The following is a 144,179-nucleotide window of genomic DNA, read 5'->3' on the forward strand; positions in this document are numbered from 1 at the left end:
TTCAATGGGCACCAATAGTTGAGGACAGACTACCTAGGTGGATGACAGGCAACGTTTGGTGAGACCCAGAGGCTCTGATCAAAGTACATCATGGACACCTCCTGGAGGCACTGGGAGCCGGACACTGGGGCCTGTCGTATGCACAGATACCCTTGCCCAGCGCATCCAGAGACAGGGACCTGAGGTTTCTGGGTCTATATGAGGATCCACGAGGAAGGACAGCGTTGAATGTCTGGGTGGCACTGAGGTCCCATGAGAAGAGGTTTTCTTGCCTTGGCTCATGTTCAGTGCCTACATAGAATCTTCCAGGCCACCAGTGTGCACCCGCATGTGTTAAGCCACAGAGTAGCCACACATCATGACCAGATTTCAGTTTGGTCCCTTGACTTCCTGGGGCTGAACCTCATTGTTCACCAAGTACCCAGGGCCGTCTTTCTCCATCAGCACCTGGAGAATCCCAAGGTTTCATCAGAAAGCCAGGTAAATCCATCACAGAGGATGTCAGAAGACTAACCTTGAAATTCCCTTCATTTCTGACTATTTATGGACCAGCCATGAAACACAATAGCTTCTTCCTGTGCCCATCAAGCCTGAATCCCATTCTAGAAATCCAGGTCCCTATGTATGTCTCTATGAAGACACATGTCCTGAAGGTCCTATCCTCGGGGGTCTTCCCTCCAATGGAGCCCCCTGCTGCACTTTCCTTTCCCATCCACACTTCAGGCAGTGTTTGAAATGGTGGGCTCTGAGTTCCCTCTACGGTGACCTTACATCCTGGTTATAGCTCCAATTGCATAGAAGTACGCTTTTAAAACACATGCAACTAGGCAGCTGTTGGACAGGAACAGTGAAGGAGGCCCTGGTTGTAGAGGAACATGCTGCCACATTGAGGACATGGGACAGTACAGAACACAAGGACCTTTGGCTGCCTAAAGTCCCTCACTATTGCTGTGAGCTCGGCACAGAGTTGGGAACATCTCCCAGGGTGGATGGCACCCTGGGCATCATAGCTCTCCAGAGGGGCAGGGTATAGCTCTCTGCTCAACTGGCTCAGCCTGGCAGTGTGAAGCAGCAGGTCCCTTAAGGCTGACATGGAGATGCGGTTCCCATGGTAGTTCAAAACCCTGAGCTGGGTGCAGCGGCTCAGGACAGGCAGCAGGGCCTGGATCTGGGAGTCAGTGATCCTGCAAGCTTCCAAGACCAGGCTCTTCAGGGTGGCTGCAACAGTCTCCAGCAGAATTTTGAGGGGCTCTGGACTGAAATTGGTCAGTTTGATGCCCCTCAGTTCCAGGTGTCTGAGCTTTCTGGTGTTTGGAAATCGGGAAAGATAATTCCAGTCAGAATCTGACAGCCGGCAGTTGGTTATTGAGAGAGTCTTCAGGGGGGTCTTCAGGTGCCTAAGGAGAAACCAGGCAGTTAGTTCTGAGGAGCAATGTCAAGGTGGGAGAAGATAAATTGACCTGAACCCAGAGTCACCCTGGTCATCTGACAATGGTCCACACTTAGGATGCTGCCTCTTGCAGAATCTTGTCATTCACATCACCCCCATGTCAGGGCGAGTTTCACCATCACTCCTGTGACCAGATGGGTGCACATCTCTATGGCTCCCCTCCTCACTGCCAAGCAGAAGGGCACAGCTCTGTCCACAGGAGATCAGGGGGAGTCATCTACAAAGGATAAACCCAGGCAAGATGAAGGAAACCCACAGGGGTTGTCCACCTGCAAGGCACACACCCTGTACCCTCCATCCCTGCTCCTCACCCTCAACCCCAGAATCACCATCTGAGGCTCAGAGCAGCCTTCCCCAGGGGGGCATTAGAAGCAGCTCCTCTGCTCCCCACTGGAGAACACAGAGCTTCCCTGTTGCAAGGTGCAGTTGTGGGGGCTTCCCTCCTCCAGCGCCCTCTCCTCTACACCATCTCCCACCACCTTCGCTGGATAGGCCTCCCAGAAAAGGATCCTCACCCACCCTCACTAGCTCCTGTTCTCCCCAGCTGGCTTCCAAGCAGAGTTATGCTTCCCAGACCATGGGCCCTGGTTTAGCCCTTTGCTCTAACACAGGTTAGGAGATCGAGCTTCAGGATACAAAAGGAACAGATGAGGGGTTATTTACCTTCCAGTGTCTTGTTCACCATGAGAGTGTCAGTGGCTGACACACAGTAGGTGCCCTTTCATATTTACTGATACTTGTCTGCAGAGGATGCTCACCCCCCTTACTCACCCCAGCACCTGCTCCAGGTGGCCCTTGAGGAGGAGGACAGCATCCACACAGAACTTCTGCAGGCAGTCCAACCTGAGGAACTGCGAGGTGAGCTGGGCGAGCAGCCGCTCCTGCTCCTCTGGGGAGGTGTGGGCAGGCATGCAGACCTGGGAGACAAGCAGCTTCCTCAGGTTCCTCATCTGGCCCAAGAAAGGAGCACAAGCAGCCAAGGTGGAGGGCAGCCAGGTGCAGTGCACTTCCACCTTCTGGACAGAGTCCAGCTGCAGCAGTCTCAGGAACTTCCTGGTGTGGTGGGTGGGTTTCCCAAAGATCTTCAGCCTCTTGCAACACAGGTGTACCATGTCCCTTCTCTGTGTGACCCACAGGAACAAGTGGGCCTGGAGTTCGTCCAGGGGCCTTTCTGTGAGGCACAAGTCTATGACTACCTTCAAAGGTGGCTTAGCTGCCATTGCTGGACCATGTTTCAATTTTCGATTCTTCTTCATGGCCTCTGATGAGCCGGCATTGACCGTGGCTCCAGACCATGTCCTCCAGAAGTTGTGGTGAACATTCCGCAAATCCAGCACCTGCAGTTTCCACCTCCTGCGGGGATGACAGCAGAGTCTCAGCCCTGAAGCCCCTTCCTTCACCTCTCAGCTGCTGCTCCCTGCTCCACCTCTTCCTTCTGTCTCACTTTTCTCCACCCACTTCCCTCCAATCGTGCCTGGCCCCCACCTGTACCAGCTGAGTTAGAAGCAGGTGCAGCCTCCTTCATGGGTCACCACAGCTGCCACAAGCACCTCCACATCCAGAAGCCCCTCCCAGATGAGGCTCAGCATGGCCAAGTCCTCTCCACCCCTCCTTGCTGGCAGAGTAGGAAGCCCTTGGTCCACCCTTCAACACCCACTCTCCCTGGATCCATCAGTCACTTCCTTGGACCCCCAGGGTGTTCCCTTCCAGGCCACCTGGGTCCCCCCTCACCTCGGGCGATCCTCCTGGGCAAGCAGCATGTCCAGCCCATCCAGTGCTTCTCGGATCATCTCAAGCTGTGGCTTCCTCATCAGGGCCCCCAGGGGCAGGCAGGTGAAGGGCCAGGCCTGCACCATTTTCTTTAGGACCTCAGTGTGTCCCCTGCTGAAGGCCTCCACAAAGAGTGGTGGGAAGAGCTCTATGGGCATGTCTTCCAGATCCTGGATGGCCCTGGACTTGTCGCTCAGCAGGCTGCGCCCTGCCAGCTCCAGCAGCGTGGGTGGGGACTGGATGCTCATCCGGGGAGTCTGAAAGAAGAAGGATCCTGGAAAATGGTCCAGGGAAAAGGCCACTATCTGATCCATTGCCAGCCACTGGGAAGGGTGTATAGGGAGTCTAAAAGCTCACATCACCCTCATGGGGGAAAGCCTTTGATTATTATTTTGTCCTAATGCATAGGGAGTTGGAGTGTCATGTAACCTAATGCAGTGGTAGGCTCCTCAGTTTCAGCAACTGCTATGGCTGGGAAAGGACATGTCCTCACATGGATGACATTAGTATTTTTTTTTTCCATAGATGGACACAACACAATGCCTTTTTTATTTTTATGTGGTGCTGAGAATTGAACCCAGGTCCTGCATGTGCTAGGCAAGCACTGTACCGCTGAGCCACAATCCCAGCCCGGGTGACATTAGTTTTAATTTTAAAATCATTAAATGAGCAAGTATAATAGCACGTGTTCATATTATAAAATATTTGGAAATTACAACAGAGTCTCATGGATATCTGTTACCTATGAGAGATCCTGCCACCTTAGCAGGGAGTTGAAGAGAACAAATAGATCAGAACAGAGTCTGTGAAGTGTTGCATGAAATAGTTTTAAGCTTTTGTGTAATTTGTTTAAACAATAAAATTACAAAACCACGTAGGCCATAAGGTATAATTTTGGGGACTGGGACTGGGTATTGAACTCAAAGCACTCAACCACTGAGCCACAACTCCAGCCATATTTTGTATTTTAGTTAGATACAGGGCCTCACTGAGTTGCTTAGGGCCTCACTGTTGCTGAGGCTGGCTTTGAACACCAATCCTCCTGCCTCCTCAGCCTCCTGAGCAGATTGGATTACAGGCACATGCCATCTCGCCTGGCAATAAAGTTTCATTTTAAGGGCACACAAAGTAAATATCTTAAATGTCAAATAACAGAATTCCAATCAATTAGAATGATATAGAATTCCAATCATTCTCTTTGGTTAAATAATATTAAAGCAGCTTTGGCTGGAACTCAGTAGTAAAGCCATCGCCTAGCATGTGTGAGGCCCTGGATTTGATTCTCAGCAGCACATAAAAATAAATAAATAATGCACTGGGGATATAACTCAGTGTGTAGAGTGCTTGCCTCACATGCAAAAGGCCCTGGCTTTATTCCCCAGCACCACCAAATACATAGATTCATAAATGTGTTGTGTCCCTCTCAACTAAAAACAAAAACAAAACAGAAGAAGATGTGGGCCTTTTGCAAATGCCTGTGATTCTAGCAGCTGGGAAAGCTGAGATAGGAGGGTCACAGTGGGTTCAAGGCCAGCCTCAGAAGAGTAGGTGCTAAGCAACTCAGTGTGACCCTGTCTCTAAATGAAATAAAAAATAGGCCTGGCAATTTGGCTGAGTGGTTGAGTACCCTGAGTTCAATCTCTGGAACAAAAGGAGAGAAAGAAAGAAAATTCAAAGCAACATAAACTAAAGTGGAAATCCTAATGTTCAGCATAAAGTTAAAATCACACTGAGAGGAAAAATCTAAGTCTTAAATTTGTGCATAAGTAAAAATCAAATACAAAATTGTTCCTGCCTTCTCACAGATGAGGCGGGAATGGGGTAGTGCTCAAAGCGGTGATTGACTTACAGGATCTGGGCAGATGGGACAGGCTGGAATCCTCAGCTTGCCAGGGTTAGACTCCAGGGCTCCAGGACTCTTGTGTTTCTCCTCTGGCTCTGAAGAAGCTTTTATTGACCTCCCTGACCACACCCACAACTCCACCTTTTGACTAGCATGCACTCAGATAGCAGTATCTGATCACATTCCCAATCTCCACCCATGTAACCCTGATTGGATTTTCTTTCTCCAGATTAACTGATTGAGTCGGATTTTCATGCATGAGCACAGAATAAGGGAGAGTAAGGGTCAGGGATGCCTCCGTCCATGCCATGGACTGAATTTTGCCCATATGTGACCCTCCTGTTCCTGCCTGTGAGTCAGAAAAGCCCTTAATCCATAAACTAAGAAAAACTAAAACTCCAAAATATATTGTAAGGGAAACCTTAGCCCTATCAAAATTATTTTAAAAATAATTTTAAAAAATTCCAGAGAGAAAACAGGTTTTTGAAGACAGTAGCATCACCAGCGAAGAAAACAGAATGGCCACCAGATATCCAACTGCCAACAGTCACGTAGGTATCCAGTTACTGTACAGCATATCTAGGCCCACTCAGAGAGGAGGCATGGACAAGGAGTCAGTCTTCAAGGTTTAGGAAAAGACTTCTTCAGTTTGTCTCTTTGCACTGGGGATTAAACCCATTGGTGCTCTTCCACTGAGTCACATCCCTAGCCTTTTCTATTTTTTTTTTTTTTTTTAATTTAAAGACAGGTCCTCAGTGAATTGCTTAGTTCCTCACTAAGTTGCTGAGGCTGGCCTCAAACTTGCCATCCTCCTGCCTCAGTCTCCTTTTAATTTTTTTAAAACAATGTAGGTACTGACTTTATTTTTATTTTTCTTTGGCACTAGGGATGGGACCTGGGGGAGCTGTACCACTGGGCTACATTCCCAACCCTTTTCATTTCATTTTAATTAATTAAATTATTCATTTATGTAGTTTTGGTACTGAGGATTGAACCCACAGGCACTGTACCACTGAGATACACTGCCAGCCTATTTAATTTAATTTTATTTTTTTAATTTTGAGACAGGTTCTTGCTAAATTGCTGAGACTGGCCTCGGATTTGAGGTCTTCTGGCCTTAGCCTCCTAAGTAGATGGGATAACAAGTGTACACCATCAAACCCCATTTCAAATTAAAAGTTTTAAAAGGTACAGCAATTGCCTAGCATGTACAAGGCCCTCGGTTTGATCCATAGCACCAAAAATAAATAAATAACCTATAAATCCAAAACCTGTGTTCAAGTATAATTGTTAGAGGTTGTTTGTTTGTTTGTTTTTTCCATGAATCTGATTGTAGTTACTTTTAGGAAAAAATCCAAATGGTAACTTACATGATAAACACTTAGAAGAGCCATGGTTAAAAATCTGTTGGTAATATGCTATAATCAGCTATTAACAAGGTGATTTGGTTGTTTTAATATAGTGTCCAGAATTATTTCTGACAACATGTTAGTTTTTTTAATGAATTTAGTGCAATATTGAAGTAAATATTAATAGACAGCCAAATAAATATAACTTGAAAAAATTATGTCTTATTTGAGAGGGTTTCCCATCATATCAAATTAGGCTAGTTGGGTTAATATCTCTCTTCTAGAAATCCCTTGAGAATTTCTGGAGCCCTCCATAATATCTCAATGTTAGCTCAAGGTCAAGTGACAATGTAGAATTTGATCCTAGAGAAGTTAGTGAACAATCTCAAAAGGTTTAAAGCACTTAGTGAAAGTAGGGTCTTAGATCATTATAAAAGATAAGTCATTTAGCCAGAGTGATGAAAGATTTTGAAAGCTAATACAGAAAGTTATGTCATAGGAAATAGCACTTCAACTTTTATCCAAGATGACTAAGCTTTCCTTTTTTTCAAGTAATCAGAGACCTTGTTAAAACTAACGTAAAACTCCAGAGGCTGAAGGTTCAAAGCCAGCCTCAGCAAAAGCAAGGCACTAAGCAACTCAGTGAGACCTTGTCTCTAAAGAAAATACAAAATAGGACTGGGGATAGGGCTCAGTGGTTGAGTATGCCCCTGAGTTTAATCCCCAGTTTGTGCCCCATCCCCCCCCAATAAAACCTAATCTGAAGCATAAAATGTTACCTCCCCCCAGTACTGAGCATTGAACCAGGGGCACACTACCACTAAGCCATGTGCCGAGTCATTTTGGTTTTATTTTGAAACAGGCTTGACAAATTGCCAAGTCTCATCTGAATCTTGTCATCCTCCTGCCTCAGCCTCCTGGGAAGCTGGAATTACAGGCATGGCCCACTTCACCTGTCTTGAAATGCACTTCTTAGAGTGCAGCTCTTTGACATTTGTTCATCTGGAACATTCACATGAAAGCCATCACAATTTTTTAATTATCTTTAGTATCATTTGCCCACCAATTTCAAAATGTGCTTGAGAATGAACCATAATAGTCTCAGCTGGAGTGCAGAAGAAAGTCTCTTCTGGAGTTCTTTGGAATTTGTGGGTCCCATTCTGTGTTTTATTAATCTCTTGAGAACCAAAGATATAATCTTATGATCTTGTTTGGAAAGTCAGGGGTTTGGAAGCATTTCTTTTGTATAAGGTGGTGGTTTGGGCAGAGTCCCCCTGAAAGTTCCTTTGATCAAACTCTCAAGCTTAAGGACCTTCTCCTGCATGGTCCCCTGGCCTCCACTTTTGTCAGGTTTTGGTACAAATGAATTCATTTTGATTTGCAGACTTTCATGGTAGCAGCATCAGCAGGGACACTGTGGTCATGGAATATTCTAAGCCATGGTTAGTGTTGGCTTCCTTGAGTTGTGTAAATTTGATGGCAATCATTGGCATGCACATGGATGCTGGACTCTATGTGTGTGTGTGTGTGTGTGTGTGTGTGTGTGTGTTGGTACTGGGGATTGAACCTGAGGCATTTTACTTCTGAGCTGCATCCTGAACAATTTTTCTTTTTTAATGAGAGAGGATCTCAGTATGTTACCCAGGGTGTCTTGGAAATTTTGATCCTCCTGCCTCAGCCTCCCAAGTTTCTGGGATTATAGGTGTGCATCTTGGTATCTGGCCATAGAGCATTTAAAACCCTTGAGAGACTACATTGCACCAGGGGGCAAGGACCATACCTATGGTAGCCTTGGCCTGTGAAATCCCTCTGGATGAAGCTTCCAGGGACCCCAGATTTATCCAGCTGAATATGTCAGTAATGTAGGGTGTGCTCTTTGATAAAAAGGCTCTAAATTCTTCTTTAAAAACATTTAGATTTTTATCAGAAATGTCACTTTTTACTAGTTAGGGCACAAGTGACTTCCTGATGAACAGCAGATCAAAGAGATCACTTCTCTGGAGTCCTCCTGAGGCCCAATCCCTCTCAGATTGCACTGCTAGTAGACAATTCGAAGTGTACAAACTTTTTATAACAGTTGCTAAAATATTAATAAGTGATTTTCTTTCCAATTTAGACATTCCTATATGAGGTAAAATTTTACTTACAAAAGAATGAAATCCTGAGCCTTTTCTGGTCATAGGTGCATTGATCCATTTTCTGTTACTGTTATAAAATACCTGAGACAGGCTCAGTTTATTTTTTTAAACATATTTATTTATCCCACAGTTCTGAAAGAGCAAGGCCAAAATCAGGCAGCCCTGTTGGTTTGGCCTGTGGGAGGAAGCCAGAGCACAACCCGGGGCTCAGGCTCAGGCTTAGGCTTAGGGTTCTAAACAGCTCTCAGGAGGACTGTCGCAGCATCCCAGGAGAGCCATTCCTTTCTAAGAACACACACCCAACGACCTCCCAGGAGATTCTTCCTCCTAAAATCACCACAATGAGGTTTATCTTTCTAATACATGAAGCTTTCTAATACATGAAACTGCTCCAAACCATAGGATAGGGATACAGCTTGATGTGACCAGAGCCATCTCAGTCATAACCACCATTTTACCCACCAGTTGATCCTGACACACATCCCAAGTACTGGAGGCAACAAAGTTGTTAACAATCACAGAAACATGTTGTCCCAGTCTCTGATACCCAGACCTTTACTTTTCTTTTGCCATTTCTTTTGTACTGAGGATGTAATCCAAGGATGTTTTACCTACATTTAGTTTTTATTTTTCATTTTAAGACAGGAGCTTGCTAAGTTGCTGAGGATCTTTCTGAGTTCCCAGGCTGGCCTTGAACTTGCCATCCTCCTGCCTCAGCTTCCTCAGATGCTGGGATTACAGGCATGCCCCCACCAGGCCTGGCCTGACCTGTTTCTTAATATCCACTGATGTGTCAGACACATTATTGCTTTTGAGAATATCCAGGTATCATTCCAGTGGAAGTCCAGCATCTTGCTGTTGCCTGAGACATGCTTCTGTCCTTTAGTCTCCAATAAACAGCACTGGATGCAATCCTGGGTCTATCTGTCCCTAGTATTGGTCTCATGGACCCACCTTCCTTGGGAAGGTTACATAAGTTGCTTTGAGACAATTATCAAGGGCCACAAGCATCCTGGAGTGTAGTACAGGGCCACATTTCTCTGAAGCACAAAGTAGTTGGCCTTGGGAACACATGACAGACTAATCAGAGGTCAATTATGTAGGACCTTCACTTAGGGATGTCACCAGCTTTTTAAGAGGCATCTCTGGCCTTTTCAGGTAGGAGACAGGATGAGCTACCGGGCTCGACCCAGTTAGGTGGAAAATTTTATTTTAATTTTTTTTTGTTGTTGTTGTCACACAAGGATAATCATCTACCATTCAGGAGAGAAAGGGTCAAAGTAAATCCCATTATCCAACCCTTGGTGGTGGTATGATATCACAGTCCTTTACCACATCTGCCTGTGCACATTGACAGGAGGAATGTGTAGTTTAAGTTAGATACAAAAAAAAAAAAAAAAATTCTATGAATTTGATAAAGTAAACCCCATAGATCATCTCCAATTAAGCATAATTGAGTTCCTCTAAAAATATACCCTAAGCATCTATTTTGAACCCTGATGCAAAGAAAAGACCACCAACTCCAATTTTAAATTAAATTAAATTAAAGCAAGCTTGTGTTTGTGTACATGATGAGACTGATCAGCGGCTGTCTCTCCCTACACAGGCTAAAGACCAGCCCCCCAGCACTCCAGGAACAAGGTTTTCTAGCTCAAAAAGTTGCAAAGGGGATGTCTTGAGAACTTACAGCTAACAGTATTTTGACAAGTATAATACAAAGGCGGATATTAGGTTAATGATCTACAGGGCATGATATTTCAAAGTAGGGAGTAAATTTAAATCCCAATATTAGAATTTATGAGGTGCCACTGAGGTTTCAGAGATGGTTGTTATCTGGTCAGGGAAGGCCAGGCATGGGTGGGTTCAATGCACAGGCAGGAATTGCAAACAAGTTTAGAAATTACAATAATTTATAGTAAAACAGAAATGAACTTTTCATGGCTTTGTGACGAGATGGTTGTCAATCTTAAGATGGAATCAGGCTGGGTTCATCACTATCTATCCCATACAGAAAAGTATAATTTATCTTATAGAGAGAAATTCTATTTGCCTCTAGAATTTCCTTTGAACCAATGTCTAGTTGTTAGTTTTCTTATGTGTGGTTGACATTATCATGGTTCTGTCCTGATTTTATTTGTATTGTTAAATATGAGAGAGAAATGCTAATTATCAGAATATACTTGGAAAATACTTGAGTGTGCTTGGAAAATGACTAATTAATCCGTTGGATGGTTTAATCCACTGATTAGATTACAGCTCTCATGATTTGATCATTTCTCCTCTTGTATTCATACAGCAGCTGTTTTTTTAAGTTTTAAAAAACTTTTATTACAGTGTATTTTTACATACTTATATACTGTAATAAATTGTTCTACTTTTGGTTATTGTTGTTTTCTTGTGGTGACTAATGTATGAATCACACTTCCTCATGGGTATGTGTGTGCAGGAAAGAACTCGGGGTTGCTACTATCTGTGGTTTCAAGCATCCACTGGGGTCTTAAAGTGTCCCCTGAGGATACAGGAGAGGGGCTGCTTTACTGGGATATGCCACCTTGGAAATTGTTGACAATAGGAAACCAAAGACTTCAACCCTTTAATTCTCAAGTTTCTATCCATTTACTTAAAGAATCACGTGGATGTGCCAATATTGTACCAGAGACATTGTGCAGGAAGACGGTCGAGGAAGGCCAGGTTTGGCTCCATACAAACAAGCAGGAAGGAAGAGAATTCCACGGTGGGGGTGGGGGAAGCCTAAATTATTTGAAGCATTTTCTTTCGGCTGGAGGCTACTTAACAGCGGCTGGTGTGCTGGGCTACTGTGCGCACATATTCTATCACTGATCCGCATCAACAGCCCTGTGCAGCATTGACCCATCAACCATGAAGAAACAGACTAGGAGAAGGCCCCCAGCCTTTCCACCATTTCCTACATGGTTACTCCCAACCTCCTGGAGGCAAGGGGAGGGCAACCAGGACTTCTGACTCCAAAACATTTGCTTTTTGCTAATGGCCCCTAAAATTGTAAGTAAATTTTATGTAAATTTTTTCTAATGGAGCACAGTGAGCAAGGACTTGAGGGGAACACCCAAAGCACAGTGGGAGCAGATGCCAGTCCTTGCAGGTAGCTTTCCTCCCAGGGGTGCTCTCTGTGGTGTGCCCTTGGGTTCCCCACCAGCTCTTCCTGCAGACCTGGGCATTCTGAAGTCAGAGGTGGCTTTCTGGGGCAGCTGAGGGAGTCTGTGCCTCCTGCAAGGACATACAGCTTCCCCATCTGGACAGAAGGGCACTTCCTGGCTTTCCACCCGGTTTGCTCCGAACCCTCCCCCACCATGCCAGCTTCTGCAGCTATTTCCATGCTGTCCTAGTCCGAGGGATCCATGGCCCTTCTAAGGTCTTGTTCCAGAAATCACAACGCACAAAAAGAGCTTGTGATGAGGCGGCTCCTGCGTTGCGTTTTGCTAATGGCCCCTAACCTGGAAGGAAGTGGGGCCCCAGGAGCAGACAGGGCAGTGCCATCCAGGGAGCGATCAATGCTGACATTCCCAACGCCTAGGAGCTGCTTGAGACGCGAATTCTTGGTCTCCTGCCCGGAGCCTGTGAGAGTGGGACCCAGGAATCTTTGTTGAACAATTTCCTTGGTGGATTTTCAGGCATGCTAAAGTTTAGGGGACCAAGGCATCTTGCCAAGGGGCTGGGCCATAGAAAGCACCTAAAAGCTACTAAATCCTCTGCCCAGGCAGGTAGAGGCTGTGACTCTTCCCCTACTAAACACTGAAGTTGCGGGGGGGGGGGGGGGGGGGGGTGGGGGGTGGGGGGGTGGGGGGGGGTGGCGCGCGTTGGTGACTTAATGGGGCCTCTGGGCTTTCTCGGTGATCTGGGCTTTCTCAGTGACTCCGTCCTTCCCACGTAAAGGGTGAGTAACCCTTCTTAATACAACAGCTTTCAAAGGACACCTCCCTCATATCCACACCATGATTGGGACACATGCCTTTGACCCATGTACACTTCTCCCCAACTTCTCAAAGAGCTTATAGCTTCCACCCTCAGTGGATTATAGAGACTGGATTCTTGCCTGCTAAGGTCCTCTGACAAGACTGGTTTTAGCTGGAGTAATGGCAACTCATCACCTTGAACTAGGGAGAGCAGGGAGGTGGGCCTGGAGAGATGCCCCCAGGGCAAAGCTTGCCAAGAGGAAGTTGGCATGCTTGCATAATGTTGCAACATGGCCTGAGGTCATTTTCATTTCCAGAAGGCTGTTGAGAGGACCAACAGAATGAATTAACAAGAAATAGGGACACTATCAGAGGACTCAGTAGCACCAGGTGGGAAAGACTGGCTTGCACTTGAGTGACCTTGGGAAGCTTGGCACCCTGGGCAACTTGACTGGAGGCTGATGATTTGCACTACACAGAGGAGTAAAGCTTATCTTGGGTCAGGGATATTTCTGTAGTGACAAAGGTAGCAAGACTGGCCATGCAGGCAGATGGGGAGTTGAGGCCCTTGGTTCTCAGAGAGGACATGAGGCCAGGCTCTGCCTGCAGCAGGAGTCAGGGGATCTCTAGTCCAGGAAAAGCAAAACCCAGCAGGAAAGCTAGATTCACCAGCAACTAGGATCCAGTTTCCAGTTTCATCTACCCAGCGAGCTCCAAGATGCCCCATATCTCAGGGGCAAAAACCAAGGCCTTGGGGCCAGCACCTTCATATCTACCTGACAGAGACCTCAAGTGAGCCCTAAAAGACTCGAAGGCCAACATCAGATTGCATTCAAGTTCAAGCTCTCCAAGCATCAGGACACTACCTAGGTGCAACAACAGTGCTTCTTCCCCCGCCACTGTGTCTAATAACAAAAATAAACAAACAGAAAATCACTTTCTGGGGTGGGGGAGATCTAGTTTTGAATTAATTTTCAAGTCTGCTCTCCAGAGTGAGCACCAAACACAGAAAAATGAAATCTGAAGCCAGAGCCACCTGTATATGAGCCACTAGGGGGCAGGCATGTTCCAGTGTGTCCCATCTCCCACAAGAAATTTTCCACTGCTGGGTTCTAGAGCCAGATTTCATTGTGCCCAGTAGAGGGAATGGTCAGCTCATGGGTGGACTCTGCTTCAGGTCTAGGTTGTCCACTTGCCCTTAGCTGGTTTATTTTTCTTTCCCTTCTTCTCTTCCTCCTCCTCCTTATTGTCTTTTTGCCACCCTTTCTCCTCCCCCTTCTTCATCTCCTTCTTTCTTCATACTGGGCATTGAACTCAGGGATGCTTAAGCACTGAGCCACATCCCCAGCTCTTTTTATTTTTTATTGAGGCAGGTTCTCACTAAGCTGTTTATGGCCATGGTAAGTTGCTGAGTCTGGCTTTGAACTCACTATCCTTCTGCCACAGCCTCTCAAGCCACTGGGATTACAGACACTTGCCACCACATTTGGCTCCCAGCCATATTTTATTTTGAGACAGGATCTCACTAAGTTTTCCAGACTAGCCTCAAACTCATGATCCTCCTGCTCAGCCTCTTGAATAGCTGGATTATAGACAGGTACCACCATGCTCAGTTTAAATGTAAGCAATGCTAAAAGCCACATATAGTATTTGAGAGCATTTGGAAATAAGAGATGGAAAATCTAATTCTGAGATGAGGCTCGATTGTCATGTGTATCTTGTACACATGACAGTGTGCCACTGTGGAGTGAAATCCAGGGAAAGAAATAGATCAGAAGAGTCCAGCCTATTAAAAATATTGTGTAGTACCAGGTTTGGTGACCTGCCCCTGTAATCCCAGCTACTAGGGTAGTTCAAGATGCCCTCTTCCTAGCACCTCCCTCAGCCCTGTTTTGTCAGAGTTTGACATGGAGTGGTATCATTTTGATGGAAAACTTTCACCATTAGCTCCACCTGTAAGTGCACAGGAGTTCACAGCTGATAGACATCCTCAGCAAGGACACAACCAGAGTTGGTTTCCTTGAGTTGTCTGAAACTGATGGCAACAGTTTGGAGTGCTTGTGGTTGTAGGAAAGTGTTTAAAACCCTTTAAAGCCAGGAAGGCAAGCATGGGGACTATAAAAGAATAATCACCAATGACGGAGAGATAAGAGATAGGTATGCTCATCCTGCTTGTTGCCTGATTATTCATTTACTTTTAGTATTGAAGATTGAACCCAGGGGCACTATACAAGGGTTAGTAAAAGGTGGGTCTCCCCAGTGTCAATCCAATAACAGGGCACAGTTTTCAGAAAAAGGAAAAAGAATGCTTATTACTTTGCTAGCAAAGGGGGAACACAGGGGACTCCTATCCCAAAGGCTGTGATTCTGCCCAGCAGCAGGAACAGGTTGTTTTCAAAGAGGTGTTTCAGAGAAAATGAGATTAGGGAGGAGAAACCTGGAAGGAGAAGATCAGGGAAAGGAAGTTCAGGAAGGAGAAGGTTAGGGAGAAGGTTGGGTAAAATATGTAAATTTCAAAGCCACAGGGGATATAGTGAGAAACTGATGTGACTCCATTTTTGAGAAACCAGCCTCTACCTCATAGAAAAGCCTGTCCAAGGAAGGGGGCATGACCCTTGTCCTTGGAAAAACCCACAGAGCACTCCTAGGCACATACCCACCCTGCTGAGTTGTTTATCTACAAATAACAGGAGAGATCTGAGGCACCAGGTGTCCCTGACTCAGTTAGGCTAGGTGAGGACCCATAGCAACCCCCTAGCAACTACCAATCAGCCTGAGACAGGGAAAATACCTGGGATGCCAGATGACCCTCCCAGTAGTTTATGGTGGTTGATAACGTGTTGGGAAACCACGTAGTTCAGCAGTATTCCCCTCGTGGCTTAAAGCAATCAGTTCAAAGGAATCCCCTTCTTGTAGTAACCAATCACCCCTACCCAACTTGTTCCCACCAGTGAATGTGCTAATCATGTTTTAGAGTTGTTTTATGATTTTCCCGCGGTGTGTGATGATTTGCTAAGAGATACTAGGATGTATGTGAAGTCCCTGCCTTCCCCAAAGAGTGTATAAAACTACTCAAACCCTGGGCTCAGGGCCTCTCAGTGTTACCAATTGCTGTGTGCACAGAGGACCCAGCTAGCTCGCAATAAATGCCTCTTTGCTGCTTACATCGATCTTAGTCTCTGGTGTTCTTTGGGGTGTCCAGAACTGAAGCATAACAATAGTAAAAGAGCATCCAGCAATCCCCTGTTACACATTCATAACCCCCTCTTTTTTGGAGGAAGTGGGGATTGAATGCAGGGTTGTTTGATCACTGAGCATATCCCCAGTCCTTTATGTTTTTTGTTATGAGACAAAGTCTCACTAACTTGTCCAAGCTGTCCTTAAATTGCAATCCTCCTGCCTCAACTCCTAAGTTGGCGGAATTACAGGTGTGTGCCACTGTGTCCACTACAATCACTTTTTCTTTTAAACACCCACCCCCAAATTTTATTCAGAAAAAGAAGATAACACGTCACTTTTTTTAAAGAGAGAGAGAGAGAGAGAGAGAGAGAGAATATTTAATATTTATTTTTTAGTTTTTTGTAACCATAACATATTTATTTTATTTTTATGTGGTGCTGAGGATCCAACCCAGCACCCCGCGCATGCCAGGTGAGCGTGCTACCGCTTAAGCCATATCCCCAGCCACAAGTCACTTTTTTCTTTCTTTTTTTTCTTTTGTACCAGGGGTGAACCCAGGGACAATTAACCACTGAACATATTTCTAGTCTTTTTTAATTCAGGAAATACAACCTAATGGAAGAGATTGAAGTGTAAGAAGTGAAACACGGAGACCAGGCAGAGATACATAAGGGAGTTTACTTTTCAGACTTGACAAGGAAAGCACATCTCTCTATGGAGAGAGGGCAAAACAGCCTTGAGTTCTGGGTCCTTTATGGGGGAAGCTCAGGAAATCAGAGCTGAGCGGGTCCCAATGCTGGTGGTTAAGGATCGGGTTGGTATGAGGGGGTGGTGAACCTTTCTCAGAAACACCCTTGGGTGGGAAAGTTTTTTCCTGAAATGGCACCTGGCAGTTAAGATGGCCATGGAGGTGCTAAACAAGGACCTTTTATTCCCTCTTTTTCGTTTTTTGTTGGGCTCCATAGGGAACAGGGATGTAGGTCAATCTTCTCAAACTGCTTCCTGCTGGGAAGGGGCAATGTTTCAATCATTGGGACAATGATGGAGGTTGAGTGGCGGTGGAATGCTATCCCAGGTGTCCCAGTTTTGGTGAGGGATTGGCATTCCTTCAGCAGAGGAGAGCTGTGTTTTCCTATGTTCAAGGTCTTGTTGGAGATGTTTTATCTTGTCCTTTACTTACCAGATTGATTGCCATGTTAGTAGCATTTCTCCTGTAGGTTCAGACAAATCCACCTTTCTTGGCCATAAAAAGGTCAAGGCCCCTTGAATTCTGCAGAGCCACAGCAGCTAAAGACTCAAGCTGGCATTGTATGGCTAGTATGGTTTGAGCAAGTTGCTGTAAGTCTCCTGAACACTGGAATGGTAATCCCTGGTGGCAGCACCACAGGGAGGTGAGTGCAGAGAGAGGGAGGAGGGCAAAAATAAAAAAGGGGGGCTGGGGATGTGGCTCAAGTGGTAGTGTGCTCACCTGGCACGTGCGGGACGCTGGTTTCCATTCTCAGCACCACATAAAAATAAAATAAAGACGTTGTGTCCACCGAAAACTAAAATAAATAAGTAAATAAATAAATAAATATTAAAAAATTCTTTCTCTGTCTATTTAAAAAATATTAAAAGATTCTCTCTCTCTCTCTCTCTCTCTCTCTCTCTCTCTCTCTCTCTGTCTCTCTCTCTCTCTCTCTTAAAAAACATGAAAAAGTGAAGGTTGGCACTCATGGTTCTACAGTGTCCTCGTGGTCCTCAGAGACCAAAGGAAGAATGGGGTTTCAACCTTGGAGAGACGCAGCTTGAGAGGGCCTGTGGGTCTCACTGTATAAGGGGGCAGAGAGGACTGTTTTAAATGGGGGTTAGGAACTCGATATGGGATGCCCTCAAGGTGGGCCACCAAACAGGTGGTAAGAATGACCTGATAGGGACCAGTCCATTTTGCAGAGAATTGAGAAGAGGAGGCAGGATGTTGGGGTGGTAAAAGTACCAGGTCACCAAAAGATAGAGTGGGAGAAAGAGAAGAGAAGAGGCATAATAGGCTTTGCCAGAACAACATCCCTGGGTTGCCAAAGAAGGATCCTAGTGTATGCAAGAAGGGGCCATAAAAGATGAGGAGCAAGGGGTAGTGGAGAATCAGAGGGTGGTGAGCTGAGCAGGGAGGTGGGCTGTCCATATAGAAGCTCAAAGGGGAGATGTTGAGTGGCTTCTTTGGGAGGGCCTGTGACAGAGGAAGAGCCAAGGAAGGAGTTTAGTTCAGTCTAAATGTAATTCAAGGGACAGTAGACATTGAGGGAAGCTCCCTTTGCCAAAGTGAAGGCTCTGATGAGGACAACAAGTTCAGCCTGCTGATATTGGGAGTGGAGGCTCTTACACAACTGAGGCTAGAGAGACTATTGCCTACCCTGCCCGTGAATTCCCTCCTGAAGGAAGAAGGAGCCATCTGTGAATCAAGACTCAGAGTGAACTTGCGAAGGAGAAGGGATGATAAGGTCACAAATCTTGTTGCTGGGCCAAGATCTAAGTTAAATTTTGTGTCTCAAGAGGAGACTTGTCACTGCCATCTCTAGGGGGTAGACTTATAAGGAGGAGGGGAGGAGAAGGGTAGAGTCACTTCCCCATGGGAGCTGGTTTGTGGATAAAGAAGAAGAGCCCTAGGTGAATGGAAGAAGGTGTGTGGTCATTGTCCTGGGCCCTCAGACCAGGGTCCAAACCAGCTCAAATCCTCAGAGTGGAGAGAAAATCTGTTAGCATCAAGTCTGCTCTGCAAAGAGAGGGACAGCATCAGCAAGGAGGGAGAACAAGTGTTGTGATTGGGCAGAAATGGAGGAGGTTTTGATAGATATGAATGGGCTCGTGGTGTGAGGTGATAGAAAGACTGGAAACATCCACTTCAGAAGCAGGTCATGGGAAGGTACTGGGCAACAGAATAGTCCTAAGGTCCTAAGGTAAGGGTGAGGATCAGGGGAGCAGCAGGTGCGTCAGAATGAAAGCATCTATGAGGGGAGAAGCAGAGCATAGTCCCCAACTTTGTGACGATGTCCCTTCCCATAAAGGGAACAGGACACTGTGGAATGACCAAAAAGGAATGAGTAAAAATTAGAGAGCCAGAAGCACAAACAAGGCTAGGTGTCTGTAAGGGTTGGTAGTCGGCCCCCAGAACACCTTGAGGACTGAATATGTAGCCCTGGTGTCTAGGAGAAAGGAGACGGGCCTACCTGACATACACAGTGTTACCTTGAGTTTCCATGGAGTGATGGTAGTGGTTGGGTGATGGCGACCTGGATATTTTCAGTCCTCTGCAGCCAGTCCTAAGAGTTGGAAAGGGGAACCCAAAGGGCCAGGTGGCTGGGGGGCTCCCATGTGCTCAGGGAATGTGAACATCCCAGTGTCCCTCTTGATGACATTTAGGACAAAAATCCAGAAAGTATGAGGCTTGGGGCATGTACGAGCCCAGTGACCCATCTGACCACATTTAAAAACAGGGTCTGACACTTCTCAGAGGAGGACATACAGTCAATCAACAAGTACATGAAAAAATGCTCAACATCTCTAGCTGTCAGAAAAATGCAAATCAAAACCTCCCTAAGATACCATCTCACTCCAGTAAGATTGGCAGCCATTAAGAAGTCAAACAACAACAAGTGCTGGCGAGGATGTGGGGAAAAGGGTACACTTGTACATTGCTGGTGGGACTGCAGATTGGTGCAGCCAATTTAGAAAGCAGTATGGAGATTTCTTGGAAAGCTGGGAATGGAGCCACCATTTGACCCAGCAATTCCCCTTCTTGGTCTATTCCCTAAAGACCTAAAAAGAACATGCTACAGGGACATTGGTACATCGATGTTCATAGCAGCACAGTTCACAATAGCAAGACTGTGGAACCAACCTAGATGCCCTTCAATAGACGAATGGATAAAAAAAAATGTGGCATTTATACCCAATGGAGTATTACTCTGCATTAAAAAATGACAAAATCATAGAATTTACAGGGAAATGGATGGCTTTAGAGCAGATTATGCTAAGTGAAGCTAGCCAATCCCTAAAAAACAAATGCCAAATGTCTTCTTTAATATAAGGAGAGTAACTAAGAACAGAGTAGTGACGAAGAGCAGGAGAAGAAGATTAACATTTAACAGGGATGAGAGGTGGGAGGGAAAGGGAGAGAGAAGAGAAATTGCATGGTAATGGAAGGAGACCCTCAGGGTTATACAGTGGAGGAGGTAGAGAGAGAGGAGGGGAGGGGAGGGGAGAGGTGGGGAGGGGGGAGGGTGGAGGATGGGAAAGGCAGCGGAGCACAACAGACACTAGTATGGCAATTTGTAAATCAATGGATGTGTAACTGATGTGATTCTGCAATCTGTGTATGGGGTGAAGGTGGGAGTTCATAACCCACTTGAATCAAAGTGTGGAATATGATATGTCAAGAAATTTGTAATGTTTTGAACAACCCACAATAAAAAATTAAAAAAAAAAAAAAAAAAAAAAAAAAAAAAAAAAAAACAGGGTCTGAGTGGTCCTGAGGGACCATCCCATGGGCCAGTGACACCAGGGACAAATGGTTTGAGCGAGCATCTGCTATCTCTGCTTTCAGACCTTCTCACCTCTCATTATACACCTTAAAGGTCACTTCCAGAACCTCAGCTTTGGGATTTAGAAGCCCCCTCTCAAAGCATCTGTCACAAGGAGACAAAATTGCAATATATGCAGGCCAGGGGAGAAATAAAGCATGTCCACGTGCTTCTGCCCCTTTAGGTGCTTTATTCACTCAAATTACTCAATACAATTTCACACTTTAGGTTCTTTTATTTAACATTTATTTTTTAGGTGTAGATGGACAAAACACCATGCCTTTATTTTTATGTGGTGCTGAGGATCTAACCCATGTCCTGCCCATGCTGGGTGAGCACTATACCGCTGAGCCACAATCCCAGCCCTCTATATGTTCTTAAGCAAGAAAATGGCAGTCCTTAATGCTAGGCACTGCAATAGACATAATAAATTCACAGCAAACAATTCTAGATTAATTTTAAGCATTGCAAACGCACTTAATCATGACAGGCTAATGACAGACATTCCCTCTGCATGCTAATTCTTCTCAAGCCTCCTTGCTGAGCCAATCCCCCTCCCAAACACCCTTTATCTTGTAGGGGAACAAAAGAGTGCTTCTCACTCCCTGTTCTCACTGGTAGGTTTTAGGAGTCTCTGCTGTGTCTCTAACAATTAACTTCCATCTGTCTCTTTTCTTTTTAGTACTTATAAGGTTCTTGGTTAGCACCTGGATGGCCATCTTAAATGACAGCTGCCATTTTAAGGAAAACATTTCACTTTCCTGACCAAGGGTGTTTCTGAGAAAGGCTCACCACCATTCAAATTAAAGAATGCATTTCATTGTGTTCATATGGGCTCTGGTTCTCCTCACAGTTAGATAATTTTCTTCAAATTAAAACTTCCCCCTGGAGTCACAACAATATTGGATTTACTTATTCATTTATTTGTTCACATACATCTGTGGTTCTGGGGATGGAACCCAGGCCCTTCCACATGCTAGGCAAGTGCTTTACCATTGAGCTATGTCCCAAGGACCTCAGTTAATTTTTATGAAGTTCACTCATTTCTGTAGGAAAACATGGGTTCTGGGTCCCTAGATTGTACAGGTGAAATTGGCCAGTGTTCCAGTAGGGGATCTAGACTCTTTTGATGCAGATGCACAAAGGAATGTGCACCTTTCAGTAGCACTCCAGAGAGTGGAACCCAGTCCCCTTCTGACCCGGCCACCCTTACACACGGTCCTGTTTGTCATGACATCCTACAGTTGTGGGCTGTCTCACAGCACAAATGTACCTAGAGTCAAAAGAAGAGTAATTCAAAGAGCAATCTGGGTACTTTATCCCTAGGGCTGTGTGGGGACACATGCAACTCTCAGTCCTTATACAATTCAAGGAGTCTGGACACACCAGAATAACTTCAAAAATAACTTTTTGGTCATGAAAACCCTTAAAACAACCAGTGATGACACATCTCATATTGCAGATCTTCCTTGCCTTTATTTGATCCTAGAACCCAGCAGCAGAGCAGAATGAATGCTGTTCAGAACTCCCCACCTCACCTGCCACACACGCAAGTTAGGTGTAGAGCCAGAAGAAAGGAAGTGTCATAAAGAGGTGTGAGGCACACAGATCACTGTGTGGCGGACAGATGGGCTGGCTGTGTAGGACCTGGACTCGGCTACCTGTTCCAAGAGTGAGCTGCAGTCTGCTTACACATGGAACTGGGTTCTAGTTCACTGTGTATGGAGAAGCCTTCAAGCCCAAATTAGATCATGTACACAGGCAGCTTTAGGATAACTTAAAAAAAGTTTGGGTGGACCTCCTTCTCCACCTTGGATGGGAAGCTAAGTCTAAGGTCACAGCATAATCCCACCAAACTTAGTCCTCAGCAGGAGTTGTCATTTAGGGGATCTTGGCTAAGGACCAGGCAGCACAGGTAGGGCCACCCATTTGCCCACAGCCACCTCATCCTTACTCATCCTCTGATCATCTGCTGAATGAAAACCTTGTGTCCCGGGTAGGGAGAAATGGGAAGTGTTAGGGGAAGATCTGTCAGTTATGAGCAGCCTTCTCCCCCACCAGAAGGTGGTAATTAATTCAGTTATTTTAGACACATTCAGAAATGTTATCTACCTATATAATTCTACTATTTTGATGAAAGCTAATTTGGATGGTTTCATTGGCCAAGACTACATTATTTCAGGAAAGACTTGGTAGCAGGATGACAGGCAAGATTTTGTGAGGCCCAGAGACCCTATTTTATTCTCATTGCATCCAAAGACCAAGATGCCAAGTTTCTAGGTCTATGTGGAGACCCACAAGGATGGGTGTACCTTGAGTGTCTGGGTGGCACTGAGGTCACCTAAGAAGGGCTTTTTGAAATTTTACTGTCCACTTAGGATGCTCCAGGGCTCCTGTGTTCCCCTACATGGATTATGCCACAGTGAAGCCACAGACAATGACCTGATTTCAGTTTGATGCTCTGAGTTTCTGGGAATGAACCTCATTGATCACCAAGTACTTGGTGGTATTTCTCCATCAGCCCCTGGAGAATTCCAGTGTCAAAATCAGAAAACTGGGTAAAACCATCATGGAAGATGTCAGAGGACTAATCTTGAGATTCCATTCATTTCATACTATTTATTTATGGAATATCCATGAAACAAAATAGTTTCTTCATATGTGCATGAAGCCTAAATCCCATTCTAAAAATCCAGGCCCCTTGTTATGACTCTATACAGACACATATGGCTCTAAACAGAAGGTCCAATCTTCAGGTGCTTCCTACCAATGTAGCCCCAGCATCTGACTCCTTTCCCCATCCACACTTCAGACAGTATCTGAAATGCTGGGCTCTGAGTTTCCTTCATGATCCCTCTACATCCTGGTTATACATCCAATTGCGAAAAGGGCATATTTTTATACACACCCAACTAGGCAGCTGTTGGACAGAAACAGTGAATGAGGCCCTGGTTGTAGATGAACATGTGGCCACATTGAGGACAGGGCACAGTATCGAAAATAAGGACCTTTGGCTGCCTAAGGTCCTTCAATAGTGCTGTGAGCTCAGCACAGAGTTGGGAACATCTCTCTCGGTGGATGGCACCCTGGGCATCATAGCTCTCCAGAGGGGCAGGGTATAGCTCTATGCTCAACTGGCTCAGCCCGGCAGTGTGACAGAGCAGGTCCCTGAGGACCGACATAGAGATGCGATTCCGGAAAAAGCACAAGGTCCTGAGCTGAGAGCAATGGCTCAGGGCAGGCAGGATGGCTTGGAGCTGGGAGTCCGCAATCTCACAGGCTTCCAAGTCCAACCTGTTCAGGGTGGAGGCAACAGTCTCCAGCAGAATTTTGAGTGGCTTTGGACTGAAATTGGTCAATTTGATGTATCTCAGATCCAGGTGCCTTAGCTGGCTGGTGTTTGGGCATCGGGAGAGATAATTCCAGTCAGAATCTGTGAGCAGGCAGTTGGTTATTGAGAGGGTCTCCAGGGGGGTCTTCAGGTTCCTAAGGAGAAACAAGGCAGTCAGTTCTGAGGGAGAAAATGAATTGGCCTAAACCCAATGTCTCCATGGCCATCTGAATATGGTTGACATTTTGTAGAATCTGCTCATTCAGGTCACTGGATTTCAACCTGAAACTTTCACCACTACTTGTGTGACCAGGTGGGTCCTCCATCTCTATGAATATCACCCTCAACGACAAGCAGAAAGCCACATATCTAGCCACAGGAAGTCAGGAAGAGTCATGCACCAAAGACAAATCCAGGAAAGATGTGTCAAAACACACTGGGGTTAACTCCTGCAGGGCTCATTCCCTGTCCCCTCAGCAAGCGCTTACTTCCTGCTCTTCATTCACAGCCCCTGAGTCATCACCTGGAACTCCAGCTGCCTTCCCAGGAGGAAATTAGAAGTGAGCTCCTCTGCTCCCAGAAGGAGGAAAACAGAGATTCCTTGTTGAACAGGTACAGGTGTGGGGGCTTTCCTCCTTCAAAGTCCTCACCTCTACCCTGCTTTGTACACTTGTCGCTGGAAAGGCCTCCCAGAAAAGGAACCTCACCCACCCTCACTAGCTCCTGTAGGCATCAGCTGGCTTCCCAGCATGATGTCACTTCACAGACCAAGAGACTTGGTTTAACCCTTTGCTCTAACACAGATTAGGAGATCCAGCTTCAGGATACAACAGGAACAGATGATGGGGTATTTACCTTCCAGTGCCTTGTTCACCATGAGAATGTCAGTGGCTGGCGCACAGTAGGTGCCCTTTCATATTCACTGATAGTGGTCTGCAGAGGAAGCTCATCCCCCTTACTCACCTCAGCACCTGTTCCAGGTGGCCCTCAAGGAGGAGGACAGCATCCACACAGAACTTCCGCAGGCAGTCCATCCTGAGGAACTGCGAGGTGAGCTGGGAGAGCAGCCACTCCTGCTTCTCTGGGGAGGTGTGGGCAGGCATGCGGACCTGGGAGACAAGCAGCTTCCTCAGGTTCCTCATCTGGCCCAAGAAAAGAGCACAAGAACCCAAGGTGGAGGGCGCCCAGGTGCAGTGCACTTCCACCTTCTGGACAGAGTCCAGCTGCAACAGTCTCAGGACCTTCCTGGTGTGGCTGGTGGGTTTTGCAAGGATCTTCAGCCTATTGCAACACAGGTGCAGCCTGTCCCTTCTCTGTGTGACCCATAGGAACAAGAGAGTCAGGAATTCATCCAGGGTCCCTTCTGTGAGGCACAAGTCTATGAAAATCTTCAAGGGCAGCTTAGCTGCCATTACTGGACCAAGTTTCAATGTTCGATTTTTCTTAATGTCCTCTGGTGAACAGGCATCGACCATATCTCCAGACCACGTCCTCCAGAAGTTCCTTGGAACCATCCGCAAATCCAGCACCTGCAGTTTCTACCTCCTGTGGGGACCATAGCAGAGTCTCAGCCCTGAGGCCCTTGCCTTCCCCTCTCAGCTTCTGCTCCCTGCTCCACTTCTTCCTTCTGTCACGCTTTTCTCCAATCTAGACTGGTGCACCCACTTGTACAGACTGAGGCATTGCAGGTACAGCCTCATTCAGGGGTCAGCACTGCTGCCTCAAGCACCTCCACATCTGGAAGCCTTTCCCAGATGGGGCTCAGCAGGGCCAAGGCCTCTTCACCCCTCCTTGCTGGCCGCACAGGAAGCCTGTGGAGCACATTTCAGCAACCACTCTCCCTGCCTATACCCATCCCTTCCCTGGCTCTGAGGGTGCTCCCTTCCAGGCCACCTGGGTCTCCCTCACCTAGGGCGATCCTGCAGGGCAAGCAGCATGTCCAGCCCATCCAGTACCACTCGGAGCATATCCAGCTGTGGCTTCCTCATCAGGGCCCCCAGGGGCAGGCATGTGAAGGGCCAGGCCTGCACCATTTTCTTCAAGACCTCTGTGTGTCCCCTGCTGAAGGCCTCCACAAAGAATGGTGGGAAGAGCTCTATGGGCAGGTCCTCCAGATCCAGGATGGACCTGGACTTGTCGCTCAGTAGGATGCACCCTGCCAGCTCCAGCAGCATGGGTGGGGAGTGGTTGCTCATCTTAGCGAGTCTGTAAGAATAAGGATCCTGGAAAATGGTCCAGAGAAAAGGCCACTATCCCATCCATTGCCAGCCACTGGGAAGGGGGTACTAGGGAGTCCAAAAACTCACCCCAACCTTAATGGGGGAAAGCCTTTGATTACTATTTTGTCCTTATAAAATGGGAATTCGAGTGTCATGTGACTTGATGCAGTAGGCTCCTCAGTTTCAAAAACTACAGTGGCTCAGAAAGGAGTTGCCCTCACATGGGTGATGTTATTTTTAATTTCAAAAAATTAAATGGGCATATATAAAGCATGTGCCCATATTATAAAACACTTGGAAATTACAACAGAGTCTCATGGATATCTGTTACTCATGTGAGATTCTGCCACCTTAGGGGGGGAGTTCAAGAGAACAAACAGATCAGAAGAACAGGGTCTTTGAACTGTTGTATGAGATTGTTTGAAGCTTTTTGTTTATGTGTTTAAACAAATTATAAAATTACAAAGCTACATAAGCCTTAAAGTATAATTTGGAGGATGAGGCGATATTGGTGATTAAATTCAGGACACTCAACCAGTAAGTCACTGCCCCCAGCCATATTTTGTATTTTAGTTGGAAACAGGATATTACTGAATTGTTCAGCGCCTGGTGCTGCTGTGGCTAGCTTTGAACTCTAGTTCTCTGGCCTCCTCAAACTCTAGAGGTGTAGGGATTAGAGGTGTGTGCCACCATGCCCAGCAAAACAGTATGAATTTAAGGGCACACAAAATAAATATTTTTATTATCAGAAAATAGAATTCCAATCAATTAGAATGAAATAGGATTGCAATCCACTTCTTGGTTAAGTAATTTTAAATTGGCTTTGCCTGGAGCTCAATGGAAGAGCACTTTCCTAGGACATGTGAGGCACTGGGCTTGATCCTCAGCAGCAGGTAAAAATTATTAAATGTTGGGTTGGGGACATACCTCTGTTGTAGAGTGCTTGCCTCACTTGCACAAGGCCCTGGTTCAATCACCATACCCCCAAATAAATAAATGGATAAATAAATTATATTGTCCATATAAACTTTAGAAAACAACAATTTAGAAAAAGAAAATGTGCGGGGCATGCGTGCACAAGCCTGTAATCCAAGGGTCTCCAGAGACTGAGACAGGGGGATCATGCGATCAAAGTTAGCCTCAGCAAGAGCAGGCGCTAAGAAACTAAGTGAGACCCTGTCTCTTAATACAGCACAAAACATGGCTGGGGATGTGGCTCAGTGTTTGAGTGCCCCTGGGTTCAATAGCCCATACCAAAGAAAGAAAGAAAGAAAATTGAAAGTGACATAAACCAAAGTGGAAATCCTAGTGTTCAGGATCAAGGTAAAAATACACTGAGAGGCAAAATAGATGTTCTAAATTGGTTCATGAGAAAAGACAGGAAAAAAAAATTGTTTCTGAATCCGCACAGGTGAGGCCGGACAGGGTGGTGCTCAGGGCAGTGAGGGACTTACTGGATCTGTCCAGGTGTGCAGGGTTCTTGGAGCCTCAGCAGGCCAGGCTGGTTCTCCTTGGGCTCCAGGACTCTTGTGTTTCTCTTCTGGCTCCACAGGAGCTTTTATGGACCTCTCTGACCACGCCCCCACTTCCATCTGATTGGCTGGCATACAATCAGAAAGCAGTATCTGATCAGGTTTTCCATCTTCACCCACTTAATCCTGATTGGATTTTCTTCCTCCAGATTGATTGATTGATTCCAATGGTCATGGGGCTGACTGGTTTGCGCACAATCCAGGAGAGTGTGACAGTCAGGGATGCGTCCTTCCATACACTCCACTCCATGGACTCAGTTTTGTCCATATGTGACCCTCCTGTTCCTCCCGTGAGACAGAAAAGCACCGAATCCCTAAGAAAAAAACAACACCTGAAAATATCTTTCAAAGGCGTCTTTGGCCATATCCAAATTATTTGAATTTTTTTCTCGAAAATTCCATAGTAAAAACAGCTTTTTGAAGACAGTAGTGTCATCCACGAAGACCACAGAATGGAAACCATGTTGACAACAGTCACACAACTGTCGAGTTACCTTGCAGCAAATCTGGGCACACTCAGAGAGGAAGAGCAGACAAGGAGGGTGGAATCAGTCTTCTAGACTTAGGGCAATACTTCTCCTGTTTGTCTGTCTGTACTGGGGATTGAACCCATTGGTTCTCAACCACTGAACCACATCTCCTGCCCTTTTTATTTTTTGCTTTTATTTGGAGATAGTGTCTCACTAAATTGCTTAGGTCCTCATTAAGTTGCTGAGGCTGGCCTCAAATTTGCCTTCCTCCTGCCTCAGTCTCCTGGGTTGCTGTGATTATAGGCATGGGCCAACATGCCCCATCAGAATTGGAAAAGTCTGAAATCCACCAAGGGTGGAAACTGTGGGCAACTTGGGAATGGGAGAGAAAGACACAGGGTTGGACAGCAGGTGTTTCTGACATCAGGGAGGCCACCAACTGGAGACTCTTCCTGCAGAATCAGGGACCCGAGGGCACATCTCTCAGACAGCCATTGCTCCAGGCAGTTTCCAGGGCTCTTTAGGCTGTGAGAATTTCATAGGCAAAGGAAAATTTGAAGAGCCTGAGTAAAAAGTAATTCAGGAATTGAGGAAGGAAAGAGAGGGAGTGCTTGGATGATGAGCCATGTGAGGGGAGGACTTACAGGAAGATGTAGAAGGAATGGTTTGAATAGCGTCATTTACAGAATTGCATTTCTGCTTTGTTGTTCTGTTTTTGTGTTAGTCATCTTTTACATGCTCTCACTACAACACCCAACCCCAACAACTACAGAGGAGAAAAAGTTTATTTGGGGACTCATGGTTTCAGAGGTCTCAATGCACACACAACAGATTCCATTTCTTGGGCCCTCATCTTCAAGATGAGGCTGACCATTATGGTGGGAGATTGTGACAGAGGGAAGGTGCTCACATTATTAGAGAACAGAGAGGGAGAAAGATGGCCCCTTGCCAGATACAATATATACACACCGTATTCACACGCCCATGGATTAGCTTCCTCCAGCCACACCTCAGGTGCCCCCTATTATCACTCAGTTAATCCCATTAGTAATTAACTTACTTACAAGGTTAAGGCTATAAACCAATCATGTCTCCTCCAAAACCATTCTCTCACAGGTGAGCTATTGGGAGACACAGCATCTAAACCATGATAATCTTTTGGGTATCTGTTGGAAAATATCCCTTTTCATATCAGTTTAATATTTACAGTTGGTTGAGATGATCTTTGGTATCTGTTTCACATAATGACTTACCACAACTGACCCACATTTAATCTCCTATGTGTGCAGTGATGTAGGGTTAAGGCTATTTCAGAGACCTCATTGCTTTTTAGGCTCCACAACAATGGATATCTTGTCTCTCAATTGAATTCTAAATCTCTCTGCCATTTGTCTGTGCGTAGCCTGCTGGAAAGGGTGACCTCATGCCACAGCCCTGCTGCTCTTACCACCCTTGACTTGGTGCAGGAGGCAGGTAGATGTTTCTGTCAACCTAAGTCACAACAGACAGTGGCTCTCCAAAGAACAGGTGTAGTCAGACATAATAGGGCAGGAATGCAGGACACCTAAAGAAAGATGAGTCAGAGCCCCATCCAGGAGGCAAAGAGAGACAGTGTTTTAAAGGCAGCTTTGAATCAATTATCACTGACTCCACAGATTCAGTACCATGGGTGGCCTCAGTTCAAGGACAACAGGTGGCTACTGACCAGGTGTCCTCCTAGAGTTTGGGGGGTGCAGGTTGGGGTGGATTTTATGCACAGCTGAGGTTGGGGCTGACTGGTTTGTGATAGTTCCTGCCATCAGGCAGGGCTGCCCAGGGACCCTCCCTTCACATCACCCTGCTTCCCCTTCATCAGGATTTGACACAGTTCCTGCCTGTTGATTTGAGCACCATTATGTTTCCCCCTTGGGATGAAGGTTTTTTCTCTGGATGCATCACATAATGCTTAGGGTTTGATTCTCTCTCGGTGCCAGGATGGACTTTTCCTGGTTGGTCCAGTCTCCCATTGGAGGGAATTAATAGATGACTAGGAATCATTGTTGAAACTCATTGAGCCACATTTGAACAAGGTGGGTTTGGAGAAAGTGGCTCTCAGTGTTCTTCCACCAGAAAGTCACTGTTAAATTCAATTTTGCCTTTTCATTAGGCCTTGGGTACCTCATCTCCAAGCTTTAGTCTTTATTATTCTATGATGAGTTAGACTTTTACAGAAATTTTATGAGTAAAGGTGTTCATTTTTAAAAAAATATTTAGGCCCTGAATTTATTTATTTTTATTTTTTTTATTTTTTTGGCATTGGGGATTGAACCAAAGAGAGCTTTACCACTGAGCGACATTCTCAGCTTTTTTCATTTTTTCATTAATTACTTAGTTAATTAAATTATTCATTTATTCAGTTTGGGTACAAGGTTTGAAACCAGGGGAACTATACCAGTGAGCTACATTCCCAGCCCATTTTTTAAAACAAATTTTTGTTTTGAGACAGGTTCTCACTAAATTACTGAGACAGGCCTTGGATTTGAGATCCTTCTGCCTTAGCCTGCTAAGTAGATGGTGTTATGGCAAGTCCCTCCAGAAAGCACTCTAAGTCTGAATTTCAAATCAAAATAGAGCTTTACTTACCTGACTAGGGACTGTCACCCACCAAAGAGCCTCAAGCTCTGTGAGAGGGCCTCAGCTTCCTGGTCCATCCAAAAACTATATAAGCACAAAATCCACATTTCAGTGACTTGCTTATCGTCATGTAATCTAGCCAATCATAGAAATTAAAACATTAATAAGTGGGGCCTCTGGGCTCTAGGCGGGACCAGAATTTTCCAGTCAGCAAGCCAGCACATTAGCTTTGCAGTTTAGTTGAGCATGGTCCTGGGTTCAAGCAGGTGCTAGACAGTCACATCCTGAATTTGGGTGGGGGTGAGTGGGGTGAGAATGTACTTCAAAGTCATGTAGACCCACAATAGCATTCAAACCCAGGATGTAGCTCTCCATGACCACCACTGCATCCTGAGTAGGGTACAATTTGTGGGGTACAAAGTACAGAATGGCAAGTATTTTAAAGTAAGAAAACAGGTTTCATTTCAGTTTCTCAGAAACAGCTCTTGTAACAGTTTTTCATAGGAGGCAGCAAAATGAAGTCTCAGGTGCTGCCTATGACAGTTCTTGCTTTATAATTGTCTTATCTCACTCTTCAAAATTTTATACCCATCATCTATATTTTTTTTACTAATCCATAACCCATAACTGACACACTTATTGATTGTATTTATCAGTTCACAGGACAGTAGATGGGATTACAAGTGTTCACCACCACACTCTGTTTTGAATTACAATTTTGAAAAGGTAGAGCATTTGCCTAGCATGCATGAGGCCCTGGGTTTGATCCCTAGCAACAATAAATAAAGAAATGAATACATAAATACATAGATAGATAGATGAGAGACCTGTGTTCAAGTAAACTTGTTAGAGGTTTTTTTCTTCTTAATCAAATAATCTGATTTTAGTTATGTTCAGGGAAAAAAATCCAAATGATAGCTCTTGATGATAAAAATTTAGATTCTTTAACATGGTTAAAAATCTGTTGGGAATTTACTATAAACAGGTATTAACAAGGTGATTTGATTGGCATACAGAATTATGTCTGAAAACATATGAGATTTTTTTGAATTTTTGCCATTTTAAAGCAAATATTAATAAAATATCGAAATAAATACAACTTGAAAAAGTTATGTCATATTTGACAGGATTTCTCATCATATCAAATTAGGATAATTGACTTAATGTCTCTCTTCTAGAAATCCCTTGAACAACTATGGAATTCTCTAGAACATCCCAATGTTAGCTCAAGGTCAAGTGACAATGTAGACTTTGATCATAGAGAAGTTAGTAAATAATCTCAAAAGATTTAAAGCACTTCATGAAACTCGGGGTCCTAGATCATTATAAAAGATAAGTCATTTAACCAGAGTCATGAAAGATATTTAAAGTGAATAAGGAAATTTATATCCTATGAAATAATACTTCAACTTTTAACAGAGATGACTCAGTTTTTCTTTTCCCATGTAATCAGAGAACTTGATAAAAACAACTTGAAGCCTAAAAACTTACTCTCTCCTTCTCCAGTACTAAGCATTTAACCAGGGGCACTCTACCACTAAGCTACCTGCCCAATTCTCTTTGTTTTATTTTCAAACAGACTTACCAAATGGCCAAGTCTGGCCTGAATCTTGCCATCCTCTTGCCTCGGGCTCCTGAGAATCTGGAATTACAGGCATGGCCCACCTCATCTGGCTTAAAATGTACTTCTTAAAGAGCAGCTGTTTGAGAGATGTTCAACTGGAACATTCCACGTGAAAGCCATTGCTGTTTTTAATTGTCTTTTGAATCATTTGCCCACCAATTTCAAAATGTGCTTGAGAAGGAACCATAATAGACTCCTCTGCAGTGCAGAAGAAAGGCTCTCCTGGAGTTTCTTGGAATTTTCAGGTCCCATTCTGTGTTTTATTAATCTCTTGAGAGCCAATGATAAAAATCCTATGATCTTGATTGGAGAGTAAGGAGTTTAGAAGCAATTTGAGTGTGTGTGTGTGTGTGTGTGTGTGTGTGTGTGTGTAATGTTGTGGTTTTGTCAGAGTCCTCCTGAAAGTCTATTATCAAAGGACCAAGCTCAAGGACCTTCTCCTGCATGGTCCTCTGCCCTCCACTTTTGTGAGGTTTTGGAACAAATAATTCCATTTTGATTCTGCAGTCTTTTACAGTAGCATCATCAGCTGGGATACTGTGGCCACGGAATATTCTAAGCATTACATGGTCAGTATTGGCTCCCTTGAGTTGTCTAAATCTGATGGCAATCACTTGGCATGCATGAGGCTGCTGGACTGTGTGTGTGTGTGTGTGTGTGTGTGGTACCAGGAATTGTGTACCTGGGGCCCTTTACTACTGAACTACACCCCCAAAACTTTATATATTTTTATTTGAGACAGGGTCTGACTATGTTGCCCAGGGTGGCTTGGAATCTCCTATCCTCCTGCCTCAGTCTCCCAAGTTACTGTGATTGTAAGTGCGCACCTCAGTACCTGGCCAAAGAGCATTGAAAACCCTCAAGAGATTACATTGCATTGGGGAGCAAGTGCCATAACTAAAAGGAGAATAATAGCCTCAGACTGCAAAATTCCTCTGGTTTAATGTTATACCAATACCGAGACCCTTAAATAACTCTTAGACCACACATTGTCATTCCAATTAAGCCTTTATTGCTGGCCAGCAGCAGACACTCTACTCTCTAAAAGTGAGATGGTCAGAGTAGCACACCACCTTCAGTGATGCCTCATATTTAAGCCAAAAAAAACACAAAAGGGAGATTTGGGGGTCTAGCCAATGTAAGGAAGCACATTGAATATGAGAAGAAGAGCAGTGTACTAAAATTTTATTGATGTTATTATATTAACCAAGTTTTACACTCTGTAATGTGAAACAATACTCTAAAATAACAGTCGCTGTTTCACCAGAGATGTACAAACCTTCATTTGTCCCGTTAGTTGCTCTAGAGAATAAAACTTAACAGACACAATATAAATAATATTTTAAGAAGTGTTTGTCATTTTAATATGTAAATAAACTTTGGTTTATATCAGCACATTAATATTTGCTCTTAGGGAACAACCTTGAATACTTTTAACTATTTTTGTTACATATATAAACAACTTATTATAAAGAAACATTTTAATATTTAACCTTTATTTATAGATGTTTATATTACTTACTTAGACCTTATTGTTTACTTAGATGTATTATAATTATATTTTACCACATAAAGACTTTCTTACCTAGAAACATGTTTTTTTTACTAAATATATTTTTTTTTATATTTAGAACCTTTAAATAATTTTTAATCCATAGATCCCTCTTTTTTTATACCTTAAAATAACCCTTATCAATTTCTGACTTTAGATAAATTAATCCATTTTAATAACAGGAAATATATTTACAGTACTCTAATTGAAATGCAGTTGAAACCTCTTGACTTTTTATATATAGAATTATACCCGCTGGGACTTTTAACTTTTAGTAACCTTGTTTTTGTGATAACGTAAAGTAATTTTAAATTTTTTAAATTTACCAATATATGAAAACACCAACAGTGCATAAATATTTTTACTTATGGAATTTAAGGAGTTAAGATTACTTGATATTATATTTAACAGTTACCATTTAAACTTTGTAAACCAATGAGATGTCTCTAACAACACATTCATGATTAATTTCATATAGGTCAGATCTAATTTACATTTTTTTTAAAAAAAAGGTATAAGACAAGTGCATTGAATAGCATTTGTATTTTTTCCAATTGAAGAAAAATCCTAGAGACAATGGATATTAGACACTTTATAGACATTAACATTTTATTAAAAACTGTTTGACCACCTAGAAACAAATCTGTAACTTGTTTAAGTTGCATTAGTAACTTTAAAGACATTTTTACTTTTACTTATTTACCCAATTTCAATTGAACCTTTTAAATAATATGAAGCAAAGGTATTTGGATCCATTTTTAAAATTTTAATTTACAAGCTCATATGTCAATTTTTAGTATCAAATATATGTATACACAGCAATACATGTAGATGGACAGTACACCGGTGCACCTACACAAAATAGACAGACAAAAGCCTTGTAGGTTATTTGTTAAAAACCTATTAGTCTGAGAATTAACCCTTGTGAATTGGTTTTAAACAAAGCAGAATGTAATCAGAAAAACATATTAACCTAGGTGTATCAGATCAAAATTATGATTTTAACAAATATAGACTTTCAAAAACCTTCCTGGCCTTCTTCCTGAGGTGGTCCTGCTGAATAAAGGTGAAAAGAATTCAGGGAACATAGACAAGTGACAGGGCCTTATTCCTCCCTGAAGGAACTTCCCAAAGAGGCAACTCCATTGCTCTCCTCAGGAGAGACACCCAGGTTTGGGTTCCGTTGTATGGTTACATATGAGAGTCCAGTCTTCATTATCCACTGAGGGTGGGAACTGTGAGCTCTTTGGGAAGTTGGGGAGCAGAAGATACATGTCAAAGGCAAGTGTCTCTGATATGGTTTGGATATGAGTTGTCCTCCAAAAGCCTCTGTGTTAATGCAGGAGGTGAAATGATCAGATCATGAGAGCTGTAATCCAATCAGTGGATTAATCCATCAAATGGATATATTTCTCTCTCTCTCTCTCTCTCTCTCTCTCTCTCTCTCTCTCTCTTCTGATAATTAGCATGTTTTCAATCCTAGATAACCATTGAGAAAATGCAGTTTCAGAAGCCCTCTCTGGCTGCTAAGGTCCTCTGACAATGACTGGTTTCAGCTGGGTTTCCATAACCCAGGGAGGTGCCATCCCAACCAGGACACAGTTCAACTTTCCTCCTCAGAGGTCTTCCTTTGTCTTTTCCAGAGCTTTTGTTTGTCCAAGGCCTTTTCCAAATTCAAAGAGTCCTGTCTTTTCTGTCCTAGAGTCTTTCAGTCTGATAGGTTGTCAGGACTCTCAAGATAATCTTATGACCCAAGCCACTGGAGTGAGAAAAGGTGTGGGGGGATGACCAGAATGTCTGGCTGGGAGGTTCCCACAGAAGGCACATAGGAGACCACTCATCACCTGGAACTAGGGGAGAGCAGGGAGCTGGGGCTGGAGAGGTGGCCTGAGGCAGGGCTTGCTAAGTGGTAATTGGCAGGCTTGGGCAGGCTTGTAACATGGCCTGAGCTCTGTTTCCATTTCCAGAAGGCTGTTGAGAGGACCATGCTCCCTAGAGGAAATTAACAAGAAACAGAGACACCATCAGAGGAATCATTGCCACCAAGGTTAGAAAGACTGGCTTGCACTTGAGTGACCATGGGAGCATGGCAGATCCTGGAGGTGGCCCTGGGCAACTTGACCCGAGGTTGCTCTCTTGCACCACACAGAGGATTAAAGCTTCCCCTCATCGGGAAGAAACCTGCAGTGGCAAAGGTAGTAAGACTGGCCTTGGGGGGAGTTGGGGAGTTGAGGCCCTAGGTTCCCAGGAACCAGAGGCAGCCAGGCTCTGCCTGCACCAGGGGTCACAGGAGCTCTAGTCCAGGAAGAAACAACACCCAGCAGGAAAGCTAGATTCACCAACAGCCGGGGTCCAGTTTTCTAGTTTCATCTCCCCAGGGCCCACCCAGATGCCTCTACTGGACCAGCAGCCCCTACACACCATCCAGTAACAAAAACAAACAAACAGGAAATCACTTTTGGGTGTGGGGGAGATTGGTTTTGAATTAATTTTCATGGCTGCTCTCCACAGTCAGCACCAATCACAGAAAAGTGTAATCTGAAGCAAGAGCCACCTAGAAATCAGTGTCAAATGAGCCACTAGGGGGCAGGTTGTCCCAGTGTGTCCCCTTTCCTATCAAGTAACTTTCTATTGTTGAGTTCTAGAGCCAGATGTCATTGTGCGCAGTAGAGGGAATGGGCAGCTTGTGGGTGGACTCTGCCTTAGGTCAGGGCTGGCCATTTTCCCTTAGCTGTTTTTCTTTTCTTTTCCTCCTCCTCCTCCTCCTCCTCCTCCTCCTCCTCCTCCTCCTCCTCCTCCTCCTCCTCCTCCTCTTCCTTATCCTCCTCCTCCTTATTCTCCTTTCACCCCTCTTTCTCCTCTGAATTCTTCATCTTCTTTTTTGGTACAGGTGTTTGAACTCAGGGTAATTAAACACTGAGCCACATCCCCAGCTCTTTTCTATTTTTATTGAGGCAGGATTTCACTAAGCTGCTTATGGCCTTGTTAGGTTGCTGAGGCTGGCTTTGAACTTGTGATCCTTTGCCTCAGCCTCCTAAGCTGCTGGGATTACAATCATAGGCCACCATACCTGGCTCCTCGCCCTATCTTATGCTGAGACAGGATCTCACTTTGTCCTCCATACTTGTCTCAAACTCACGATCATCTTGCTGCAGCCTCTTAAATAGCTGGATTACAGACATGTACCACCATGCTCAGTTTAAATGTAAGCAATGCTAAAAGCCACATATACTATTTGAGAACATTGGCAAGTAAGAGATGGAAAATGCTAACTCTGAGATGAGGCTTGATTGTCATGTGTATCTTGTACATGTGACAACATACCACTTTGGAGTGGAGTCCTGGGAAAGAAATAGATCAGAATAGAGTCCAGCCTATGAAAAATATTGTGTGGTTCCAGGTTTGATGACCTGCACCTGTAATCCCAGCTACCCAGGAGGCTGAGGCAGAGGATCAGAAGTTCCAGGGCAGCTTCAGCAATTTAGTGAGACCCTAATCCACTTAGTAATACCCTGTCTCAAACTGAAAATATATAAATGAAAAGGAGATGTAGCTCTGTGCTGTAGTGCATCTGGATTCAATCCCCAGAACCAAAACCAAAACAAAACAAAAAATACAAGAGAAAAAGGAAAAGAAATACAGAAGGAAAGAAGTTTCATATGATCTAAACCAAAGCAGAAATCAAAACTATTAGGATGATGGGAAACTGCATGTAGAGACACTAAGTCCAAACTTCTGGGCAGTTGAAGAGAAAGAAATGTGATATTCTCTTTGCATCACAAACTATGTGCCACCATTTTGTGTTTCTTTTTTGGTACTGGGGAATGAACCCAGTGGTGCTCTTCTATGGGGCTACATCTCCACCTCCTTATATTTTTATTTTGAGACAGGATCTTGCTAACTTGCTGAGGCTGGCCTCCCACTTGTGCTTCTCCTGCCTCAGCGTTGCTGGGTTTGCAGGCATGTGCTACCACTCCTTGGCTGTAGGTCACTAGGGAAGACTGTCTGGGAGTAGACCCTCTAAAAGTTCTCTTTTAGGCTCAGTTGCCCTACAACACTAAAGCACTTGTTGCCAAATGTTCTGTTCCCATCCCTGATGCTAATGTAATAATGAGGACACAGTTTTGAGAAAAAGGAAAGGGAATGTTTACTATTTTGGTAGCAAAAAAAGAAAAAATGGAGGGTCTTCTGTCCCATAGGTTGTCATACTGCCTATCAGAGGAACAATTTTTTTTTTTACTTGATTTAAAAAAAATGACAGCAGAATGCATTACAATTCTTACTACATGCATACAGCACAATTTTTCATATCTCTGGTTGTATATAAAGTATGTTGACACCAATTTGTGTCCTCATACATGTACTTTGTATAATGATGTCCATCACATTCCATCATCCTTGCTAATCCCCTGCCCACACCCTTTCCCTCCCACTCCTCTGAACTATCTAGAATTCATCTACTCCTCCCATGGTCCCTCTCCCTACCCCACTATGAGTCAGCCTCCTTCTATCTGAGAAAACATTTGGCATTGGTTTGGGGGGGTATTTTCTAACTTCACTTAGCATTATCTACTCCAACGCCATCTATTTACCTGCAAATGTCATGATTTTATTCTCTTTTAATGCTGAATAAAATTCCATTGTGTATATACGCCACACTTTTTTATCCATTCATCTACTGAAGGGCATCTAGGTTGGCTCCACAGTTTAGTGATTGTGAATTGTGCTGCTATAACATTGATGTGGTTGTGTCCCTGTAGTATGCTGTTTTTAAGTCCTTTGGGTATAGTCTGAGGAGAGTAATAGCTTTGTCAAATGGTAATTCCATTCCCAGATTTCCAAGGAATCTCCATACTGCTTTCCATATTGGCTGCACCATTTTGCAGTCCCACCAGCAATGTATGAGTGTGCCTTTTTCCCCACATCCTTGCCAACACTTATTGTTGTTTGTCTTCATAATAGCTGCCATTCTGACTGGAGTGAGATGATATCTTAGAGTAGTTTTGATTTGCATTTCTCTGATTGCTAGAGATGATGAACATCTTTTCATATATTTGTTGATTGATTGTATATCCTCTTCTGAGAAGTGTCTGTTCAGGTCCTAGGCCCATTTGTTGATTGGATTACATTTTTTTTGGTGCTTAGCTTTTTGAGTTCTTTATATACCCTAGAGATTACTGCTGAACAGGTTGTTTTTGAAGAGGTGATTCTGAGAAAATTAGATTAGAGAGAAGAAACCAGGAAGGAGAACATCAAGGACAAGAAGATCAGGGAGGAGGAAGTCAGGGAGAAGATTTGGGGGAAAGAAAAAAATATGTAAGATTCAAAGCCACAAGGGATTTAGTGAAAGCATCAAGAAAACCCCTGTTACACACTGAACCACATCCCCAACTCCCCCATTTTTGCAGGAACTGGGCATTGAACCCAGGGGTACTTTAGCATGGAGCCACCTCCCTAGGACATTTTGTGTTTTATTTTGAGAGAGGTTATCGATAACTTGACCAGGATGTCTGTGAACTTGCAATCCTCTTGCCTCAGCTTCTGAGTTGGTGGGATTAGAGGTTGTGCCACTGTGTCCACTACAATCCACATTTTTTAAAACTCCCCATTTCAAAATTTTATTCAGCAAAAGAACAAGGTACTTTTGTTTTGTACCTCTCTTCTTACCCCCACCCCCTTTTGTACCAGGAGGAGAACCCAAAGACCACTGAGCCACAGTACTAGCATTTTTTTAAATTCAGTAAATACAAGATATAGGAAATGAAGAGTTTAACTATACAAAATGTTGGGCAATTAGGCCTTTCCTATTAGTTCAGTTCCCTGATTTCTGAAGCTTATTGTTTTGAGGTAACATGAAACATTGGAATGTTCCATTGAAAACTTAATAGACACACAATTCCCTGCGTTACTGAAACCTAGACACCGAATGAAATTTACCAGTTGCATTTTGCTAGTCTTATTTGTCTCTCAGAAATGCCCTTACTGGCCCCAGGGGTGTAGGTCTCTTTGTGCCAACACTAAGCAGATGTCAGGGCTGTGGTGCTTCTAATTCTTAAGGCTGCTCTTCCTGATTCTTTGGTCATCTTCTGTAACTGATGTCTCTGATCACTGATGTCTCTGTTCACTGATGTCTCTGCTCATACTTCTGTGCTACTGCATCTCTCATCTGAGCTCTGAGGCTGTAGGGTCTGCATCCTTGGACTCAATCAACCTTGGATTGAACATGGTTGAAAATAAGTGCATCTGGGCTAAATGTGTAGAGACTTTTTTCTTGTCATTATTCTCTAAACAGCACAGTGTAAACTGCTATGTAATGTTCCCATTGTATTAAATGTTATAAGGAACCTTGAGATGGTTTAAAGCACACAGGAGGATGTGCATAGGTTATATGCAAACACTGCATCATTTACACCTGACCTTGAATATGTGCAGAGTTTGGTATACAAAGGGGGTGGGGGGGTGTCCTGGAATCAATTCACTGTGGATAATGAGTGAAGGCTGTCTTGACATTGGGCTAGGGAGTATAATTTTCACATATGTGTTTACTCTCTAGGTCACTTGAACCCTACATATTTTTACACATCAATAATCATTGGTTTTGTGGTGGGTACCAGGGATTGAACTTAAGGGCACTCGACCACGGAGGCACATCCTCAGCACTATTGTGTATGTATTTTAGATACAGGGTCTCCCTGATGAGCTTAGTGCCTTGCCATTGCTGAGGCTGGGTTTGAACCAATGATCCTCCTATCTCAGCCTCCTGATACACTGGGATTACAGGCATGTGCCTCTGTGACTGGCAACCATGGTTCTTAGTATCAAAAAACTAACCCAGGTACATTTAAGCAGAGAGAACAACTGTAAGCATGTTGTAAAGCCCACACGATTACTGGGAAAGTTGGCACAGTGCTGTGAAAGTGGGCAGGGACCAAGGGAAGCTGGCTAGTGTTGGGATGGGCAAAGATGTGACATCTGCAGTGGAGGGGAGAAGTAAATCATATTCACACACTAATGCTTTTTTCAATGCTTTATTCACTCAAATCATTCAATACAATTTCACTGTATAGGTTCTTAATCAAGCAAATGATAATCCTTAGTGCTGGGCACTGCAATACACATAATCAATTCAAAACTAAAAATTCTAAGTTAACTCTGAGCAAGCAAACACTTAATCATGCCAGACTCATTACAGACATTCAAGTTCTTGAGAATTCAGAGAAGGGGAATGTGATGGAGATGTACAGGAACAGACGTCTGCACATATTTATGTGTGTGTATCCATTTTTGACTCTCCCAGTCTGTCCTCCCACTCCAGCCAGTACTGTAGCACTAAGGGCCAGTGTGGGGGGCCACCTCTGAGCCATTTGCATAGTCTCTACTCAGCCTTGAAGCCAAGGAGATTTCGGTGTGGCATTGCAAGTCATTCCATGGCTTATTACAGAAAGCACATGACCTCAGTCTTCCCTCAGTTATAGAGACTGCTCTGTGGCTCTGGGGTTGGGTGTTACCTGTCAAGCTGGGACAGCCCACCCATTGCTTTATTTGGTGAAGCATGTTCTATGGAAAAGCCTTTGTGTATCCCCCATAGAAAAATAAAAAAACACACATTCTGTCTCTCTCTCTCTCTCCTTCCAGTGTGGAAGCAGCATCCTTAAGATCTCAGAGCTGGCCCGCCCTTGCATTTCAAAATTATTTCTGTGCTGTGTGATTTCTTGCTGTATCTCACAGCCAGCTTTCTGCAGGAAGGGAACACAGCATATCTTCCAGTGAAGGCCACAGGCGAGAGTACAGGCTCTTGAAGGTGTTGGATCTAATGGGAAGTCAGCTCTTTTTATATTTTATTTTGAGACAAGGTCTCATGAAGTTGTCTAGGGCCTTTCTAAGTTGCTGAGGATAGCTTTCAATTTGCCATCCTCCTTCCTCAGTTTCCTGAGGGATTACATGCATACAGCAGTGTGCCTGGTTTACATAACAGGAATATTTAAACTATCAAATAACTAATAGGAAAGTTAAAAACAAAATGGTGAGTGTTAAGCATGGCCACAGTAAGAGGTTAAGAAATGCACAAAACCAGGAGAAGGAAACCATGGCAACCAAAGCACAAGTTACAAGAAAAAAGACGGAATCCAGAGTACTGGTATCAGAGCAGAGGGAGGTTCTGTTCAGCTTAAAATGCTCTTTGGTAACTATAAAATTTTTCTAAGTCCCAGAGGAAGCCCAAAAGAAAAACCAAAAATGACAGCATGTTCACAAAGGACAAAGAAGGAAATGCAAATTTATCCCAGAAGAAAACACCAACCCTCAGAAACAGACTAGAGAGTAGGGAGGAAAAGAGAGAAAAAGAACTAAAGAGAAATCAGAAAAAGAAACTAAAAATAAACAATACCAGTCAGAAATAATTCTGTATCTTTCGATAAAAAACCTTGAATTTAAACGGAATAAACTCCCCAATTATAAGATGTAAAGTGACTGAATAGATTTTCTTTTTCAATGGACTCTGGTACCTGCTGTCTACAAGAAAGTCACTTCACCTCAGACACACACAGGTGGCAGTGAAGGGATGGAAAAGATATTCCACATAAAGGAAACCAACCTAGAGCAGGAATGGCTAGACTCCTGTCAGATAAAATAGACTAGAGATTGAAACACAATAAAAAGAGATAAGGTGATCACACGATGATCAAGGGTCAATTCAGCAACATGAGACAGCAATTGTACACAAACATGTACCCGACACCCGAGCACCCACATGTGCAAAACAGATATTACTGGAATGTAAAAGAAGAAGTTGACTACAACACAGTAATAAAAGTGGGGATTCAACACCCCTTTTCAGCACTGGATGGATCAATTTCTGCACACAGTAGACATTTACAGACCACCCCACCCAACACTGCAGAGCAAACATCCTTCTCAACAGCACACGACACATTCTCCATTTATTCTCAAAATAAATCTCCATAAATTTAATAAGAATGGAATCCATAGCAGGGGGAACTCCTGGACAGTTACAAAGCATGGGAATTCTTCAGCATGTTCCCCAACAACCAATGGGTCATTGAAGAAATCAAAATATTGTCATGTATGTATGAAATTTAAAAAATACATAAAAATAAAAAAGAAAGTGTAAAATGCCTGCAGACCAATAAACAGGGCCACACAAGATATTCAAACCTGTGGATACAGTAAAAGAAATTCTAAGTGGGAAGTTCCCAAGAAGAAATACCTACATTAGGAAAATAGATCTCAATTAAATGGCCCAATATGGCATCTAAGGGACTGGAAAAAATAAGGATGGGTCATGCCCCAGTTAGTAAAATTGGGAGAAGGAATAAAATCATAAAGCTTCTCGAGTAGCTGGGATCCCAGGCATGTGCCACTGCAACCAGCTTTTCATACTTGTTTGTTATTGTTTTGGGGACCAGGCAGTGAACCCAAGGGTGCCACACCAGTGAGCCCCATACCCAGGTTGGATTTGAAACAGGGTCTCACAAACTTGCTTACAACCTCACTAAATTGCTGAGGCTGGCTTTGAACTCACCATCCTCCTGCCTCAGCCTCCTGGGCTGCTGGATCTACAGCTGTGTGCCACCAAGCCCGCTTTTGCAGTTGTTTTTAGAAGAGAACCTGTCAGTACACCTATTTGACCCACCATTGTTTTCATGTGGGTTCTGCTTCTTTCTTTTCAAATATTTCTAACAGACAGCTCTATTCCAATTAAACCTTCCCAATGTGGTCATATCATTTTTGGATTTATTTATTTGTTTACTTATTTCTGTGATGCCTTGGATGGAACCCAGGCCCTTCCACATGCTAGCAAGTGCTCTACCACTGACCAATGACCCCAGATCCCTGAGTTAGCTTTGATGAAGTTCACTCATTTCTCCAGAAAAGCATGGGTTCTGGTTTCCTAGATTGTGGAGAAGAAATTGGCCAGTGTTCAGAAGGGGCTGTAGAGTCTTTGGATGCAAAGGACTCTGCATCTTTCAGGAGCCAAGGAGTGAAACCCAGTCCCCACTGCCTGACACGGCCACCATTACAAGCTGGTCCTGTTTACCATGACATCCTACAGTTGTGTGCTCTCTCACAGCACAAATGAACCTAGAGTCAAAAGATGAGGAGCTCAAAGAGCAGTCTGGGTGCTTTAACCCCAGGACTCTGGGAAAACAAAGAGCCCTCACAACACTTCCAGTGTTCAAATGGTCTGAAGGCACCAGAATATCTTCAAGTCCCTTTTTAGTCATGATAACTCTTAAAAGAACAAATGATGACACATCTCACTATGCAGATCTTTGGCTTTATTTGAACCTAGAATCCAGCAGAATGAATGCCGTTCAGAACCTTCCACCCACCCCACACTTGCAACCTAGTCTTAGAGCCCAAGAAAAGGAAGTGCCATAAAGAGGGAGCCAGGCACAAAGATCGCTCTGTGGGTGACAGAGAGGCCAGCTGTGCTTGGCCCAGACTCTGCTACCAGTTCCAAGAGCGAGCTGCAATCTGCTTACACATCCAAGTGGGTTCCAGTTCACTATGTGTGGAGAATTATTCAAGAGCCATAATTAAAACACATCCACAGGTAGCTTTAGAACACCTCAAATGAAGACTGGGGGGACCTCATTCTCATCCTTGGATGGGAAGCTAAGGCTAAGGTCGCTGCACAAACCCACCACCCAGTCCTCAGGGGAGGGAAGTGTCAGGGGAAGGTCTGTCAGTTATGTGCACCCCTGCCCCACCAGAGCTTGTAATTTATTCAGTTTTATTTTGAAATATTCACAAGTGTTATCTACCTATATGATTATACTATTTTGCTGAAAGGGAATTTGGATACCTCCAATGGGCACCACTAGTTTAACTGAGAACAGACTACCTAGGTGGATGACAGGCAAGAGACTCAGAGCTCTGATCAATGTGCAGCATGGACACCTTCTGCAGGCACTGGGAGTGGGACAATGGGGCATGTTGTATGCAAAGATGCTCTTGCCCAGCACATCCAAAGAAACCTGAGGTTTCTGGGTCTACATGGAGACCCATGAGGAAGGGGCAGTGTTCAATGTCTGGGTGGCACTGAGGTCCCATGAGAAGAGGTTTTCTTGCAATTGCTCATGTTCTGTGCCTATGTTGAATGTTCCAGGCCACCTGTGTGCACCTGCATGTGTTAAGCCACAGAGTAGCCACACATCATGACCAGATTTCAGTTTGATCCCTTGACTTCCTGGGGCTGAACCTCATTGTTCACCAAGTACCCAGGGCCGTCTTTCTCCATCAGAACCTGGAGAATCCCAAGGTTTCATCAGAAAGTCAGGTAAATCCATCACAGAGGACGTCAGAAGACTAACCTTGAAATTCCCTTCATTTCTGACTATTTATGGACCAGCCATGAAACACAATAGCTTCTTCCTGTGCCCATCAAGCCTGAATCCCATTCTAGAAATCCAGGTCCCTATGTATGTCTCCATGAAGACACATGTCCTGAAGGTCCTATCCTCGGGGGTCTTCCCTCCAATGGAGCCCCCTACTGCACTTTCCTTTCTGCATCCACACTTCAGGCAGTGTCTGAAATGGTGGGTTCTGTGTTCCCTCTAAGGTGACCCTATATCGTGGTTATACATCCAAGTGCCTAGAAGTATGCTTTTGAAACACACCCAACTAGGCAGCTGTTGGACAGGAACAGTGAATGAGGTCCTCTTTATACATGAACTTGTAGCCACAATGACGACCAGGGAACAGTACAGAACACAAGGACATTTGGCTGCCTAAAGTCCCTCACTATTGCTGTGAGCTCAGCACAGAGTTGGGAACATCTCCCTGGGTGGATGGTACCCTGGGCATCATAGCTCTCCAGAGGGGCAGGGTACAGCTCTATGCTCAACTGGCTCAGCCTGGCAGTGTGAAGCAGCAGGTCCCTCAGCGCTGACATGGAGTTGCGGTTCCCATGGAAGCTCAAAACCCTGAGCTGGGAGCAGCAGCTCAGGGCAGGCAGGAGGGCCTGGAGCTGGGAGTCAGTGATACAAGCTTCCAAGTCCAGGCTCTTCAGGGAGGCTGCAGTGCTTTCCAGCAGAATTTTGAGGGGCTCTGGACTGAATTTGGTCAGTCTGATGCCCCTCAGTTCCAGGTGTCTGAGCTGTCTGGTGTTTGGACATCGGGAAAAATAATTCTAGTCGGAATCTGACAGCCGACATTTGGTTATTGAGAGGGTCTCCAAGGCAGTCTTCAGGTGCCTAAGGAGAAACCAGGCAGTTAATTCTGAGGAGCAATGTCAGGATGGGAAAGACAAATTGGCCCAAACCCAAAGTCACCCTGGTCATCTGACAATGGTCCACACTTAGGATGCTGCCTTTTGCAGAATCTGGTCATTCACATCATCCCATGTCAGAGTGAGCCTTTCACCACCACTCCTGTGAACAGATGAGCCCACATTTCTGTGTCCCCTCCTCACTGCCAAGGAGAAAGTCACAGGTCTGACCACAGGAGGTCATGGGGAGTCATGTACAAAGGTCAAATTCAGGCAGGATGTAACAAAATCCACAGGGGTTAACTCTCTGAGAGGCTCACACCCTATATCCTCAGCAAGACTTCCACCCCTGCTCCTCACCCTCACACCAGGATCACTACCTGGAGCTCAGAACAGCCTTCCCCAGGTGGGTATTAGAGGCAGGTCCTCTGCTCCCAGCTGGGGAGAAGAGTGCTTCCCTGTTGATGGGTGTAAGTGTGGGGGCTTCCCTCCTTCCAAGCCCTCTTCTCTACCCTGCTTTCCACCACCTTCACTGGACTGGCCTCCCACAAAGGGAACATCAGTCCCATCCCTAGCTCCTGTCCCTCCCAACTGGGTTCCCAGCATGGTGGCACTTCCCAGACCATGGACCCTGGTTTAGGACTCTGCTCTGACACAGGTTATGCCATCTAGCTACAGGATCCAAGAGGAACAAAAGGATGGGTTATTTACCTTCCAGTGTTGTATTAACCATGAGAGTATCAGTGGCTGGTCGGTGGAAATTTCCTGTAACTGGTCTGAGGAGGATGCTCAGCCCCCCCTTACTCACCTCAGGACCTGCTCCAGGTGGCCCTTGAGGAGGAGGACAGCATCCACACAGAACTTCCACAGGCAGTCCATCCTGAGGAACTGCGAGGTGAGCTGGGCAATCAGCTGCTCCTGCTCTTCTGGGGAGGTGTGGGCAGGCAGTGGACCTGGGAGACCTGCAGTGTCCTCAGGTTCCTCATCTGGCCCAAGAAAGAAGCACAAGCACCCAAGGTGGAGGGCACCCAGGTGCAGTGCACTTCCACCTTCTGGACAGTCCAGCTGCAGCAGTCTCAGGACCTTCCTGTTGTGGCTGGTGAGTTTCCCAAAGATCTTCAGCCTATTGCAACACAGGTGTACCATGTCTCTTCTCTGTGTGACCCACAGGAACAAGTGGGCCTGGAATTCATCCAGGGGCCTTTCTGTGAGGCACAAATCTATGTCTAAATTGAAGGGTGGCTTAGCTGCCATTGCTGGACCAAGTTTCAATGTTTGATTTGTCTTCATGACCTCTAGTGAGTGGGCATCCACCATGGCTCCAGCCACATCCTCCAGAAGTTCTGGGGAACATTCTGCAAATCCAGCACCTGCAGTTTCCACCTCCTGCGGGGACCACAGCAGAGTCTCAGCCCTGAGGCCCCTTCCTTCCCCTCTAAGCTGCTGCACCCTGCTACACCTCTTCCTTCTGTCTCAGTTTTCTCCACCCACTTCCCTCCAATCCAGCCTGGCCTGCACCTGTACCAGCTGAGTTAGATGCAGGTGCAGCCTCCTTCATGGGTCACCACAGCTGCCACAAGCACCTCCACAACCAGAAGCCCCTCCTCAGCATGGCCAAGGCCTCTCCACCCCTCCTTGCTAGCAGAGTAGGAAGCCTTTGGTTCACCCTTCAGCACCCACTCTCCCTGGATCCATCAGTCACTTCCTTGGATCCCAAGGGTGCTCCCTTCCAGGCCACCTGGGTCCCCCTCACCTGGGGTGATCTTGCTGGGCAAGCAGCATATCCAGCCCATCCAGTGCCATTTGGATCATCTCCAGCTGTGGCTGCCTCATCAGGGCCCCCAGAGGCAGGCGGGTGAAGGGCCAGGCCTGCACCATTTTATTCAGGACTTCAGTGTGACCCCTGCTGAAGGCCTCCACAAAGAGTGGTGGGAAGATCTCTATGGGCATGTCCTCCAGATCCAGGATGGCCCTGGACTTGTCGCTCAGCAGGCTGCGCCCTCCAGCTCCAGCAGAGTGGGTGGGGACTGGATGCTCATCCTGGGGAGTCTGAAAGAAGAAGGATCCTGGAAAATGGTCCAGGGAAAAGGCCACTATCCCATCCATTGCCAGCCACTGGGAAGGGGGTACTGGGGAGTCTATAAGCACACCTCACCCTTATGGGGGAAAGCCTTCGATTATTATTTCATCCTTCTCAAAGTGGAATTGGACTGTCATGTGACTTAAACAGTAGGCTCCTAGATTCAACAACTACATGGTGGGAATGGACTTGCCCTCACATGGGTGATGTTAGTTTTAATTTAAAAAAAATCATGAGTAATTACAAAGCATGTGCCTATATTATAAAACACTTGGAAATTACAACAGAGTCTCTCTTGGATATCTATTACACATGTGAGATTCTGCCACCTTAGGCAGAGTTGAAGAGAACATACAGATCAGAACAGAGTCTGTGAACTGTTCCATCAGATAGTTTGAAGCTTTTGGTTTAATTTGTTTAAGCAGAGTATAAAAGTACAAAATCACATGGGCCATACCGTATACTCTTTTAGGGAGCAGGTATTGGCAACTGAGTTTAGGACACTCCACCACTGAGCCATGTCCCTAACCCTATTTTGTATTTTAGTTGGAGACAGGGTCTTACTGATTTGTGTAGTACTTTGTGTTGCTGAGGCAGGCTTTGAACTCTAGTCCACCTGCCTCCTCATCCTCTTGAGTTGGCGGGATTATAGGTGTGCGCCACCACACCCGGCAAAAAAGTATAATTTGTAGGCACACAATATAAATATTTCCATCATTAGAAAATAGAATTCCAATCAATTAGAATGAGATAGGAATCCAATCTCCTTGGTGAAGAAAGTGGCTGGGGCTGGAACTGGGCTTGATCCTCAGCAGCACATAAAAATTAATAAATGGTGACCTGGGGATATGCCTCTGTTATTAGAGTGCTTACCTCACATGTACAAGGCCCTCAGTTCAATCACAATATCACCTAATTAATTAATTAATTATATTGTCCATATAAAACTTAAAAAACAAAAATTAAACATATGAATAAAAGTTGGGCATGCAAGCGTACACCTGTAATCCCAGGGGCTCGGGAGATTGACAGAGGAGGATCAAGGGATCAAAGCCATCCTCAGCAAGAGCAGGTGCTAAGCAACTCAATGAGATCCTGTCTCTAAATAAAATACAAAACAGGATAGTTTAGGGTCCCGGGACTCCTGACTGAGCCTCTGAGTCTGTGGCTTTGACTGATGCAGTAGTTGTGCATCAGGCCTGAGAAACTCTGAGAGAGTGCTCCCAGTCGGCTCCTGGAGTGATGCCTAGCGCATCCCAGTGCTGAGGATGGAACCCAGTGCCTCACACACACTAGAAGGTGCAAGAAGACATCCGTGAAATGCGTGAGCACCTTTTTAGCATCTCAGCCATTTAGACTCTGGCATTGGGAACTTCCAGTGACAATCCCACCGGGAGAGACTGCCTGATGCAAGTGAACTCCCCTGCAAATCTGCCCAGAAAGGTCCTGCATGGCACCAGAGATGGATGTGACCTGCTAGGAACTGAGCAGCCTATATGCCTCCACCTCTATCCTGTTTTGGTAAACAACCTTCCATAGAATATCTTTGATGTCTTCTGATATAAATACAGCAAACATGGGCTCCTTTCTTTGTTAGAATCTGGACCATTCTGGTCAGCTTCTGGTCTCTGCCCCCTCTTTGAAATTACTTTCTGTATTCTGTGGTCATTTCATAGTTCTACTTTTCTTAGCTTTTATTTCTCAGCCAGCCCATCCCATGGAAGGGAAACCCAATCCTTCGCCTTTGAGGGACATGGGTGATAAGAAGGATTTTTTCTTCTTTGAAGAACAGCTTTGTTGGTGTAGCAATCTTTTTTGTCGTTGTTCTTTCTGAAATGCCTTTTTAAAAATTTTTTATTTGTTTTAATTAGTTATGCAGGACTCTAGAATGCATTTATGTACTTTGATATATAATACATAGATGAAGTATAATTTCTCATTTTTCTGATTGAACATGTTGTAGAATCACATTAGTCATGCAGTCATATATATATACATAAAGTAACAATGTCTGTCTTATTCTACTATCCTTTCTATCCTCATATTCCCTCCCCTTCCCTCCCTTCACTCCCTCTACCTAATCTAAGATAACTCTATTCTTCACTAGTGTCCCCCCTTATTGTGAATTAGCATCGACGTGTTAGAGAAAACATTTGGTCTTTTTGGGGAGGCGGGGTTTGCTTATTTTGCTTAGCATGATATTCTCTAACTCCATCCATTTACCAGCAAATGCCATATTTTTTTTTCTTTAAAGCTGAGTAACATTCCATTTAATATATATAACACATTTTCTTTATCCATTCATCTATCAAGAGACACCAGGTTGGTTCCATATTGTAGCTATTGTGAATTGAGCTACTATAAACATTGATGTGGCTATATTACTGTAAAAAAATAATAAAAAAATAAAATACTAAACAGGGCTGGGGATATAGCTCAGTGGTTGAGTGCTCCTGAGTTCAATATCGGGTACCAAAAAAAAAAAAAAAAGAGAGAGAAAGAGAGAAAATTGAAAGTGACATAAAACAAAATGGAAATCCTAATATTCAGCATAAAGGCAAAACCACACTGTGAGGCAAAATCAAAGTCCTAAGTTGGCTCATGAGAAAATATAGGAACAAAATTGTACCTGAATCCACACAGGTGAGGAGGAAATGCGCTGGTGCTTAGGCCAGTGAGGGACTTACGGGATCTAGCCAGGTGTGCAGGTGCTCTGATATTCAGCAGGCCAGGATGTGTCTCCTTAGGCTGCCAGACTCTTGTGCTTCTCTTATGGCTCTGCAGAAGCTTTTATGGACCTCTCTGGCCACGCCCCCATCTCCATCTGATTGATGAGCAACCAATCAGAAAACAGTATGTGATCACCTTCCCCAATCTCCACCCACTTAATTCTGTTGGGATTTTCTTCCTCGAGATTAGTTCTTTGAATTCAATGCTCATGCACGAGCACAGAATCAGGGAGATGTGAGAGTCAGGGATGCCTCTGTCCATGCACTCCCCACCATGGACTCAATTTGGTCCATATGTGACCCTCCTGTTTCTACTGTCAGCCAGAAAAGTACTTAATCCCTAATGTAAGAAAAAAAAAAAAAAAACATTCCTGGAAAATACCTTTCTACAGGGAACTTTGGCCAAATTAAAATTATTTGAAAAAAATAATTTTCAAAAATATTTTGAAAATTCCAGAGAGAAGACAGCTTTTTGAAGACAGTAGTGTCATTGAAAAAGATTACACAATGGAAACCATGTGTCCAACAGTCACACAAGTGTCAAGTTAACTTGCAGCAAATCTGGGCACACTCAGGGAGGAAGAGCACACAAGGAGGGTGGAAGCAGTCTTCTAGACTTCGGGCAAGATTTCTTCTGTCTCTTTGTACTGGGGATGAAACACATTGGCCCTCTACCACTGAGCCACATCCCCAGCCCTTTTTATTTTTTGTTTTTATTTGGAGACAGGGTCTCACTAAATTGCTTAGGTCCTCCCTTAGTTGCTGAGGGTGGCCTCAAACTTGCCATCCCCCTTCCTCAAGTCTCCTGAGTTGCTGTGATTACAGGCATGGGCCACCATGCCCCATCAGACTTGGAAAACTCTGAAAGCCACTGAGGGTGGAAGCGGTGGGCAACTTTGGATTTTAGAGAGAAAGACACAGGGTTGGACAGCAAGTGTCCTTGACTTCAGGGCAGCCACCAAGTAGAGAGCCTTCCTTCAGAATCTGGGACCAACCCAGGGCACATCTCCCAGAAAACCTTGGCCCCAGGCACTTTCCAAGGCCTTTAGCCTGGGAGAAGAACACAAGCAAAGGAAAATTGCAAGAGTCTGAGTAAAACAAAATTCTAAAATTGAGGAAGGAGAGACAGAAAGAGATGGAATGCTTGGATGTGCCATGTGAGGGGAGCACTTCCAGGGAACATGTAGAAGGAATGGTTTGATGGGTGGCAGTTAGAGAATCCATTTCTGTTTTTTCAGTCTTTCTTTGTTTTAGTCAGCTTTATGGTGCTGTGACTAAAAGACCCAACGACAACTACAGAGGATGAAAAGTTTATTTGGGTGGCTTGGTTTCAGTGACCTCAATCCAGAGACAGTACCTCCAAGGTGAGACTGAACATCATGGCAGAAGCATGTGACAGAGGGAAGGGGCTCACATTACCAGAAAGCAGAGAGACATGGCCACTTGCAGATACAAACTCTACACCCATATTCACACCCCAAAGATCAGCTCCCTCCAGCCACACCCCACCTGCCCCTGTTATCCCCCAGTTAATCCTATCAGGGGTTAATTCACTGGCTAGGTTTAGGCTATAAACCAATCATTTCTTCTCCAAAAACATTGTCACATGTGAGCTGTTGGGAGACAGAGCATCTAAACTGGGATGGTCATTTGTGGTATCTTGTTGGAAAATATCCCTGATCACATCACATAATCATATGTTAGTTGGATACTTATAATTGTCTAAGTTTTATATTTGGTTTCTGTTTCACATAATAACTTACCACAAATGAAACACATTTAATTTCACGTGTGTGCAGCTATATAGGATTAAGGCTATCCAACACCTTCTCTGATTTTTATTCTCTACAATATATGAAGTCAACTCTCTGATTTAATTTTAAGTTTCTCTGGAATTTGTCTGTGTTTCACCAGCTGAATGGGTGACTTCATGTCACAGCCCTGGCTTCTCTTATTACCCCTGACTTGGTGCACAAGGCAGGTCAAAATTACAGTCAACCTAAGTCACAACAGACAGTGGCTCTCCAAAGAACAAGTGTAATCAGACATAATAGGGCAGGAATTCCTTACACCTAAAGAAAGATGAGTCAGAGCCCCATCCAGGAGGCAAAGGGACAGCTTTGAATCAATTATCACTTGCTCCACAATAACATCGGTGACCTCTGTTCAAGGACAACAGGTGGCTACTGGCCAGGTATCCTCCTAGACTTTGGGGGGTGCTGTTGGGGTAGATTTTATGCACAGCTGAGGTTGGGGCTGACTGGTTTGTGATAGTTCCTGCCATCAGGCAGGGCTGCCCAGGGACCCTCCCTTCACAGCACCCTGCTTCCCCTTCATCAGGATTTGACACAGTTCCTAGCTGTTGATTTGAGCACCATTATGTTTCCCCCTTGGGATGAAGATTTTTTTCCTCTGGATGCATCACATAATGGTTAGGGTTTGATTCTCTCTCAGTGCCAGGATAGACTTTCCCTGGTTGGTCCAGTCTCCCATTGGAGGGAATTAATAGATGACTAGGAATCAATGTTGAAACTACTTGAGCCACATTTGAACAACAAGGTGGGTTTGGAGGAAGTGGCTGTCAGTGTCGCTCCACCAGGAAGTCACTGTTTAATTAAATTTTGCCTGTTCATTAGGCCTTGGGTATTTCATCTCCAAGCTCTGGCCTTTACTATTCTAGGAAGAGTTAGACTTTTGCAGAAATTTTATGAGTACAGGTGTTCATTTTTTTAAAAAATTTAGGCCCTGAATTTATTTATTTTTATTTTTTATTTTTTGGCATTGGGGATTAAACAAAGGAGAGCTTTACCACTGAGCTACATCCTCAGCTTTTTTTCATTTAATTAATTAATTATTTAGTTAATTAAATTATTCATGTATTCAGTTTGGGTACCAAGGTTTGAACCCAGGGGAACTACACCACTGAGCTACATTCCTAGCATTTAAAAAAATTATTTTGAGACAAGTTCTCACTAAATTGTTGAGACAGGCCTTGAATTTGAGATCCTTCTGCCTTAGCCTGCTAAGTAGGTGGTGTAATGGGCAGTCCCTCCAGAAAGCACTCTAAGTCCGAATTTCAAATCAATAGAGACCTTTACTTACCTGACTAGGGACTGTCACCCACCAAAGAGACTCAAGCTCTGTGAGAGGACAGCAGCTTCCTGGTCTATCCAAAGACTATATACGCACAAAATCCACAATTCAGTGACTTGCTTATCTTCATGTAAGCTACCAATCATAGAAATTAAAACATTAATAAGTGGAGCCTCTGGGCTCTAGGCAGGACCAGAATTTTCCAGTCAACAAGCCAGCACATTAGCTTTGCAGTTCAGTTGAGCATGGTCCTGGGTTCAAGCAAGTGCTAGACTGTTGCATCCTGAATTTGGGTGGGGGTCAGCAGGGTGAGAATGTACTTCAAAGTCATGTAGACCCACAATAGCATTCAAACCCAGGATGTAGCTCTCCATGACCACCACTGCATCCTGAGTAGGGTACAATTTGTGGGGTACAAAGCACAGAACGGCAAGTATTTTAAAGTAAGAAAACAGTTTTCATTTCAGTTTCTCAGAAACAGCTCTTGTAACAGTTTTTCATAGGAGGCAGCAAAATGAAGTCTCAGGTGCTGCCTATGACAGTTCTTGCTTTATAATTGTCTTATCTCACTTTTCAAAATTTTATATCCATAGTCTGTATTTTTTTCTAATCTAGAACCTATAACTGACACACTTATTGATTATATTTATCAGTTCATACCATAGTAGATGGGATTACAAGTATTCACCACCACACCTTTCTTAAATTATAATTTGAAAAGGTAGAAAATTTGCCTAGCATGAATGAGGCCCTGGGTTTGATCCCTAGCAATTATAAACAAAAAACTGAGTAAATAAATAGATAGATAGATAGATAGATAGATAGATGAGGGACCTGTGTCCAAGGAAACATGTTAGAGGGGTTTTTGTCTTAATCAATTAATCTGATTTTCATTATGTTAAGGAATTAAATCCAAAAGATAACTCTTGATGAAAAAGATTTAGAATAATCATGGTTAAAAATCTGTTGGAAATTAACTATAACCAACGATTAATAAGGTGATTTGATTGGCATACATTTTATATAGTGTTCAGAATTATGTCTGAAGACATATGAAATTTTGTATATTTTTTTCCATTTTAAAGCAAATATCAATAATGATTATTCTAAATCTTTGTCATCAAGAGTTATCTTTTGGATTTATTCCCTGAACATATCTAAAGTCAAATTAATTGATTAAGAAGAAAACCCCTCTAACATGTTTCCTTGAACACAGGACCCTCATCTATCTATTTATCTAACTATCTATCTATCTATTTATTTATTCATTTGTTTATTTAGAATTGCTAAGGATCAAACCCAGGGCCTCATTCATGCTAGGCAAATTGTCTACCTTTCAAATTATAATTTAAAAAAGGTGTGGTGGTGAATATTTGTAATCCCAATTGCTATGGTATGAACTGATAAATATAATCAATAAGTGTGTCAGTTATAGGTTCTAGATTAGAAAAAAAAATACAGACGATGGATATAAAATTTTGAAAAGTGAGATAAGACAATTATAAAGCAAGAACTGTCATAGGCAGCACCTGAGACTTCATTTTGCTGCCTCCTATGAAAAACTGTTACAAGAGCTGTTTCTGAGAAACTGAAATGAAAGCTGTTTTCTTATTAAAAAAAAAAAAAAAATTGCCGGGGCTGGGGATGTGGCTCAAGCTGTAGCATGCTTGCTGGTCATGCGTGCAGCCTGGGTTCAATCCTCAGCACCACATACAAACAAAGATGTTGTGTCCGCTAAAAACTCAACAATAAATATTAAAAAAGAAATTGCCATTCTGTACTTTGTACCCCACAAATTGTACACTACTCAGGATGCAGTGGTGGTCATGGAGAGCTACATCCTGGGTTTGAATGCTATTGTGGGTCTACATGACTTTGAAGTACATTCTCACCCTGCTGACCCCCACCCAAATTCAGGATGTGACTGTCTAGCACCTGCTTGAACCCAGGACCATGCTCAACTAAACTGCAAAGCTAATGTGCTGGCTTGCTGACTGGAAAATTCTGGTCCTGCCTAGTGCCCAGAGGCCACATTTATTAATGTTTTAATTTCTATGATTGGCTAGCTTACATGACAATAAGCAAGTCACTGAGTTGTGGATTTTGTGCTTATATAGTTTTTGGATGGACCAGGAAGCTGCTGTCCTCTCACAGAGCTTGAGGCTCTTTGGTGGGTGACAGTCCCTAGTCAGGTAAGTAAAGCTCTCTTTTGATTTGAAATTCAGACTTAGAGTGCTTTCTGGAGGGACTCGCCATAACACCATCTACTTAGCAGGCTAAGGCAGAAGGATCTCAAATTCAAGGTCTGTCTCAGTAATTTAGTGAGAACCTGTCTCAAAACAAAATTTAAAAAAAAATGGGCTGGGAATGTAGCTCAGTGGTGTAGTTCCCCTGGGTACAAACCTTGGTACCCAAACTGAATACATGAATAATTTAATTAACTAAATAATTAATTAATTAAATGAAAAAAAGCTGAGGATGTAGCTCAGTGGTAAAGCTCTCCTTGGTTCAATCCCCAATGCCAAAAAAATAAAAATAAATAAATCCATGGCCTAAATATTTTTAAAAATGAACACCTGTACTCATAAAATTTCTGTAAAAGTCTAATTCTTCATAGAATAATAAAGGCTGCAAATTGAAGATGAGGTACCCAAGGCCTAATGAACAGGCAAAATTTATTTTAACAGTGACTTCCTGGTGGAGGTACACTGAGAGCCACTCCCTCCAAACCCACCTTGTTCAAATGTGGCTCAATGAGTTTCAACAATGATTCCTAGTCATCTATTAATTCCCTCCAATGGAAGACTGGACCAACCAGGAAAAGTCCATCCTGGCACTGAGAGACAATCAAACCCTATGTGATGCATCCAGAGAAAAAATCTTCATCCCAAGGGGGAAACATAATGGTGCTCAAATCAACAGGCAGGAACTGTGTCAAATCCTGAGGAAGGGGAAGCAGGGTACTGTGAACGGAGGGTCTCTGGGCAGCCCTTCCTGATGTCAGGAACTATCACAAACCAGTCAGCACCTACCTCAGCTGTGCATAAAATCCAACCCAACCTGCACCCCCCAAACACTAGGAGGACACCTGGCAAGTAGCCGCCTGTTGTCCTTGAACTGAGGCCACCCTTGGTACTGAATCTGTGGAGTCAGTGACAATTGATTCAAAGCTGCCTTTGAAACCCTGTCTCCCTTTGCCTCCTGGATGGGGCTCTGACTCATCTTTCTTTAGGTGTCCTGCATTCCTGTTCTTTGGAGAGCCACTGTCTGTTGTGACTTAGGTTGACAGTGACATCTACCTCCTGCACCAAGTCAAAGGTGGTAAGAGAAGGCAGGGCTGTGGCATGAAGTCACCCTTTCCAGCTGGCTACACACAGACAAATGGCAGAGAGATTTAGAATTCAATTGAGAGACAAGATATCCATTGTTGTGGAGCCTAAAAAGCAATGAGGTCTCTGAAATAGCCTTAGCCCTACTTCACTGCACACATAGGAGATTAAATGTGGGTCAGTTGTGGTAAGTCATTATGTGAAACAGATACCAAAGATCATCTCAACCAACTGTAAATATTAAACTGATATGAAAAGGGATATTTTCCAACAGATACCCAAAAGATTATCATGGTTTAGATGCTGTGTCTCCCAATAGCTCACCTGTGAGAGAATGGTTTTGGAGGAGACATGATTGGTTTATAGCCTTAACCTTGTAAGTAAGTTAATTACTAATGGGATTAACTGAGTGATAATAGGGGGCACCTGAGGTGTGGCTGGAGGAAGCTAATCCATGGGCGTGTGAATACGGTGTGTATATATTGTATCTGGCAAGGGGCCATCTTTCTCCCTCTCTGTTCTCTAATAATGTGAGCACCTTCCCTCTGTCACAATCTCCCACCATAATGGTCAGCCTCATCTTGAAGATGAGGGCCCAAGAAATGGAATCTGTTGTGTGTGCATTGAGACCTCTGAAACCATGAGTCCCCAAATAAACTTTTTCTCCTCTGTAGTTGTTGGGGTTGGGTGTTGTAGTGAGAGCATGTAAAAGATGACTAACACAAAAACAGAACAACAAAGCAGAAATGCAATTCTGTAAATGACGCTATTCAAACCATTCCTTCTACATCTTCCTGTAAGTCCTCCCCTCACATGGCTCATCATCCAAGCACTCCCTCTCTTTCCTTCCTCAATTCCTGAATTACTTTTTACTCAGGCTCTTCAAATTTTCCTTTGCCTATGAAATTCTCACAGCCTAAAGAGCCCTGGAAACTGCCTGGAGCAATGGCTGTCTGAGAGATGTGCCCTCGGGTCCCTGATTCTGCAGGAAGAGTCTCCAGTTGGTGGCCTCCCTGATGTCAGAAACACCTGCTGTCCAACCCTGTGTCTTTCTCTCCCATTCCCAAGTTGCCCACAGTTTCCACCCTTGGTGGATTTCAGACTTTTCCAATTCTGATGGGGCATGTTGGCCCATGCCTATAATCACAGCAACCCAGGAGACTGAGGCAGGAGGAAGGCAAATTTGAGGCCAGCCTCAGCAACTTAATGAGGACCTAAGCAATTTAGTGAGACACTATCTCCAAATAAAAGCAAAAAATAAAAAGGGCAGGAGATGTGGTTCAGTGGTTGAGAACCAATGGGTTCAATCCCCAGTACAGACAGACAAACAGGAGAAGTATTGCCCTAAGTCTAGAAGACTGATTCCACCCTCCTTGTCTGCTCTTCCTCTCTGAGTGTGCCCAGATTTGCTGCAAGGTAACTCGACAGTTGTGTGACTGTTGTCAACATGGTTTCCATTCTGTGGTCTTCGTGGATGACACTACTGTCTTCAAAAAGCTGTTTTTACTATGGAATTTTCGAGAAAAAAATTCAAATAATTTGGATATGGCCAAAGACGCCTTTGAAAGATATTTTCAGGTGTTGTTTTTTTCTTAGGGATTCGGTGCTTTTCTGTCTCACGGGAGGAACAGGAGGGTCACATATGGACAAAACTGAGTCCATGGAGTGGAGTGTATGGAAGGACGCATCCCTGACTGTCACACTCTCCTGGATTGTGCGCAAACCAGTCAGCCCCATGACCATTGGAATCAATCAATCAATCTGGAGGAAGAAAATCCAATCAGGATTAAGTGGGTGAAGATGGAAAACCTGATCAGATACTGCTTTCTGATTGTATGCCAGCCAATCAGATGGAAGTGGGGGCGTGGTCAGAGAGGTCCATAAAAGCTCCTGTGGAGCCAGAAGAGAAACACAAGAGTCCTGGAGCCCAAGGAGAACCAGCCTGGCCTGCTGAGGCTCCAAGAACCCTGCACACCTGGACAGATCCAGTAAGTCCCTCACTGCCCTGAGCACCACCCTGTCCGGCCTCACCTGTGCGGATTCAGAAACAATTTTTTTTTCCTGTCTTTTCTCATGAACCAATTTAGAACATCTATTTTGCCTCTCAGTGTATTTTTACCTTGATCCTGAACACTAGGATTTCCACTTTGGTTTATGTCACTTTCAATTTTCTTTCTTTCTTTCTTTGGTATGGGCTATTGAACCCAGGGGCACTCAAACACTGAGCCACATCCCCAGCCATGTTTTGTGCTGTATTAAGAGACAGGGTCTCACTTAGTTTCTTAGCGCCTGCTCTTGCTGAGGCTAACTTTGATCGCATGATCCCCCTGTCTCAGTCTCTGGAGACCCTTGGATTACAGGCTTGTGCACGCATGCCCCGCACATTTTCTTTTTCTAAATTGTTGTTTTCTAAAGTTTATATGGACAATATAATTTATTTATCCATTTATTTATTTGGGGGTATGGTGATTGAACCAGGGCCTTGTGCAAGTGAGGCAAGCACTCTACAACAGAGGTATGTCCCCAACCCAACATTTAATAATTTTTACCTGCTGCTGAGGATCAAGCCCAGTGCCTCACATGTCCTAGGAAAGTGCTCTTCCATTGAGCTCCAGGCAAAGCCAATTTAAAATTACTTAACCAAGAAGTGGATTGCAATCCTATTTCATTCTAATTGATTGGAATTCTATTTTCTGATAATAAAAATATTTATTTTGTGTGCCCTTAAATTCATACTGTTTTGCTGGGCATGGTGGCACACACCTCTAATCCCTACACCTCTAGAGTTTGAGGAGGCCAGAGAACTAGAGTTCAAAGCTAGCCACAGCAGCACCAGGCGCTGAACAATTCAGTAATATCCTGTTTCCAACTAAAATACAAAATATGGCTGGGGGCAGTGACTTACTGGTTGAGTGTCCTGAATTTAATCACCAATATCGCCTCATCCTCCAAATTATACTTTAAGGCTTATGTAGCTTTGTAATTTTATAATTTGTTTAAACACATAAACAAAAAGCTTCAAACAATCTCATACAACAGTTCAAAGACCCTGTTCTTCTGATCTGTTTGTTCTCTTGAACTCCCCCCCTAAGGTGGCAGAATCTCACATGAGTAACAGATATCCATGAGACTCTGTTGTAATTTCCAAGTGTTTTATAATATGGGCACATGCTTTATATATGCCCATTTAATTTTTTGAAATTAAAAATAACATCACCCATGTGAGGGCAACTCCTTTCTGAGCCACTGTAGTTTTTGAAACTGAGGAGCCTACTGCATTAAGTCACATGACACTCGAATTCCCATTTTATAAGGACAAAATAGTAATCAAAGGCTTTCCCCCATTAAGGTTGGGGTGAGTTTTTGGACTCCCTAGTACCCCCTTCCCAGTGGCTGGCAATGGATGGGATAGTGGCCTTTTCTCTGGACCATTTTCCAGGATCCTTATTCTTACAGACTCGCTAGGATGAGCAACCACTCCCCACCCATGCTGCTGGAGCTGGCAGGGCGCATCCTGCTGAGCAACAAGTCCAGGTCCATCCTGGATCTGGAGGACCTGCCCATAGAGCTCTTCCCACCATTCTTTGTGGAGGCCTTCAGCAGGGGACACACAGAGGTCTTGAAGAAAATGGTGCAGGCCTGGCCCTTCACATGCCTGCCCCTGGGGGCCCTGATGAGGAAGCCACAGCTGGATATGCTCTGAGTGGCACTGGATGGGCTGGACATGCTGCTTGCCCTTCAGGATCGCCCTAGGTGAGGGAGACCCAGGTGGCCTGGAAGGGAGCACCCTCAGTGCCAGGGAAGGGATGGGTATAGGCAGGGAGAGTGGTTGCTGAAATGTGCTCCACAGGCTTCCTGTGCAGCCAGCAAGGAGGGGTGAAGAGGCCTTGGCCCTGCTGAGCCCCATCTGGGAAAGGCTTCCAGATGTGGAGGTGCTTGAGGCAGCAGTGCTGACCCCTGAATGAGGCTGTACCTGCCCTGCCTCAGTCTGTACAAGTGGGTGCACCAGTCTAGATTGGAGAAAAGCGTGACAGAAGGAAGAAGTGGAGCAGGGAGCAGAAGCTGAGAGGGGAAGGCAAGGGCCTCAGGGCTGAGACTCTGCTGTGGTCCCCACAGGAGGTGGAAACTGCAGGTGCTGGATTTGCGGATGGTTCCAAGGAATTTCTGGAGGACGTGGTCTGGAGATATGGTCGATGCCTGTTCACCAGAGGACATTAAGAAAAATCGAACATTGAAACTTGGTCCAGTAATGGCAGCTAAGCTGCCCTTGAAGATTTTCATAGACTTGTGCCTCACAGAAGGGACCCTGGATGAATTCCTGACTCTCTTGTTCCTATGGGTCACACAGAGAAGGGACAGGCTGCACCTGTGTTGCAATAGGCTGAAGATCCTTGCAAAACCCACCAGCCACACCAGGAAGGTCCTGAGACTGTTGCAGCTGGACTCTGTCCAGAAGGTGGAAGTGCACTGCACCTGGGCGCCCTCCACCTTGGGTTCTTGTGCTCTTTTCTTGGGCCAGATGAGGAACCTGAGGAAGCTGCTTGTCTCCCAGGTCCGCATGCCTGCCCACACCTCCCCAGAGAAGCAGGAGTGGCTGCTCTCCCAGCTCACCTCGCAGTTCCTCAGGATGGACTGCCTGCGGAAGTTCTGTGTGGATGCTGTCCTCCTCCTTGAGGGCCACCTGGAACAGGTGCTGAGGTGAGTAAGGGGGATGAGCTTCCTCTGCAGACCACTATCAGTGAATATGAAAGGGCACCTACTGTGCGCCAGCCACTGACATTCTCATGGTGAACAAGGCACTGGAAGGTAAATACCCCATCATCTGTTCCTGTTGTATCCTGAAGCTGGATCTCCTAATCTGTGTTAGAGCAAAGGGTTAAACCAAGTCTCTTGGTCTGTGAAGTGACATCATGCTGGGAAGCCAGCTGATGCCTACAGGAGCTAGTGAGGGTGGGTGAGGTTCCTTTTCTGGGAGGCCTTTCCAGCGACAAGTGTACAAAGCAGGGTAGAGGTGAGGACTTTGAAGGAGGAAAGCCCCCACACCTGTACCTGTTCAACAAGGAATCTCTGTTTTCCTCCTTCTGGGAGCAGAGGAGCTCACTTCTAATTTCCTCCTGGGAAGGCAGCTGGAGTTCCAGGTGATGACTCAGGGGCTGTGAATGAAGAGCAGGAAGTAAGCGCTTGCTGAGGGGACAGGGAATGAGCCCTGCAGGAGTTAACCCCAGTGTGTTTTGACACATCTTTCCTGGATTTGTCTTTGGTGCATGACTCTTCCTGACTTCCTGTGGCTAGATATGTGGCTTTCTGCTTGTCGTTGAGGGTGATATTCATAGAGATGGAGGACCCACCTGGTCACACAAGTAGTGGTGAAAGTTTCAGGTTGAAATCCAGTGACCTGAATGAGCAGATTCTACAAAATGTCAACCATATTCAGATGGCCATGGAGACATTGGGTTTAGGCCAATTCATTTTCTCCCTCAGAACTGACTGCCTTGTTTCTCCTTAGGAACCTGAAGACCCCCCTGGAGACCCTCTCAATAACCAACTGCCTGCTCACAGATTCTGACTGGAATTATCTCTCCCGATGCCCAAACACCAGCCAGCTAAGGCACCTGGATCTGAGATACATCAAATTGACCAATTTCAGTCCAAAGCCACTCAAAATTCTGCTGGAGACTGTTGCCTCCACCCTGAACAGGTTGGACTTGGAAGCCTGTGAGATTGCGGACTCCCAGCTCCAAGCCATCCTGCCTGCCCTGAGCCATTGCTCTCAGCTCAGGACCTTGTGCTTTTTCCGGAATCGCATCTCTATGTCGGTCCTCAGGGACCTGCTCTGTCACACTGCCGGGCTGAGCCAGTTGAGCATAGAGCTATACCCTGCCCCTCTGGAGAGCTATGATGCCCAGGGTGCCATCCACCGAGAGAGATGTTCCCAACTCTGTGCTGAGCTCACAGCACTATTGAAGGACCTTAGGCAGCCAAAGGTCCTTATTTTCGATACTGTGCCCTGTCCTCAATGTGGCCACATGTTCATCTACAACCAGGGCCTCATTCACTGTTTCTGTCCAACAGCTGCCTAGTTGGGTGTGTATAAAAATATGCCCTTTTCGCAATTGGATGTATAACCAGGATGTAGAGGGATCATGAAGGAAACTCAGAGCCCAGCATTTCAGATACTGTCTGAAGTGTGGATGGGGAAAGGAGTCAGATGCTGGGGCTACATTGGTAGGAAGCACCTGAAGATTGGACCTTCTGTTTAGAGCCATATGTGTCTGTATAGAGTCATAACAAGGGGCCTGGATTTTTAGAATGGGATTTAGGCTTCATGCACATATGAAGAAACTATTTTGTTTCATGGATATTCCATAAATAAATAGTATGAAATGAATGGAATCTCAAGATTAGTCCTCTGACATCTTCCATGATGGTTTTACCCAGTTTTCTGATTTTGACACTGGAATTCTCCAGGGGCTGATGGAGAAATACCACCAAGTACATGGTGATCAATGAGGTTCATTCCCAGAAACTCAAAGCATCAAACTGAAATCAGGTCATTATCTGTGGCTACACTGTGGCATAATCCATGTAGGGGAACTCAGGAGCCCTGGAGCATCCTAAGTGGACAGTAAAATTTCAAAAAGCCCTTCTTAGGTGACCTCAGTGCCACCCAGACACTCAAGGTACACCCATCCTTGTGGGTCTCCACATAGACCTAGAAACTTGGCATCTTGGTCTTTGGATGCAATGAGAATAAAATAGGGTCTCTGGGCCTCACAAAACCTTGCCTGTCATTCTGCTACCAAGTCTTTCCTGATATAATGTAGTCATGGCCAATGAAACCATCCAAATTAGCTTTCATCAAAATAGTAGAATTATATAGGTAGATAACACTTCTGAATGTGTCTAAAATAACTGAATAAATTACCACCTTCTGGTGGGGGAGAAGGCTGCTCATAACTGACAGATCTTCCCCTAACACTTCCCATCTCTCCCTACCCGGGGACACAAGGTTTTCATTCAGCAGATGATCAGAGAATGAGTAAGGATGAGGTGGCTGTGGGCAAATGGGTGGCCCTGCCTGTGCTGCCTGGTCCTTAGCCAAGATCCCCTAAATGACAACTCCTGCTGAGGACTAAGTTTGGTGGGATTATGCAGTGACCTTAGACTTAGCTTCCCATCCAAGGTGGAGAAGGAGGTCCACCCAAACTTTTTTTAAGTTATCCTAAAGCTGCCTGTGTACTTGATCTAATTTGGGCTTGAAGGCTTCTCCATACACAGTGAACTAGAACCCAGTTCCATGTGTAAGCAGACTGCAGCTCACTCTTGGAACAGGTAGCCGAGTCCAGGTCCTACACAGCCAGCCCATCTGTCCGCCACACAGTGATCTGTGTGCCTCACACCTCTTTATGACACTTCCTTTCTTCTGGCTCTACACCTAACTTGCGTGTGTGGCAGGTGAGGTGGGGAGTTCTGAACAGCATTCATTCTGCTCTGCTGCTGGGTTCTAGGATCAAATAAAGGCAAGGAAGATCTGCAATATGAGATGTGTCATCACTGGTTGTTTTAAGGGTTTTCATGACCAAAAAGTTATTTTTGAAGTTATTCTGGTGTGTCCAGACTCCTTGAATTGTATAAGGACTGAGAGTTGCATGTGTCCCCACACAGCCCTAGGGATAAAGTACCCAGATTGCTCTTTGAATTACTCTTCTTTTGACTCTAGGTACATTTGTGCTGTGAGACAGCCCACAACTGTAGGATGTCATGACAAACAGGACCGTGTGTAAGGGTGGCCGGGTCAGAAGGGGACTGGGTTCCACTCTCTGGAGTGCTACTGAAAGGTGCACATTCCTTTGTGCATCTGCATCAAAAGAGTCTAGATCCCCTACTGGAACACTGGCCAATTTCACCTGTACAATCCAGGGACCCAGAACCCATGCTTTCCTACAGAAATGAGTGAACTTCATAAAAATTAACTGAGGTCCTTGGGACATAGCTCAATGGTAAAGCACTTGCCTAGCATGTGGAAGGGCCTGGGTTCCATCCCCAGAACCACAGATGTATGTGAACAAATAAATGAATAAGTAAATCCAATATTGATGTGACTCCAGGGGGAAGTTTTAATTTGAAGAAAATAATCTAACTGTGAGGAGAACCAGAGCCCATATGAACACAATGAAATGCATTCTTTAATTTGAATGGTGGTGAGCCTTTCTCAGAAACACCCTTGGTCAGGAAAGTGAAATGTTTTCCTTAAAATGGCAGCTGTCATTTAAGATGGCCATCCAGGTGCTAACCAAGAACCTTATAAGTACTAAAAAGAAAAGAGACAGATGGAAGTTAATTGTTAGAGACACAGCAGAGACTCCTAAAACCTACCAGTGAGAACAGGCAGTGAGAAGCACTCTTTGGTTCCCCTACAAGATAAAGGGTGTTTGGGAGGGGGATTGGCTCAGCAAGGAGGCTTGAGAAGAATTAGCATGCAGAGGGAATGTCTGTCATTAGCCTGTCATGATTAAGTGCGTTTGCAATGCTTAAAATTAATCTAGAATTGTTTGCTGTGAATTTATTATGTCTATTGCAGTGCCTAGCATTAAGGACTGCCATTTTCTTGCTTAAGAACATAGAGGGCTGGGATTGTGGCTCAGCGGTATAGTGCTCACCCAGCATGGGCAGGACATGGGTTAGATCCTCAGCACCACATAAAAATAAAGGCATGGTGTTTTGTCCATCTACACCTAAAAAATAAATGTTAAATAAAAGAAACTAAAGTGTGAAATTGTATTGAGTAATTTGAGTGAATAAAGCACCTAAAGGGGCAGAAGCATGTGGACATGCTTTATTTCTCCCCTGGCCTGCATACATTGCAATTTTGTCTCCTTGTGACAGATGCTTTGAGAGGGGGCTTCTAAATCCCAAAGCTGAGGTTCTGGAAGTGACCTTTAAGGTGTATAATGAGAGGTGAGAAGTCCTGAAAGCAGAGATAGCAGATGCTCGCTCAAACCATTTGTCCCTGGTGTCACTGGCCCATGGGATGGTCCCTCAGGACCACTCAGACCCTGTTTTTAAATGTGGTCAGATGGGTCACTGGGCTCGTACATGTCCCAAGCCTCATACTTTCTGGATTTTTGTCCTAAATGTCATCAAGAGGGACACTGGGATGTTCACATTCCCTGAGCACATGGGAGCCCCCCAGCCACCTGGCCCTTTGGGTTCCCCTTTCCAACTCTTAGGACTGGCTGCAGAGGACTGAAAATATCCAGGTCGCCATCACCCAACCACTACCATCACTCCATGGAAACTCAAGGTAACACTGTGTATGTCAGGTAGGCCCGTCTCCTTTCTCCTAGACACCAGGGCTACATATTCAGTCCTCAAGGTGTTCTGGGGGCCGACTACCAACCCTTACAGACACCTAGCCTTGTTTGTGCTTCTGGCTCTCTAATTTTTACTCATTCCTTTTTGGTCATTCCACAGTGTCCTGTTCCCTTTATGGGAAGGGACATCGTCACAAAGTTGGGGACTATGCTCTGCTTCTCCCCTCATAGAAGCTTTCATTCTGACTCACCTGCTGCTCCCCTGACACTCACCCTTACCTTAGGACCATCCCCTATTCTGTTGCCCAGTACCTTCCCATGACCTGCTTCTGAAGTGGACGTTTCCAGTCTTTCTATCACCTCACACCACGAGCCAATTCATATCTGTCAAAACCTCCTCCATTTCTGCCCAATCACAACACTTGTTCTCCCTCCTTGCTGATGCTGTCCCTCTCTTTGCAGAGCAGAATTGATGTTAACAGATTTTCTCTCCACTCTGAGGATTTGAGCTGGTTTGGACCCTGGTCTGAGGGCCCAGGACAATGACCACACACCTTCTTCCATTCACCTAGGGCTCTTCTTCTTTATCCACAAACCAGCTCCCATGGGGAAGTGACTCTACCCTTCTCCTCCCCTCCTCCTTATAAGTCTACCCCCTAGAGATGGCAGTGACAAGTCTCCTCTTGAGACACAAAATTTAACTTAGATCTTGGCCCAGCAACAAGATTCATGACCTTATCATCCCTTCTCCTTCGCAAGTTCACTCTGAGTCTTGATTCACAGATGGCTCCTTCTTCCTTCAGGAGGGAATTCACGGGCAGGGTAGGCAATAGTCTCTCTAGCCTCAGTTGTGTAAGAGCCTCCACTCCCAATATCAGCAGGCTGAACTTGTTGTCCTCATCAGAGCCTTCACTTTGGCAAAGGGAGCTTCCCTCAATGTCTACTGTCCCTTGAATTACATTTAGACTGAACTAAACTCCTTCCTTGGCTCTTCCTCTGTCACAGGCCCTCCCAAAGAAGCCACTCAACATCTCCCCTTTGAGCTTCTATATGGACAGCCCACCTCCCTGCTCAGCTCACCACCCTCTGATTCTCCACTACCCCTTGCTCCTCATCTTTTATGGCCCCTTCTTGCATACACTAGGATCCTTCTTTGGCAACCCAGGGATGTTGTTCTGGCAAAGCCTATTATGCCTCTTCTCTTCTCTTTCTCCCACTCTATCTTTTGGTGACCTGGTACTTTTACCACCCCAACATCCTGCCTCCTCTTCTCAATTCTCTGCAAAATGGACTGGTCCCTATCAGGTCATTCTTACCACCTGTTTGGTGGCCCACCTTGAGGGCATCCCATATCGAGTTCCTAACCCCCATTTAAAACAGTCCTCTCTGCCCCCTTATACAGTGAGACCCACAGGCCCTCTCAAGCTGCGTCTCTCCAAGGTTGAAACCCCAATCTTCCTTTGGTCTCTGAGGACCACGAGGACACTGTAGAACCATGAGTGCCAACCTTCACTTTTTCATGTTTTTTTAAGAGAGAGAGAGAGAGAGAGAGAGAGAGAGAGAGAGAGAGAATCTTTTAATATTTTTTAAAGACACAGAGAAATAATTTTTTAATATTTATTTATTTATTTATTTATTTATTTATTTTAGTTTTCGGTGGACACAACATCTTTATTTTATTTTTATGTGGTGCTGAGAATGGAAACCAGCGTCCCGCATGTGCCAGGTGAGCACACTACCACTTGAGCCACATCCCCAGGCCCCTTTTTTATTTTTGCCCTCCTCCCTCTCTCTGCACTCACCTCCCCGTGGTGCTGCCACCAGGGATTACCATTCCAGTGTTCAGGAGACTTACAGCAACTTGCTCAAACCATACTAGCCATACAATGCCAGCTTGAGTCTTTAGCTGCTGTGGCTCTGCAGAATCCAAGGGGCCTTGACCTTTTTATGGCCAAGAAAGGTGGATTTGTCTGAACCTACAGGAGAAATGCTACTAACATGGCAATCAATCTGGTAAGTAAAGGACAAGATAAAACATCTCCAACAAGACCTTGAACATAGGAAAACACAGCTCTCCTCTGCTGAAGGAATACCAATCCCTCACCAAAACTGGGATACCTGGGATAGCATTCCACCGCCACTCAACTTCCATCATGGTCCCAATGATTGAAACATTGCCCCTTCCCAGCAGGAAGCAGTTTGAGAAGATTGACCTACATCCCTGTTCCCTATGGAGCCCAACAAAAAACGAAAAAGAGGGAATATAAGGTCCTTGTTTAGCACCTCCATGGCCATCTTAACTGCCAGGTGCCATTTCAGGAAAAAACTTCACTTTCCCACCCAAGGGTGTTTCTGAGAAAGGTTCACCACCCCCTCATACCAACCCGATCCTTAACCACCAGCATTGGGACCCGCTCAGCTCTGATTTCCTGAGCTTCCCCCATAAAGGACCCAGAACTCAAGGCTGTTTTGCCCTCTCTCCATAGAGAGATGTGCTTTCCTTGTCAAGTCTGAAAAGTAAACTCCCTTATGTATCTCTGCCTGGTCTCCGTGTTTCACTTCTTACACTTCAATCTCTTCCATTAGGTTGTATTTCCTGAATTAAAAAAGACTAGAAATATGTTCAGTGGTTAACTGTCCCTGGGTTCACCCCTGGTACAAAAGAAAAAAAAGAAAGAAAAAAGTGACTTGTGGCTGGGGATATGGCTTAAGCGGTAGCGTGCTCACCTGGCATGCGCGGGGTGCTGGGTTGGATCCTCAGCACCACATAAAAATAAAATAAATATGTTATGGTTACAAAAACTAAAAAATAAATATTAAATATTCTCTCTCTCTCTCTCTCTCTCTCTCTCTCTCTCTCTTTAAAAAAAGTGACGTGTTATCTTCTTTTTCTGAATATAATGTGGGGGTGGGTGTTTAAAAGAAAAATGATTGTTGTGTTTCATGGCTGGTCCATAAATAGTCAGAAATGAAGGGAATTTCAAGGTTAGTCTTCTGACATCCTCTGTGATGGATTTACCTGGCTTTCTGATGAAACCTTGGGATTCTCCAGGTGCTGATGGAGAAAGACGGCCCTGGGTACTTGGTGAACAATGAGGTTCAGCCCCAGGGAGTCAAGGGACCAAACTGAAATCTGGTCATGATGTGTGTCTACTCTGTGGCTTAAGACATGCGGGTGCACACTGGTGGACTGGAAGATTCTATGTAGGCACTGAACATGAGCCAAGGCAAGAAAACCTCTTCTCACGGGACCTCAGTGCCACCCAGACATTCAACGCTGTCCGTCCTCGTGGATCCTCATATAGACCCAGAAACCTCAGGTCCCTGTCTCTGGATGCGCTGGGCAAGGGTATCTGTGCATACGACAGGCCCCAGTGTCCGGCTCCCAATGCCTCCAGGAGGTGTCCATGGTGTACTTTGATCAGAGCCTCTGGGTCTCACCAAACGTTGCCTCTCATCCACCTAGGTAGTCTGTCCTCAACTATTGGTGCCCATTGAAGGTATCCAAATTCTCTTTCAGCAAAATAGTAGAATCATATAGGTAGATAACACTTGCAAATATTTCAAAATGAAACTGAATAAATTACAAGCTCTGGTGGGGCCGGTGTTGCACATAACTGACAGACCTTCCCCTAACACTTCCCTCCGCTGAGGACTGGGCTGATGGGCTTGTGCAGTGACCTTAGCCTTAGCTTCCCATCCAAGGATGAGAACGAGGTCCACTCAGTCTTCATTTGAGGTGTTCTAAAGCTGCCTGTGAATGCGTTTTAATTATGGCTTGAATAACTCTCCACACATAGTGAACTGGAACCCACTTGGATGTGTAAGCAGACTGCAGCTCACTCTTGGAACTGGTAGCAGAGTCTGGGCCATGCACACCAGCTCATCTGTCCCCCAAACAGTGAACTATGTGCCTCACCCCCCCCTCTTCATGGAAGTTCCTTTTCTGTGGCTCCAAGTCTAACTTGCACACGTGGCGGGAGGAAGGTTCTGAGCGGCATTTGTTCTGCACTGCTGCTGGACTCTAGGTTCAAATAAAGCCAAAGATATGCAAAATGAGATCTGTCATCATTTGTTCTTTTAAGAGTTATCATGACAAAAAAGGGACTTGAAGATATTCTGGTGTCTCCAGACCCCTTGAACACTGGAAGGGTTGTGAGGGCTCTTAGTCTTCCCAGAGCCTGAGGGATAAAGCACTCACCTCTCTTTGAACTGCTCATTTTTGACTCTAGGTTCATTTGTGCTGAGACAGCACACAAATGTAGGATGTCATGACAAATAGGACCGGGTGTGTAAGGGTGGCTGGGTCAGGCAGATGGGACTGGGTTCCACTCCTTGTGTGATAGTTCAGCCAAACTGATTCCATATTATTTTGTGACTCCATCTTGTAAAACAACCATGCCAAGTAGAAGGGTCATGACCAGGGCAAGATGTTCTTTTCCTTTGGCTATAGAAACCTTTAAGAACACGGAACTACCTAATGGGGCATTTTTTTCTGTAACTAGGCAACGGGACTCTCTTTCTGTAACTGGGGTGACTGGGCTAATTGTGATTGGCTGAGCATCCCTCCACCTGACTGCACTTTTCTGCTTCTGTAACTTGGCTTGCTTCCATTGGCTGGACCCCCAAACACCCCTTTTGTGGTTTTCAGGCTTATAAGGAGCAACCTTGCAATTGTTTGGGGCTGATCAGGGGAACAGCTTTATGTTGTGGTCAGTCGCCATCTGTGTGCTTCAATAAAGGCTTGATTCAATTATATGTGAGTGGTCTAGAAATCAATCTGTGAAACCCCGGGAGGATGCTGTAAATACAACGCTTGGAGCAGCTACTGAAAGATGCAGAGTCCTTTGTGCATCTGCATCAAAACAGTGTAGAACCCCTTCTGGAACACTGGCCAATTTCACCTGTACAGTCTAGGAACCCAGAACCCATACTTTTCTAGAGAAATGAGTGAACTTCATCAAAGCTAATTCAGGGAGCTGGGGAATCACTCAGTGGTAGAGAACTTGCTAGCATGTGGAAGGGCCTGGGTTCCATCCAAGGCATCACAGAAATAAGTAAACAAATAAATAACTCCAAAAATGATGTGACCATATTGGGAAGGTTTAATTGGAATAGAGCTGTCTACCAGGTAGAAATATTCAAAAAGAAAGAACCAGAACCCACATGAAAACAATGGAATGCATTCTTTAATTGGTAGGCACAGGTATGTAAAATTGATGTCCTCAAAGATTCTTTTCCAAAAACAACTGCAAAAGCCAGCTTGGTGGTGCTCAGCTGTAGTCCCAGCAGCCCAGGAGGCTGAGGCAGGAGGGTGGTGAGTTCAAAGCCAGCCTCATCAATTTAGTGAGGTTGTAAGCAAGTTTGTGAGACCCTGTCTCAAAATCGCCCCTGAGGGTGTGGCTCAGTGGCAAAGCACCCTTGGGTGCAATGCCTGGTCCCCAAGACAATAACAAGTAGGAAAAGCTGGTTCGAGTGGCACATGTCTGGAATCCAGCTACTTGTAAAGTTTAATTAACTCATATCTTCTCCCAATTTTACTAATTGGGGGCATAGCCCATGCTTATATTTTCCAGTCCCTTGACATGCAGTACTGGTCCATTTATTTGAGATTTTTTCCTAATGTAGGTATTTCTTGCTGGAAACTTCCCAATTAGAATTACTTTTGTTGTGTCCACAGGTTTGAATATTTTGTGTGGCCCTGTTCATTGGTCTGCAGGCATTTTACACTTTCATTTTGATTTCTTCAATGGCCCATTGTTTGTTGGGGAGCACGCTGAAGAATTCCCATGGTTTGTAACTGCCCGGGGTTCCTCCTGCTATGGACCTAAACTATGCACATTCTCCTGTGTGCTTTAAATCACCTCAACCTTCCTTATGTCACTGCATACAATGGGAACATTACATAGCGATTTACAATGTGCTGCTTAGAGAATAATGACAAGAAAAGGTCTCTACACATTCAGCCCAGATGCACTTATTTTCAACCATGTTCAATGCAAGGCTGATTGAGTCCAAGGACCCAGACCCTACAGCCTCAGAGCCCAGACAAGAGATGCAGTAGCACAGAAGTGTGAGCAGAGGCACAAGCAAACAGAGACATCAGTTACAGAAGATGACAAAAAACAAGGAAGAGCAGCCTCGAGAATTAGAAGCATTGCAGCTCTGCCATCTGCTTGGTGTCCGCATAGAGAGACCTACACCCCTGGGGCTACTAAGAGCATTTCTGTGAAATAAGTTAGTAAGAATGAAGCTGGTAAAGTTCATTCGGTGCCTAGTTTTCAGTAATGCAGGGAATTTGTCTCTATTAATTTTTCAATGGATCAGTCCAATGTTTCATTTTACCTCAAGGCAATAAGCTTCAGAAATCAGGGGACTGAATAATAGGAGAGGCTTAATTGCCTATCACACTCTATAATTAAACTATTCTTTTCCTTTAGGTTGTATTTATTGAATGAAAAGAAAGAAAGGAAAAAAAGCCTGGAAATGTAGCTCAGCAGTTCACTGTCCCTGGGTTCATCACTTGGTACCAAAAAGAAGAAAAAGTAATTAGTGGTACTTTGTTCTTTTACTGAACACAATTTGTGGGGGGTTAAAAAATGTGGATTGTAGTGGACACGGTGGCACACACCCTAAGTCCACCAACTCAGGAGCTGAGCAGGAGGATTGCAAGTTCAAGGAGAGCCTGGGCAAGTTAGTGAGACACTGTCTGAGAATAAAACATGAAAAGGGCTGGGGATGTGTCCAACAACCCTGCATCCAACCCCCAGTTCCTCCAAAATGTGGGGTTTGTTGATGTGGTTCAGTGCGGAACAGGAGTTCCCTTGGTGCTTTGACTATATCCCTTGTGGCTTTGAAACTTCCTTTTTTTTTTTTTTTCCAAATCTCCTCCCTAACCTTCTCTTCCCTGATCTTCTTTTCCCTGATCTCCTTCCTGGTTTCTCTCTAATATCATTTTCTCTGAAACACCTCTTTAAAAACAACGTGTTCCTGCTGATGGGCAGAATCACAGCCTTTAGGACAGGTCCCCTGGGTTCCTCCTTTGTGAGAAAAGTAATAAACATTCTTTTTCCTTTTTCTCAAAACTGTGTCCTTGTTACTGGATTGTTATCAGGGACAAGGACAGAGCTTTGGGCATCCAGTGGTATAGTGCCCCTGGGTTCAATCATTGGTATGAAAAATAAATAATTAAGCAAGAAAGCGGGATGGGCATACCTATCCCTAGGCCACTGGCCAGTGGTAATTTTATAGTCCCCATGCTTGTTTCCTGGTTTTAAAGAGTTTCAAACACTTTCCTACAACCATACACACTCCAAACTACTGCCATCAGTTTCAGACAACTCAAGGAAACCAACACTGGTTGTGTCCTTGCTGAGGATGTCTATCAGCCGTGAACTCCTGTGTACTTACAGGTGAAGCTAATGGTGAAAATTTTCCATCAAAATGACACCATTCCAACACAACAGGACTGGCAGGGTGCTAGGAAGCAGGCATCCTGAACCACAACTGCCTGCTAACAGGAGCCATCACAAAAGACTCAAAGAACCACAGCTTTATGCAAATTCTTAGGGTCTCAATAAGTTGCTCAGACTGGCTTTGAAGTTGCAATCCTCCTGCCTCTGCCTCCGGAGCATTTGAGATTTTAGACATGCACCACTGGGTCCCGCTCATAATTATTATTATTTTTTCCTGAGGAGAAACCCACACAGCAGGTCCCTGTCATCCTGGACCAAGGCCACCCTTGTTACTGAATCCTTGCAGCCAATGATAATGGTTTCAAAGCACCTTATGTGGCCTTTGAAACCCTGTCTTCCTTTGCCTCCTGGATGGGCCTGACTTTACTTGGGGTCCTGCATTTTCTGTCTCTTCTAAAGTCAGTTTTTGGAGAGCCACTCTATTGTTACCTGAGTGGCAGAAACATCTACCTGTCTCTAGTCCCAAGCACCAAGTCAAGGGTGGCAGCCGAGAGTGACACCTTGCCATTTCAACCCTCTTTCTCAGCTGCCTCAAGAGATGCCCCAAAGCAAGAAAAAGGTAAGACAAGTCAAATGTGAAGGCTGTGCTTCAAATATTCCTCAGCTAAAACCACCATCTAGGTCTTAAAAATAATCCTAAGCATGTTTCAACTGCAAACATAAGTGAAACAAATATGGGTGATTTCTTAAGAAAAAGAAAAAGGCACAGCCCAAACCAACAAAAACAAACAAAAAGGACTCTCTGGGTATAATCACAGCCACTCATGAGGCTGAGGCAGGAGGATGACAAGCTCCAGGCCACCCTGTGTAAGATAGCAAGACCTATCTCAAATTTAATAAAGGGATGCGTCATGTGTGACTGCACATATGGTGTGATGCTACATCATGTACAACCAGAGAAAGGAAAAGTTGTGCTGCAATTGTGTACAGTGAATCAAAATGCATTCTGCTGTCATATATGCCTAATTAGAATAGATAAATAGATAGATAGATAGATAGATAGATAGATAGATAGATAGATAGATAATTAAAGAAAAAAGTTCTCATTACTTGAGGTTCATTATTCAGACTGTCATTTACTGAGAAGACTGAAGAGAGTGGAGATATGGGGAACGGGAAAGAATGTTTTGGTGATTTGAGTTTTACAATATGATATGGTTTATCAATTTTCAAAGAATTAGAATAAAATTACACTGAAGCTAAAAATAATAATAAATAAAAAGGGCTGGGGTGGAGCTCGGTGGACAGCACCCTGGATTCAATCCCTGGAGCTGCAACACCAACACACACCAACAAAGATCCCTTTTGCATTTTCCTATAGGCCCTTGCGTCTGACAGGTTGCATGAACGTGCTCAACTTTTTAACTCTGTTGCTCCCCAATTCCTGATTGGCTGTTACTTAAACTCTCTCCTTTCATTATGCTACAGAAAATTCACTTATGGGCTCAAGAGACATAGAAACTGATTAGGGTTGATGCAGCCTGGGAAATATCCCACTTTGGGAAGAACTCAAAAGGCTCCAGATGACAGCCATCATGGAGACAGGGACAGATGCCTTTGGCCCTGTTTCTGTCTCTTGTGTCCCTAAGAGCCCACCATTCACTCCTGGTGTTCACTCAGGTCTATCTTTCTTTCCTTCCTTCCTTTCTGTCTCAGTACAGGGGATGGAACCCAGGATCACTAGGTGAGTGCTCTACCACTGAGCTCCATGCCCAGTCCTTTTCATTTTTTATGTTGAGACACAGTCTTGCTAAGCAGCCCAGGCTGGCCTTGAGAGCACAATCATTTTGCTTCAGCCTCCTGAGTTGCTGCAATTACAGGAATGGGAAACCTGGATCTCTGTGGTTTTTATCTAGTAAACATATACATTTTTTTTTCTTTTGTTTTGTTTGCATGGACAATGAACCCCCAAGAATGATAAATTCCATTTTTCTTCCCTAATACCAGAAACAGTTTAAAACCCTTATTGAGACTTAAGGCAGAAGTGTCTCAAGCAGCAGCAAGACAGTGGACTTCTACCGGGGCAATACCAGGGCATTCTCAAAAACTATACTGTGTCTGACACGTCAGTGGATATTAAGAAACAGGCCAGGCCAGGCCTGGTGGGGGTATGCCTGTAATCCCAGCAGTGGGGAGGCTGAGGCATGAGAATGGGAAGTTCAAGGCCAGACTGGGAACTTATAAAGACCCTCAGCAACCCAGGGAGATCCTGGCTTAAAATACAAAATAAAAAATGATGGGAGGTAAGTCCCCAGCAAAAGATAGATGTCTAAAGAGAAGTAAAGGTCTGGGCATCAGTGACTGGGACAACATGTTTCTGTGATTGTTAACAACTTTGTTGGCCTCTAGGGCTTGGGATCAACTGATGGGCAAACTGGCCATAATGACTGAGATGTCTGTGATCATGTCTAGCTCTATCCCTATGCTATGTTTTGGTGCAGTTTATCCCTCAAAGCTTCAGGTATTGGAAGCTTTGTGTGTTCTTAGAAAGGAATGGTTCTCCTGCAATGCTGAGTCCATCCTTCTGAGAGTTGTTTACAAGTCTGACCCTGAGCCCCGGGTTGTTCTTTGGCTTCCTCCCACAGGCCAAACCAAGGGGGATTCCAGATTTTGGTCTTGTATCTTTCAGAACTGTGAGCTAAATAAATCTCTTTAAAAAAAAAAAGCCTGTCTCAGGTATTTCATTACAGTAACAGAAAATGGACTAGAGTATCAATCATCTTAAGGGATTCTTTTGTAGGAGAAATTTTACCTCAGGTAGGAATCTCTAAATTGGAAAATTCACTTAATAATATTTTAGCAATTGTTACAAACAGTTTGAACCCTTTGAATTGCCTACTATCAGTGCAGTCTGAGAGGGATTTGGCCTCAGACAGACTCCAGAGAGGAAGTGATCTCTTTGTCCTGCTGTTCATCAGAAAGGAGTTTGTGCCCTAATTAGTGAAAAGTGATGTTTCTGATAAAAACCTAAAAGTTTTTAAAGAAGAAAGGGGTGCTTTTCATGAGATGAGAACATGCTCCACCATTGACTTACTCAGTTGGATAAATCTTGGTTCCTGGGAATCTTCATCCAGAGGAATTTTGCAGTCCGAGGCTATTATTCGCCTCATAGGTATGGTGTTTGCTCCCTGGTGCAATGCAATCTCTCAAAGGTGTTAAATGCTCTATGGCCAGGTACCATGATGCACACCTATAATCCCAGCAACATGGAGGCTGAGACAGGAGATTTGAAGATTTTAAGCCAGTCTGGACAACCTAGAGAGACCCTGCCTCAAAATTAAAAAAAAAAAAAAAAAGGCTGGGGGTATTTCTCAGTAGTAAATTTTCCCAGGTTCAATCCCCAGTACTACACACACACACACACACACACACACACACACACACACACACACATGATCCAGCAGCCACATGCATGCCAAATGATTGCCATCAAATTCAGACAACTCAAGGGAGCCAACGGTGACTGTGTAATGGCTGAGGATATTCCATGACCACAGTGTCCCTACTGATGATGCTACTGTAAAACTCTGCAGAAACAAAATGAATTTATTTGTACCAAAATCTGACAAAAGTGGAGGCAGGGGACCATGCAAGAGAAGGTCCTTAAGCTTGATATTTTGATCAAAGGAACTTTCAGGAGGACTCTGCCAAAACCACATAAACACACACACACACACACACACACACACACACACACACACACACTGCTTCCAAACCCCTGACTTTCCAAACAAGTTCATAAGATTTTATCTTGGCTCCCAAGAGATTAATAAAACACAGAATGGGACCTGCAAACTCCAAGGAATGCCAGGAGAGGCTTTCTTCTGCACTCCAACTGAGATTATTATGGTTCATTCTTAAGCACATTTGGAAATTGGTGGACAAATGATACCAAAGATAATTCAAAACGGTGATAGCTTTCATGTGCAATGTTCCAGATGAACAACTGCCAAATAGCTGCACTCTAACAAGTACATTTTAAGCCAGGTGAGATGAGCCATGCATGTAATTTCACCTTCTCAGAAGGCTGAGGCAGGAGGATGGCAAGATTCATGCCAGACTTGGCAATTTGGCAAGCCTGTTTCAAAATAAAACAAAATGGACTGAGCGGGTGGCTTAGTGGTAGAGTGCCCCTGGTTCAATGCTCAGTCCTAGAGCTGTGGGGAGTAACCTTTTATTATTTATTGATTGATTGATCCTAGGAATTGAACTCAGGGGCACTTGACCACTGAGCCACATCCCCAGCCCTACTTTGTATTTTATTTAGAGACAGGCTCTCACTGAGTTGCTTAGTGCCTCGCCTTTGCTGAGGCTGGCTTTGAACTCTTAGTCTTCCTGTCTCAGCCTTCCTAGCTTCAGGTTGGTTTTAACAAGGTCTCTGATTACTTGGAAAAAGAAAAACTGAGTCATCTCTGTTAAAATTTGAATTATTGTTTCCTATGACACAACTTTCTATATTAGCTTTCAAAATCTTTCATCACTCTTGCTAAATGACTTATCTTTCATAATTATCTAGGCCCTTACTTTCATTAAGTGCTTTAAACCTTTTGAGATTGTTGACTAACTTCTCTAGGATCAAATTCTACATTGTCACTTGACCTTGAGCTAACATTGGGATGTTCCACAGGGCTCCAGAATTTCTCAAGGTAATTCTAGAAGAAAGACATTAAGGCATTTAGCCTAATTTGTGAGATGGGAAGCCCTGTCAAATAAGACATGATATAACCTTGTTCAAGTTACATTTATTTGGCTCTTTTATTAATATTTGCTTCAAAATTCCACTAAATTCATAAAAATTCTAATATGTTTTCAGACATACTTCAGGACACTATATTAAAATGTATGCCAATCAAATCACCTTGTTAATAGCTGGTTAAAGCAAATTCTCAACACATTTTTAAACATGGGTATTCTAAGTGTTTATCAGAAAGTGTAACCATTTGGATTTTTTCCATAAAAGTAACTATAATCAGCTTCATGCAAAAACAGCTTTTTAAAAAAAGAAAGAAAAAAGAAGAAAAATAACTCTAAATAGTGTACTTGAACACAGGTTTCTGATTTTTTGTTTGCTTATTTACTTATCCATATATTTATTTATACTTTTCATGCAAGGGTGCAAATCCAGGTTCTTCTGAATGCTAGGCAAATGCTCTACCTTTTTAAATTTTAATTCAAATTAGGGTGTGGTGGTGCACACTGTAATCCCATCTACTTAGGATGCTAAGGCATGAGGATCTCAAATTTGACCCCAATCTGAGCAATTTAGTGAGAACCTGTCTCAATAAATAAATAAATAAATGGGCTGGGGATGTAGTTGAGTGTTAAACCCTCCCTAGGTTTAATCCCCACTGCTAGAGAAAATTAAAACTAAATAAAATCACCACCTATTTTTTTTTTTTTTTAATGAACACCTAAACTATAAACTTTCTGCAAAAGTCCAACTCCCAACAGAAAATCAGAGGCCTGGAGCCTGGAGATGAGAGACCAATGCCTATTGAACAGACAAAATTGATTTTAACAGTGACTTCCAGGTAGAGGGAGCCTGAGAGCCACTCCCTCAAAACCCACCTGTTGCTCAAATGTGGCTCAATGGGTATCTATATTGATTCCTTGTCATCCATTAATTCCCCCCCGCCTCCCTGTGGGGACTGAACCAACCAGGACAAGTTCATCCTGGCACTGAGAGAGAATCAAACCCTAACCAAAGAATGGATGATTCAAGATGCTTCAGGAGAAAAGATCTTCATCACAAGAGGGAAACATAAGTGGCATCCAAATCAACAGGGAGTAACATGTGTCAAATCCTGATGAGGGAGAGCGAGGGTGCTGTGAGGAGAAGGTTGGTGGGCAGCACTGCCTCGTGCAACAACTATCACAAACCTGTCAGCCACATCCTCAGCTGTACATAAAACCTACCCCAACCTGTACCCCCATGTTTTCTAGGAGGACACCTGGCCAGTCGCTGCCTGTTGTCCTTGAACTCAGGCCACCCTTGGTACTGAATCTGTGGAGTCAGTGATAATTGATTCAAAGCTGCCTTTGACACCCTGTCTCCCTTTGCCTCCTGGATGGGGCTCTGACTCATCTTTCTTTGGGTGTCCTGCATTCCTGCCCTATTATGTCTGACTACAGTTATTCTTCGGAGAGCCACTGTCTGTTGTGACTTAGGTTGACAGTGACATCTACCTGCCTCCTGCACCAAGTCAAGGGTGGTAAGAGAAGGCAGGGCTGTGGAGTGAAGTCACCTTTTCAGCTGGTGACACACAGACAAATGGCAGAGAAATTTAGAATTCAGTCAGAGACTAGACTTCAAATGTTGTGGAGCCTAAAAAACAATGAGGTCTCTGAAATAGCCTTAGCCCTACTTCACTACACACATAGGAGATGAAATGTGGGTCATTTGTGGTAAGTCATATGTGAAACAGAAACCAAAGATAACCTCATCCAATTGTAAATATCCAACCAACATACGATTATGTGATGTGAGCAGGGATATTTTTCAACAAGAGACCCAAAAAGACCTTAATGGTTTAGATGATGTGTCTCCCAACAGCTCACATGTGACAATGTTTTTGAGGAGAAATGATTGGTTTATAGCCTTAACCTACTCAGTGAATCAATCCCTGATGGGATTAGTGATAAGTGGGGGTGGGTAGAGTGTGGCTGGAGGAAGCTGATCATTGGGGGTTGTGAATATGGGTATATATTTTGTATCTGGCAAGTGGCCATCTCTCTCTCTCTCTCTCTCTCTCTCTCTCTCTCTCTGCTTCCTAATGATGTGAGCCACTTCCCTCTGCCACACTCTTCCACCAAGATGTTCAGCCTCACCTTGGAGGTGAGGCCACAAGCAATGGACTGCAGTCTTTGGATTGAGACATCTGAAACCATGAGTCCCCAAATAAACTTTTCCTCCTCTGTAGTTGTTGGGGTTGGGTGTTGTAGTGACAGCGTGATAAAACTGACTAACACAAAGACAGAACAACAAAGCAGAAATGCAATTCTGTAACTGCCACCAATCAAACAATTTTTTCTACATCTTCCCTGTAAGTCCTCCCCTCACATGGCTCATCATCCAAGCACTCCCTCTCTTTCTGTCTCTCCTTCCTCAATTCCTGCATTATGTTTTTCAGACTCTTCATATTTTCCTCTGTCTGTGTACTTCTCACAGCCCAAAGGGCCCTGGAAACTGCCTGGGGCCAAGTTTGCCTGGGAGATGTGCCCTGGGGGGTCCCTGATTCTGAAGGAAGGCTCTCAGGTGGTGGCTGTCCTGAAGTTAGGGACACCTGGTATCCAAACCTGTGTCTTTCTGTCCAACATTCCAAGTTGCCCACAGTTTCCACCCTCTGTGGATTTCAATTTTTCCATCTGTTGGGGCATGGCGGCCCATGCCTGTGATCCCAGTGACTTTGTAGACTGAGACAGGAGGATGGGAAGTTTGAGGCCAGCCTCAGAAACTTAGTGAGGACCTAAGCAATTTTGTGAGACCCTGTCTTAAAATCAAAAAAAAAAAAAAAAAAAAAGGAGAAGGGCTAGGATGTGGCTCAGTGGTAGAGCACCAATGGGTTCAATCCCCAGTTCAAACAAACAGGACAAGTCTTGCCCCAAGTCTAGAAGACTGATTTCACCCTTGGTGTCCATTCTTCCTCCTGAGTGGCCCTGATCTACTGCAAGGTAATGTCACACCTATGTGACTGCTGGACACCTGGTTTCCATCTGTTTTCTTCGTGGATGATGCTAGTATCTTCAAAAAGCTGTTTTTACTATGGAATCTTTAGGAAATATTTTTTAAAAAAATATTTTGGATATGGCAAAGATATCACAATGATATTTGGGGGGTTTTGTTTTTTCTTACTGTAGGGATTCAGTGCTTTTCTGTCTTCCAGGCAGGAACAGGAGAGTCACATATGGGCAAAATTCAGTCCACCGTGTGGAGTGCATGGACGGAAGCATTTCTGGCCCTCACTCTCCCTGATTCTGCCCTCCTGCAAAAACATGGGATTCAATCAATTAATCTGGAGAAAGGAAATCCGATCAGGATTATGTGGGTGGAGATTGGGGAATGTGATTAGATACTGCTTTCTGATTGGATACTAGTCAAAATGTGGAGGTGGGGGCGTGGTCTGGGAGGTCCATAAAAACTTCTGCGAAGCCAGAGGAGAAACACAAGAGTCCTGTAGCCCAAGGAGAACCATCACCACATGCTGAGGCTCCGAGCACCCCACACACCTGCACAGATCCTGTAAGTCTCACACCTCCCTGAGCACCACCGCATCAACTCCTCACCTATGCGGATTCAGGAACAATTTTCTGTTTTTTCTCATGAACCAATTTAGGACTTAGGGTTTGCCTCTCAGTGTGGTTTTACGTTTATCCTGAACATTAAGATTTCCACTTTAGTTTATGTCTCTTTCAATTTTCATTCTTTTCTTTTTTTTTGGTTCAGGTATTGAACTCAGGGACACTCAACCACTGAGCCACACCCCAGCCCTATTTCGTATTTTATTTAGAGACAGGATCTCACTAAATTGCTTAGTGCCGCTCTTGCTGAGGCTGGCATTGCATGCATGATCCTCCTGTCTCAATCTCCGGAGCCCCTGGGATTATAGGCTTGTGCACACATGTCCTGCATTTTTTTAAAAAAAATAAGTTTACATGGACTGCATTTTTTTATCTATCTATTTATTTAGCAGTGCTGGTGATTGAAACCAGGGCCTTGTGCATATGAGGCAAGCATATACCAACTGACCTAATCCCCAGACCACAGTTTATTAATTTTTATGTGCTGCTGAGTATCAAACCCAGTGCTTCACCCATCCTAGGCAACTGCTCTTCCACTGAGCTCCAGCCCCACCCACTTTAAAATTACTTAAGTACATTGCAATCCTGTTTCAATCTAATTGATTAGAATTCTATTTTCATTTTTTAAGGAAGATTTATTTATTTATTGTATTTAATATTTAATTTTTAGATTTAGGTAGACATGATATCTTTATTTTTTTTTTTTTTTATTTTTATGTGGTGTTGAGGATGGAACCCAGTGCCCCATGCATGCCAGGCAGTGAGTGCACTACTGCTTGAGCCATATCCCCAGCCCTGGAATTCTATTTTCTGATAATAAAAATATTTATATTGTGCATCCTTAAAATTATACTTTTTGCTGTGCTTGGTGGCACATGCCTATAATCCCAGCAATTTAGGAGATTGAGGAAGCAGGAGGATTAGTGTTCAAAGCCAGCCACATCAGCATCAGGTGCTAAACAACTCAGTGAGACCATGTCTCCAAATAAATGCAAAATAGGGTTGAAGAAATGGCTCAGTGGTTGAATGCCCTGAATTCAATCCCCAATACTATCCGTCCAAGACATGATAGTTTATGGCCTATGTGTTTTGTAATTTTGTAATTTGTTTAAACATATTAAACAAAAATGTTAAAACCATATTATGTAACAATTCACAGACTCTGTTCTAATTCATTTTGTCTATTCAACTCCCCATAAGATGGCAAAATATCACATGGGTAACAGATATCCTTGTGACTCTGCTGTAATTTCCAATCTTTTATAATATGGGTACATGCTTTATAATTGCATATTTAATTTTTTAAAATTATAAGTAACATCATCCATTTGAGGGCTAGTCCTTTCCCAGCCTTGGTAGTTGTTGAAACTGAGGAGCCTACTGCATTAGGTCACATGACACTCCACTTCCCATTTTATAAGGACAAAATATAATCAAAGGCTTTCCCCCATTATGGGTGATGTGAGCTTTTAGACTCCCCAGTACCCCCTTACCAGTGGCTGCACATGTATGAGATAGTGGCCTTTTTCCCTGGACCATTTTTCAGGATCCTTCTTCTTTCAGACTCCCCAGGATGAGCACCCAGTCCTCACCCACACTGCTGGAGCTGGCAGGGTGCAGCCTGCTGAGCAACAGGTCCAGGGTCGTCCTGGATCTGGAGGACCTGCCCATAGAGCTCTTCTCACCACTCTTTGTGGAGGCTTTCAACAGGGGACACACTGAGGTCCTGAAGAAAATGGTGCAGGCCTGGCCCTTCACCTGCCTGCCCCTGGGGGCCCTGATGAGGAAGCCATAGCTCGAGATGATCCGAATGGCACTGGATGGGCTGGACATGCTGCTTGCCCAGCAGGATCACCCCAGGTGAGGGGGACCCAGGTAGCCTGGAAGCGCCCTGGGGACCAGGGAAGTGATGGCTGTGGGTGGGAAGACTGGGTGCTGAAGAGTGCCACCAGAGACATTTTGGAGAGACATTGCCCATGCTGAGCCCCATCTGGGAACATGTCCCAGATGTGAAGGGTGCTTGTGGCAGCTGCGGTGACCACTGAAGAGGGCTGAATCTGCCCCTCCCTCAGCTGCTACAGGTCGGGTCAGCAACCTGTATTGGAGGGAAGTGGATGGAGAAAAGCAAGACAGAATAAAGAGGTGGGGCAGGGGGAAGAGGCTGAGATGAAGGAAGGGGCCTCAGGGCTGAGACTCTGCTGTCATCCCACAGGAGGTGGAAACTGCAGGTGCTGGATATGTGGAGTGTTCACCACAACTTCTGGAGGAAGTGGTCAGGAGCCATGGACAATGACTGCTTACCAGATGCCATGAAGAAGAATCAAATGATGAAACATGGTCCAGCAGTGGCAGCTAAGCCACCCTTGAACTTTTTCATAAACTTGAACCTCACAAAAAGGCCCCTGGATGAATTCCTGACCCACTTGTTCCTGTGGGTCACACAGAGAAGGGACAGGCTGCACCTGTGTTGCAAGAGGCTGAAGATCTTTGGGAAACACACCAGCCACAACAGGAAGGTCCTGAGACTGTTGCAGCTGAACTCTGTAAAGAAGGTGGAAGTGGACTGCACCTGGGCGCCCTCCACCTTGGCTGCTTGTGCTCCTTTCTTGGGCCAGATGAGGAACCTGAGGAAGCTGCTTGTCTCCCAGGTCCGCATGCCTACCCACACCTCCCCAGAGGAGCAGGAGCGGCTGCTCCCCCAGCTCACCTTGCAGTTCCTCAGGATGGAATGCCTGCAGATGTTCTATGTGGATGCTGTCCTCCTCCTCAAGGGCCACCTGGAGCATGTGCTGAGGTGAGTAAGGGGGGTGAGCATCCTCTGCAGACCAGTATCAGTATATATAAAAGGGCACCTATTGTGTGGCAGCCACTGACACACTCAAGGTGAACAAGACACTGGAAGGTAAATAACCCATCATCTACTCCTATTGTATTCTGAAGCTCAATCTCCTAACCTGTGTTAGAGCAAAGGGCTAAACCAGGGTCCATGGTCTGGGAAGCATAACTCTGCTTGGAAGCCAGCTGGGGAGAACAGGAGCTAGTGAGGGTGGGTGAGGATCCTTTTCTTGGAGGCCTGTCTAGCAACAGAGGTGCAAAGCAGGGTAGAGAAGAGGGCAGTGGAGGAGGGGAAATCCCTACACCTCTACCCCCAACAGGGAAGCTCTGTGCTCTCCAGCTGGTAGCACAGAGACCCACCTCTAATGCCCATGTAAGGAAGGTTGTTCTGAGCTCCAGGTAGTGATTCTGCAGTCCAGGGTGAGGAGCAGGGATGGATGCTTTGCTGAGGGTGCAGGGTGTGACCCCTGCGGGGGTTAACCCCAGTAGGTTTGTCACATCTTGCCTGGTTTGTCCTTCATACATGACTCCCCTTGACCTCCTCTGACCAGAGATGTGGCTTTCTGCTTGTTATTGAGGATGGGGTTCTTAGAGATGGTGGATCCACCTGGTCACAAAATTGATGGTAAAAGGCTCAGACTGAAATGCAGTGACCTGAACGGGCAGATTCTGCAAAATGTCAACCATGTTCAGATGGCCATGGAGACATTGGGTTTAGGCCAATTCATTTTCTCCCTCAGAAATCACTGCCTGTTTCTCCTTAGGCACCTGAAGACCCCCCTGGAGGCCTTCTCAATAACCAACTGTCTGCTCTCAGATTCCGACTGGAGTTATCTTTCCCGCTGCCCAAAGACCAGCCAGCTCAGACGCCTGGATCTAAGGGGCATCAAACTGACAAATTTCAGTCCGGTACCCCTCTCAATTTTTCTGGAGACTGTTGTAGCCACCCTGAAGAGCCTGGACTTGGAAGCCTGTGAGATGACAGATTCCCAGCTCCAAGCCATCCTGCCTGCCCTGAGCTGCTGCTGTCCTGTCAGTCTTGAAGGACCTGCTTCTTCACAATGTCAGCCTGAGTCAGTTGAGCATAGAAATCTACCCTGCCCCTCTGGAGAGCTATGATGCCCAGGTTGCCATCCACCCAGGGAGATGTTCTCAACTCTGTGCTGAGCTCACAGCAATATTGAAGGTCTTTAGGCAGCCAAATGTCCTTGTGTTCTGTACTGTCTCATGTCCTCAATGTGGCAGCATGTTCCTCTACAACCAGGGCCTCATTCACTGTTCCTGTCCAACAGCTGCCTAGTTGGGTGTGTATAAAAAGCTGTCTTCTAGACAATTGGAGGTATAACCAGGATGTAGTATGATTGTGAAGGAAACTCAGAGCCCAGCATTTCAGACACTGCTTGAAATGTGGATTGGAAAGGAAACTGAAGCAGGGGGACACATTGGAAGGAACCCCTTGAAGATTAGACACTCTTTATACAGCCATATGTGTCTTAATAGGGTCATAACTAGGGACCTGGATTTCTAGAATGGGATTTAGGCTTCATGCACCTATGAAGAATCTATTTTGTTTCATGGATGGTCCATAAATAAATAGTCAGAAATGAACGGAATCTCAAGGTTAGTCTTCTCATGTCCTCTGTGATGGATTTACCTGGATTTCTAATTTAAACCTTGGGATTCTCCAGGTGCTTAAGGAGAAAGATGGCCCTGGGTTCTTGGTGTTCAATGAGGTTCATCCCCGGGAACTCAAGGTATCGAACTGAAATTTAGTCATTATATGTGGCAGCTACTCTGTGGTTTAAATCATACAGGTGCCCACAGCAGGCCTGGAACATTCTAAGTGCTCAGTGAAATTGGAAGAAAACCATTCCTCAGGGGACTTCAGTGCCAGACACTCAGCACTGGCCCCTCCTTGTGGGTCTCTGTGTAGACCCAGAAGCCTTGGGTCCTGGGCTTTGGCTGCACTGGCAACAGGCCAAAGCCTCTGGGCCTCACCAAACCTTGCCTGCCATCCTGCTGGGTAGTCTTTACTCAATTAAACCAGCAATGTATACCAATAAAGGTATCCAGATTACCTTTAAGCAAAATAGTAGAATCATATACACAGATGACACTTGCAAACATTTCTAACTCAAACTGAATAAATTACAACCTCTGGTGAGGTGGAGGCTGCTCATGACTGACAGATCTTCCTCAAACACTTCCAGTCTCTCCCTACCCAGGGACACAAGATGGCCTCTTTTAATCAGCAGATGGTGAGAGGATGAGTAAGGATAGGGTAGCTCTGGGGAAATGGGTGACCCTGACTTGGTGCCTGGTCTGAGATCATGAACCCCTAAGTGACAGCTCCTGCTGAGGACTCACGCTGGTGGGGTTGTGCAGTGACCTTAGACTTAGCTTCCCATGTGAGGCAAAGGAAGTCACCCAATTTTTATTTGAGGTTCCCTAAAGCTGCCTGTGTGTGTGTTTTAATTTGAACCTGAAGGCTTCTCCACACATAGTGAATGGGAACCCAATTTGATGTGTAAGCAGACTGCAGCTCCCTCTAGGAACAGGTAGCAGAGTCCCAGTCAAGCACAGCCAGCCCATCTGGTCCCCACACAGTGATCTTTGTGCTTCACCACTGTTTATGACACTTGCTTTCCTTGGGCTCTAAGTCTAGATTGCATGTGGGGCAGGTGGAAATTTCAACAGCATTCATTCTGTGTTGCTGCTGGATTTAGGATCAAATAAAGGCAAGGAAGATCTGCAGTATGAGATTTGTCATCATTTGTTCTTTTAAGGATCTTCATGACCAAAAAGGGACTTGAAGATATTCTGGTGTGTCCAGACTCCTTGAATTGTATAAGGACTGCGAGGTCCATGTGTCCCCACACAGCTCTGGGGATAAAGCACCCAGACTGCTCTTTGAATTCCTCATCTTTTGACTCTAGGTTCCTGTGTGCTGTGAGAGAGCACACGACTGTAGGATGTCATGACAAACAGGGCCCAGGTGTTTAAGGGTGGCCAGGTCTGAAGGGGACTGGGTTCCACTCCCTGGAGTGCTACTCAAAGATGCACATTCCTTTGTGCATCTGCATCAAAAGAGTCTAGATCCTCTTCTGGAACACTGGCCAATTTCACCTGTACAATCTATGAACCCAGAACCCATGCTTTTCTACAGAAATGAGTGAATTTCATAAAAATTAACTGAGGGCCTGGGGACATAGCTCAGTGGTAGAGCACTTGCCTAGCATGGAGAAGGACCTGGGTTTCATCCCCAGAACCACAAAAGTACGTGAACAAATAAGTGAATAAATAAATCCAATATTGATGTGACTCCAGGGGGGAGTTTTAATTTGAAGAAAATTGTCTATCTGTGAGGAGTACTTGAAAAGAAAGAACCAGAACCCACATGAAAACAATCAAATGCATTCTTTAATTGGTATGCACAGGCATTGAAAATTGATGTCCTTAAAGATTATTTTCCAAAAACAAAAGAAAACCCAGGTGGGGGGGTGAAGGGAAAGTGAGGAATGAGAGACAGATAGATAAGCAACAAATGTAAGACAGAGACCAGGCAGTGAAATACGAGACAGATAGATAAGCAACAAATGTAAGACAGAGACCAGGCAGTGAAATACAAGAGAGTTGATTTTTCACACTTGACAAGTAAAGGCCATATCTCTATAGGAGAGGGGGGCATAACAGGCTTCAGTTCTGGGGCTTTTATGGGGGAGGATCAGGAATCAGAGCCCAGTGGGTCCTCATGCAGATGGTTAAGGGTTGGGTTGGTATGAAGGTGTGGTGAGCCTTTCTCAGAAATGCCCTTGGGTGGGAAAGTAAAATGTTTTCTTTAATATGTCAGGTGTCATTTAAGATGGCCACCCAGGTGCTAAGCAAGGACCTTATAGTGAGAAACTGATGTGACTCCATTTTTGAGATAACCAGCCTCTACCTCAGAGCAGAGCCTGTCCAAAACAGGGGTGGAGTGGGGGGGATGATCCAGCGTTCCTAGGTGCATAGCTACCCCTAACTGCAGTGACCAGATAGACTTGACTTATCAATGCAAGACCAAAGAATGCTTGAGACCTAATTTCAGACCATAGCAGCAACCAATCAGAGTGAGACAGGGAACATATCTGAAATGCCAGGTGACCCTCCCAATAGTTTTGGTGATTGATAACATGTTACGAAACTGTGTAGTTTAGCGTGTACACCCCTCGCAGCTTAAACCAATCAGTTCAAATGTACCCACCTCTTGAACTAACCAATTACCCTTACCCAACTTGTTCCCACCAGAGAATCTGCTAATCAATGTTAAGAGTTTTTTTTTTTTTTTTAATTTTCCCACAGTGTGAAACGATTTGCTGTCTGATGTTGTGATATATAGAGTATCCCAAAAAAACCCTATAAATCCTCACTGAATTAAGGCCAGGACTCACTTCCTGGGACTACTGCATCAGAAATGGTTGTGAGTCCAGGCTCGAACTTGCAATAAAGACTCTTGTGTGATTGCATCAGATTTGGCTCCTGGAGGTCTATTGGGGTCCCATGAATCTGGCATTACAATAGGTACTAAAAAGAAAAGAAAAATTGGGAGGGAGTTGTTAGAGACACAAGAGACTCCTAAAACCTTACACTACTCTTGGGGACAGGGACAGAGAAGCAGTCTTTGGTTCCCCTAGAAAGTAAAGGGTGTTTGGTGGGATTGGTTCAGCAAAAAGGCTTGAGAAGTATAAGATTCTTGCTTAGTCTCTGGATGGCCAATTTAAGTGACAGCAGCCATTTTAAGGAAAGACTTTTGCTTTCCCACCCAACCCTAACCACCCATATTAGGACACACCTGGCTCTGATTCCTGAGCCTGCCAAGATTGGGTTTCCTGGTGTGCCCAATCTCCCCTTTGAGCTTCACTGAGTTTCCCCGGGCCCCAATCTGGATTCCATCATGGGACCAGGCTTTCCATTCTGCCAAAGGCCCTCTCTGCCCCCAACACCAGACATTTCATCTCCAGTCAACCTAAAGGACCTACAGTTCCTGGAAAGTGATGGTTGATCATCTGACACTCTATGTGGTTGGGGGCACCCCCAAGCACAACATTCACAGCTACTGCTGATCCCTCCTATCGACTCAGTGTATAAGTGGTCATTTATTTGGGTCCTATGTTTTGAAACAAAACCACTGAGGATGATTGGGAGCTGTTCCTGGTGAGACTACCTCTCAGCCTTGGGTTATTCTCTATGGACTTTTCTCCCATCTATGGGTATCTGTACCTTATACGGGCTTTTGCCCCTACTACATTGTCCTGGCTGGGTCCCAAGTATCTCTATGGGATCCTGGTCTTACGCTTACCCAGCGGGGTTGACAACCACTTGAACATAACCATGCTCTCAACTAGGTGATACTCGAGACTGGGGGATGGCCCACATTTAAATTCACATCCTATGTCTCATGGGTGGTTCCTCATCCATTCCTCCCCAGAGTCCTCTAGGCTGCCTCCTGGCTAACCTAGGGTCTCTCTCACCCCAGATCTTAACGCTGCAATACTTATCTGCTTGTGCAATCAGATCTGGCTTCAATATCCTTTGAATAATGACTCTTAATTGCCACTTGAGGGCACTCTAGACCCCAGTGTTATCAGGGATCTCTTCAACTATTATGAGTGTTCGGGAAAATGGAAAGAGATGTCATATGCTCAGGCCTTCTCCTTTCCATGTCCTAATCCCTCTCTCTCCGGTTCTTGCTCTCCCACACAAGTCCTCTCAGCCCTCACCTCCCCTACACCTTCTTCCAAAGGGACAGAGGATTCTACCCAGGATTCTTCCTCCTTTGACCCCGTTGGTGAGACACCCACCATGCCACAGTTCTCTTTCTGATGAACTGACCACAACCACTGTCCCCTTGGCCCCTCCACCTTCTCTCCTCCTGCCACATGCTCACATGCTGCCACTGCCCAACCCACATCTCTGTGTCTGATACATAAGGTGGCTGGGGTAGATGGTATAACCTGGGTTCATGTGCCTTTCTCTTTGTCAGATCTTTCCCAGACAGAAAAGTGGGCTTGGTTCATACTTCAAGCCCCACCACATATATCAAAGGGTTTCAATATCTGACTCAATCATATAATTTGACCTTCCATGATGTCCTTATGATCTTGTCTAACACCCTCCTGCCTGAGACCATAGGTGAGTTTGGGAGCAAGCTAGAAATTATTCTGAATACATTATACATCAGACCTCCCCTGCCCATCTGATTGACATTGAAGCAGTCCCTGACCGAGACCCCAACTGGGATTATAATTTTCCTGAGGAATAACTAGTAGAAACCAATGCATTACTTGCCGCATGGCAGGACTTAGAAAGGCAGCCCATAAGGTTATCAATTATGAAACACTCCAAGAAGAATTCCAAGATAATAATGAAATCAATTCAGCATTTTTAGATCGCCTGACTAAGGCTTTATTACAATATATTAATCTGAACCCTGAGGTTCCAGATGGGAGACAACTACTAAGGACATAATTTTTCTCCCAGATTTTCCCTGATATTAAGGCCAAACTAAGGCACATTGAGAGGAGGCCCCTAACTCCCCACGTGAGGTTCTGGAAGTGACCTTTAAGGTGTATAATGAGGGAGACAAGAAGGCCTAAAAGCAGAGATATGAGATGCTCGCTCAAGCCATCTATCTGGCCTCAGCATCTATGCTTGGTTCCACTGGCCCAAGGAAGTGTCCCTCGGGTCTGCTCAGACCCTGTTCTAAATGTGGTCAGATGGGTCATTAGGCTTGTACATGTCCTAAGCCTTGTAAGCCTCTGGGTCTTGATGTTCCTAAATGCCATCAAGAGGGACACTGGTCCATTGACTGTCCCCAAGCCCATAGGAGCTCCCAGACATCCGGCCATCCTGGTTCCCCTTTTCAGCTCTTTGAGTGGCTGCTGAGGATTGACAAGACCCAGGTCCCAATCACCCAACCACTACCATCACTCCATGGAAACTCAGGGCACTCTAGATCCAAATGTTATCAGGGATCTCTTCAACTACTGTGTGTTGAAGTAATAACTTCAAGGTAACTCTGCCTATTGCAGGTAGGCCCGTATCCTTCCTCCTAGACAGTAGGGCTACATAATCAGTCCTCAAGGTGTTGGGAATACCAACTACCAACCCTTATAGACACCTAGCCTTGTTTGTGCTTGTGGCTCTCTAATTTTTATTCTATCCTTTTTGGTCAATCCACAGTGTCCTGTTCCCCTTACGGGAAGGGACAACTTCACAAAGTTGGGGACTATGCTCTCCTTCTCCCCTCATAGTTGCTTCCATGCAGACTCACCTGCTGCTTCCTTGACCCTCACCCTTACCTTAGGAACATCCCCTACTCTGTTGGCCAGTGTCTTCCCATGACCTGCTTCTGAGGTGGACGTTTCCAGTCCTTCTATCACCTCACACCATGAGCCCATTCACATCTGTCAAAACCTCCTCCATTTTCTGCCCAATCACAACACTTGCTTTCCCTCCTTGCTGATGCTATCCCTCTCTTTGCAGAGCAGCCTTGATCACATTCTCCCAACAGCTTTGCTCTTTCATCCTGGTATTTGGGCTGCTTTGGACCCTGGCCTGAGGGCCCAGGACAATGACCACACACTTTCTTCCATTCACCTAGGGCTCTTCTTTACCACACACTGGCCTCCCTTGGGGAAGTGACTTTGCTCTTCCTTAACCTTCCTTCTCACAAGTCTACTTTCTAGAGATGGCAGTGACAAGTTTCCACTCTGGAGACAAAAGTTAACTTAGATCTTGGCCCAGCACCAAGATTCTCGATGTTCCCATCCCTTCCCCTTGGTGAGTTCACTCTCGGGTCTTGGTTCTCAGCTCCTCTGCAGAGCTCATGAAAGCCCTGGGAAGGCACCAATACTCTCTATGGCAAATCCTGGAACTAGGGAAGTAGTGGGTGAGGACTCGCTTCTCTCAGTCCCAGGAAGGATTCAGCTCCAGAGACAGTGAATTATGTGGTGGTGACCCCTTTTCACTCTGTCCCCTCTCTCACTCTGGTTTGTCCTAGAGCTGGGGACACCTCCCTGTAGCCACTCCAGCAATCCAACTTGCCATTGGAAACTCCCAGTCCAGAATCCCATCTGACTCACCTCTCCACTGCCCCCTCACCCACGTAGCCCTACTCCATTTGGCTCCTGAATAATTCAACTTTTCATTCAGTCTTGGCCCTTTTATGACTTGGACAATGATCACCTAATGGCACCTTGGAGCCCAATATTTTATGGAATCTTTATAACTTTTGAAAGAACTCAGGAAAATGGAAGGAAATCCCTTCTATGCAGGTTTCTCCTCTGTCCAATCTAAGCCTTCCCAGGCTCCTCTTGCTTCCCCACCCAGCTTCTACTTGCCACTAAAGCTCTGGACTCCTCCAGAGACCCTCCTTCTAGACAAACAAGGACTCAGAACCCTCCTCCCTTCTTCTATTGGCATTGAACATTGTAAAGCCCTGGGCAGCAATGTCCCTGGCCAAGGCCACACTGAAGCTAACATTGAAATACAAAGGAGAGACTGGCTGGATAAGAGGCCTAAGACTAAAAAAATAAGTGTCAATTTAACTTTTCCCTTGGCTGCTATACAGAAGAAAACTTTCTCTCTCTCCATCTCCCTGACCTCACACACCCTTTTCACTTTTATGTGGTTGAAAAGCAGGGGTTTGCTCTACAGGTCCTTGGACACATGCTGGGGCCAACCATTGCCCTGGATCATTTATCTATTGAAGGGTCTTGACCCTACTGTTTGGAGATGGGCCCCTTGTGGTGGCAGCCTCTGGACTCATTAATGATACAAAGAAACTCAATTTTGGGGCCCCACTCAGCATCCTGGCTCCCCCTCACCTAAAGGAACTCCCCACCTACCATGGCTTACATTCCTTACCCTCCTGTCACCTTTAATCTCTACATGTTTTTCTGGTGGAAGATCCTTCTCTTAATTTCCTCACCTGCTCACCTTTAAACCCTGCAACTCTTATTCCTGCTCCTCAGGACTCTTCCACCTATTCTCCTCTTACCCATTCATGCTTAGAAACTCTGGAGTAGCTTCTTCCCCACCCCTCCCACACACAGGAAGGCCCCTCACTCCAGGCAACATACACATGGCTCACAGATGGCTCCTTCTTCCTTCAGGAGGGAATTCACGGGCAGGGTAGGCAATAGTCTCTCTAGCCTCAGTTGTGTAAGAGCCTCCACTCCCAATATCAGCAGGCTGAACTTGTTGTCCTCATCAGAGCCTTCACTTTGGCAAAGGGAGCTTCCCTCAATGTCTACTGCCCCTTGAATTACATTTAGACTGAACTAAACTCCTTCCTTGGCTCTTCCTCTGTCACAGGCCATCCCAAAGAAGCCACTCAACATCTCCCCTTTGAGCTTCTATATGGACAGCCCACCTCCCTGCTCACCTCACCACCCTTGGATTCTCTACTACCCCTTGCTCCTCATCTCTTCTGGCCCCTTCTTGCATACACTAGGATCCTTCTTTGGCTACACAGGGATGTTGTTCTGGAAAAGCCAATTCTGCCTCTTCTCTTTCTCCCACTCTGTCTCCTGATGACCTGGTACTTTTACCACACCCAATAAGCCCGCCTCCTCCTATCAATTCTCTGCAAAATGGTCTGGACCCTATCAGGTCATTCTTACCACTTGTTTGGTGGCCCACCTTGAGGGCATCCCATATTGAGTTCCTAACCCCCATTTAAAACAGGCCTCTCTACCTCCTTATACAGTGAGAACCACAGGCCCTCTCAAGCTGTGTCTCTCCAAGGTTGAAACCCCAATCTTCCTTTGGTCTCTGAGGACCATGGGGACACTGCAGAACCATGAGTGCCAACCTTCCCTTTGTCATTTTGTTTAAAGAGAGAGAGAGAGAAAAAAAATCTTTTTAATATTTTTCTGAGAGAGAGAGAGAGAGAGAGAGAGGAGAGAATTTTTTTAATTTTTTTTTTTTTTTTTTTAGTTTTCGATGGACACAACATCTTTGTTTGTATGTGGTGCTGAGGTGAGGATCGAACCCGGGCCGCACGCATGCCAGGCAAGTGCACTACAGCTTGAGCCACATCCCAGCCCCCCTTTTTCATTTTTTCCCTCCTCCCTTACTCTGCACTCACCTCCCAGGGGTGCCGCCACCAGGGATTACCATTCCACTGTTCAGGAGACTTACAGCAACTTGCTCAAACCATACTAGCTATACAATGCCAGCTTGAGTCTTTAGCTGCTGTGGCTCTGCAGAATCCAAGGGGCCTTGACCTTTTTATGGCCAAGAAAGGTGGATTTGTCTGAACCTACAGGAGAAATGCTACTAACATGGCAATCAATCTGGTAAGTAAAGGACAAGATAAAACATCTCCAACAAGACCTTGAACATAGGAAAACACAGCTCTCCTCTGCTGAAGGAATACCAATCCCTCACCAAAACTGGGACACCTGGGATAGCATTCCACCGCCACTCAACCTCCATCATTGTCCCAATGATTGAAACATTGCCCCTTCCCAGCAGGAAGCAGTTTGAGAAGATTGACCTACATCCCTGTTCCCTATGGAGCCCAACAAAAAACGAAAAAGAGGGAATATAAGGTCCTTGTTTAGCACCTCCATGGCCATCTTAACTGCCAGGTGCCATTTCAGGAAAAAACTTCACTTTCCCACCCAAGGGTGTTTCTGAGAAAGGTTCACCACCCCCTCATACCAACCCGATCCTTAACCACCAGCATTGGGACCCGCTCAGCTCTGATTTCCTGAGCTTCCCCCATAAAGGACCCAGAACTCAAGGCTGTTTTGCCCTCTCTCCATAGAGAGATGTGCTTTCCTTGTCAAGTCTGAAAAGTAAACTCCCTTATGTATCTCTGCCTGGTCTCCGTGTTTCACTTCTTACACTTCAATCTCTTCCATTAGGTTGTATTTCCTGAATTAAAAAAGACTAGAAATATGTTCAGTGGTTAACTGTCCCTGGGTTCACCCCTGGTACAAAAGAAAAAAAAGAAAGAAAAAAGTGACTTGTGGCTGGGGATATGGCTTAAGCGGTAGCGTGCTCACCTGGCATGCGCGGGGTGCTGGGTTGGATCCTCAGCACCACATAAAAATAAAATAAATATGTTATGGTTACAAAAAACTAAAAAATAAATATTAAATATTCTCTCTCTATCTCTCTCTCTCTCTCTCTTTAAAAAAAGTGACGTGTTATCTTCTTTTTCTGAATAAAATTTGGGGGTGGGTGTTTAAAAGAAAAAGTGATTGTAGTGGACACAGTGGCACACACCTGTAATTCTGCCAACTCAGGAGTTGAGGCAGGAGGATTGCAATTTAAGGACAGCTTGGACAAGTTAGTGAGACTTTGTCTCAAAAAAAAAAAAAAAACATAAAGGACTGGGGATATGCTCAGTGATCAAACAACCCTTCATTCAATCCCCACATCCTCCAAAAAAGAGGGGGTTATGAATGTGTAACAGGGGATTGCTGGATGCTCTTTTACTATTGTTATGCTTCAGTTCTGGACACCCCAAAGAACACCAGAGACTAAGATCGATGTAAGCAGCAAAGAGGCATTTATTGCGAGCTAGCTGTGTCCTCTGTGCACACAGCAATTGGTAACACTGAGAGGCCCTGAGCCCAGGGTTTGAGCAGTTTTATACACTCTTTGGGGAAGGCAGGGACTTCACATACATCCTAGTATCTCTTAGCAAATCATCACACACCGCGGGAAAATCATAAAACAACTCTAAAACATGATTAGCACATTCACTGGTGGGAACAAGTTGGGTAGGGGTGATTGGTTACTACAAGAAGGGGATTCCTTTGAACTGATTGCTTTAAGCCACGAGGGGAGTACTGCTGAACTACGTGGTTTCCCAACACGTTATCAACCACCATAAACTACTGGGAGGGTCATCTGGCATCCCAGGTATTTTCCCTGTCTCAGGCTGATTGGTAGTTGCTAGGGGGTTGCTATGGGTCCTCACCTAGCCTAACTGAGTCAGGGACACCTGGTGCCTCAGATCTCTCCTGTTATTTGTAGATAAACAACTCAGCAGGGTGGGTATGTGCCTAGGAGTGCTCTGTGGGTTATTCCAAGGACAAGGGTCATGTCCCCTTCCTTGGACAGGCTTTTCTATGAGGTAGAGGCTGGTTTCTCAAAAATGGAGTCACATCAGTTTCTCACTATATCCCCTGTGGCTTTGAAATTTACATATTTTACCCAACCTTCTCCCTAACCTTCTCCTTCCTGAACTTCCTTTCCCTGATCTTCTCCTTCCAGGTTTCTCCTCCCTAATCTCATTTTCTCTGAAACACCTCTTTGAAAACAACCTGTTCCTGCTGCTGGGCAGAATCACAGCCTTTGGGACAGGAGTCCCCTGTGTTCCCCCTTTGCTAGCAAAGTAATAAGCATTCTTTTTCCTTTTTCTGAAAACTGTGCCCTGTTATTGGATTGACACTGGGGAGACCCACCTTTTACTAACCCTTGTATAGTGCCCCTGGGTTCAATCTTCAATACTAAAAATAAATAAATAATCAGGCAAGCAAGCAGGATGAGCATACCTATCTCTTATCTCTCCGTCATTGGTGATTATTCTTTTATAGTCCCCATGCTTGCCTTCCTGGCTTTAAAGGGTTTTAAACACTTTCCTACAACCACAAACACTCCAAACTGTTGCCATCAGTTTCAGACAACTCAAGGAAACCAACTGTGGTTGTGTCCTTGCTGAGGATGTCTATCAGCCGTGAACTCCTGTGCACTTACAGGTGGAGCTAATGGTGAAAGTTTTCCATCAAAATGATACCACTCCATGTCAAACTCTGACAAAACAGGGCTGAGGGAGGTGCTAGGAAGAGGGCATCTTGAACTACCCAAGTAGCTGGGATTACAGGGGCAGGTCACCAAACCTGGTACTACACAATATTTTTAATAGGCTGGACTCTTCTGATCTATTTCTTTCCCTGGATTTCACTCCACAGTGGCACACTGTCATGTGTATAAGGTACACATGACAATCGAGCCTCATCTCAGAATTAGATTTTCCATCTCTTATTTCCAAATGCTCTCAAATACTATATGTGGCTTTTAGCATTGCTTACATTTAAACTGAACATGGTGGTACCTGTCTATAATCCAGCTATTCAAGAGGCTGAGCAGGAGGATCATGAGTTTGAGGCTAGTCTGGAAAACTTAGTGAGATCCTGTCTCAAAATAAAATATGGCTGGGAGCCAAATGTGGTGGCAAGTGTCTGTAATCCCAGTGGCTTGAGAGGCTGTGGCAGAAGTATAGTGAGTTCAAAGCCAGGCTCAGCAACTTACCATGGCCATAAACAGCTTAGTGAGAACCTGCCTCAATAAAAAATAAAAAGAGATGGGGATGTGGCTCAGTGCTTAAGCACCCCTGAGTTCAATACCCAGTATGAAGAAAGAAGGAGATAAAGAAGGGGGAGGAGAAAGGGTGGCAAAAAGACAATAAGGAGGAGGAAGAGAAGAAGGGAAAGAAAAATAAACCAGCTAAGGGAAACTGGACAACCCAGACCTGAGGCAGAGTCCACCCATGAGCTGACCATTCCTTCTACTTGGCACAATAAAATCTGGCTCTAGAACCCAGCAGTGGAAAATTGCTTGGGGGAGATGGGACGCACTGGAACAAGCCTGCCCCCTAGTGGCTGATTTACAGGTGGCTCTGGCTTCAGATTTCATTTTTCTGTGTTTGGTGCTCACTCTGAAGAGCAGACTTGAAAATTAATTCAAAACTAGATCTCCCCCACCCCAGAGAGTGATTTTCTGTTTGGATGAAGAAGGGTCACCTGAAGGCTATTTATCAACTGAGCTCCTGGGCCACTTATCTGGCTGCACAGCCAGGAGCCCTGAGTCATTCTGGCCACCTCCTTTTGTCTTAACCCTGTCCAGCCCATTGTTGGTCCCTCCAAGTATAGCTCCAATCTGTACCCCTCTCCCCACTACCCCCATGTAGGCTTTCACCAACTGTCACCCAGACTACACACAGTCTCCTAACTGGTTCTTCCCCCCTCTCTCTACATTCTGCACATGGAATCACACATTTACACATGCACATATGTGCCCCCACACAGTTTGCTTAAAGCCCTTCAGTGGCTTCTCATTGCTCTTGAACCCCATATTGTCACAGGAGCTACCGGCTGTTCTATCTCTGTGCCTTATGCTCCCTTGTTCCCTGTCTTCCAGCCACCTTGCCTCCTCCAATGAGTTCACTTTTTGCTGCCTTGTCTGTTCTCTTTCCCTTCACTAGAAAGTTCTCTGCTTAATGTTCAAACAGCCACTTCTATGCTCACACTGTTTCCACTTATGTCACCTATTTGGTAGGGATTTTCCCACCACTTCTTGACCTCTCTTACAGAATTTTTGAGGCTCTAATTTCAATACATAATCTTTCTTGACAAAGTTATTTAATATTTGCCTTTTCTGTGGAACTCAAATTTTCATGGAGGCAGATACTGGGATTATTTTCATGATTTTAAGTTTTTAGAGCAGCTTTAGTTTTCAAGAAGAAGTGGGGAGAAGGGTAGGGGTTTCCCCATGCCATTCAAGACCCCATCATCCACAGAGGTGCTTTTGTTACACTGATGAACCTGCATTGATGCATCATTAACACCTGGTGTCTACAGCAGGGGCTCAAAAGCACATTTATGATGTGAGTTCTAGCATGGTGTTCTCCACACATTTATCCAGATGACTCCTTGCTCAGGTATTGCAAATATTTTCTGAACATTGATTTTTTTTTCCTTTTCCATCTCAGGCTTCTTTGAGTTTCCCTCTGTTTTGCTTTCCAATGCCCCAGAACAAACCTGGTGTCCAGGAGTTGGTTGGACACTCTTCCCTCACTCATGGCTTCTAATCACCTTTTAACCCCTATTTCTTTTCTGTTTTTAGTCCTCTTTTAAATGATACATTTTTTATTCAGAAAATACATTTGGATGCTAGGGCTTTAGCTCAGTGGTAGAGTACCAGCCTTGCATGTGAAAGGCACTAGTTTCAATCATCAGCACCACATAAACAATAAGTAAAAAAGATATTGTGTCCATCTACAACTAAAAAAATACTAGAAAAAATTGTTTATATATTCCTCTATCAGTTCCTCCATTGATACTGATCCATCCAGGAAGATATATGTCCAGATGAATAAGTAGACATCCATATACATGATAGTTAGATAGGTAGGTAGGTACACAGGTTGTGGGATGTGTTGCATGTATTCACTGTAAGAGGTCATTCATTGCAGCATTGTTTAAAATAGCTGAAGACTGAAGATAACCTTGAAGATAATGAAAATAAAACATGAATGCAGTTGATGCTGAAAACCAGCTGGAACTGGAAGAAAAATCACGATTTTATTAATCAAGTGTTGGGACTCTAACACACACTTGAAGATCTCTCTGAAAGAGTAGTTGCAGTTAAAGAATAAAATCTGAAGCTAAACCAGAACACCAAGTTCTTGGACAATATATAGAAAAACTCATGTCTGCTTCTAGTGTTTTTTAAACAACTGACACAAAAAGCAAAAGAAAGTAAGGGATTGGTTTCCCTTCTGTTTCAGGAATTTCTGCTGATTTTTTTTTCCTTTAAAACTTGGATAGATTCCAAAAGTTACATACTTTTCTTTGTGGCTTCATTGAATATTTATGAAGATAATGGCAGATCTAGGCAAAATTAACTAAATAGTAGGAGACTTCCATGAGTTTGTGTATTATGTTAGTGTATGAAAATGTGCAAATATATTGTAGAGACTTTATAATTAGAACTGCATATATTTATGAGACTTGAAGATGAATATTTTATCAAATTTGCTTTCATATAGAGGTTTAGCATTGTCTTTTATTATATAGGCTTAGTAAAATATATAAGAAAATAACCACCATGTTGTGAAAAATTGACCAAAATCATGTACTGAATGCACAGCTTTATATTCTCTGTCCCCCATCTTGTGCCTACCATTTCCCTTCCCCTAAGGGAAAAAAAAAGTTTTCACATTTGTAAAAGTAATTTTAATAGTTAATCACTTATGAGAGTTACCTGACTCTAATTGTTGAAACTCAACCAAAATAAGATACTCTTTTAGCTAGAGCTTGTCCTGTGTGATATTTAATAATGAGAGAGGATTTTGCTGGTTTCTCTTTAAGCAATTGAAGATGGACTAAAACTACAAAAATGGTCTCATACCGGGAAGATTTGTTTAAAATTCCTTTTACACAAAATAACCCACTTGTTACCTGAAAATATAGAAGTTCTTATCATGTGTGTTTTCAGGATAGAAAATCTTAGAAAAAAAATAGAAATGGGGCAGGAAAAGCATTTGGAGTAAGTACTGGTAAGTTCAAGTAAGCAACTCCAAATACTTTCACTTTAGATTTATGTTCTCTCTGGCAGAACAGACTTTTGTCAGACAAAAGATAAATATTAAAGGCAGCAAAATACAACAGACACTACTATGGCAGTATGTATAAACGTGGATGTGTAACCGATGTGATTCTGCAATCTGTATACAGGGTAAAAATGGGAGTTCATAAACCACTTGAATCAAATGTATGAAATGTGATATGTAAGGAGCTTTGTAATGTTTTAAACAACTAATAAAAAAATTAAAAATTTAAAAAAAAGAAAAAAAGTACATTAAGTTTGAATAATTTTATATAAGCCACATTTTAAGAGATCAATTACTATTTAGTCTCAAGGACATTTACCCAGTTGATCAAATCTTGCAAAATTCCTTGAGAGAGTTTTTTAGTAACAGAATCATGAACACATTTTAGAACATACATGCAAAACTATGGCAATTTTAATCTTATTATTTTAGTGCTTTAGTCTCCCAGAATTTTTTGCAGAGGTTTAGTCATTCTTTAACATTTTTAAAAATTTATTTTTCAGATTCCATTTGGTATGGGAATCTGTACTGGAAATAATATTAAGATCAGAGGAAAAGAGATCTACTAACATAACTTATGGTTATTAGATTTGGGCTACTTTTCATCATGGGATAATCTTATATATTAGTGTAAGATGTGGTATGTGACTTTACTTGTATAAATATATAATTAAACTACAAACATTTTGCATCCTTTTTATGACTTAATTTACAAATATTTAAAATTGTGTTAAGAGTTCAGCTTTGCTGTTTAATAAAAAGCTCTTACTGAATGGGGGGGGGCATTTTGACATTTCCACCTTAAGGAATACTTCAGGGAGGTTAAAAAACAAACCAGCTTTATTAGAAAGGATAGTAATATTAAGGTTGTATTATCAAATTGAAAGAGGAAGTTATAGAGAAATATCTCTTGTATACTCCTGTTTGTGGGAAAGGAAGAAACACCACTAATGGCACACATCTGTGCATGCGCACACACACACACACACACACACACACACACACACATTTTTCTTTAGTATGTGCAGACCCCAGGCAGATGTTGATAAACCCAGCCTAATTCCCTCCTAAGATCAGAAGTCATCTCATCAAAAGGTATAAAAAGTGCATTTCTGTTTTCTGTAAATACAAGATTTTGTGTTTGGCCTGGCTGTATTTTGATGTTTTAAATTTGCTTGGAATACCTGCCCATGCCTTGGACTCACCCATGCCTGGCTTCTTCTGACCAGGTAACAACCCTCTCTGAAAATGTAGTGGTGCCTCATAAATTCTGATGTTGGGATCTGAACTTATTTCCTAACTTGAAATATTGAGCTATGTAGATCAATAACCAACTATCTGCTTTTGTATTATACTAATCAAAATCCTGTTAGCTGTAAGTTATCCAAGACACCCCCCTCTGCAAATTTTTGTGTCACAAAACCTCTTTCCTGAAAGTGGGGTGCTGATTTCTAGCCCATGTTGGGAGAGAAAGTTGCTGATCAGCTCTCTTTGTGTACTCAAATAGAAGCTTGCTTTAGTTTGATTTAAAAATGGAGTTGGTATTCTTTTCTTTACATTGGTGTTCAACAATGTAGAAGAACCAGCAGCAGTCGGTGCCTCTGGAGAAGGAAAAAGTAATAAACAGAAGGACCTGGTGGGAGATTTAACTTTCCAGTTATTCCTTTTTGTGCCCTTAAGTGACAGGCTGTATCCACCTGCAGGGTGCAGTTGGTGCAGCCTTTGCAGATTGAGGGAGACCTGGGTGTCTTGCTTGTACTTGACCATCCACTGCAGATTCAAAAATTCATATGAGCTGAATCACATGTGCTTCTTCACATCTGTGGTGGACAATAGACTCTCAGGTTGCTGAGAGGAAGAGTAAAGCTCAGTGTGTGTTTGAGAGTATTTCATAAAAATAGTCTTGGGCTGGGGATGTGGCTCAAGCGGTAGCATGCTCACTTGGCATGTGCAGGGCGCTGGGTTCGATCCTTAGCACCACATAAAAATAAAATAAAGATGTTGTGTCCACCAAAAACTAATAAATAAATATTTAAAAAAATTCTCTCTTTCTCTCTCTCTCTCTTTAAAAAGAGTCTTATTTCTAGTGTTTGTGTGTATGAGAGCACTTATATCCAAATTTATGACTTTATGTGACTTTCTATTTCTTATCAATTGTTTATAATTTTGTTTACTTTTATAAAGAAAACATGTTTGAGGAATAATTATAAAGTATGTTTTTTTTTTTTTAATCCCTGTTTGAAGATGAGAAAGCCAAGCAGACACATGCTGAGTGGTTCTGCCTGCAATGCTGTGATGTGTACCTGAGGCAATGCTTAGCCTTATAAACTTCTGTATGCTCACTGCTAACAGTCCTTGAAGTTACCTGCTTCATGGGAAAGTGTTAGATACTAAATGAGCAGGTATATGATGAATGGTAGCTATTTTATGATGTCATTGTTTTCTCATTTTTTCTTACTTAAATGTTTAAGCCACTATTTGCAGGCCACACATTATTTTTTTCCCAAATTTTTTATTGGTACATTATATTTGTAAATAATTATGGGATTTGTTGTTACTTATTTGCACATGTGCACAATATAACAATATCATCTGGCCAATATCACTCCCCAGCACTTCCCTCATACCTCCACACTTCCTATACCTTGGTGTCTTTCCTTTATAGATCTTACTTTGATTTTCATGAGATCCACTCTTACCTTTATTTTCTTTTTTCCTCTCTAGCTTCTGTGTATCAGAGAAAAAAATGACTTGACCTTTTGAGTTTGACTTAGTTCACTTAAAATGATGGTCTCTAGTTCCATCCATTTTAATGAAAATGACATTATTTCTTTTTTCTTTATGGCTGCATAAAGAAAAATGTACATTAAAATTGTGTATATAGCTGAGCAAGGTGGTGCCTGCCTGTAGTCCCAGCAACTTTGGAGGCTGAGGCAGGAGAATCAAACTTTCAAACCCAGTCTCAGCAACTTAGCCAGGCTCTAAGCAACTCTGCAAGACCCTGCCTCTAGTAGAATATTAAAATAAAGGGCTGGGGATTTTGCTCAGCATTAAGTGCCTCTGAGTTCAATTCCTGGTACCAAAAAAAGAAATAATAATCCTGTATAAATAACACATTTTATGTATCCATTCATCCATTGATGGACACCTAGGCTGGTTCCATAGCTCAGTTGTTGTGTACTGTCTTGCTATAAATATGGGTATGCTTGTATCACTGTAGTAAGATGATTTTAATTCTGCCATCCATAATGAAGAGTTGTATAGCAGGGTAATATGGTGGTTTCATGCCTAGTCTTTTGAGGAGTACCTTCATACAGATTTCTTTACTTGTACTAATTTGCAATTGCACCAACAGTGTAAATGTGTTTAATTATCTCTATATCCTCTCTACCATTTATTATAATTTGTTGTCTTGATAACTACCATTCTGACTGGTGTGCAATGAAATCTTGGTGAAATTTTTTGGTTTTCCTTTTTCCTTTTTTTTATTAGAACTTCATGGTTGTACATAGTAGTTGGATTCATCCTGACGAACTTACACATGCATGGAATTCAATTTCAGATCATGACCCCTCTTTTATATCCCATCATCCCTCCCATTCTCCATCCCCAGTGTAGTTGATTTGCATTTTCCTAGTTGCTAATAATGTTGAACATTTTTTCACATGTTTTTTTGGTTATTTCTGTTTCTTCTTTAGAGTAATGCCTCTTTGATTCATTTGCCCATTTATTAATTGGGTTATTTGATATTTTGGTGTTAAGTTTTTTGAGTTCTTTATATATTCTAGATATTAATCCTCTATCAGAAATCTGCTAGGGTAGCTAGCAGATTTTCTCCCATTTTTGTAGGTTCTCTCTTCACTTTCTTCATTTTTTCACTTGGTGTGCAGTAGCTTTTTAGTTTTATTAGCTCTATTATTTTCTGAGCTTTAGAGGTCCTATTGAGAAAGCCATTGGGCCTATAAATTGAAGTATTTACCCTATGTTTTCTTTTAGGAGTTGCATAATTTCTGGCCTAATTCTTAGGGCTTTGATTGATTCTAAGTTGATTTTTGTGCAGGGTGAGAGATAAGGATCTTGTTTTATTCTCTACATATGGATAACCACTTGTTTAAAAATTCTGTCTTTTCTCCCATGTATGTTTTGTTGCCTTTGTCAAGGATCAGATAGATTTCTGCAGATGTGTGGCTTTGTCTCTATGTCTTTTATTCTGTACTATTGGTGAAAACTACTCATTATCAGTAATAGGTGTGGGAATGTAGTGAATAATATCATGGAGATGAAAACAAAGTATACCCCGACTATCTCTGTTGTATCCCCAGGCCTCAAGCTCACCCAGATAAACATGAAACCCAAGAGGAAATGTGGTACCTGCTGAAAATGCAACCTTACCAGCACGCTGCACACACCAAGCTCAGTGCTTCCAGAGAGAGCTGATGGAAGCTATGCTAGGACCTTGCACATTCTTATGTTCTAGACATGTTTCCAAATGTGTGGACAGTCTCAAAGATGTAATTTTATGGTATGTTTCATACATTTATGTTTTAAAGTAATACTTTCTGCTCAGTTTCTAGTGTATCTAATGGTAACAGATGAGCTATCTGCTATCAGAGTCTAATTAAAAACCATATGAAAATATTGATAACCAGGAATTTTACATTGTCCATTTTCTGTGAACTGTATTTCCAGTCCATTTTGCCCACTCTAGATCATGCCTCTGGGTGGTGTTCTTTTGTCCAGCAGTTTTTACCTTTGAGTCAAATTGCTTGTCCAGTTGCAGTGTTTGTTCACACACACAATTTTTGTTCTTAAAAAGCTCATTCTATTCAGTGAACTAAAAATCGATAGTGTTTATCACAAAAACACCTGTTTAATGATCTTTCTGATGACAACTCAATCAAGTCTTTGTTGAATTTTTTGAGAACAAAATAATTAGAATCCACCTAACTTACAAAAGAACTCCTTATCCTGTCATTAGAACCATTTATATTCTTTAAGTTTTTTTGAATGTATATGAAATAGGCATTATTATTGCTAAAAAGATTTACAAATATAAAAACCCAAACACAACAAAAAAAGTATTTCTGTTTCTCTTTCACCTGAAAAAGAAAATGAAATTATTAATTTCATGTTATTTTGCAAGCATAACATAATTAATTTTTATACTGTTCTGTGTGTGTTATGTGTGTTTGTATTTCACTCAAACCTTGGGGTTCCATTTACCTTATTCCATTAGTGGATTTTTCCTCCATGTAACCTACTTGGTAAAAGCTGGCTTTCACTTTCAAAATAAATAGTTGAAATAATTATCTTTTGTCATAAAAACTCTGACTTTCTGTTCTGTTGAATCAAATGGGTTAATATATATTCATGTAAGAACTAACTCAGTTCTGACAGTGTTTGCAGTATGTATTCTAGAGGAGCCCAGTCCTCTCTCTGTGGTTTTAAATTAAAACCCTTCTCATCTTCAGTGTATATTATTTCTTAATTCACTATGAGTTACCATTAAATTTTTTACTGCATTTGCCACAGTTAGGGAATTGATAGTAACTGGCATCAACGTGGATTCAGGTCAGCATAACCAGAAATGTTGGAGTTTCAAAAATATTTTAAAGAACTTTCTCATCATCATACCAAGTTGTGCATTCACACACCTTCTAGGAAGGTAGCTCCACCCTTGGAGAGATGCCCTGGAGAAAGGATGTGGAAACAGACATGCAAGTATTTCCTTATTGATATTATTTGCATTAGCAAAAATAAATAAATAAATAAATAAAGGCAGATTATTGTGGGTGGGTGCAATATTCTTCAGTAGGAAAATGAATGATTTTCATTTGTATTTCCCTAGTTGCTAATAACATGGAACATTAGTTATAAATGTCAAAGTAAGCAAACATAAACTATAGTGTTGAGGGTGGAAAAAACATCCACCTGGTGATATAAAGTTGAGACACCATACAAAGGCAGTCACAAAATACATACGTGCACATGTGGAAATTTGTTATATACTGAAGGTGCTCTTGCAGGTAAGTAGGATAATAATGGACTACTGAGTCAGTGGAGCTCAGATCATTGATTTCAAAATGGGAAAAGTACTAGATTTCTCCCTTGAACCATACACAGACATTTTAGGGAGGAGATTCAATTGCATAAGACAGATTTTTGAAGACAACATCATAGGCTATCTTCATGACCTGGGAGTGAGGAAGAATTTTTGAAAGCAGAAGAAACACTCATCTTCACTTCATTTAAAAAATTAGTTCAACAAAATATCCTTTTCTCCATATCCTGTGTAATGTGTGGTCATTTCCTTTGCCTTGCTTTATCTTTTCAATCATTCTTGTGATGTGGTGACCCTTATTTGACTATTTTCCACCCTGGCTTTCTTCTGTGTAAAACCCCATGCTTGTAATTAATTGCTCCATAGATACTCTTGAGGAAACAGAAAATCTAATAAATTTGACTATATTGAAAAACTTATGTACATCAAAGAAGATGAAAAAACTAAGTGAAAAGACTTGCAGAACAACACCAAGACTCCTAAAATTAATTAGATGTTCTGATAGAATAATTAGTAGAGGATACAGATAATTCACATTTAATAAACATGAAAGACACTTAGCCTTACTAATATCAAGAGAATGTATGATAAAATCACAATGAAAAGCTATTTTGCCCCCTCCAGGTTGGCAAAAAAAACTTAGTAAATTGGTGGGACAATTAATTAGTACAACTACTTTGAGAACCAATGTAGACTGATCTCATAAAGCTGGAGAGGATGCAGTTATTTCTTATCCAGACATGAGCCTTACAGAGGCTTTTGCATACAAAGTAACCTGAAAAGACAATTCATTGTAGCATAGATTGTAGGGGCAGGAAATTGGAAACAACTCAAATGTTTTCTGAATCTAAAACTAATTTTCAGAAGTATATATTGGAATACTATAGAGTAGTTAAAACAAATTCATTATAGCTAACTGAAGCTGCAGAACTAATCTCAAATACATTGCCTTGAGAAAAACAAAATGCTATGGTTGGCACAGTATAATGCTGTTTAAATTTTAGGAACATGACATGTGGCTTAGATCTGTTTCTCAGAACCTAGTTTGCCTAAGAAAATTGCATCTAGTTTGAACCCCAACACAAAGAGAAGACCACCAACTCCAATTTTAAATCAATTTAAAGCAAGCTTGCATTGTGTTCACACACAAAAAAGAGCTGATCAATGTCTCTCCCAACCCAGGCTAGAGATCACCACCACAGCTGTCCAGGAACAAGGTTTTATAGCACAAAAAGTTGCAAAGGGGAATATCTTGAGAACTTATAGATAACAGGATTTTTACAAGCATAATACAAAGGCAGGTAGCAAATTAATGATTTACATGGCTTCATATTTAAAGGCAAGAAATAAATTTAGGTCCCTACATCAGAATTTATGAGGCACTGCTGATGTTTCAGAGAGAGTTGTTATCTGGTCAGGGGGAGCCAGAATTTATGAGTTGCCACTAAGGTTTTAGAAAGGCTTGTTATCTGCTCAGGGAAGACCAGGCATGGGTGAGTTCAAGGCACTAGCAGAATTCCAAACAAGTTTAGAAATTGCAGTAATTTATAGTAAAACAGAAATTAACTTTTCATGATTTTGTGATGAGATGACTGCCAATCTTAAAATGGAATTAGATCAGGTTCATCACTAGGAGTACTCAACTTCAAATTTATTGCATTGTAGACATGTATGGAAATGTCATGAGGTACCCCATAAACAATTTTTTATATGTGTCAGCTAAATAATAAATTTAAATGTGAACACTTTCTACCAGCACATTATTCTGCTTGGTTGTCTTGCCAATCAAAACCATCCTCAAAACCAGTTGGTTTTGGGCTGGGATTGTCACCCAGTGGTAGAGCACTGGCCTTGTACATATGAGGTCCTGAGTTTAATCCTCATCACCACATGAAAACAAATAAATAAAGGTATTTTGTTCATCTTCAACTTAAAAAAAAACACAAACAAACAAACAAAAAAATGGTTGGTTTCCCTGTTCTCACAGGTGATGTTTTCTATACATTTTTGTAACAGTTCCACATGAAATATCCCTCAGTTGGAATTTTTCCACAAACCCTAATGTGTATGTCAGCCAGCCAATTTAGCCAGTCATTCTGGAAAATAGTCTGTGACTTCCCCCTATAGGTTAAATTGATATAAGGTCTAATTTGTACAGTGAATATCTGTGTTTTCAGTGCCAGTTACTCTGTTTCTGATTGTATGGCAACTACAGTGATGCCAACAAAGCAACTACTTGAGGGACTGAGGTTGTAGCTCAGTGGTAGAGCACTGCCTAGCACATACATTGACTGCAACTGCTTCTATCTGAGGAGACTGGATGGAAGACTCTGTGTGTTTTCCTATTCTTCACAGCTTAATATGGTCATTCTGCTTACTTTTAGTTCTATTTTATTCTTTGATTAAAAATATTGGAAAACCTCTCCTCAAGCAGGATTCCTGTACATGTTTCTTAGTAATATTTTATTGAATATGTTCAAGTAATTTGTTTGATAACAAATGTTGTCTTTTTTATTTACTGAAATATATTAAAATATCCCATTGCCATTGTGGATCATACCAACTTTATAATTTTGCCAAGTTATTCATTCAACTTTATGCATGTGTTACTTTGTTAAAAAAAAATAGTGGCCTCAAGAATGCTGCATGTGGGGTTATTTATAATCACATTTCTTATTTTCAACATTATTAATAATTTTATTCCTTAAGCTCAGTGGAAACTGATCACATGTCTATTTTATTAAAAATCATGTTTAAAGATCATTTCATGCACATAAAATATTTTACACTTTAAAATATGTCAATACTTATAGCACAAGCACAATAGGATAATTATAGTCACTTGGGATTAACAAAATTATGGATTTTTAAAGTTCTTTTTAACATGTTCTTTGTGAAATTGTATTTCTTTTCACTTGGAGGGAAACTATTTTTAATTTGAAAAAGGAAATTATAGTAAATAATCATAAAGAAGTTCACACTTGGATATTTCAGCTCTGTGATGTCCCTTGTGGAACAGTGTTTCAAAGCTGTAAATCAGGACACGTGGCCCACTTTGTTCTGAAACCTAATTTCCTGAATCTTGTGTTTTTCAGATGGAAAATTTTACCCCCACCCTCCTTTTTGGCAAAAAGCAAAATTATTTAAATTTCAAAGTAAAGTATAAAAAATCAGCCTTTTTATCATTTCTGCTGAAGATCAGCTGTCAGTAACAGCAGGAACTGCCCCTGGGGTGTCAAAGTACCCCTTCATGCCTGGCCAAAAAAGTACTCTTACTTTGGGGACAGAGTGGGGTGATATAAATAGGTCACCAGAACTAGGTACATTGCTTCTAAATTTCCATGCTTTTTGATACTTAGTTTAAAAGTACAATATATTATATTGAGAATTATATCACTGTTTTACATTAGTGACTGTATCCTATTTTGTGTCAATCCACAGTGAAGGTGATGCTGAGCAAAATTTTAAAATATCTGACAAAATAATTAGTGTAAATAAATCAATGAAATATGTTTGCAGATCCAAAATTCAAAACTGTTTACAATGCATTTATGAGATATTACTTTTATATATAAAAGGTTGATATCTGTATTCAATTTTTACCTTCTTATTTTAGCAGATATCTTAAGAATTTATTAGGTTTGGGGAAAAAGAATATTTCGAAGTTCAATTCAATTTTTTTTCTTTATTTCTGGATTTTTATTTTGTTAACTATCATTGCCATTGCTTCTAAAAAATGAAATTTTATTTTGAAATGGATGAAATTTAGAATGTTATTTTCCATTGTAAGTTCACAGCTTCTAGATGTCCAGATGTCATAATTATTTGTATATGTGGAATTATAGAAAAACTACTCATTTTCAGGAAAGTAGTCATTGTCCAGAGACAAAATCCACCAAAAGTAAATGGAGATAGATAGATAGATGGTGGATGAGAGATAGATAGATAGATAGATAGACAGACAGACAGACAGATAGATAGATAGATATAAGAGAAAATAAGTGGAGTTAGACTTTTAAAATAATACAGTCCCAAAAAGCATGAACTAGCAAACTGGGTTTTTGTTAATATTTAATAACATACCATGTGAACATCAGAAACTCTGGATTCCTGGACATCTCTACCTGGGTCAGGACCTTGCTGAGGGCTGCTGATGAGGCTGCAGCTCATCTGCTGCTGTGTTCACAGAAGGGGGCACCTGGAGTCACTCCAGGTAGTGGTGGGTGCACTCTGTTTCCTGGCTTTCAGTGACAAGGACTCTTCGGTCCCTGTAGGCCCAGCAATGGCACCAGGACCATGAGCACTCTGAGCACTCCTGGCAAGCAGGTGACATTGTGGGTTGCATGATTGACATGAATGAACACACCATGATGTTCACAGTAAATAGTAAAATTCTGCTGGATGATTCAGGTTCCAAGCTGGCTTTAAAGGACTTCAATATTGGTGACGGTGGGGGTGCTCATTTGGTTCATTTTTAAGTTTGTGGTACAGTGAAACTATGGTTCTGATGCCTGGTGTTGGAGGGTAAGTGAGCCTATGACCTGGAAAGTCCCATGGGCACCACATGGCAATTGGATCAGGCACCCTTGAAATATCTGTAGCAGAAAGGCTGTGCTGCTAGCTTGGATTTTGATAAGGTAGAAATGTCTTTGATGAGTGTCAGAAAACAAAGATTAGGCCTAATGATGGAGTTCCACAGTATTGGAGGGTTCAAGTTGAATTCCTCTGGTTAATGAGCTTCTTGTAGCCTTTTTTCTCTTCTGTTCACAAAACTGCAATTAGAATCGACCATGAATTAGGCCCTCTTCTGGAAGCTGAGGTAACCAAGAAGAAAAGAACCTGGTCCTCTCTTTATGTAGATTGCAGTGTGCCAGCAGAAGGTGTTGCTTGCATAACTTCTATTTTACAAAAATGATCCATAGCACTTCCATGCAGAGGCAGTCTTCTGTGGGCCTTGAGACAGGTTCAGGAGCCCAGGTATGCAGTAAGTTTGAGGACCTTGGCAAAGCAAGGGACATGGCACTTGTCCTTGATAGATGTACTTCTATGTGGTAGCCAATGCATCTGTGTAGGTTTAAATTAAAACATATTAAAAATTGCCCTTCTATGTTACACTACCTACATGTCAAGTGCTCAGTGCCCATGAGTGGCTGGTGGTGGCTTTAAGTTCTAAATTAAGTAGCTTTCAGTTGGGAGTCATTGTAATAATGCTGCAGTGAGCACTTAGGACATCAGCCTTTTCAGTACTTCTGAATTTTTTTTTTGTGACCCACCAGAGGAGGAATACTGCATACATTCTGTGTCTGTTTTATGGTTCCCTAATAAGCCAGAGTAGTGGTTCCATATATAAATATTGATCAAGGAATAAGAAAGAATTGGGCAGGTCTCATTGCATTATCACCACCTGGACTTGAATACTTGATCTGAATCCTTGCTAAGTGCATGAGCAAGAAGCACTATTTCATGCCCAATAAGATGCAAGGTCCAAATCAGATGCCATCTCACAGATCCATGATGACTGTGGAACACCTGTGGAGACTTTCTTCTCTGCATTTTGATGTGGTTGCTCTAAACAGTAGATCTTTTTTCTGCCACAGTATTATTTTGGGTGTGAAACTAACTATGGAGACCACTGAACCTGTATTTCTGTGGACACTTGCACTCTGCTTTTTGGTGACCATTTATGGTACCAATTAAATGAAGTGTCACTTCACAATACATGTAAAGAAACTGTAGACCATACATTCCCTCCCCCTGACTCCTGCAGATTCTGATCCTTGTTCTTCTTCCTCCAGGTCCTTGGTTTGTTGCTTCCTTCTGCCTGAGAGCCTCAGTGCTGAAGATGCAATGCCACCAGCCATTTTTCAGTACATTTCATACATGGCTGTCCTGTGATCTTCAGATGGTCCCCAAATGATGAACTACTCAATGGAATTTATCTGATGGACTCACTCTCATAGAACTTGAACTCTGGTAGGAGGGGGCTGAGGATGGGAGGGAGGTTTGATGGAGTGAGATGTGGGTGTTCTTCTGTCTTCCAGTTACATTCTTATTTTCTGTCTTAATCAGCTTTCTATCACTGTGACAGTGAAACTGGAATGTTTACACTTCTGCTGGCAAGTGGGGTCTGCATAAGCTGCAGGCATCTAAGCTGCAAAGTATTGTACTTCTTAAAGGTAGGCCATGCCCTCCTCTGTTGCAGCAGACCCCAGCAGCACACTGTCCATTTGTACTGCTTTCTGCATTCTTCTATTCTGAATTGAACAATGAAATCCATAGAAAAGGATGAGTGAGGTTAAGAATAGGATTTATTGAAGAATGGAAACAGGAAGAATACTCTCCATTTGTGAGAGGGGAACCAGTGAGAGGTTTTCCGTCCTCCTATGCTAGTGTTGGAGAGTATACAGCACTTAGGTCAATGATATTGTTCCATACTTATGCCATTTAGGATTTGAACAAACTACCAACCCTGCCGATCCAAACTTTTGGTAATTAGAGTTAGAAAACGTACTAATGCTATTGCTTAGCCCTAAATCCCATTTACATTTTCCTTACTTCCATTTTCTCTTGGCCTCTTCTCTTGGCAAGAGGTTGAGGTAGTGAATCCCATAGGCTCAGTGGGTGGGGCAGGGGGTGCTTAGGTTCTGTAGATGCAGCCCTGCCTAAAGCAGGGTTCTGCACTGGGCCAGTTGGAGTTGTTTTTTTTCTGGGATGACAGATCAGTGTGCCTTGGCACTCCTGCAGGGATGGCTCACTGGGCCTCATGCCTGTACTCACCAACTGTGTCCAACCCACCTGGGGCTGCCATTCTATCATGGTTTCTGCATTCCCCTGCTAGGCTGCAACTTCTCTGCAGGGACCATGGGTCTGAGTGCACAGTTTGGTGGCTGGGGATTCATGTCAATGGTCATCTTAGATAAATGACATATATGGAGTACAGACTAAGAGATGGAAGATGGTGGAATGGAAGAAATCTATATTCCAGGCTGTGATGTGCCTTAGGATCAAAGTAGTGGTGTACAGCTTCTCAGCATGGTCTGTGAAGGAGAGATGTCAATAAAAATTCATATTAGAAACTCAGAGTGGCTTAAGGACTCAGAAACTTTGGTACAATAAACAAAAATGAGGGACTGCATCAGTGATGGCCTGGCTGCCCTATGAGTGCATCTGGTACTAATTCACCACAAACAGAGGGAGTGGTAACAGAGTTTGGGGTCAGAAAAGCCTGACATGGTAAAAATGCTGCCTGATCTTAGCTGATGCAGAGACTTCAGTGTGTGCTTGGGTTGAGAAGTATGCTCTGTATCTCAGCTGGCGTCTGGGAACTGAAGCAGGGGCCATCTCTGTTTGAGATCACTGCCCTGGTGACTGGGATTTGTGGGGAAAAAATAAGACCACAGATGCAATATGAGTGCCAACACCTGTAGAGTGATCAAGGAGTGGCTAATTGAGTGAAATAGGCACAGAGTGGACTTCACCCTGTGTGATTTGAGTAAGAAGGGCAAAGGGGAGCTCAACTCATTTAATCTTTTTGTCTGGTGGCTCATGTGACCAGCTAAAATGGGCTGGGAGTCTGAGTTGGCAGAGTGAACACCTCAGGTGGTAAACCCATGAATTCTGTGCTCATAGGCATCAGTCAGTAGAGGATTGGCCCCTATCCTCACAATCAGTTTTCTAGGGAGTCTCCTGAGGACCAGACCCACATCAGAGATTGGCTACTGTCTACCCTAGGTCCTAGTCAATCTAATCCCTCCCAAGGTGGCACCACCTAACAAAGCCCATTAAGTCTGATTATACCTGAGCTCCACCTGCTAGAACTCCTCTCACTGAGAGCTGCAGAAGTGGTACCCTGAGTATACCCAAACTGAATGCCCCACTGTGTACCAGAGTACAAAACTGGGGTGAATGGAGAAAATACCCCTGACAGTACTTCATAAATCCACCCACCTTATATTGGTAGAAGGAAAGCTGAGTCTTACATCAAACACCTCAATCTCAAGCCATTTTAACTGGCAACTCACAGAGCAACACAAAGACACAATGGTGTTAACACCTCCCACCCCTTCTCTGTCAGTACTTAAATCAAGAAGAAATGAAAAGAAAGATACTAGGGCATAGAAAGTGACCACTGAATCCGTACAACTCTTTGGACCACCTCAGTGAAGACAGTTTCTTCATTCTACACTAAGATGTTGGGTTTTCTAAATTTTCATTTCTTTTTAATTTTCATTATTTTTTTTTCTCACAAAAAAATAGTGGTAGAAATGTGGGTGCATTCTCATGTGAATTCTGGCTATCCTGATTGGTTCAGGGACATATATACATATACTTATTTCTTCTCTAATTTTTACCATTTTTAAATGTACCTATTGTTTCCTGGCATTCTCTAGTAGGTGTTTGGGTTTTGGATTATATATTTTGATTTCATTTTGTACTAGTGTCCTTTGGTATTTTTCCTCTTGTTTCTCTTTTCTCTTCTTTTACTAAGGGCCAAATTCTGTTGTTCTTTCCCTGTTTCCCAATACCTTGCTGCTTCTATTTACCCCCTCCTTCCATAGAGAGAGTGTATGCCGTATCTCTTCTGCATTCTCTGTTCATGTTTTGAAATTGAAGATTCTTTTATAACTTCCTAAAATGTTTTCTTTTTTACCTAATCAATTGTATATTTACTATCCTTCAGAACTAATGGGATTATATAAACACTGCCCCCAAATTGATGCCAGTACAGTCATTACTACTGTGGATAATATAGTTGACACTTGTGGTTTGCTTTACTAAAGAAAGGTCTAGTTCATGTTGATTGTTTTTGTTATTGACAATTGCTGAATCCACCATTCAGGTTTATTGGTGATAATTAATGTTCCAGAGTTCTCCATTTACACAGCTGGTGGAAACTCTCAGGAATCTTTGGATGAACAGTGACACAGAAATTAGTTCAAATTGTTATGGCAGAGCAGGCAAAGAATGCAGAGAGAATGATCTAAGAAAGTAAGAAGTCCAGTGGCGGATGGCTTGAGGCAAAGCTCATCTGGTTGCTGGTAAGGTCAGCAGGAGTGATCTCTCTTGACCTGCTTGCTGACTTCTGATTGGGTGTCATTTTTTTTTTTTTTTAGGAATATGCCTTCATTATGACAGGATGAACACTACCTCCCTCTGCAACCTTCCCTGATGGTTCCACCTTGAGTCTTGACCTATGCAGCCTGACTGGTCACAGACCATAATCAATCCTTGTGTCCTGGGAGGATGGTCTCTTCTGATTGCCAAGATTGCAGTCATGTGACCTTCTACCTCCCAGGTGCCTTTGGAACATCTCATTGTGTTTCCTGCTGGAGATGCCTATGATCAGGTTCATGGTTGAGATGCTGTATCCTATGTGCTGTGCCCATTCGTGTTGATGTCCCACACCCCACTGTCTCCTGTTCACAGAGGAATTCATGGCAGCACTTCTTCCCATCATACATATGTTTCACTACCACAGTGTAGTTAGGTTTCTTTTGTGAAGGTTGAATTTGCCTTTGGCTCCTGGCTCCTAGGCCTGCACTTTGTGTCATGTGACATCAATTATTCGGTCAATAATTATTCACTGAGCACTTGTACTTTTTAAGTTCAATGTTAGTTTCTGGATAATTTCCTGAGGAATGATGATGTTACTGCTCTCAAGGAACTGAGATATTAGTGAGACTATTACAAATCTTGGAAGTCAAAGGCAGGTTTGTGAGTCCATGTGAGAAAAGGGGGTAAATAATCTAAGAGCATACATAGAAGTGCAGGGAGGTAGACAGAGACAGAGCCTATGAAGAGGTGACAATGGGAAGTAAAGGTCATGTGTCCATCAGAGGCAGAGTGTCCCAGTCAGAGGGCAACTATTCCAATGCTCCTGATATGGGAACAAGCAGAGGCTTCCCAGAGAACAGGTGGTCAACTCTTTATTTTCAAAAGCCAGATAGTAAATATTGCAGCTTTTTAGGGTCATATGACCTTTGTGGCAACTGCTCAACTCTGTCACTGTCATTGAAAAAGAGACATTGACAACCCCTAACTGACCAGGTATGAATGTACTCCAACAATGATTTTTTTTAAAAGGACACTGAATTAGAAATTTTATATAATTTCTCTTGCATCATTTAGTGTTACTTTTGGGTGACTTTAAGTAAAAAATCTGAGATGGAAGGCCTGAAAATACCAGGGGAAAGCCCATTTGGCCCAAAGTCTGTGATGTGCACATTACTGATTGCACAGGTGTGGTAAGGTGGCTGGTAAAGTAGCAAGGCAGTAGGGAGGAAAGCAGCTGGAGATGTGCTCAGCAAGAGAAACAGGGCACACCCATGTGGCCTTGGAGGCCATTCTGGTGCTGTTAGTAAACCAAAATCCCCTGAAAAGTCCTGTCTGGATTTTCACCACCTACAGTGTTTCTGGCCAGCAGGTATCACCCAGGGAGTCTTCCAGGATATAAGCTGGGTCTGAGCAAGGAACAGAAGGATGATTCCAGGCCTAATCTAAAGTTCACCATGTGTCTGGAGAAAATCCCTTTTCTTCTCTGGGTTTCTCCTTTCTCATCAACACTGGGTCACTGGGGGAAAATGATCTCCAGTAAGGCCTCTTGGCTCTGGCAGGTATCATTGGTCTTTTCACATTTCTTTCCAGCTCAGTTTGACCTCCAGCATCCCACGGCCCTGACAGCCATCTGATGCTCCCAGGATGCTGATGACCTGAGTTGAGTTCATAATCAGACAATATTGGGTCTGGATCCTTCCCCCTCACTGGCTGCTGTGGACACACAGGGCAGAAGATCTGAGCTCTGTCTGTGAGTAACATCCAGGAGTCTGTGTTCCTGTGGGGTTCCCAACTGCTACTGCTGCTCCCACCAGAATTGTCCATTGAGCTACTTGTGACCCCAGCTATCCCACCTCTGTAAGTTAAGATTGGGCCTCTGAGAGGGAAGTGCAGGAGTCCTCATGGAGGGAGGAGAGGGGGATGTGAAGGCTTATTGAGCCCATCCACCTTTTGCCTTCCTCTCACACCTCTTCTCAATCTCCCTCAACCACTCTTTGTCTGCCCCAGGTGAAATCGGCAGTGGCTCCCAGGCAGTATTGACAACATGGTGTGTTGCTAGGACACCATGGGATCCTTTTGAAGCAGGTCCAGTGGGAGGCCTTTCATTCTCTTCTGTGTGGGCCATGTTCCTATTCATATGGGAACATTTGGCTGCATGAGTTCATTCCCATGGTCACTGTCACTGTCTTGTCAATTCATCCAGGTACTTCACACCTTCTGAATTCACTTTACCTCCTTTATCCAATATGTACAGGAGGCCAGTGAGAGGCAGGCAGGTTGAAAATGATGATTTCAATATGGAGAAGAGATTATCAGCCTCCACTCTGAATGTCACATCCTAGCAATCTTTATTGGGTTTTAATGTTCAGCAAACTTTAGTTCATGCTGATTGGTGAAGCCTCAACTCTCTTCTTCCTCCCTGCTCAGTAAATGAACTCCTGTAATGACAACCAACATCACACTTTATCATGTCACCATGAAAGCCTAATCATTGAGTTATCATTCAAAAATCTATGATCTTGGTAATACCTGATAACATAAAAAGCAACAACACTGTATGAGCTTGCTTTTAAAATTACATGCTCTCAATTTGAATGCTGTCTCACAGATTAAATGCAACTGAGTTTGTGTTCTGCCATATTATCATAGGGAGATATATACTGACTTCTTAAAATAATCTACTCTATTGCAGATAACACTGAAGGAAAAAAGGAATATGACTTTTAGTAACTCTGAAAACAGGCTCAAATTTACAAATTATGAAACTAATCATAACTTTTTCATCATTATTGGAAAGCAGCAGGAAATTTGACAAAAAGGTGAGGCAGGATTGAAAGGTAGACATGTATAGTGAAGTAATTCACTATCTGACATTATTGGAAGGAAACACTCACCTAACTAGAGTTTACATTTGGATAGTAGTGTGGCTTATGATCTTAACTGACCTGCTCAAAATAATTGTTTTCCATTTTACACTTGGTATATATTCAAGATTTTGAAATGTTTGACTGACTTTCAGATCTTTGTGTCTAACCTAAAGGCAGCTATGATATTAAGGCCAATTGAACAATAGCATAGCAGTGTTAAAAACCAAGCTTAACTGATGTGACTTCACAGGTGCCCCCTACATCTGCATTGTGGCTATGTTGCTAATCATTTTATGATGACTATAGATCATATTCACTTCTCCATGCTTAGTAAAGTATAGAAAGGTCAAAAACTTGCCAAGCTTTTACTGAACTTTCATAATAAATTTGGCTCATCATGCCAGACATGGTAGAATATACCTGTAATTTCAGTGACTCAGGAAGTTGAGGCAGGAGTATTACAAATTTGAGTCCAAACTGCAATATAGGAAAACCCTATCTCACAATAAGATTTAAAGGAGGTTGGGAATATAGGATGGTGGCAGAGTACTTGCCTATCATGTGAGAGGCCCTGGAATCCTCAGTATAGCAGGGGACAAAAATCATCATTATTGTATGACAAGGGTATTTAATACTAACATTAGGTCTAGATTATTATTAAGAAAAATAGACAGACCAAAAATATACTGCTGTGAGCCAGTCATCACTGAGCTAGTGATTATTCACCAAGCCTGTGAGCAGGGTAAATTGGTGACAGTCTATTTGCTATCTTCACTGACAGGAGTTGGTGGAGGGTTTGGGGGACAATAGGACTTTTTACCCCAGTTTATACCACCATCTTACAAAGTCAACTTGATATTAATGGTTTTGAATACCTGGTATATTTAATGAAAGCTAACACTTTTTACAAATATGAATTCATTAATGGATTTGATCAGTATATAACATTTAATATCAAAGCTGAATCAGATATTTATTAGGTGTCCATTAAAGGAGAAAGATTTATTCACATTTCCTTTAAAACATACAGTTCTCTGATGAATCAGCATAAATTTATTCTGAATAGTTTTCTATCAAACATAAGAACAATTCTTTATTTCAGTGTTTAGGAATATAACTTGCTGGAAGATAAACATTCCTAGGATTTAGGTGTGATTATATACAAAGTGATCAGCAACATAAATCAACATTACAGCTAATTCATTAAAAGAAAAATAAATGTCTGATTTTCAGTGATATTCAACATGCAGTATGAGTAGAAATGTACAGCTTCAGAAGACAATGGTATCTTTGTTTATGATTTTTTAAAAGATGGACACAATATCTTTATTTATTTTTATGTGGTGCTGAGGGTTGAACCCAGTGCTACTCATGTGAGGGGCAAGTGCTCTCCACTGAGCTATAACTCCAGCCCTGATAATGGTATCTTGTTGAACAAAGATTTAAGCAGTTGTATTGTTGTAAAATAAACATGTTAGTTTACCATCAATCCCAAATTTTTCTTGAATGTACTGACCTGAATTTAGAAAGCATCCTTGATCTTGATAATATTAATTAAAGATAAATATCAAATTAACTCAGTGAATATTAGTATTCTCATAGCACTGATCTCTTTTGCAATAAATGTAAATACACTGTCATTGAAGTTCAAAGAGGTACAAGATCATCTAAGAGATCAAGTATTTGAGAAATTTTTTCTGTGATATGGTGTTCATAATTCTTTCTATGCTTGACTTACATTTGAGCTATTTTAATTTCATGTGGCATATAACATGTCTCATGTGATTTTTATTTATATTAGAGATCAAACCCAGGGGTACTCTACCACTAAGCTACGTCCCTACACTTATTTTTTATTTTGAGATAAGATCTCTCTATGATGCCTAGGCTGCCCTGAACTTTCCATTTTCTCCCCAGCTTCCAAAGTAACTGGGATTGCAGGATTGTATAGGTGTTAAAATTCACCCAGTTGATTTTTTTTTTGGGGGGGATAATGTTAATTTACCCTAAGGATCATTTACCAAAGAGCCATACCTCCATCCCTTTTTCTTTTTTAATTTTGAGACATGGTCTCACTAAATTGCTTAGGGCCTAAGTTGCTGAAGGTGCCCTTGTACTTGTAATTCTCCTATTTTAGCCTCCCAAGTCACTGAAATTACAGGCATGTGCCACTGTTTCTAGCAAAATGAGAACTTTTAATGATCATTGCACTAAAATACTTTGAAGTATGAAATATGTTTCATATAGATATTGAGTTTTCAAAATGTTTTATTTTTATTTTTTTAAGTTATACTTGGATATAATATCTTTATTTTATTGATTTTCATGCAGTTCTAAGGATCGAACCCAGGACCTTGTACATATAGGCAAGTGCTCTACTGCTGAGCCACAATCCTAGCCCAAGTTTTCAAAATATGTAACTTAAATCAATTTTCCTCTCTCTTTACAGGGCTAGAAATTGAGCCCATGCCCTTGAATACACTAAAAAGTGTTCCACATTGCCAGGCACGGTGGTGTGTGACAGTGTTTCAGCAGCTCAGGTAGGCTGATTCCAAGTTCCAACCCAATCTTAGCCAAAGTGAAGCACTAAGAAACTCAGTGAGACTCTTTGTATAAATAAAATATAAAACAAGGCTGGGGATGTGGCTAAGTGGTTGAATGTCCTTGAATTCAATCCCTAGTACCAAAAAAATGCTCTATATCATACATATTTAGCACTCAACTTGAATTCTCTATGTATTACTATCTACAGTGTAGGTTTTTTCTGAAATACAGGTCCAAGAATTATTTATCATTGGGAAGTTTCTTAGCTGCACTTCTCACAATTCTTTTATTACATGATGTATTCATTTTGTTTGTTAATACAAACCACTGTGTGCAGCTATAAGTTGTTAGTAATTTAGACTTGAATCAAAAATATATTAAAGTGATGTTATTTACAATCTTCAAGGGGCATTTTCTAAAATAATTTGTAGCAACCAGATGTGCTACTCTATTCTTAAAACTTTGTCATATTGCCTTAAATTAGGTTTGGCCTGAGGACGACTCCACCCTTGAGTCTGGGATCTGCCAATGAAGGTAATGCTCACCCTACCTAGTGAAAGCCAAGTGCAGAGGACACTCTTAACATGGCAGAGTCTCAGAAATGGCAATGCTGAGCCTGTGAATTATGGGAGCCTAGGAATAGGGTTCTGTGTGACCTGGGAAGCTGTTTTCAGCCTCACCATTCCTGTGCATCAACACTGCCTTGACACGTGGGAGGCATAAGTGCTGTGAAGCTATTCCAGTCCTGAGGCTTTTTAAGTAAGTGGGTCATTTTGTTTCCATTCTCTTTTCCTTGCTTAAGAAACTCCACTAAACACAACATGTCTAAGGGATTTTCCTTTAACCTTAAAGTAGGGGATGGAAACTAAAAGCTTGTTAATTGTCATATAATTATGAGTCTGTGATATTTACATTTAAGACCTATTCACATCTTGAAAAAACAATAATATTTAAGATACAACTGTGTTTTTATTAATGTTTGTGAAGCCTAGTATGCTCTCTGAGCTGTGACATATAAAACTGTTAGTGAAATTTTGAACAAAAGTTAAAATACAAATACAATTGTGGGCATACTTACATACATAAAATATGTTTCAGAGAAATAAAGTTTGCATGATTATATAACTCAAATTATACCAAAAATAGAAATCATATTTTTGTCTCTGGAAATTTTGAGGGGAAAAGTGAGCAAAGAGAGCAGCATTTATGCCAAGGAGTGGATGCTGACAGAAATGGAGCAGAAATTTCTGTGCACAAAAATGAATGGGCCATCAGTACCAAGAGACAAACAAGTGCATGGTACAGAGTTATCTCTCATAGAGTCCTGAGTTGTGGCTAGGAGGGCTCCAAGTGCCATCCTAGGAGGAAGGACCCCTTCAGGGTCTTGGGAATGTTCACACAGCATCCAGCCTACAAGGGCCCAGTTAATTGGCTGCTAATTCCTCCCTGTGCCAATCCAAACCTTTCCCATGCCTCAAAGGAATCAACTCAGAAGACATATTCCACTCCCCTCACCAGAGGAATTGAGGTCCAAAGTGTCAAGGCCCCTTCCCATACAATCAATAACTGGTTGCTACATAGATGGATTAGGACAGAATGTGCTGCTGTGCCCCTTTGGATGACAACCTAAAAATAGACCTGTGTGATAGCCACCTGGAGCTATGCACTTGAGGGGACTAACAGTCCATTTTGGTTCAATGTGCCTGGGTCTCTGGCCAGTCTAGATGGACATGTGCTTAGTCAAGTAGCAACTAGGGTATCATCTGGCAGAGCTGCTAATCTATCATGTGGGCACAGAAGTATGGGCATGAGAGCTCATTAGAAGTGAAGTCCTCAGGGACTGAGGCCCAGAGAGAGCCCAGCCTCTGAAGTGCAGGCTGTACCTATACCTGCGGGTGTGCAGAGTACAGTGAGCTGGGAAGGCTACAGAAAGAAAACCTGTCACTGAGGAGCTTTCATGGCTCCTTTTTCTGAATAGCAAATGATGAATGAGTTTTGGCAGAAAGTCCTTGTATGTATGGACAATGTTATGATGTGCTAAGGTATCACCAAGAATGCATGGGCATGTCAATGACAAAAGACCTTTTCTACAAAGGGTGCTGGGAGAACAGATAAACATATAGAAAAGAATGGAGTCAGACTCCCTCCCTCACTTCATACACTCACACACGTGTACACACACACACACACACATACATACACACACACACAACCTTAAAATACATCACAGAACTCAAGGCAAAGGTAAAACTACAAACTTTTAGAAAAAAACATAGTAATACATCATTTTGGCCTTACATTTAGTAGTGGTTACTAATATAAGGCACCAGCTAAGCAAAAAAGAAGTAATAAGTAACTTGAACTTTGTAGAAAATAAAAGCTTTTGAGCATCAAAGAATGCGTTAAGAAATTGAATTGACAACTCACCGAATGGAAGAAAATATGTGCAAATCATAGATTATAACTCAGATATGACTGTTATCCCAAATATAGAAAGAACTGTTACAACTAAGCAACAAAGAAAATCCAATAAAAAATTGTCCAAAACACTTGAATGTGCACTTCTCTAAAGATCAGTATGTTTGCAAAACAGTCATCATTTATCATTTATCATTAAGGTCTTGCAAATCAAAGTCATAACAAGAGACAACTTAATGGCTAGAAGGATGGCTACAATCAAAGACAGACAATAGCATATGTTCTCAGGGACAAAGACACACAGTGACCTGGGGAAGCAAAAGTAAAGGATGTGGCTGCTTTCTAGCACATAATTCCTTCTATGTTAGACAGAGTCTTACTAAGTGACCCACCAATCCCACACCTAGGTGTGGGAAACAAAGTTAGAGATGCACACAAAAGTTTGTATATGAGCATTCACAGCAGTGTTATTCAAATAGCCAAAAAGTACAAGTGATTCAGTCAACTAACAAAATAGATTAATAAATATGGAATATCCATCTAATGGAATGTTGTTCTGCAATAGAAAGGAATGGAGTACTGATAACATGCTATGACACAAGTGAACCTTGAAAATATTAGGCCAACTCAAAGAAGCCAGTCACAAAAAGACAGGGTCTAATTAAATTGCTGAAGGCCCTGATTTTATCCTTGATGAAGGAAAGGTGACTTGGCACATTGTCCCATGTGCAGACAGCCACTCACATCTCTAGGTACAGTTAGAGACAGGCTTACTGAAAAGTTCCTAGGAGAAGCCAGGTTTCACAGCATGCTTTCCATGGTTCCTCCCCCAAGCTCCCTTGGGCCACAATTCCATTCAACACCTGTTCCCCCAGAAGTTCATCCAGACAGAAGGCAGCATCTTCCAGAATATTCCTTGTCTTGCTATGCCATTGCCCTGCCTAGACTTCTCTATTCCTGCCTTCCTCTGGACCTCACCAGAGAGCCACTTTTAAGGTTGCTCAGGGAAGAGCTCACTGCTCTCAGGAAGCAGGCCCTGCAGCCTCCAAGAGGTGCTATCTTTAGAGGCGTGGGCTAATGGAAGAGAGGTGACTCAGGAAAAAGTGCACCATGTAATTTATATCACAGAATTTTCCTATGGGTACATAAAGTATATTCGTATTTTGAATAGAGGTTTACATATCTCAAAGGAAGTTGTCATTTCTTATTTCTAGGAATCTGTCACTTTAAAACACTCTAAGAATAGGATGCCATATTTGTCATATTTCTGACCTTCATAAAGTTGTATGTTGAAAAAAATAGACAAAAAAATAAAAGTTGCAAGTTGTCCTCTTACTCAATATTAATATAGCTAATGGTATAATGACTCATTCATCCAAAATTTCAGGCAAGGATTTATGAGTAGCACTCCATCACCAACAAAGCCCTCCCAAATTAATCCTCAAATGGACACCTCACCAGACTGGATATCCCAGGATGTTGCATCACCTAAACCACCTATTGAAACCAGGCCACCTGTCATCCTCACTGAGAATCCACTTCAGTGAGAACTCACAGCTCTCTCACTGATACCCCTCAGTTGTTTGTTTTTCATTTCAAATGTTTTATTGTGGTTAAAATATACATGATGTGAATATGCCGTGTTAACCATATTTTTTAAAAAATATATTTTTTTAGTTATAGATAGACACAATACCTTTATTTATCTATATGTGGTGCTGAGGATTAAACCCAGGACCTTGCAGGTTCTAGGTGATCACTCTATCACTGAGTCACAAACTCAGCCCTCAATTTTTTTAAACACAATCCTTGTACTCAATATCAGTACTCTCAGGGCCATAGCATATTAGAGGAATATTTATATCCCTGAATATATAAATTTAATTCAGTAAATGAATTCCACCATACCCATTTTCTCTATTGTAGAAGAGTAGATGCTGGCCAAGTGCTAGGAAATATTTCAGGCCTTTGATAAAACCACTATATAATCAAAGAATCCCTGTAATGAATATAACATTACAAAGTAATTTAGGTCTAATTATTGTTATTATCTATTTTTAGCTTATTTTTCCTTGATAATAGAGATATACTCATTTCCTTTTTAGATTATTGTTAGTGGTTATTAAGACATAATTATGGGCTGGGGTTTTGGCTCAGTAGCAGAGCTCCTGCCCAGCACTGCGTTTGATTCTCTGTACTACATATAAATAAATGAATAAAGTAAATGTTTATCAACAACTAAAAAATATTTATAAGTAAAACACTTAATCATGTACCTATTAGTTTCATTCACTGGTGCTATATTTCTCTACATAAATCATGTAAAATAGACCATTCCTTTAATTATGACAGCTCAAATATCAGGAGCAGGTCTCTTCTTTAGTTGGGAGAATTTTGATTTTTGTAATAACAGCCCAATTATTTAGGTGCATATAAATATGTACTGTGTATGACTTCATTTTTGGACTTAATATTTCTTTATTTTTCTATAAATTGCCAATTTTTAATATTGTTTTATTTTATTGAACTGACATTTTCAGAGCTGTACACAAAATTGCAACCTGATTCAATAAATGGTGTCATATTTAGAAGGGCCTTTCAGGTTTTCCTTCTGAAGCTATAACTTTTTAAAGAACTGTATCATGGTATTTAGGCAATTCAGTCCTGTTTTCAGGACTGAAATGCCTAAATACCATGATACAGTTTTAAGCAGAAGTAGTTCTGTATTAACATCAGTAAGGGATCATCAGTCCATTTTATACAGACCACAAATGAAGACTTGTCTTCCACTCATTTAGAGCAAGTAATATTTTATGCTGGTAAGTAAAAATTATAGGATTGATTTAACAATCAGTGTTACTATTGAGGGAAAACAGATTAGATTTATTGAACTTGTAGAGATTCTTTTTCAATGCCCATTTTCTCATTTAAAATAATCATGGGCTCAAGTATCATTGAAAGTCTTCACTGACTATCAATTCTGATTAAACTGCTTCTTATACTTAAGAAGAAAATTATATTACTGCATTTATTTTAGACTTAAATATATACTCTTTACAAAAAACTGAAGAGCATATTTAACACTTGAAAAAAAGCTTTAACCACTAATTCTTAATTAGGGTATTTTAATAAATATTCTTTCTTGGTTTCTTTCAGTGAAATATTGTTTGAAGTGACGTCTCTGGACTGGTGCAGTATTGTAAATTGTTACTTATTGGCAATGATAAAGAAATTGAGATTAAGAACATCAAACAATTATAGTAGTTTTGCAGTCATTTTATGACTATCTAATCTAACAATAACAAAATTTGGAGTTATGTCTTTGTTTCTTCCTTTTAGTGTCCTAATAATTCATCTCTATTTTAAATATGTCTCCCTGAAAACAAAACAAAGGACACTCTCCATATCAGTGAACCACAGAAAAAGGGGTATAAAATAAAGAAGTTGTAAGGGAAAACAGGGACAGAGTGAACTTATATTATGGTTTCCAATTTCTACAAGTTTCCTGATAACTGGTTTATTTTTTGTATTTGAAATCTCCTATTTCCATGACCTTTATAGTTGTGTTTTCTGATTAACTCTTAATATGCTCTAGTTATTCTTTTTTATGGAAAAACTAGCTGATTTTTATTATCAATGCCAAACAAGACTTTAAATCAATTAAAATCTTTCATTAAGCATAAAGTTACTTTCACATTTGCTACAATCACAGTAAATATGTTTCTTTGTATAAAGGGACAGCCTTTGTTTGGAGTTTAAAATATCCCCAACTGCAAGATTACATACATAAAACTCTGTTTGTTGCTCATATAATAGTACATTAATCAAATAAAATGTTATACTCTAGAATAAGATAAAATGGAAATAATTTGCTCAAAAGATTAATATTTAAACCATTTTTATTTACAAAATACTATCCTAAAAATTATATCTTTGTTAAGCTTCAAATGGAGCAAAAGTATAAACACTTACATAAAAGCTGTTACTTAAACTATAAATGAGAGATAAATTACTTTTGAAAGAAGATACAAAATATTGTCAATATTTATTGTCAATATTTATTGTTGTGCTTCTGGATGTTCAGTAGCAGGCTCACTTGAAAGTGGAATCAACCCTGAAGGGAACTCACTTCTGTTTTCAGAATGCAGGGGTGGGAGGTGGGGGAAGAAATCCACCTCTTGGGGGGAGATAATGAGGAAAACACTATGGGAATGGAGTGGGTCATGGAAAATATTCTTGAGATGCTCCATACATATTTCTTGGAGGAGGTGGAGAGGGAAAAAGGCCTTTTCTCATGAACTGACTCCTTGGATCCATTGGAAACGATGGACTTCTGATTGGAGGGAAAGGTGAGAAAGCAAAACCAGAGCCAATTTCTTGTTTTTCAGCAGGGAGAGATGAATCAGGCACATTGGAATCACGAAGATCAACTTTGGTATCATTTATACTGGATAAAATATCTGAAGTAATAGACCCATCAATTTTACCCTAAGGCAGCATAATGGAACTTTTGAATTCTGCTGATACAGATGGTCTACCAGAATTAAAATAACACTCATCTTGCTTTTGAAGAGGAATCTTTGGATCAGAATATGGTTGGTCTGGTGGAGGGATCATTATCATATGGGCCAGTTGACATGGAGGTGCCAGGGGCCTAGTGTCAGAAGGTGCTCTCTGAGGATCAGTTAACCAATCACAGTTTGATTATCTTCTTTCCTTGCTGGTAGGATGGTGCAGAGAATTCTCTGTGCCCTTTGAGCCTCTTCCTTCTACCACTGGCATCAAAGGTGAGAGTATGTGTGGACCATTCTTTTCTACATAAGAAGGTCTCATTTCACATGAAGGCTGACCCAATGGTGAGGGACCATTTGGGGAATGCTCTCTGCCAAAGGCTATATTTGAAACCTCAAGTACAGAAGGATCTTTTTCTGCAATTTTAAATTTTAACTCCATTTCAATTCATTTTTGTCTGTTGTGAGCATTTTGTTTCCTTAAATTATTGAGGTATCTTTCAGCACTCTGAGCTGCCAACTCATTACCATTTGCTTTTTCTCATAGTATATAACATGCCCCTGATAAAAATGAATGGTTCTCTCCAATCTTCTTGAAGATCATTTGTTCGCTTTCTGTAGGTCTCCAGTGGTTTAGTTGTATGGCTGATCTTTGCTTCCACTTTGGAAAATTTCTCTTCTTGCTTTACCTGGTAATTTTTTTTCTCCTATTAATTTCCTTTACAGTTCCATTACATTTTCTTGATATAGTTCCATGATGACTAAGTTTCTGCTGAAGATTCTGATTCTCACTTTTAAACTGTGTATTTTCTGCTTGCAAAGATGCTTGTTCTGTCAATATTTTTAATATGCTGTATAATGTCTTCCTTTGTTTCAATTACTTCAGATAATAAATTAAAATTTGATTTATTTCTCTTTCTAAGGGTTTAAAAAAGGCCTTTAACTTAGCAACATAAATCAGTTTCTTCAAAGCCCCTTTTGGCTGATCTTCTAACTGAGTACCAATTTCTCATCCACTCTCCATTTCCAACTCCAAGTTAGCATCATCTATTAGGTCTTCTCCAACCACAGAAACCCAATCTTTCATATGTATCAAGTGTTCAGAGACTTAATGTGATTTTCTTTATCTCTTAGAACTTGTTCTGCATGTACTTTAGAGTGTTCAAATGTCATTTTTTATATATTGAGGCCATTCACTTTTTCTTTCCATACCTCAACTTCTTGTAAAAGCTGATAATGACTTTCCTGAAGTTGGGAATTTGCATTCAAAGCCTCTTTTATTGCTATAGTAACTGCTTCTTTATTCATTTTAAATATTCTCGAGGTTTTTTTTTGTTTTTGTTTTTGTTTTTTACCTTGAGATTTAAGGGATTTTGATTCATATTCTAGGGACTTAATTCTTTTGAACATATCCACCATCAATTCATCCTGTTGAAAATGTTTAGTTTTCTCTTATTTTTACCTCTTTTTCTCGAAAGCGTTTTTCATCCTCAAGTTTAGATTTGGACCTATCCAAGTTTTCATATATTGTCTCCAAATTTTCTGCTTTTATCGACTCCTTCTCTAAAATGGCTTCCTTTAAAGAAGACTCTAAGCCTTCATACTCTCTTTGGACAAGGCTAACATTTTCAAGTAGTTCACATTTTTCTTCAACTAGTCCAGAAAATTTTAGAGCAACTTTTTTTTTCTCATGTAACGCCTGCTCCTTACAGACAGATAACTTCTCCACAAAAACAAAAGAACAACAGAAAATGCAATACCTGTACATATCACTAACTCCCATGGAAAGCCATAAGGACTAGGTGTGTTTCCATGTCTTCAAACAAGGCAGACAACAATCCTCCTTACTTCTTTCAGGACCACACCAAGTAGGGCTAAAGGGCAGCTCTTGCCTCTCCTTCACACTAAGGCTACTTTGGCTATTCCCTCCACAACCACACCATGCTCAGCCACACCAAAACTGGCTGTGAATACTCAGGCCTTTGGTCAGGAAGAAACCTGCACCAGGCAACAGAGCAGACCATTGTGAACCAGTAAGTGGGGGGGAGGAGCATGGGCATGGGGAGCCCTGGTCATGGGTTCCCAGGGGCCTAGCACATTCACGCTGCCTGTCAGAGAAGTCTTGGCCCCTTCATTATGCTGTGAATCTGGTAGCATCACAGGTTCAAGCCTATCCCAATCAAGCCAGAGAGGAATCCTCCCCAGGTCACCCACCCTTTGGTTTGGTTTAGGCCAGACCAAGGCAGAACTTATTATGTGCCATTCTGTACAGTCATAATATCACCCACTTTGATGTCACTAACATTCTAAAGCTCTGTAAAATTTTAAAGAGATAATACATCATATATTTATATTTGTACCACTTGTCCTTTTGTTTTAATGACTCATTCCTTTCCCTCCCCTCCTGTTCCCTATCTTTTTCTTTCCTTCCTTCCTTCTTTCCTTCCTTCCTTCTTTCCTTCCTTCCTTCCTTCCTTCCTTCCTTCCTTCCTTCCTTCCTTCCTTCCTTCCTTCCTTCTTCCTTCCTTCTCCTGTTCCTTTTCTTGCAGTGTTGGTGGTTAAATTTCAAGGCCTAGTACATGCTGGGCAAGCTCTCTAGCACTTAACTATATCTCCAGGCCTGTTGACACTTTCTATAGAAGCCATGTGAATTATTGACATAGAAAACATCTTGTGTTAGACTATTTTAAAAGTAATTTTAGAGGAGTGCAAACATGGGCACAAATCAGTTTTGATAAGTTATTTTTAAGTACTACAGCAGATATAATGTTTCTTAAAAGAAAGAGCTTAAAACTTGAGTTGGTATTCATGTCAGTTTTTGTAGACTACTCTTTATTTAAGAGTCATCAAAATCTTTTTTCAGATTTTTTTTTTCACTTATCATAGGATGTAAATACTTCTAAGCAATCTGGTCATTATAAATATATAGCAATGAGAAGGATAAGATAAGTGATTTTTTTGGATCAAAGAAAACAGAATAAAATGTTGCATGGGATTCTCACACAGAGACAATGGACACCAGAGTATTCAATAGGAAGCAGTGTTTATTTGTGTGCATCCAGCCTCAGTGAATTCTTATACAAAGGCTGAGCATTTAGTGTAGGAAGTGATCCCTTATAATATTCTGGTTAGTTTTCTTTTACATACTAGCCTTTATCTAGTATATAAAAGAAAACTAATAAGGTAATACACATTCCTGTTTGGGAATTCTATTTCTATACTACAAAATATCAAGAATGTTCAAAACTGATTTCCAGAGGGCTCACAATGATACAGACGACATCATATTCTCTTTCTTTTGTTCTGAGAAATACGTACCACAAAATGTAGTTCAGTGTTAAAGCACCCCTGGCTTCTGTTCCCAGTACCAAACCAAACAAATGGCAGATGCACTTCATTTAGGGCAGATAATTTAGTATTATAGTGAGATAGAGCGAGCAAAGTTTACCCCAGGTCACTTAAAAGAAGAGCTGTATATCTTGATTGGTTTAAGCTGGTTCTTCTGGGCCTTTACTAAAGAGCAGTTTCTGAAACAAAGAAATAACTTCAAGTGATGTTAGCAGTAAGCAGCTTTCTACCTACAATCACAAGTGTTCCTAAGTTCCTGCCTGGCAGCTGACTACTTTTCAGACTGTTTCCTGGTGGGGAGAAAAGTTTGAGGGGGGAAGAACTCGACATCTGGATCCCTTGGTGGATCTCCTTTCTCTTGGCTATTCTAACCAATTCCCTGGAAGCACCTCTAGTATCTAAGATGCAGAGAGTTTGAATGGCCTCAGAATCTAGGGCATTGAGCCCTGATCCCAGGTCCTCACCTCACTCCATATCTCTGGGTTGTGGTTGTTCTCTAGGGCACCTCAAGCCCTTTATTTTGGATGATTTCACTTCCATCCCACCTCTATACCCTCAAGTTCAATGAGGGCTTAGATTGCAGTACCTGGAATTGGGAAGGAGTTTCTTCAGGCAGGAGATTCAGCCTTACAAGCAGGCTGTCTTTACATTGACCCTACAGAAGGCAGTGCTCTTGGAGCTTACACCTTTGGGCTGTAACTTATGGGGTTGAGTCTTATCATTTGTTGCCAGACAGGTGTTTCTCCCTTGTGCCCAGGATCTCCCTCCCTGAGGTCATAGTTACACTTTGATGGAGGCGGAAGGCTATCTAGGTGCCAGCCACTCACTTTTCTCCCTTCCTTTGCCCACTGGTAACAGAATCAGCTTTATCTCTCACACCTATTGTCCAAGGCCCAGGTGACCCAGGAAACTTTAAAGGTTAGTTGAATTCTGCAAAGGGACACCTTTGTTTTGAGAGGCTGCAGTGATAGGAATCACCTGCATGTTTTCTTTTAGACCATTTTGACAGTGGGGTTGTGATGGGTGCAGTCAGGAATTCCTTTAAATCCACTGTCATTTGTGGCTACAGACTGACCCAGAAGCCTGTTGACCTGGGCTAGAGAAAGCATATTTGGCACATTGTAGATAAATTGTTGGTTATGGGTACAAAAGGTGTGGGGAAGCTTGAAAACACCTTTGAAGACCTTCCTGGGATACTTGGTGAGAGATGGCAAGAGGAGAGGCAGGGCTCTGGACCCGCCAGCTCATGAGCCATCACTGCTCAATAGCCATAGATCAAAAGCCACATCTTCATGCAGTGGCAACTGCTAAGTGGTGACTGAAGCAGAGAAGACCAGAGCAGTTCAGGTCTTTGTGCATCCAGCAGTGATATCAATCTTGCTGGCCACTGACTGGTATGAATCAAGAGGTGGTAGCTAAGCTCTCCAGGCCCTGAGTGTGGATAAGGGCAGAGATACAATCTGATACAGATAGCTCCTTCTTATTTTGCAACTTCTGACCTTTCCTGAGTATCACAGCTAGATTATGGCATGAGCAGAATCATATGTAATAGAAAATAAATTGTCACCAAGAGACAACTTGTGAGTTGTCCAAGTCACACATCTCAGAAGTGGGTCAACCTGGTTGAATTCAGGCCCAGTCCCTCACTCCTCAGCTCAGGGAGCTGCTGTCAGTGGTGGGTCAGCAGCTTCAGGGGATGATCCTGGTGACCACTGTGTGCTGTCCCCAGTGGCAGGATTTTGCATTCACTGTGCTCTGCCATCCTCCTAAGGACCTTGGGTAAAGGTGATCTGCATTGTATAGGAGAGAAAATAGAAACACCAAGGTGTGCTGGGATTTGGCAATGAACACACAATTAGTAAGCAGCAAACAGGGGATAGACCAGGGCATCTACAAGATCGTTGTTCATGGGCCTGGCCTCATGACTTTTTATTGATGAGAAATCTCTTGGAAATCAGAAGTAGACCTGCCTGTGTGGGAGGGAGATGGAGGTGGAAAGTGGAATCTGACCCACTTCCTGTGTCTGTAGCACCTGTGAGGTTGGCTTTGACTTCCATGAGTCATGCTCTGGGGCCAGATGGGGAATCCAGTATAATCTTTTGTTTCCCTTTGGATAGTACCATAATGGGAAGTTGCTTAAAATTAAATTTTTAATAAATATTTAAAATATTTACTGCTGTTGGGGTCAAATTCAGGCTCCTTCTGCATGCTATGTGCAGACTCACCACTGAGCTACTTCCCTAGCTCCTTATCAGATTTAGGAGGAAGTTTTCATATTTCTATAGGTTAGCCAAGATGAACTTAATAAATACCATCAATTTCTGGGACTTATTGGAGAAGTATTTGCCAAAGAGTAAGATACGCAAGTTTTCTCTATCACTGCCAATTTCTGTCTTCAGAAGGCTAGTGTTGATATACATCATGGCAGTGTGAGTGTAGAAGAAGCAGTCTTGAGTGCTGTTAAGGAGCTAGAAAGAGTTGCTGTTCCTAATGTCTTTCTGTAGGGAACACCCAGATGCTGTGTAGTGACAGGACAACTAGTCCAGTGCTTCTCTTGTCTCCAGGCTGAAGGGTGACTTTTAAGCCTGTCCAAACTGTTGCACAGTGACACTGGTGTCACATACAATGGAAGTGAGTAACTAAGTAAATGAAATGGAAGAAGCCAAGGACACTTTTGGACCAAGCCTGTGGGCCATACACTGGATGGCATATCCGTGAGGCTAGGGAGAATGTTTGCTCTCAAATGGTTTATTTGATTGGTCTGGACCACAAGGGTACTCTTCATAACATTGATAAGTTATTTGTAGTTACTTCTGTGAAGTCCCCTCACCACACTATCAGATCAGTGTTTGGTGAAGCAGGAAATGGGATTCTTAGAGAGCAAGCAGTTCATCTTTAGAATTCTGTCTACTGAAGTATGCATCATGTCATTGAATTATTGGGACAAATTTTCAGTAATATTATTTAGACAAACAAACTGAAGAATGGACAGGTGAAGCCACAAGTTCACAGAACTTTAAGAGGGAAAACCAGAGTTTAAACTCAGGGAGCCTCATTCCAGTGCTCACAGTCTTAATCTCTGCACTGTGTCCATAAAAAATTGTCAACATCCACTAGCAGGGGGACTGCAAAAGAGGAACACAGGAATGAGATGGGGATGGAAAACAGCTATAGTCAATGCCAGGTCTCATGCCAGCTGCATCTGTCATCTCACTGCATCCCCACAACTAATCTAGGAGGTGTTAATATTAAAGTGTGAGTGAGTCCCAAGTCAGATTTATCTGACCTCAAGCACAGACCACTGTAACCCACTGTGGTGTGGTCCTTAACTTCTGTTGGAAGCCACCAGATTCCTCTAGCCCTTGATCTGGCTCAGCTCTGTGTCTAAGATCTCAATCTGCAAGAGACAATGACGTCCACCTCCCAGGGTGCTGGTGAATAAAATTCACTATTGTGTCCACTTTACATTTTTATTATTTTTTAGTTGTAGATGGACACAGTTTATTTTATTTGTTTGTTTTTATGTGGTGCTGGGAATCAAACCCAGTGCCTCATGCATGCTACGCAAGTACTCTACCACTGAGCCACAATCAAGGCCTCTCCACTTTATTCTTCATTTCCTTCCCATTCACAAAAATTGAAGTCACCATTGTTGGAAACATGTGGGAAGGAGAGAGAACCAGCAGATGCACCAGAAAAACACAAGCAAAACCTAACAACAGCAAATCATGTGAGCTGTGACAGCTGTGATTTATTAGACACCAGTATGACCACAGGAACATGATTAGCATAAAAGGTAATTTGCAGGCACTTATTAGTGACAAATACTGATAAACAGATGCCATAAAAACATTTTGATACAAAATTGTGACAAGTAAACCTGTAAACATAATTTAATAAAGTTACATAACCTTGCAGTGTGGTTTTTCTTCTCCCTACCTTTTCCCATTAACTCAAAACACCAGTAATCAAACCCCAGGTGCAATTTATTTCACTCTGGCAGCACCATATTAGAAGATGCACAAAAGGCTTTTGTCACATAAAAACATATTTAACTCAAGCCATAAGAGGATCTTCTGAAAAAAACAAAAGAGTTTTGCACTAGATTAAAATCCTGGTAAATCCAAGAGGCAAAGCACTCATGAAATGTGCTAGAAATATAGATGCAATTATTTTTCCCCATTAAACTATAATTTTGCAGGATATTGGTAAGAATGTAACACTTTAGCCTGGTCTTTTGACTCAGCATTTGGAGGCAACCCTTTAATTGATCCATTCACAGATTCAGACTTAGGCAATATAAGCTCCATTTCAATTTTCATCTTCAGGATACGCAAATAAAGTGTTACTGCTTTGCTCTCCTGTTCCAATAGGAAAATGTATAGATAAGCAAAAAAGAATACATAGGCATCATGTCATGAAGAGATATCAAGAAATAAACCATCAATTCACAACACAATCAAAAAACTGCAAAGGGGACATGATCTCATTTTGCAGATGAAGAAACTGAGGCTAGCAATATGACATAATTGGCTAAAGGTCACAGATTACTTTTTTCATTTTTAAGTTATAATTGGACATGATGGCTTTATTTTATTTATGTTTATGTGGTTCTGAGGAACAAACCCAGTGCCCTGCATGTGCTAGACGAGTGATCTACTACTGAGCCACAAACCCAGCCTCACTGACTACTTCTTTTAAAGCTTAAAATAAGTTTATTATCTTGAAGTGCCAGAAGTCAAAAGTCCAAAAATTAGTCTTGATTAAAATTGGCTGAGCTGTTTTCTTAAAAGTCTATGTCAGGCTGGGACATAAGGCAAGGCTCACAATTCAACCAATGATGTCTCCACACAGCCAGTTTGACAAGTCACCAACTAGAACCTGACACTTCCCTTCATCCCCTCTTCACCTGGATCTGGAGCTGAAGCTCAGACCTCTCCTCCAAGCCTCAGACCAGGAGCCCACCTGCCTGCTAAGGATCATCAGGTGAATGGCTCAAGAGTGATACCAGAAATACAAACTCCCACACCCACAGAGACTTCCAGGTCCTTTGAGACAAGTTAACACATTCCTCAGCAAAATGGTACCATTACAAATGTACTCCCCAAGGAGGAAGTGGTGGGTTCCCACTACCCACCAGTCATGTTTCTGGAAGCAGTAGTTGACCATTGATTAAAACCAAACTCTCACCTTCATCCCAGTCACAGAGAAGGACAATTGGCATTTCCACTTCACAACATCAGTATCATCTTAAGGAATCTCTAAGTGTGTTTCACTTAAGTCACTAAGTAGAAGATCAGCTGAAATCATAGTGACCCTGATTGGATAACCCTGGTCCACAAAGCAATGCACAGAGGTTGCCAGAGAGCAATTGGGTCTATCTAAGTCTTCTTCTCTACAGGATATGCTCTTCTCAGCAGCATATCTTCCCAAGCATTATAGTGGATTATTTGTGGAGTATATTTTGTTGATGATGTGGCTGATGTGGTTGTTGTTACTGAGTGTTTTAAGTTCCTACATATTCCTCATAGTAACTCTTTGTCACATTAATAGTTTGCAAAATATTTCTCCCATTTTGCAGCCTGTCTCTTCCCTCTATGACAAATTTGCTGTGCAGAAGCTTCTTAGCTTGATTAATCCTATTTATCTCTTTTTACATTTATTCCTTGTATTTTGGGGGACTTATGAAAAATGTAATTGCCTATACCAATGTAACAAGGTATTTCTTCTGGTTTCTTCTTGTGGTTTTAGAGTTTCAAGTCTTACATTTGAGTTTTTGACCATTCTGTTCTCATTGTCATTTTTGTTGTTGTTGTTTTGTGTTACCAGGGATAAAACCAGGGCCATGCACAGGCCAGGAAATTGCTCTACCATTGAGCTACAACCTCAGGCCTCAAGCTGATTTTCATAGTGAGAAATAGAGGACAAATTTAAATCTCCCCCTTGTGACTATCCAGTTTTTCCAGCATTATTTATCGAAGATACTCTCCTTTCTCCAACACAGGTTTTTGGCACCTTTGTTGAGAATGATTTGCCTTTAAATACACAGGGTTAAATGGTGGTTCCATTCCCAGCTTTCCCAGGAATCTCCATACTGCTTTAGCTATTGCCCTTCTTGGACTTTTCCCTGAAGACCTTAAAAGAGCATACTACGGGGATACTGCCACATCGATGTTCATAGCAGCACAATTCACAATTGCTAGACTGTGGAACCAACCCAGATGCCCTTCAATAAATGAATGGATAAAAAAAATGTGGCATTTATACACCATGGAGTATTACGCAGCACTAAAAAATGACAAAATCATAGAATTTTGCAGGGAAACGGATGGCACTAGAGCAGATTACGCTTAGTGAAGCTAGCCAATCCCTAAAAAACAAATACCAAATGTCTTCTTTGATATAATGAGAGCAACTAAGAACAGAGCAGGGAGGAAGAGCAGAAAGAAAAGATTAACATTAAACGGATACATGAGGTGGGATGGAAAGGGAGAGAAAAGGGAAATTGCATGGTAATGGAGGGAGACCCTCATTGTTATACAAAATTACATATAAGAGGTTGTGAGGGGAATGGGAAAATAAACAAGGAGAGATATGAATTACAGTGGATGGGGTAGAGAGAGAAGATGGGAGGGGAGGGAGGGGGGATGGTAGAGGATAGGAAAGGTAGCAGAATACAACAGTTACTAATAGGGCATTATGAAAAAAGGTGGATGTGTAACCGATGTGATTCTGCAATCTGTATTTGGGGTAAAATTGGGAGTTCATAACCAACTTGAATCTAATGTATGAAATATGATATGTTAAGAGCTTTATAATGTTTTGAACAACCAATAAAAAAAAATACACAGTGTTATTTCTGACTCTGTTCGGTTCCACTGTTCTGCATGTCTGTTTTTAAAGAGGTGAATTCAAATGGCCAACAAATTAATGAAAAAGAAAAAAACAGCACTCAACTTACTTAGCCATCATGGCAATAAGAAGTAAAATATACTATCTCACACCAGATAGAATTGCTATTACCAAAAAGAAAACAAATTCTGGCAAGGATATGAGTGAGAGGAAACTCTCAAACATTATTGATGGGAACACAAACTAACACTGCCATATGGAGAACAGATGGAGCTTCCTCAAGAAACTAAAAGTTGATCTACTATATGATGCATTTCTGAGTATATCTCCAAAGGAAATGAGATACCTGCCACCTGTGTTCATGGCTGCACTGTTCACAATAGCTGACATGGAATAAACCCAGATGCCCATTAGTGGAGGAATGGATAAAAATACTGTACTATATACACACACAGTTGTATATAATGAAATATTATTCAGCCATAGAATAATGACATTCTAGGACTGGGCTTGTGGCTCAGTGGTAGAGAATTCACCTTGCACATGTGAGACCTTGGGTTTGATGCTCAGCATGACATAAAAGTAAATAAAGGTATTGTGTCCAACTAAAACTAAAAAAATATTTTGAAAATTTAAAAAAAGAACAACATTCTATCATTTACAGCAAATGGGTGGAATTGGAGGATATTATATTCAGAGAATTAAGTCAAATTCTGCATGTTCTTATATGTGTGTGTTTTTAAAAGTCAATCTTAAGGTATAACAGTGATTACTAGAGGCTGGGAAGCATTGAGGGTGTGGGTAATGGGAGGTTAGATAATGTGTACTAAAACAGAGTTAGATAGAAGTAATAAGTTCTGGTACTCTACAAAAGAGTCAGGGGACAATTCTTTGTAATAACTTATTTTGTTTTATGTCTAACCAGAGAAGAGCTCAAAGGCCCCAATTATGAGGAATGAGAGGAACATAAATACTCATTGTCCTTATTTGATCAGTACACAATGCACACATGTATTGAAATATTATACTGTTGCACATAATATGTAAGATTATTGTGTTAAAGTTTGAAATGTTTGAGGTGAAAATGTTAACTACTTTGATTTGAACATTATATTCTATATATAAATTTGTAAAATTAAAATAATACTGTTTTCAAATGATGATGCTGGAAATTATGAAGAATACAAGCAACAATAAATGTTGGCAAGGATGTGGGGAAAATGATACTCTCATACTTTCCTGGTGGGGCTGCAAATTGGTGCAACCACTATGAAAAGCAGTATGGATATTCCTCAGAAAACTTGGAATAAACCACCTTTTGACCCAGCTATCACAATCCTCACTTGATACCCAAAAGACTTAAAATCATAATACTACAGTGATGCAGCCACATCAATGTTTATAATAGCACAATTTCTAATAATCTATGGAACCCACCTAGGTGCCCTTCAATGGATTAATGGATAAAGAAAATGTGTTATAGAGACATAATGAAATATTACTCAGCTTAATGAAGAAAGAAATTATGGTCTTTCCTGGTAAATGGATGAAACTAGAGAATATCATGCTAAGCAAAATAAGCCAATCACAAAAAACAAAAGGTTGAATGATATGTGGATGCTAATTCAAAATAAGGGGCTAGGGAAGAATGGAAGTACTTTGGATTAGATAGGGGGAGTAAAAAGGGGATTGGGTGTAGGGGCAAGAAGGAGAGTAGAATGAATCAGACTTTATAACCCTATGTGCATATATGATTACATGACCAGTATAACCCTATATCAGGTACAACCAGAAGAATGAGAAGTTATAAACCATGTGTTCTACTGTCATGCATAATTAATTAGAACAAATTAATTTTTTTTAAAGTTAATAGTGTATAGTGGTAACTAACATGTCTTTCATCCCCATAATCCCAGTTTGAGCTAAAGAGGGCATCTATTTGATTCTTCAAATTTGAGGGGGAAAATACTTTTCTATCTTCTTTGCTTTACTTTTTCAAAAGGGAGAAAATGAATACCCAAAATATCAGCAGTTTGGGGGGACATGTTTGAACGACTTGAATCTGTATTATTTTGTCCAGTATTGTAAAGGGAACAATCAGAATACAATTTCCACTTAGAGCAGAAAAAATGGAATGGAAGGTCATGCTCTTATTTTTAAATCCCATGATGCTGACACATATGTTAGCCTGGCTGCCATCCATTTAGATACTTAGGAATGGTAACAGAAGTCCCATTGCAGAGTAAACCCTCTTCCTATGAGAGCACTGTTCTGGGGCAAGTTGAAGTTCAAGAAGAACCTTTCTTCTGGAGCAAGAAAAAGAAAGTAATCTGTCCATGCCACGCAGACCAACTCCAGAGAATGGGGTTCCCTGCCAATCAGAAGGCTGCAGTGCACACACTAGAAAGTTCCATTCTGTACTCACCTTTTCCCTGGTACAGGTAGTTGTCACCTATTGCTGGGACTTTCCCAACCCTACCTTCTAGAGTACAGACCTCAACTCTCCTACGTTTATGGAAAATTCTGGTTCTTCTTTGTCAATGGCTTTCCACCCACAACTAATTCCACTTCAGATCACTCTGAACTATATCCCACTACCAGGAACACATCATCTTTGGAAACCTTGAAGTTTTTTCTGTCATTCAAATTGAAATCATAACACAGTGACTCTGCATCCTTTCAGAGCACATACAGATTTAACCCTGCCATGTATTTCAGTTATCGATCTATAATGACATGGAAAAATAATTCATTCATTCATTAACAAAAAGTGTAACAGAGTGAATAACCTTAGCAATTCTGTATGTTATTATCATATATCTCTCATAAAATATAAATATCCTTTATATATGTATGTTCTCCATCCTTGTGTAACTCAAAAAACAGCTCATCATATTGAGTGCTAACATCTGAGTATGTGATAACATACAGGGGCCATATCAGATATACAAAAAACAGAGTTCCCCACTCCATCTATTCACCAAGTTTCAGCAGGCACTATTACTCATGGATTCTGTATCTGTAAATTATTTGTAACCCAAAAGCCTCAACCTGAGATTATTTTTGGTCTTTGATGAAGATGTACACTGCAGTGAAAACTTTGAGTCACGTGTCCCACGCACATATCCCCAGCTGAGAAGGTCCATGGGGATGGACACTGCCTTCTTCTTTCAGCTCTTGCATAGAAGACCAGAACAGGGAAGGGCAGTGCAGCATGGGTCAGGAGGCTCATTCCATTAGGACAGGGTTTTTGAATCCTGACTCTGGCACACAGTAGTGTGCAGCATTAAGCAACTCACTTAATACTTCTGAATTGTCTCCTGGGTAAAGAAAACAGACTCTAATAGAACAGGCTGTTTCTAGGATTGAGATTAAAGCCTATGAGATGGGTGTGTGTACTCTCTACACAGTGGTTCAGAGAACACATAATTATCTTCGTTTTCTATTCGGGAGAGCAGCAGGAATTTCTTCTGTATTACCCATGCCCTGTGTTTGCCAAACCATTGACCCATCCATTTGAAATGGAAGATTGTGGATTAAACTTCTTCCTTATGACACCTTCTACAACTTTAGAAGTGTGCCACTAAGTTAGAAGGAAAGAACACTACAGAATCAGGTAGTATATTTCTCACAAAATTCACAGAATATATTGAAATTTCATATCAAGACAGCAAAAAAAAAAAAAAAAAAAAAAAAAACTACTCAATTGAAATCTGAACACTTTGTATGTATTACTGTTTAACAAAGTTCACTCTAAGGTACAATAGATCCCAAACTATTTATTTTACCTTGAATTTTTGCCAAATAATAAAAAACGAATAATAATAGCTATCATGTATTTTTATTGCATAACAATTGTTTTCAAAGGTTTACTTAGAATCATACCAATTACACTCTCCCAATATTATGTATATTAGAAGTTGTGTCCCGATGTTATGGATGGGAAAACATAAGCTCAGGTTAGTCTGCTTCTCCAGTGATCACAGCTGGGAGATGCAGACTGTGTGTTCACACTGGGGCTCTGTGTCAGAGGCCTCCTGGGTGCAATGCTTTGCTACCTTGGTGCAGCCCACACAAGGAATACGTGGCCTTGGCTTTAGAGGACCATAGGCTGATGGGGAAAGGTGAATGCACACAGGGGGACTTTTAACCACCCTTGCTGAGATATAATTTATAATTAATGTATAATTAATATGATGCATATATTTAAAGGGTACAGGTCTGTGAATTTGATACTGTGTATATCTATGAAACCACCCTACACTCAGAAAATTTCTGTTGCCCTGAGTGCCTCTTTTCCATCCATCACTCCCTGAGTTCCTAGTTTCATGCAACTGCTGATGAGATTTTTCCACTGTAGACTTCTCTGGATTCTCTAGAATTGTATCTAGATGGAATCACATGTGCACTCTCTGTGCTTAGGAGATGCCCAGGCTTGCTGGCTACATTCAATCCATCCAAATAAAGGGATGCTGCTTACCTTAATTTGAGATGCCCATGACATCTCCTGATGAAAGAGACTCTATGCCCCTCATCCCCCATTGTTGAACCACCTCTATAGAGGAAAAAAAACTGGACAAAAAAGCCAGTCTTTTTCTTGTAAAGAAATCCCTGCCCAAATTGCATTCAGCAAAGTTCAAATCTACCTTTTTAGACAAGCACTACCAAAATGGTGCCCCTTATCAAGACTATGCCGGCAACCAAAGCCCAAGGTTATAATTTTGGTGCAAACCTTCTCATGTGCTTATCTATGAGATGACTTCATTTAAGCACTTTATCCATTCACAGAGAAGACATAAAATGTACCACCAGCACTTACAGGTTTTTATAGGAGTCCTACGCTTCACATGCCTGGAAGGACAGAGTTTCTACCTGATGAGCCCAGAAGCACATGGTGTTGCCAGAATCCTGCACAGTTGTAACCAGGCACAGGGCTTCTGGGGAGTATCTCTGGAGCATAGGTGCCATGTGCCACATGCACTGGTGTTGGGACCATGAGCTTAAGTCTTCATGGTGGGTTTATAAATCATTCATATAAAATACAAATATTTTGCAGGATTAGCATGGTCTCAGAAAGTAAAGGAATACTGAATGATAGAATTATGTGTATTTTTCAAACTTGTTTTGAAACTACTTTTAGTGGGGAGGTATTAGGGATTGAACCCAGGAGTGCTCAACCACATCCCC

The 144,179-nt window shown here is 42.6% G+C and overlaps 1 protein-coding gene and 3 pseudogenes across 1 annotated transcript; 1 reads left to right on the plus strand and 3 right to left on the minus strand.

Annotated features, from left to right (window-relative positions):
- Positions 1-23,130: 23,130 nt before the first annotated feature.
- LOC114083885 (PRAME family member 12-like) lies at positions 23,131-25,744 on the minus strand. Its single transcript, XM_071613855.1, is given in 3 exon segments — positions 23,131-23,704; positions 24,513-25,094; positions 25,458-25,744. Coding segments are annotated over 3 exon segments (1,443 nt in total).
- Positions 25,745-45,245: 19,501 nt separating this feature from the next.
- On the minus strand, positions 45,246-48,391 carry LOC114082648 (PRAME family member 12-like; annotated as a pseudogene).
- Positions 48,392-100,253: 51,862 nt separating this feature from the next.
- Positions 100,254-100,487, plus strand: LOC114083858 (short coiled-coil protein pseudogene; annotated as a pseudogene).
- A 27,852-nt stretch (positions 100,488-128,339) lies between these two features.
- On the minus strand, positions 128,340-130,949 carry LOC139706277 (melanoma inhibitory activity protein 2-like; annotated as a pseudogene).
- Between the last annotated feature and the right edge of the window lie 13,230 nt (positions 130,950-144,179).

This window comes from Marmota flaviventris, chromosome 6 (assembly GCF_047511675.1).
Source record: "Marmota flaviventris isolate mMarFla1 chromosome 6, mMarFla1.hap1, whole genome shotgun sequence".
NCBI lineage: Eukaryota > Metazoa > Chordata > Mammalia > Rodentia > Sciuridae > Marmota > Marmota flaviventris.